Below are 125,000 nucleotides of genomic sequence, written 5' to 3'. Positions count from 1 at the left end.
AGGGTCTCAGCCAGTGTGCCTTACTCATAGCTGGAGGAAAGACAGGCTGACATAGCCTCCCCTAGCCTGCAAGACCCTCTTGCTGGAAGTCCAGCAGGCTGCAGGGCCTCTGCCTCCCCGGTAGCTGTCAGCTAGGGCATACTAGCCACCTTTCCCATGTACCTGCACCTCACCCGTTGGACTCAGACTGCAGGTTCCAGCCCCAACAGCATCTCATGCCTGTCCTGGCAGAGCCCTCTATAGGGAGCTCCTCCCTGTCTCATCCCTGACCACAAAGGAGCTTACCGGGTAGCAGAAAGCCCTCAAAGCCAGCAATGTCCACACCCCAGACATAGCTTAGCACAAACCCGTGTTTGTCTGCGGCCACCACTGTGTCAAGAAATGGACCCATGCTAGCTTAGCCTAAAAAGGTTTTCCCACTTCGTGTAAGAATATGGATGCTGGTTGTTTAGAGACATAACTACAAAAATACTGAAGCCTGGGCAGGGGGAAGGGCTGGAGAGACGGCTTAGCATTTAAGAGTGCAGGCTGCTCTTGCAGAGGACCTGCATTTGGTTCTAGCACACATGCCAGCAGCTCACAACCCACCTGTAACTCCAGTTCCAGGGATCAGATGCTCTTGCCTCTGCAGGCACCTGCACTCACAGGCACCATGCTTCCCCCTACCCACCACCACCACATATACATAAACATAATTAAAAATAATTTTAAAAATTAAATATCAAAAAACACTGAGAACACCCTTAATGTACAGCCACAGGGGTCAGGGGAAGTCATTAAACTCCCTGGTTGAATGCTGCTCTGTCTGAAAACCCTTGGTCTCCAGAGCACAACTCCACAAAGAGCAGGGTCACATATATTTTTCTTTGTCAAAAAAGCGCTGATGGTCTTTCCCCTTCTGTGCTAAAGGCTGAACCCAGAGCCTTGCACACATTAGGCAAGCACTCTGCCACTAAATTACACTCCCAACCTTGATTCTCACTGTTTTGTTTGATATGTGTATATGCTTACACATGTTCACGTGAGGGGAGTTGCACTCGTGCTAGCTGACTTTAAATTAAACTATATTTCATTTAATAAATCTAAATGTTATTTCCTGCACGAACATATGTAGGGAGACACCGTAACCATGCCTCCTAAGGGCTGGGTGTGCCTGACCACGCCTGTCAAGGCATGGTCAAGGTGAGGTCAGAGTGAGCAGCATGGGCTCTTAAGCAACTGCAAACACATGGAACGCTCTCTTCCCCTTCGGCTGTCCCTTCTCTCTGGCCTTCCTGCCTTGCTGGCCCTGGGCACACTCTGGCTTGTATTTATCAGAATAAAGGTATCTTGAATCTACAAGCATTCTCCTTCACACATATGTCCACCCATGTGGGGCTGGAGGTTGGTATTGAGATGTCTTCCACAATCACTTTTCCCACTTTTTTTTTTTTTTTTTTTTTTTTTTTTTTTTTTTTTTTTTTTTTTTTGAGACAGGGTCTCTCACTGAACATGGAGCCTACCAATTTGACTGGAATGGCTGGCCAGCATACTGTGAGATCCTCTTGTCCCAACCATTTCCCAAGCACTGGTAATATAAGTGTGTACCCGTGACCTGGCCTTTGTCACAGCCTCTGGTTAGCACAGCAAGCAGTTTACTGACAACACTTAATCTATAGGCTTGCTTCTGATTTAATTTGAGACAGGGTCTCACTAAGTTACTCAGAATGCCCTGGAAACCACTTGGTAGCCCAGGCTGCCCTGGAACTTGTGGTCCTCCTGCCTCAATCTTCTGAGTAGCCAGGACAGGTAGGTGTGTGTGTGTGTGTGTGTGTGTGTGTGTGTGTGTGTGTGTGTAAAAATACCAAAGTTAAGAAGAAAGGGTCTGTAAGGACATACATACTCCAGGTTCCAACATTATACTTTGAAGAGTAAAGACCCAATCAAGGTGTGGTGGTACTTGGGGAAACTGAGACCAGATGATCAAGGGTTCAAGGCTAAGCTGGGATACAGGTCAAGGCCCTGTCTCAAAAACAAATCACCCCCAAGCCAGGTGGTGGAGGCACAACATGATACAAGCCTTCCAGGCAGCAATGCCCTGTCGTCCACTCACCACACTGTGGCCTGGTTGAAGACCTACCTCTAAGGGGCATATCACCCATGAAACCTTAGTTTCCCTGTCTGTCACATCCTGTCCCACCCTCCAAGTTAAGCCCCTGTGCCATCTCCACAGAACCTGGTCCCTCCTCTATGAGGTAGAAACTGTAAGGCACACCCATAGGGTCACAAACACCATGCCCGTGGTCACTATCCCTCCCATAAGTCAATTTCTTACCTAATGACCCCAATCCCAGACTGTTAGGACCAGCTGTGTCCAGAGTCATTCTGTCTTCATTGGCAGAATGATCCTTGATGGAGGCACCAGATTATGTGCCCCCATTTTACAGAGAATAACCCAGAAACTTGGGGAAAAAATGGCTACATCCTTTGTAAGCAACGGTATGGTGAAAACCACAGCTTGGGCCCTCTTCGATCCCTACCCCGAGACCCTGGAGGCCAGCAACCTCGAATGCTTCCTATGGAGAAGAATAGAGTACAGGGCTGTGGGCAGGGGCAGAAGGATAATTGGGAATACAGTGTGACATAAAGGCAGGAGCCTCTGCCTGCAGTCTCCAGCACCCATCCCACTGGCAGAAGGTGGAGGAAGACAGCCCCTGAACTGACCCCAGGACACAAGCCCAGAGTCCCTAGAGGCCATCAGACACTGATCAGTAAGACAGGTCAGCCAGGAGGGTCTCTGGAAATCTGAAGCCTGGTTTAAAGGACTGCCACAGAGCTCCAGCCAATGACGGCCATGCCCCAACACGACCAGTGACACTGACCTTCTGAGTTGGCAAAAAAAAAAAAAAGCCTAGAAATTAGTGGTTTTGTGTAAAGTTGCGTAGCAGTAATCCAAAGAAAACTCTAAGCATGCCGGTGCTCCTCCTGTGGACGTCCTGTGATCTGCTGTGGGGACCTGAGCTAGCCATGTAACCTCTCTTTAATAGCTGTGATAACAAAACAGCACAAACAGCCAGTGTTTCTTGAGTTCAAATGCAGGTTATTTCATTCAGACCACAGTCTCATAGGAAAGGCCTTACTTTAAAGTTTATACTACAATACTGGTGCATGTCTGTACTCCCAGCCTTCAGCGGATAAAGCAAAAAATAGTGAATTCAGCAACAAACCTTGGTGTTTTAAATTTAAGAGGGGGGAACCTTCAGAAAAGTCTTAAAACAAGAAATTCTATATTCTTTCTCTGGATTTATGTAGTCGCCCTATTTTGCTCTGTTTTCTTTATTGTCTATCTGTATAGATCTCTTTAATAGTTTTGTGGGGGTGGGGTGGGCGTGTGGGCGTGTGGGCGTGCGCGCGTGCGCATGCGCATGTGCAGTACTGGGATAGAATCCAAGGCCTGGCACAGGCACTCCATCACACTGCTCTTATCATAGAACAACCATATCTCACTTCCAGCTTTCTCCACTCTCAGGTCTCCTGTGTATGAGAAACAGGCTCAGAGAAGCTGAAGCAGTTGTCCAGTGTCACCCTACAGGGAAAGGTGAGGGGGTTGCGCTAAGCTCAAGAGGAGTCCCTTCCAGGCTGTACACTGTCTCCAGGCCTTGACTGCCAACAGCAGCCTCGTTGTGAGTAGGTGGGGGCTGCATATAAACACCTCATTCAGCCAGTGACCACTAAGCACCTTTCTGTGCATACTAGCTGGGATCCTGCTCTGCTCCCACATGTGGCTATGGCCCTGGTGGGGTGCCACCCCCTCATTCTGTGGCCCCAGTTAGCCATTGGAAGATAAACAGTGTGCTTGGGTAAAGAATACTCCCCACTTCTATGTAATTGGTGACAAAGGGGACTGGGTAGGGATGGCACCAGAGGCACCTGCCTTTTCTTGTTGCGGGGGGGTTGGGTGTACATAAGTGCGCATGTAAATGCCAGAAATCAGCCTTATGTGTCCATTTCTGATCCACCTTGTTCTTTTAAACAGACATTTCCCCCTGGCCTGGACCTCAGAAGTAAAGCTAGACTGAACGCCAGCAAACTCAGGGACCTGCCTGTCACTAACCCCCTTATGCTGCCACTCAGCCTTTTCGTTTGTTTTGTTTTGTTTTTGAGACAAGGTCTCTCAGCTGGGCAGTGGTGGGGCACACCTGTAATCTCAGCACTCCAGAGGCAGGTGGATCTCTGAGTTCAAGGCCAACCTGGTCTACAGAGCATGTTCCAGAACAGAAACCCTGTCTTGGAAAACCGAGGGGTGGGGGATGGCAGTTTCTGGATGTCCTGGAACTCCTAGACTGGGCTATCTCAGAACACACAGAGATCCACCATCTCTGCCACTCAAGTGTGCCATACGCCTGATGCACCCAACTTTTTTTTGGCTGGGCAGGAGGGGTGGAGTTCGAGACAGGGTTTCTCTGTGGCTTTGGAGGCTGTCCTGGAACTAGCTCTTGTAGACCAGACTGGTCTCGAACTCACACAGATTCACCTACCTCTGCCTCATGAGTGCTGGGACTAAAAGCGTGTGCCATTACCACATGGCCCACCCAACTTTTTTATGTGAGCTCTGTGAATTAAACTCAGGTATGTCAGGTCATCATGCTTAAGCACTGTACTGCCTGGGCCTTTTTTCTTCTTCAAACAGCGGTCTAGGCCACTATGTTCAAAAGGCAAAAGAGACAGAGCCTAAAGCCCCAGGTCATTTCCCTGACCCACAGACTAACCAGGCTGAAGGGAATGCTGAAGCCAGCGCTGTAGCCAGGGCCTGAACCCTTTCCAAAGCGGCCATAGCTGCCCAGTGGGAGAGGAGGAAATATGGGAGCAAAGGCTGGGAGGTGGATGTGGGCACAGAGGATACTGCAGATGGCATCGGAGTTCAGTGTGCAGTATCTGGGATGCACAGAGGGAGTCTTGGGGTTTAGGCCATACACTCAGCTTCCTCAGAGAGGTACTGTGGACCCCTGCTGTCGCAGTGCATAAGAATCATTCCAGAAGCACAGCCAGGCCCCCACTCACCATTTTGTGGCTCAAGAAGCACTGGCTCCCAAATCAAAACTCACCTTGCTACCTCCATCCTTGGCCTACTGTTCCCCATAAGGAAATCTATAACCACTTATCTCCCCATCTGCCCTCTGTCCACCTCCTCCCAGCAGGGAACATAACACGCCTCTCAGATGCAACAGGAGATGCAGGTATGCCTTCTGCCTGTGTTCCAGGCCTTTCTGTTGGGATCAAAACACCTCATGACCTGAGACCTCACCACGGGAGATCTAGCAGATACACTGACTTCATACAAAGTCAATGTCACATCCCAAGGATTGCTGTTGGAAAGTCACCAGAATGAACATAGAAGGGAAAAGATTGGCCTCTCTTCCCTGCTGTGACATTTTGAAAATACCATGTAAACAAATAAATGACATCAGCAAACTTCTCCAATGATTCCTCCACAAAGACCACACTCCACAGATGAGCCACTCTGCAGTATGAGCACAGGAAGACACAGGAAGAAGGGAGGGGTGGGCAGGCATTGGGTAAGCAATGTGGCCTCTCTCCACAGGTGATCTTAGGCCCACTGGAGACTGCCTCTGGGCATAGGAATTTGGTTCACAGGTCTGACACATCAGAACCACGTCAGAACTGAATGAGAAGGCCAGAAGATTGGGCCTTACTCCTAGTTCCTGGCCTAACTTATCTTGAATGACCTCAGTCTTCCCAACTGTCAATGAAGCTGCTGATTCCAACCTTGCCTAAAAAGGCATGTTCAGGACCCTTTAGAATTGCAGAATTGGAACGCACACCCTCACCTCCTTTGTAGATGGTTCCAGAAGAGCATCTACCCCCCACACCCCAAGGACATGGAACACCAAGATGACCTAGTGCCTGGGTGCCTGAATTCAACACCATGGAAAGTGGTCCACACGGATAATGACCTCAACTCATCCAGGGGAGGCTGCTTACCAGTCTGCATAGGCCCAGCAGCCACTCCCAAGTGGGTCTGTCTCCTCACAAATCTGAGGACTGACCTGTCTTGTCAGCCAAGCCTCAAGTCACCAGTGCACAAGCTGCCCTAACCTCTGGGGACCCTTCCACGAAAAGCAGTTCCCTCATTTGAGAGCCTAGAGCTGGCTGCCCAGTCAGCTGGCAACACAGCAGGCCAGGCAGTCCTACTGATTGTACCCTCCGTCCAGCATCAGGGCTCTGCTCCTACTCTCCTCGCCAGCTGTGGCTCTGGGCCGGGCCTCTTTACTCTAGGAGAGCAGCTACCCTGAGAGGAAGGCATCCAGGCAGCTAGCCAGGTCCTCAGCACCCTGCGGCTTCCTTCCTGTGGAAGGCATGTGGGGGGCCTGTGGGGTCCCCGCTGGGCTCATTCCAAACCCCAGTCCCTTAGCAGGGTCCAGCTGGATGGTGGCTCCAGCTGGATAGTGGCTCTCAATGAGCTGTGTTGTGTCCCTTAGTCACTCTAAGCAGACCACCTAGACCCCTGGCTAGCCCCCAGGCACAAAGCAGACCGCCCACAGCTATCCAAGGGAGGGATGTGCGGGAACTGGGGCCCCGGTGGTCCAGAGCCTCGTGCCCCCCACATCTCCCCCAGGCCAGGAAGGAAGCTTCTGAGGGGAAGCGCGGGGCGGAGGCGGCCTACCTGGATCCCGCTCCCCGGACGGAGAAGGGAAGGCCGAGCCGCCCATGGCCACCTTGGGTGTCTGTTCCCGGGAACCGAGGCGAGGGCCCCACAGCCACGCCCGTCGCCTGAGCCCCAGGATGTCCCAGCCCGCGTTCGTTCGCGCTCACCTGCCGTCACCGCCGCCGAGGGCCCCGGCGCACTGGAGTTCCCGCCCGCGGGTGTGAGAGCCCGGGCGCCCCCAGCTGGCCGTCCTGACCATGCGGGGCGCAGGCCGGGCAACTCGGGGCGCAGGCCGGGGCGTCCCCACCCGGTCCCCGCGTAGCCACCTTCGGCTCCGTTACCAGCAGCACTCGGCCATCTCCCGAGTCACTGAGTCTGCAGGAGGGAGCCACGCCCGCAGCCTTAGGTCACCAGACAGACCACATCTCCGGGGTTCCCAAAGTACCTCTCCCACGTGGTCCCCGGCGCCTGGCCCATTCCCACCTCAGAGGAGACCAGACAGTGATGTCTCTGCTGCCTCTCTCCAGATCTTGCTTGCCCTCCGACCACGCCCCTGTTTCTGGAAGGCTTCAGGCTGCAAATAATGCTCTCCTGACATATGTGGATGTCCCAACCTTTTGTCACCCAGACCTTGACCTCTTAGGACCGTCTGAAGTGAGAGCTACCCACTCATCTGCCTTACAGGCACAACCCTATTCACCTGGAGGACAAAGCCAGCCTAAGAAAGTAGGTGCTCAACCTCATGGACACCCTTGTAACCTAGGGTGGGACACCAGAGTTGGGAGGAAAAAAAAAAAAAAAAAAAAAAAAAAAAACCCTAGGGGCCTGTTGGTGACATACTCACCTTTAATCCCAGCACTCGAGAGGCAGAGGCTGGGAGGTCGCTAATCGAGGCCAGCCTGGTCTACAGAGTTCCAGAACAGGTTGGGCTACATAGAGACACCTTGTCTCGAAAAGCCACTCAACCACCCCCACCCCCGCAAAAGAATCTACCCCGTTTTTAAGGCTGGGCCAGCAAGAAGGTACTACTCCAAGTCACCATGAAGCCCACCAAGCAAGGCGTTCAGCTGGGACCTCCCCAGGCCTCTATCCTGGAGTTCTTGTGTCTCTGAGTGGCTTTCCTCACTGCTGGAAGTGTCCAGGGCGTCTGCTGTGCACGTCTTTTCAGGGCCGACTAAAGCCTTTGTGGGATCTGCTCAGGGATGTTCTGAGTCTCTGGTTTCCGGCACACGTTTGATCCTAGAACAAGCAGAGGGGAGGAACCTGTCTGGTCTAGTAGGATCCTGGGACCAGGTACCCTCCTGACACAAGAAAAAGGAGACTCCAATGGGTCGTAATCCTGCTTCCCCTGGAAACCCTGGGTTCCAACCCAGAGATCATCCTGTTGCAATCATCTGGAAGGTAGTAACTGACCCTAGGTGGCCAGTTAGGTCCCAGCCGAGTGGCTTCAGGCATCAGGCACTCACATGGTGAACATACATACATGGAGACAAAACACCCAAACACATAAATAAATCCACAAAAAAATTAAAAGATTTTGTTCACATCTTCCCGGGAAAAGTTAACCCATCAATTCCACAGCTCATGTTTAGGGCATTGTTTTAGGAGTCCATGAATTATTTAGGAGGCAGGCCCTTGATGGTTATAGCCACTTCTGATTCTAGCCTGGCGTGAGTATTTTGCTTCCTGGCCCAGCAGGATCTGGGAGAGCTGCTGCTTTAAGTTTCTGCTCCCCAAGTCCTACCACAGACTGACCCATTGGTTCCCTCGGTCATGCCTTCTTTGCTGTGATGTACTGAAACTATGAGCCAAAATCCTCTCCCATTAAGCAGCATCTGTCAGGTATTTGGTCCTGGCACTGAGAAAGCTGACAAAGCCAGAAAACTGGTACTGAGAGGTGAGGTTGTTGGAGTTGTAAATCTGATTGTGGGTCTCATCAGCCTTCAGGATTGCTTTATGAAGAGCTGGGAGCTAAAGGATAAAGAGGCCCCAGGAAGCTGTAAGTAGAGCTTAATGGGCCATTCTGGTGGGGGCACAAAAGACCAGGATGCCAAGGGAAATGTGGGCATGGGAGAGCATTCCCACACACATGGAAGAATTCAATCCCAAACCCAGTAAGACAGACAGTAAACCCTATAGGCTGTGTGAGCTCCAGCTGCCTTGGGATCCCTGTATCTGCAGGCCTGCCTCCTGCGGCACACATGGGCAGTCTCCAGGGCTGCCCTACTGGCTGCCTACAAGTTTCCTCAGCAGACATCCGACGTTCTGGTATCATTTCCGTAGCAATTTCGGCTTCCCTTCATGGCTACATGCATGCACAGGTGTACATACTTAGACATGGGGGTCAGAAGGCAGCTTTGGGGTCAGTTCTCTCCTGCTGAGTTCTGGAGATCAAGCTCAGGTTGCTAGGTTTGCATGGTAAGTGCTGGTAAGTGCTGTCCCCTGCCAAGTCATCTTACTGGCTCAAGGCCTGGTTTTTTCTTGCTGTCTTCCCATTGCCTTTTGGGATGGGATGTTTACTCTGTGACATTGAACTTTAGAAGTAACTTGCTGGGCATAGTGACATATGCCTTTGATCCCAGCATTCAGGAGGCAGAGGCAGGCAGATCTCTGTGAGTGCGAGGCCAGCCTGGTCTACATAGTGAATTTCAGGATAGTCAGAGCTACAGTGAGACCCTGTCTCCCCCCACACACCCCACCCCAAGAAAAGGAAGTTTTTAACTTTCTGATTACTACAAAGGCTCACACTGAGTTCTCCCTGAATCTAGGAAGATACTTTGTGATGGGGTTGTCCTTCTGTATATTTGTTTCTCTTATTGGTTGATGAATAAAATACTGATTGGCCAATAACCAGGCAGGAAGTATAGGCGGGGCTACCAGACAAGAAGAATGCTGGGGAGAGAGGAGAGAGAGAGAGGCATCGAGAAGATGTCATGTAGAGACTGGAAAGATAGGAGGCACCAGCCTTTCTCTGGTAAGATAAGGGCACATGGAAATAAATAGATTAGTAGTTATGGGTTAATAATTAAGACAGAGGTAGCCAGTAAGAAGCCCTAGTCATTGGTAAACAATTTAATGATTAATATGTTTCTGTGTGCTTATTTGGAGCTGATGGGGGGGGTGGAACCTTCGCGGGACAAACTTTCATATTCAACTTTGGATTTTTGAAGAATGGTGAAATTCAAAACTCAGGGGATGTTTGATATTGTACTGAATTTTATTTACATTCTGAGATGACATGAGCACACGGGGACTCAGGCAGAATGTATAATGTGACATGTCCCCCACAGGCTCATGTTTGGGGGACTTTGTCCCCAGCTGGTGGCACTGTTTTGGAGAGCTGTGAAACACTTACAGAATGGAGGGCTGCAGTGGCAGGAACAGGGAACCAGGGGGCCTTGGAAGGCGACTCCTCTGCTCCCACTGCTGGGCATTCCCCAAGATGGTCTGAAACCAGTAGCAACACAAACCTTCCTTTATTCTGTAAGTGTCTGTCACAGTGATGAGAAAGATGATACACTGTGAAAAAAGGACCGCCCTTTTTGAGACAGGGCATTTCTGTGTAGTCCTGTTTTTCCTGGAATTGGATATGTAGACCAGGCTGGCCTTACTCTCTCTTGCCTCTGCATCCCTATTGGTGAGTATTTTTTTCTTTTTTTAATTTATTTTCCATTACAACTGCTGTTTCCCCTCCTTCTTCTCCTCCCGGTCCTGTGCCACACCCCATCCACTCCTCCTCAGAGGGAAGGCCTCTTGTGGATATCAACCAAATATGGCATAGTAACTTGAAGGCTGGACAAGGCAAGCCAGTATGAAGATAAGATTTTCCAATGAGCCAGAGACAGCCCCTGCTCCCACTGTTAGGAGTCCCACAAGAAGACCAAGCTACACAACTGTAACATATATGCAGAAGGCTTAGGTCAGTCCCATGCAGGCTCCCTGGTTGTCAGTTCAGTCTCTGAGCATCTATGAGCACAGGTTAGTTTATTCTGTGGTTTTCTTTGGTGTCCTTGACCCCTCTGTCTCCCACAATCCTTCCTCCCCCTCTTCTGCAGGATTCCCTGACTTCTGCCTAATGTTTGGCTGTTAGTCTCTGCATCTGTTTTCATCAATTGCTGGATGATGCCATTCTGATGACAGTTGGGCTAGGCACCAATCTATGCATATAGCAGACTATTATTAGGCATCATTTCATTTTTTTTTTTTTTACTTTTTTACCAGTCATGTTGGTTCTACCCTAGGTCTTGGATATGCTTTCTTAACAAGATACATCTGGAGACAAAAAGAAAAGAATTAAGGAGGCAAAACATGAAAGCAGAAAATGAAAACCAAGGAGGGTTAGAGATACATAACAAAAAGCCAGAGATGGAAAGAATGGAAGAAAAAATAGACGACTAGAGGCTGTCTTTCCAGGTCACCCAATATTTAAAGAAACGTGGAGTCCTGGGAGAAGCAGAAGGGATGGGAGTAAATGAGAATTCAGAATTTCCAAGTATCTGAAGGGTGTGTTCCATACACCCATATTGTAAAGTACCCAGCACAATACTCAATTTCCATACAGTAATTTTTTCTTGACACTGGGGGGTAAGGAGGTCCTAAACATTCTGAAAGAGAAAAAGCATTACCAAACCAGCATGGGCTCTTAACACACTGAAAATGATGCTTTCAGGCTCTGAAAGATGTTTCCCAGCCCAGAATTCTGCATCCGACCAAACTGCCAACTGAACAGTGTGTTCCAGGAAGCTAGGTGCTGCTAGGTGCTGGATCCAGCAAGACCTTATGAAGAGGGAAACCCAGGAAACAAGATAAGGTGCGGAGTGGACAGGCCAAGACAATCTCCCAGGTGCAGGGAGATGTGAGACCAAGTGACGCCTGCACGTCACATCAAGCACACCTGGGCCCAAGCCTCTGGCAACTTAGGTGACTGACAAACACCTGGTGCAGCTAAGTGACTTGCAGGAGTTTCACACTCTGATGAGGTTTAGGCTCAATTACTAAAACTCCTGGAAAAATAAAAACACTTGGCTGGGCAGTGGTGGTGAACGCCTTTAATCCCAGCACTCAGGAAGCAGAGGCAGGTGGATCTCTGATTTCGAGGCCAGCCTGGTCTACAGAGGGACTACATAGAGAAACCCTGTCTCTACAACAAAAGAATAAAACTTAAAAACACCCGTTCAGGAAGAAAAAAAAAAAAGCAGTGCTGAGGGTGTAGCTCAGCAGTGTGGTGATAACCATGCACAACATCCTGGTTTTAATCCTCAGCCTCCACGTCCTGTGCCCCAATCACTTTATCACACAGCTCGGTAAAACCAGCATTTATAGTCATGGTATCAGAAACACTGGAAACTGTACTCAACAAAGTACTAGGCGGTGGCATTGGCCAGAGATTTAAGGACATTGGGAAGTCAACAATTTCAAAACCTAAAAATTGAGAAGTGGCAGAAATATGGGATTAAGAGGCAGCACACCCCCCTCACTCCCAGCTGAAGACAACTCGCCTGGCTTTGGAAGTGGCTACCCCAGAGGTTAGGGGAGACATCTGAAAAGTTTCAGTGCTATAACACTGAAGTTCTGCCCCGAGCTATGAGCATTATCCTGGCAAAGCCCAAGATCCTCCACCTCAGCCTTGCCCTCTGCCTCTCACTCCAGAAAGGCCTTTCCGGCCTCTTGAGTCCTAAAGCCTGGTTCTTGGAAGCACTGTTGTGTTGAAGTGGATTTTAAACAGAGAGGCCTGGTGCAATCTTCCTCATGGCATCTTGAAGAGCACTCAAGAAAAGCCACATTCCTGGAGCCCTAAGTGCACAGCTGTTCTGCAACCCAAGTTGAGCGGTCAGTCTTCTGAAAATTGATACACCATTTAGAAAGGCCACTTTATTCTTTTAATAAGCCCCTCCTTTCCTTTTAATGTTAACATTAAACATTAAAACATCTTTCTAGGGACTGAAGAGGTGGCACTCAGGGACCTGGATTCCCAGCACAAGATGGCTCACAACTGATGGGGGACGTCCTTCTGTGTATGTCTATCTTATTGGTTGCTGAATAAAGCACTGCTGGCCAATAGGTGAGCAAGATAGGTGGGACTAGGAGTCAAGGAGAATTCTGGGAAATGTAGTAAAGAGAAGTCTTGTGATCCAGGCAGGAAGTGACATAGCAGGCAGACTCAGAATATAAGCAGGGACAAGCAGAAAATTGCTCTCTTCCTCCTCCTCTCTTCTCTGTGGAGTCGTGATGTGAGCCTGGCAAGAGAGGACGCATGTCGCCGGTGTCCTCGATCAAATAAGTCTTTATAAAATATATAGATTAAGAAATCCTAGGCATTGGCCAGCAGCATTGTACCCAATATTAATCTCTGTGTGTTATTTTGGGTGCCCGCGTGGTGGCAGTGGTTGGGCGACGTAGCAGAAAGGTTTATCATTACAAAATGGGGTCGGGATGTGGTTTTACAAACTTCCACAGAAAAACTTCACAAAAGCTTCAAAGGGGATTTTAGAAGCAAAAGAAGAAAGACAAGCACGACTTCTTGGTAGCAGCATTTTCTTGGGTGGTCTCTGTTTCGCTAGAGACAAGCAGAGACTCAAACAGCTCCCTTTAGGGAGGTTTCCTGACTCATCAGAAGCAGAAAAAACTGCAGGGCTCTTTTTAAGAGGCCCAGCTAATAATTAAATGGTGTGTACGAGCAGCTGGCAGTGGCAGGACCACATCTCCAAGCTGGCAGCCCGCTGCTTGATGGCAGCATAGACCAAGGTGGCAAGCACAGCTCTCAGTACTGGCAGTAAATGTACCTCGCCATTGGAAAGACATCGACTAAAACAGCCACCACTTTAATTTTAGTGATGTTGTTTAGCAGATAAAAGACTGCGTGGCCAGAAAAAGGTAAAGATTTACAGTAAAGACAGATTCAGATGAAAAGAAAATCTCTAAAGAGAGAAAAGAAATAGGATAAAGTAATTGAAAAAGAAAGAAAGAGGGCTGGAGAGATGGCTCAGAGGTTAAGAGCACTGACTGCTCTTCCAAAGGTCCTGAGTTCAATTCCCAGCAACCACATGGGGCTCACAACCATCCGTTATGAGATCTGGTGCCCTCTTCTGGTGTGCAGATATACATGGAAGCAGAATGTTGTATACATAATAAATGAAAGGAAGAAAGGAAGAGATGGGAGGGAAGGAGGAAGGGAGGAAAAAAGAAAAGCCAGTTGTGGTGGCCCACGCCGTAAGATTTACTGAAGGAAGCAGAGGCAGGCAGATTTCCAGAGAAACCCTGTCTCATAAAAGGAAAAAAAATAAAAGAGAAATAGAGTAATAAAAAAGCCACGTAAAGATGGAAAATACACAGAGAGTCTGGATACTATATGCTATTGTGTTATCTTTGAATTAATTGCCAGGGAAGGAGCAACAACTGCTAAAAGACAGTTGATTGCCAATGCTGCTTAATTAATCCAACTTATACATTTTAAAAATGCTTTGACTTCTAAATTTAAATATAAGGACAGGTTACTTGGGAAAGGAGGTTTTGCTTGTGTTTCCACAGAAAATGGAAAGCTATGGATTCCTTCCAGACTAATATGGTTTGATGAAGCAAGACCCCCTGAAACAGTGTCCCAGGTGATTCAACATCTAAAACAGCTGAGACAATACCTACCACCTTACAGACTACAAAAACAAGGACCTGACCAGGTTTCTGTGTTTTATCATGATCCCCATGGTATGGACATGGCCCCCCAACCAGCAGGAAGCAGTTTGGAATGAATGATGTCCAAATTCCCAAATATGGTTTATAAATGTTTTCATTTAAATGGGCTTGGTTATAAATGGTAGTGATCACAGTCAATCTCTTTTTAAAGAGAAAAAAGGGAATTGGATATAGAAATGAATACTTTGAATTGGTATGGATTTTCATTTATTGATACAAATTTAAGATTAATTTTGTGATATGTATATTTCTCCTCTTGTTTAGGTATTGTGTTTATACGGATCTTTTAAAATGTAATGCATAATTAAATACAGATTATATAGTCACCTATAATAGTCAAAACTTATAATTAGGTAAGTTAGGATTTCTAGATATGCAACAATGTATTTGAGATGGATATTCTTCAAACCTTTCAACGACCTACAGAATATATGGCATTTAAATGGTTTAGGGTTTTTCATGACAGTGAGATACAACTGCTCCTGGCACACCAATTACATCAGAAAGGAGGATGGACATTGAAGAAACTCGTTATGGAGTTTGCCTTCAACATGGCAAAATTAGTCATTTGGGCAGGGAACTGTTCTTGCCTGGACTGTTTGATAAACTGGACGACATGCAGGACCCACAGAAAAGTGACTGCTGAACTTGCAAAACACGACAGTCCTGAAGGGTTCCTGCTTCATGGAGAAGTCGGCAGACACACTGTGGAGTATAGGCTGAAGATGAATGCCCCAGTTACAAAGAAACTTCAGGTGACTGTCCAGGCAGCGACATGTCTCTGTCAATTCTAGAGTTTATATGTTATCCTTCTGTGGTCTTTGATGGAGTTGAAGACAGTTATGGTTATAGTTTTCTTTAGTTATTATAAAAGATAAGCTACATATAAGACTTTAGACTCACAGACAGGATTTTCTTTTAAATCTTGCTAAATGTTAATGAACTAAATATTGTAACTATAGCTGTTACTTGATAACTGTTTTGTTATATATTTTTACTATGTTAATGGTAAAACCCTTCTTTTTATTTAGACAGAAAAGAGGAGATAATGGGGGACGTCCTTCTGTGTATGTCTATCTTATTGGTTGCTGAATAAAGCACTGCTGGCCAGTAGGAGAGCAAGATAGGCGGGACTAGGAGTCAAGGAGAATTCTGGGAAATGTAGTAAAGAGAAGTCTTATGATCCAGGCAGGAAGTGACATAGCAGGCTGACTCAGAATATAAGCAGGGACAAGCAGAAAATCACTCTTCCTCCTCCTCTCTTCTCTGTGGAGTCGTGATGTGAGCCCGGCAAGAGTGGACGCATGTCGCTGGTATCCTTGATCAGGTAAGTCTTTATAAAATATATAGATTAAGAAATCCTAGTCATTGGCCAGCAGCATTATACCTAATACTAATCTCTGTGTATTTATTTTGGGTGCCCACATGGTGGCAGAGCTTGTTACACACAACCATCTTTAACTCCAGGTTCAGATCTGATGCCCTCTTCTGGCCTTTTTGAGCATGGCATGCACACGGTGTATAGACAAACATACAGGCAAAACTCATAGACATAAATCTACATTTTTTTTTTTTTAAAAAGGCATAGTTCTATTCATATCCACCCTATGGTCAATTCCTCTTTTGATTCTACAACTTCTCAAATGGGCATTACTGTAGTGATGTTATTTATGATTTATTAATGCTTGACTGAGAATTCAGAAAAGCAAAGTCAGCCTCAAGCTAGAGATGAAGCAGTAGTGAAACACACTTTTAATCCCAGCAACCAGAAGCTAGAAAGTGGTGTTACACACCTTTAATCCTAGGACTCAGGATTAAGAGATAGATGAATCTGTGTGAGTCCAAGGCCACCCAGATCAACACAAGAGAATTATAGCTCACACCTTTAATCCCAGCACTAGAGGGGTATAAAAGACAGGAGCAGGTAGTCAGTATGAGGCATTCATTCTCCAGCCACGCTGAGGAGAGGTTACAGTCTCAGGCTTTGTGAGAGCTCCAGGTAGTGAAGACAGGATCAGCCCATTCAGCCTGGAGTAGAGGTAAGAGCTAGTGGCGAGCTGCTTCACCTCCCTGATCTTCAGCTTGAACCCCAATATGTCTCTGGGTCATATATTAACTCGTGTTACACATTACTTACCAGCTTTAAATACACACACACACACCTACCTTAGAATGAAATTAAGACAGTGGTGGAAATTAAGCCAGGCAGTGGTGGAGTATGCCTTTAATTCCAGCACTAGGGAGGGAGGCAAAGGAAGGTGGAGTTCTGTGAATTCAAAGGCAGCCTAGTCTATAGAGCGAGATCCAGGACAGTCAGGGCTACACACTGAAACCCAGGCTCAAAAAGCAAAGAAAACCCGCTCCACTCTCTCACCCAGGTGGAATATTCCTGAACCCTAGTTCCTTGGGTTTTGAAATTCTTTCTGACAAGCGGGGAATTGAAGACATTTTACTTCAAAGGCAAAATGTTCCCAATTAAATGCCAAAAAGAGTTGCATTCCTTACTTAAGCTGGCCAGCCCAGACTGTCTCACTCACTACTGAATGAGGCATTACAGCAGAAACTCCAGCCACATGACTCAAGAATGTGATCCAAGGAAAACATTGTTTAAAATACCGTGTGCACCTAGAGCCTAGAGATGATGCTCTGGAATTCCCCACAGGTAGGCTGGCTTTTATTCTTTTTCCCAGATTTGTCCCCCAAAAAACTGAGGTCACCTCTGCCCTTCTGTGCTTCAAATAACTGGAATCCAGTTATTCTGTCCTAGGAGTCCTTCCTTCTTATCCTCCAACTCCTTTAGAATTTGAGGCCAATAGGCTTAGTCTACATGATGAGTTCCAGATCAGCCAGGGCTATGTAGAGAGATCCTGCCACAAAAAACCAAAAGATTGAGTTTTAACAGGCAGGTGGTAAAAATGACCAAAGAACTGATCCTTCCCCCTCATCAGTTTGCCTAAAGCAATGATGATTTTCTCAAATGTGGAAAATGACAAAGGGAACAGGGTGCTGTTCAGGATGACTGTGCTACACTGTGACATTTAACTTCTAGGGAAAAAAATCAAAGGATAGTCTGGGGACAGAGTAGAGTGCTTGCCCAGCATGCAGAGCCCTGGGTTTGATCCCCAGCAACCAATAAGCTGGGTGTGGCGGTGCGTGCCTAAATCCCAGCATTTGAATGACAGGCAAGGGAATCAAAGTACAAGGTCATCTTTTGATACACAGCAAGTTTGAAGCTAGCCTGTACTACCTAAAATCCTGGCTTTAAAAAAAAAAAATGAGAAACTTATCAAAGCAACTTACAAACATTCTCTGGAAAGAATGTAACACTGAAGCAGGTGAGGAGGTGCACACCTATAATCCTGGCCCTGAGTTCAAAGTCAGCCTAGCCTACACAGGAAGCTTTTGTGTAGAGCAAACAGGGATTCTTATTTTCTCAGTAAACTTGGTTCAAAAGTGTCATAGCAATTTTCTAAAACTTGTATCTAAATAAGGTAAACTGAAAGCTCTGGGAATTGCACAGAAGCCCACTGCCATCCTAGAGTCAGGGCATTTACCATAGTGATTCACTAAAGCAACTTCCACCAGCCGGTACAATATACTGTAAGGACTAGCTCTGCACATGTGCAGACAGCATGGATGCTGCGGGCACTGTACAACTAACACTAATACAAGAAACCCAACTGACATTGATATGGGTAATTGCACAAAAACTCAGCTTAGGCTGCACCTATTAAAACTTAACTCTGGGATGGCTAAGCAGGACTAGCGAGTCAACAGCAAATCGATACTTTATTTACCTATTTCTTCACAATTTAACTTTCATAGGCACAAATTCACTGTGTCTAGGTAAATGGTAGAGTTGCCCTGTTATTATCTCATCCTGTCATTTATTGTAAGGATCAGCTGGGAAGCTACTGAAAAGGATTCTAGTTTTGCTTTCTCAGGAAGCTCTCAGTTGAGCAGAGGGAATCTGCTAGCACAGTTGCTTCTCCCAGCCAGTGCAAACACTGCTGAGCAACTTGATGCCAATCAGCTTGGTTTTCTCAGTGGGATCTCAGGCAGCCAAAGGACTGCCTTGCACAGTCCTAATACAGTTGGTGACCCTGCCTCTTAGTCTGTTCTTCCCTCCCTTCCTCCAGCTGTACTGAGACTCAAACCCTGGGCCTCCAGCATGCTAGATAAGTGGCTCATCCACCATTGAGCCACAACCACAGCCCCTTTCCTTACTGTTCTGTGCAAATGGACTGTGTGTACCTTAAACCAAATTTACAGCAAAGTATCAAAATTCCTTACAGCAGTAAGTTTACCAAGCAAGGTAAGACTGGGCAAGGTGGGGCCTATCTTTCATCCCAGCACTTGAGAAGTGGGGTCCAGGGCAACTAGGGCTACATAGTGAGATACTACCCCAAACAAAACAAAAACCAAAACTGGGCTACTATTTGCAAATAACCAAAATCTGTTTGCAGCTTTGTACTGGTTGTGTAGGCAGGGTATCAAGCACCCTTCACTGGAAGCACTTTTAAGAACAAAAAGGAGTTTGGTCATCACACTGGATGAGCAAGGAAATGTCCACTCTAAACAAGGCTGTATTTAGAATTTTTCTTAAGCAGCTAATTGAGTTTTACATAAAAGCTCATCCCAGCGGTTCTGAAGATAAATGAAAGCACAAAGCCTTTATTGAACTGCAGATTGTGTATAAGCCCCGTGGGATGGGGTGTTTGCATAGAAGTGCAATTTATAAACTTTCAAGGTAAACAACTGACATCTTTGAAGACACTGTGAGCTTAAAAAAAGAAAGCTTCCAGGTGTGAGATTCGCTCAGTTTTCATCACTGGTGCCCAGACACATGGCCTCAGGAAATGTCGAGATTTCATAAGCCATTTGTATCAAATCTCTTTCTGGTAAATTCCTTAGTGCCTCTGCAGCGTTAACTAGACAAGACTGGAGAGTTGAGGACTCAGACCTCCAGCACCTCATGGGCGTCTGCGTTGCTTAACACTGAAGGCAATGCTATCAGAGAAGAAAATAAACAGAGCAGGTTAGATACAAACCAACTTCACCAGACTGCTAAGCATGTGTCTACAGGATATGCTACCAGAGAAAAATGGTGATCCCAGTGGCTGTTCCCACTCTACGTCCAGAAACAACACTGGCTGCTATGTATCCTTCCCCCTTTAACAAAGCACACAGAAGCAGCTCTTCTCAGCAGTCAGTAAAATGAGGAGAATCACAGAATTGCTGGACTTTGAATGACTTGAAAACTTCAGTATAATGTAACAGGAAATCTTATAAGCCAGAGATGGGCTGAAGAGATGGCTCAGTGGTTAAAGCTGCTCTTCCAGAGGTCCTGAGTTCAATTCCCAGCAACCACATGGTGGCTCACAACCATCTATAGGGGGATCTGACGCCCTCTTTTGGTATAAAATCATACATACAGATAAAGCACTCATATACATAAAGAGGAAAAAAAAAGCCTGAGTTAGAGACCAAGCTTCACAACCAACGGAAGCTGTATGTAAAAGGTTAAACTGATCTAGGCACCCAAGGAAAGAGGAAGGGAGTTTGCACTTCAAGAATGAGGCTGATAACCCAGGTTTGGATACTGAGTTCTAGGAGACAGCACAATACCACCCCAATAATTGGTACTGGCTGTAACATGCTTCTCCAAGCCCCCACCTCCCACCAAGGAGCAACCATTATGAGCCCACCATCTCCATAGCATTTTTAATATCAGGTTCCTCCACATTCCTTAACAGAGACCCTGTCCATCAAGCTGCAGGGACACACGGCCAGGAATTGAATGGAAATGTAAGTCTGGCTCAAACTATAAAACCCATTTCCCCTTTTAAAAAACTGAAATGAAAAAAAAATAAAACTTTAACCTACAATAACATATTCACTGTAATACACAAGCTCAGAGATCATCCCCCTGCTCTATCCCACAAAGTCCAAGACATACTGAAGCCTCAACAGGGCAGCTAGTTGCTCTCTCTCTCTCTTGCCTCTTTTAGAATAGGAATTAGAGCAAACTCAGTAAGACAACACTTAAGTAGATGTTGAGGCCAAATACATACTCAAAAACAACAAACCTCTGATTAGAGTGAAATAAACAAGCAGTTAAATAACAAGGTCTTAAGCAGGCTTCCATGGAAAAATCTGTCAGGTCTGAGCTATGAGAAATCCTGAAGTGCATTCTCAATGTGTCTTCAACATTTACCCCAGCCACAAACACTTTGACAAAAGCGCAGAAACTACTCCTGAGCTCTTGAGGTTCAGAAGAGGTAAGATGATAATACTTTCCAAGGAACTCTGCTCCTAGATTCTTCCAGATTCACACTCCATCTTCTCAATACTCCACTAGATAACTGCTACTTGATGGAAATTACAACAGTGACTGTAACATGGAACATTCCCACTCAAGCTTAAAGCAGGCCCTACAGAAGCCTTGGTTCACAAATTGCTTCCTGTGGATGTTGCTTTCTCATTAAGACTGTTTCAATAGCCAGGCAGTAGTGGCATGCACCTTTAATCCCAGCACCTGAGAAGCAGAGGCAGGAGTATCTCTGAGTTAGAGGTCAGCCTTGTCTACAGAGTTCCATGACAATCAGGGCTACACAGAGAAACCCTGTCTCGAAAAACAAAAACAAACAAAAAGGCTGTTTCAAGCCAGACATGGCGGCACATGCCTTTACCCAGCACTTGAGAAGCAGAGGCAGGCAGATCTTTGTTTGAGGCCTGCCTGACATACCCTGTTTCAAAACACCAACTACAAAAGATTGTCTCATGGGCTTGAAGATCACCAAATTAACATCAGTGAAACTGGGGACATTTAATAGCTTATTCTTAAAGTTAATTGTAGACGAACCAATTCGCTACAAACATTGTTTTTTGGGTAACACACAAAGACCAAGCAAACAGGGGGAAAGAACTGAGCTCAGCAGCCAAACTCTAGGACTACAAAAATAACCCAGGAAAACACCATGGTGGTAACTTCTAGATAGCACTCCTGCAGCTATCCCGGCTCGTCAGGAAGGACACCCAATGAACACATGCTCCAGCATCAGGGTCCTGCGATGCCCTTCTCCACCTTTCTTGCCCCAAGCACTAGACTAAAGGCCATTACACACAACTCACACTCACCATCACACAGGATGGAATGAGAAGAGAACATGGTAGACTGAACACTCTAGAGAAAAGAGTCCATTAAAGATGCCCTTCCCAAACAGCTGTCACACACTCCTTTAGGTTGAGGGAGGAAGAGTGAAGCCAGCTGGGTTACAGCTTGTCTGAACTTCCCAGTTAGAAAATCCTAACTCTGCCATGATCCAGGCATTATTCAGGAATATCTGGGACTAATCAAACAACCTAAATGTGAGAGGGGCTCCCAAAACAGGACAAATATATAATGTGGTCAACTGCTTAAGACAGCAGGAAATGCACATAAAAACCAAAACCCTAGGACTGGAGCAATGACATAGCAGTTAAGAGTGCTTGCTGCTCTGGCAGACATCCATGTTCAGTTCCCAGCATCCACATGGTGGCACACAAACAGCTGTCACACTAGCTCCAGGACATCCAACATGCTCTTCCCGTCTCTGTGGGCTCCTTCATTTACAGGGTGCACATAAATTCATGCAGATACTCACATATACACGTCATCTTCTAAGAATATTTTAAAAGTTAAAGATCCTATAGATGAAAATGAGACTTGAAAACTAAGTGTAGAATCCTCAATCACAAGACGCGGAGCCACCCTGGGCACAGTGTAATGCCAATGAAAAAGAAACTTCCTTTCAATTCACCCGAAGCACACTGGGGTTCCCTGTGGATCACATCCCAGCAGCACATCTAGAGTAGTACTGAAACGTTCCTTAGGTACACAAACACGACCACCAGAGAAATGTCACCACAGGGAGACAGTATTTGTAAAATTCCCCTCTAAGAGCACCAAAGAATGCTACTAACGATTCATGGGTATGGAAGGACCAACCAGAATGATTAAGATACATTTCTGAGACAGCTACAAAAATCTTCATCAAAAGTATTGAAATTCAAAAAAGACAGATGGGAATCAAATACAAAGATAAAACGTACAAACAAATGAGCAGGCAAACTAAAAGTTCTTGAAAGTATTTTACTTCAGATTGAAAAATGAACAGCTTCCATGCTGTTCATTCCAGATACACAGTATTCACGAGTACAATGCTGGTCATCTGAGGAAACGTATACACCTCAATTCTCCTTCATGCTTTTTTCTTTTAGAAAGATACTGTTTACCAAAAAGAAACGTCAGCAGTACAGGAAAAACTATTTTCCCAATAAATTTACGAAAACCTAAGATTCCCAATGGAATCAAGATTATCTTCCCGCTACCACCACCTTAATATAATCACATGCTTATTGGACACTAATATCCCACCCTAAGAGTACATTTACTTTCAACAATGAGGGTGACTCTTTAAAAAAACTTCAGTGTGGTAAATGTAACACAGATCTCTGCAGGTGTTAAGTGTCTGAAATAGGCAGCTAATACTGGATTTAATATTATTTTATAAATAATTGTTCCCTTAGCAGTAAACATAAGTCTACACATTCACAAGCCCTACAAAATAAATACTGTGATTATGCACAATATGTTATGACAAACTAGTTTTAAAACAACAGAACTTCAACATCTTGATAAAAATTCTGATCAGAATAAAATGTGACTCTAAAATTTAAAACAGTCAAAATAATATCACATTTAAAATCTTCCACAGTTTACACAGTACTGTGAGTTTCCAGTTGTGGAACACATTTTTCCATTGTAAATTAAAATATGAACATATTGAAAATTGTTAATTTCAGCAATGACACCAGTTTTGGTCTTACTTTATAGCATTATTCTCATTACAGAAAGTTGCACTAAGTGTCCATTAATGGTCTGATTGGTCTTCAGTATTTCATAAGTATATATAAAAGAAATCCCTAAAAGCCAACAGTACTTCACACACATACATATATAAAGGAATCTCATCTCGGAAATGGCCATACTGAACAGAGCCACACACACTGATGCTAGACATGAGGGCTTTCACCTCCAAAAACCACTTTGATGACAAGCGCATACAATCCATTATGTTAAATATCCCACCTGAGTCTCAGACTCAGCAGGCGATGAATAACAGGGTTACACGTTTGCACTCACAGCTGACCACAGCCAAAAGTTACAGGATGATTAAAACAAGCCAGTGTTTACAAAGTTTAATTAAAGACAGCAATTCCATTAACAGAGAGGATAAAGAATGGGATGACAGAAGTATTTGGTCTTAATAAGGCAATACAAAATCGATCCATTATCAAAGACCATTTAATTTTTAAAGATCGACAATACCAAAAGCATAAAGTGGAGTATAAGAAAATAGGTTTTTTTTTTTATAAGTGTGATTTAATTAAAGCTGTTTACAATTACTCTCTCCCACAGTAGTAAGCATGAACTTAAAAAGAATGAGAGATGACACCACAAGCACATAGCACACGGGGGCAGAGGAGCCAGCATGCGAGGTCTGTGGAGCTAGAGGTCACACTGATAGGAACAGCCCAGGCCCAGGGTGGCCTTTCGTTTCCTAGGAGGCAGAAGAGGGGAGGGAAGAGACTGCGAAGGAATCACACACACAGTCCTGCTACTGCCCAGCACCCAAGAAGACAGCAGCATTGGCGAGCACAGCTGAGTCAATTCTCGGAGATGACCAGAGAATGTTCAGTGTATACACGAAGTACAGAGTACACTTTTTTCTTTTTTACAAAATAAAATAAACATCATTTGCCACCATAAACCTTTTCTTTAGAGAGGAAAGAATTTTGCAGCAGGTCACACGGGTTCAATGAAGTCATCTCAATGCTGAGGAAAACAAACCGAGGAACAGAGCTAATCACTTCCCTGTGAATGAGTGTTAGGATGACAACTCAGATTATTCTTCAAACTAATCCTGAGAAAAAATCTGTTTACAATTCAAACAGTAATGTTATGTAAAAAGTATTAACAAATCCACTATTACAAATATCAATTTCCTATATGGTCTTCTATATATACACACAATAAAATGGCAAATATATGCAAAATTATTTAAAAAAAAAACATGCACAAATCACTTTCCCTCTTGGAATCTGGCTTCCTATGAGATGCTCTTGTTGGCCTTCCCACCCATCTCCTTGAAACTGCTTTTTGTTCCTCTCACCCTCCCCACACTGAGTACTAGTCCCTAGAACTCTGCATAAAGCCAATGAGAAATATATTTATTTTACATTCAAGCTTTAAATCTTAAAATGACCCTGTTGTAGCACATGACTTATCAAATAAGCAGCCTTTTTCCCCCTTTTTTGCTTGCTTTTTGTTTTTGCAGTTGTCAGTCTTCATGATCCATTCCGTGGCGAGCTGGGAAAAAACGCAGTTGCTAAATCAACGTCTGAACAGTGTGAGGCTCCTGCCGTCCCAGGAGTCCCTGTGCAACTGTCCTGAGCACGAGATCATTGCACACAGAAGACAGTCCGTCGCACAGCGCCGACTATCTACAAAGGTCTGAGAGGGGCGCGTCCCTCTTGTGTTTCCTCTTTTTGCCATGGTAATACTGAGTATTGGATTTGCCTTGATGCTGTTTGCTTGTCATCAAGGAACCATGGCTTGTTTGGGCTGTACCTTGGAAGCCTTTGCTGGAAGAACGGAAGAGCCTTGCTGATCCATGCTGCAGAAGAAGAAAGCAGTGAGAAATACAGCAGAGCTGTCCACTGGCAAACCTGAATGCAGGGGCAGCTCTCAAAACTAGAAATGGACATGTACACCACTTGCCAGGAATCCTTCCACCCCCAATCTTGTGTCTGCCAATTTGACACAGTCTCACTATCATATCACCCTGGCTGGCCTGGAGCTTTCTGTGAGTACAGGCTGGCCTCTAACTCTTACAGATCTGCCTGCCTCTACCTCCTAAGTGCTGGGATTAAAGGGGTGAGCCACTGCTCTCAGCTACCATAGACTACTTTAGAGGCTAGAAGGAGGTGAACTCTTTAAAGAACAGACCACTAACATCTCTTACTGACAGCATGTGCACAACATGAACGCTTCCTCAAGAACCCTACCACTCACACCACAGGCTAAGCAGCACTACCAGAAGAGGTTGTCAGACCTATACAGTTTACAGGCAGGTCAGGGGCAGTGGCTGCTCCTCTCCTGTTCCCATGTCAACCCCTGTCTTCATACTGGCACTCTCTTGGTCAGCCCTGTCACTCCTCACTGCATCTGCATTTGGTGCCCATGCTAAGGCTGTGGAGTGGAGGTATAATGGATGGGGCAAGTCCAATCACAATGATGGGAACACTGTGATGCCAACAGGCCTCCCCTGTCAATGAACACTAAGAGGCTTTTTCCCAGGGTCCCTGCTACATCTAAGGATGAAGAGAGAACTTACACAAAAGACCAGTATCAAAAGCTTCTTCCCTTTGCCTGATTCGTTACTTATGATGGCTAATTAGTAATACTATCAGGCAACTAAAAATACTTAAGAGTATCTCTGTGGCCTGTTTAAGTCAAAGCTATTGTTAATCAACTAAACCTGTCTCCCAGTTACCATATAACTGGCATAAGCAACAAGTATCAAATATGAACAAAGGACACACATAATATATGCTAGACATCGTCTAAGTATTCTAAGCATTTTCATAATAATTAACATAATATTCATTAGAAAGTTAAAAGACATACTATTTCTGTCATCATTTTATGGATAAGGCAGGTACAAAACTAAGTCCATCCTGCAGATGAGACAAGTAACACAGAGGGTTACATGGAATGTTCAAAGCCATACTCCCCATAGATGAGGAGCAGAAATTTAAACTTAGGCCATCAAAAAACCTGACACCATGCTATCACACATGAAGTATACTATTCAGCCTTGTTATGATTTCTGCTTTTTCAAGTTGTGTTTCATTATTTACTCTTATTAGGCAAGAATTAAATTTTAATTACTTAGAATAAGTTTATGTGGTTTTAAATCTATATAAACACAACTGTTATCTGATCTGTCCACATCCATCAGGATATGTTAACAAGTGTTGGTAAAATATACTCTGAAATATTAGTGTTTAGTAAAGGCATGAGAATGTATGTGACTGATAGAGCTTATAGACACAGAGAAAAACAATACCCTGGAGAATTTAAGTTTATCAACTGCAGCAAGGATGGATAGAATATTCATCCTTGCTATAAATAATGCTTCAATAAATATTTTAAAATTGAAAAAAAAAAAAGAAATTCTAACTATCTGATACTGAACACTAATAATGACAAACATGAATTCCACTCACCTGTGATTTGTTGGTGCTGTTGGGTGTGTTAGTGGTTTGGGTGCTCTGCACTTTCCCAACCGCCTGTGAGACCTCCAAGGAGACATCCTGTGAGCCTACCCGGTTGCCAGCGGGTGGACGGCAGAGCAGCTGTTTGGGAGTTTTGCAGGGCGTTGCATCAGAATCCTAACACAAGTCACATGGATTATATAAAGCAATATATTATTAATTTTCATATTCAGTACTCAGAAAGGTAATGATTTCAGCTAAGTACTACCCAGTCTAAACAGACACATTTGGGAACTACAGAGGCTTTCCTTCAAATGTTTTGTGTGTCCTCGCGCACTTGAGCACATCCAAGCATGCACAATCAGAGACCAGAGGATGATGACTTTCAGTGTCTTCCTCTATCTCTCTTTCTCCATTGCAATTCTTTTTTTTTTTTGGTTTTTCAAGACAGGGTTTCTCTGTGTAGCTTTGGAGCCTATCCTGGCACTCGCTCTGGAGACCAGGCTGGCCTCGAACTCAGAGACCTGACTCTGCCTCCCGAGTGCTGGGATTAAAGGTGTGCTCCACCAATGCCCAGCCTCCACTGTATTTTTTGAGACAGGGTGTCTCACTACATCAGATGCTCCTGTCTCTGCTTCCAGAGACACACAAAGTCACACATAGTCATGCCTGGTTTTAAGTGGATGCTGGATATTCCAACTCAGATCCTCTTGCTTGTCATTTCTTCAATCCTTTCTCCAAACATATGGTCTATTTTATCATGGGCTTCTATTTATCGCCAAGTCACTGACCACATTTAGTTAATTTGTTAATCAATTGGGAATGGGTCTACTTAAGTACCAGTTGATGTGAACTTTTACTTACAGAAAGTTACAGAACCATGGAAAAACACAATAAAGAGGGAGGACTTAGGACCCAGGCATGTCCCAAAACCTTCAATCAAACACAAGATGACAAGTTTAAAGGGCTCTGAGAGTCTACCATGATGAGCCTTGTCTAAGACCCACCTAGCTTCTTAGCTGCTTTATGCTGGTACCCTCCCTGACACGTCAGTGTCACAGCTCTTCTCAAGGCAGTCTTCTACCTCTGACTTCTGTACCCTAGTGTGGGATATCTAGCTTAACATCCACTCCCTCCCAAAGGACCACTCCAGAACCCATAGACACAAGAAAATCCTGCACATGAATATTCATGACTCCATAATGACATGCCACTATCCCATCAGCCATATGAAACTGTATCTTTCTTTTCTATTTTTTTCTTTGAGGCATGGTCTCATTTAGTCTAGGCTGGTGGCCTCCAACTCACTATGCACGGGAAGACGTCTTTTAACTCCTGCTACTGATTCTTCTGCCTCTACCCTCCCTAGTACTGGGACTATAGGTTTGCACCACCAATACAGTGCTGGGGACTAAACCCAGGGAGCATGAAAGCAAGCACTGTACCTCCAATACCCTAACAGGACTTTTGCAATCACATAATTAAAGTCAAATTTAAAGAAAAGGCAAACCCACTTTAAACTTTAAGTAAACTTAAACTTTTCGTTTTTTCTTGTTTAAGATTTATTTATTTATTATGTATACAGTGTTCTGCCTGCATATATCCATGCAGGCCAGGAGAGGGTATCAGATCTCATTACAGATGGGTGTGAGCCACCATGTGGTTGCTGGGAATTGAACTCAGGACCTCTGGAAGAGCAGACAGTGCTCTTAACCTCTGAGCCATCTCTCTAGCCCTAAATTTTTCTTTGATTAAAAAAAAATTAAAGTAAAATGTAATTCACCACAATGCAGACAGAAAGTGGATTGGAGGTTAGGAGAGAGGCCACTAAGTAACATGGGTATTTGTTTTTGTTTGTTTGTTTGTTTTTTTTTTTGAGATAGTGTCTCTCTACATAGCCCAGGCTGTCCTCAAATTCACAAAAAATCTGCCTGCCTCTTCCTCCCAAGTGCTGGGACTGACAGCATGTGCCTCCATACATGGCTGCAAATATCTGTGAATTAAGAGGGAAAACAGCTGTGTAACACTGAATACATTAAAAACTACTAAACTGTAATTTAAAAAAAATTATTTTATTTATGTGTTATGTGTGTCTTTGTGTGTGTAACCATGTGTATGTCCACAGAGGCCAGAAGAGAACCCTGTCTTCTGGAGCTGGAGCTACAGGCAGCTGTGAGCTGCTTAACATTGTTGCTGGGAACCCTGAGTTGTCCCCTTATTAAATGGTGAGCCTTCTGATATGCAAATCTTATCAATTAAAAATTCAACTAGGTCTCGAACCCCACCCCACCCCCCAACAAACAAACAAAACAAAACAAAATTTAACTAGGAAGCTCAAAAACAAGTGGGGGGAGAAAAAAAAAAAAAGCTTAAGAAAGTGAAATCATGGCAGTGGTGGCCCATATCTTTAATCCCGGCACTTAAGAGGCAGAGGCAGGTACATCTCTGGGTTCGAGGCCACCCTGGTCTATACAGTGAGTTCTAGGGTAGCCAAAGCTACACAGAGTAACACTGTTTCAAGAGAAAAAACAAACACACAAAGAAAGTGAAAGAAAAACAACAAAATAGTAGTGGGAAACCTTGTCTCAAAAGAAATAAAAATGTGAAAGAAGCCTTACAAATATACTATGTGATCACATTTCTATGAACTACTCTTAAAAAGTATGTTGTTAGAAAATCCTTTAAACAAGGCTGCCCTCTGGGGGTGAGACTGGGGACTGTTGGTTATGAGGCATCTCCTGGAGTGATGGGGACACTATCTACCTTACTGTATTTCTGGGTAACATAGGAGTATGGGTGATAAAACTTAGTGAGGCTATGACCAGGGTTTCCTTTTAAACAGACATAAAGAATAACCAATTGATCTAAATCCAGTTAACAATAAGCACTACTGAGGTTCAGGGATGAAGGATGACAACACCTGCAATCTTCTTTGAAATGGATCAAGGAGCAAGATGAGCTAATTAATGAACAGAGGGTTAGGAATATAATAAGCAAGTACATGTTAGCAGAGCTTGTAACAGCTAAAGATGTTACTGAAGCACTTCTACTTTCACTATATTTTGAATTAAAAAAAAATATTGAGAAAAAGTACTGAAATTTCCCGATGAGAAAGGAAGTAGCTAACCCTATACAGAGCAGGCAAAGCATCCAAGTGTGAGGCTGTGTGCATCATACTTACCACGTCACTAGAGCTGGACTGCGTGGCAGAGGAGGAGGACACTGGACCTGATGAAGAGTTTGAAGAGTGTTTACTAAGAGATTCCGAGGCTTTACTTCTACATTTTCCAAGGGCTTCATTTTCTTCAGACAGATTATTATTACATTTATCTAACTGCTGAGTATCTACTATCAAGGGAACACCATTTCCTGAAAAAGTGGCAAAAGATTGGAAAACGTTTCTTCCCATTAAATACACACAACACAGAAAAGCCCTAACACCCAGCCCATCATCAAGGAAAAGGTCTTACTCACCATTGCATGATGGCTCAGACCTATTCTGTAAGCCCCACTGTTTTGATATCCAATCTCTGTATGTGGCGACTTCATCCGTCACTCTAATTATTCTACCTAATATGCTGCATGGGATTAAAAAACAAAAGAGGTGTACATTAATTTGAAGACAAGAACTGCCAACCACTTCTGACACAACGGGCTGATCTGAGCTAGACTTTTACCTCTCTGTTTCGTTGTTGGGATAGTACTTTGCAATCGGTGATACAGCATGACTCAAAACCACATAGGCATAATCAAAGGCCTGTTTCACCTGCATGGCCCCATAAGAACTCCTTCCAACATCATTACCTTTACAAGAAATGGATAGAGAGAGAAGTAAGCCTGACTGGTTAATATGAATAAACGCTGATGAGCCTTCGTCAGAAGAGCAAGGGCAATGGCTGCCTCATACATGTTAGCCCAACAAGGATTCTCCTATCACATATACAAAGAAACAGCTGGCTATTCTCTCCTCAAAATAGAACCAAGTTAAACTGAAAATAATGGGGTAGGGCACGGTGCTGTTTCCTTGTTTTTGTTTGGTTTTTCTTTGTCTACGTTATCTATATACATACTTCCCAAGTCATAAGCAAATACATATAACTCCTTCCAAGCCACCCCAAAGCTAGATAAGTACAGAAGGACTACACAAAATTACAAAGTCAGAATATAAATAAAAAAGCAACCTCCTGGAACTCCTCTGCCCATGCTCTTTGCTGCCTAAGGGCAACTGGCTGGAATAACAGCCCATAGGTGTGAGATGCCTACAATCCACCCCCAAATAATTCCTTTTCTACTTGGTTTTAAAAAAATATTTTGAACAAAAAGATATATTTAGAAACTATCCATTTTTCTTTTTGGTTATTTTGAGACAGGGTTTCTCTGTGTTGCCTTGACTGTCCTGGAATGCACTCTGTAGACAGGCATTCACCTGACTGGCTGGCTATGATGCCCTCCCTCTTTGAAGCCCACACAGTCACCTATTCTCAATACCTGGTTGTAAAGGATCTTCAATATAAAGCATTGATGGCCGGTAGCCATCAAGCATATTTTTCTGTACTTCATCTTTGGCCACATAGGAACCACCATCCTTTATCCGGATGCCAGTCTTTAAATAATTGAAGTGCCGTCCATATAATTCAAAAAACTCTATTAGGAGAACACCATAGTTCGTATTGGGGATGCAGGCATCTTCCCTGGGATGTAACTAAAACAGGGGGAAAAAAAAAAAAAAAAAGAAGAAAGGAAGAAAGAAATTATTTTGAATTTTCTCTGTATTATGAGGAAGGTGATATAAGTGAGATCCTAACTTCTGTGACCGCTACTATTATCGCGACCTTGGTTTACAATCCGAATTGACAGCTATGCTGCTGCTACAGAAACCATACAACACCCAAAGGGTATAGACCTAGCAGGCAAGGTGAACCACATCAGGGAATTCACCTTACTTGGCAGTCTGACTGTTGACAACCATTGCCGAACTGGCAAAACCCAAATAACATGTCTCAATTATAGCTGAAATTACATGGCTAATTGCTTTAAAAATATTATTTTTGGTGTGTGTTGTACACATGCATATCAAGGACAGTAGTTGATGATGAGAGGTGTCCTCCGAAATCCCTTTCCATAATACCTATTTATATACTAGTTTATTCTGGTTGGGGGTGGGGGAGACAAGATCTCACTATGTAGGTCTGGCTGTCCTGGAACTCACTATATAGACCAGGATGGCCCCAAACTCACAGAGATCTGTCTGCCACTACTCCCAGCCACCATACCTATTTTTGAGTGATAGTGCCAGGGAATCAAACCCAGACTTTTATGCACAGTAGGCAAATATATCACCACTGAGTCATATCCCTAACTCTTTCTAGCTCATTTTTTGAAAGAGGGTCTGTCACTGAACCCTATTGGGTCACTTATTGGGCTAGCCAGCAACTCTTGTCTCTGCCTCCCAGTGCTGAGATTATGGGTACCTGCTGCTGCATCTAGCTTTTTATGTGGGCTCTATGGATCCAAACGCAGATCCTCATGTTTGCACAGCAAGGGTGTAACTTACTGAGCCTCTCCCAGGCCGTGTATGCCATTGTGTGCGGGTACTGTAGATGGTATGTATGCATACACATGGTCAGGTGCATGTCTGAGTGGCACCAATGCATGTGGGAGTCAAAGGTCTGATATTGATATCAGCTGTCTTCTGTAATCACCTTCCATCTTATATTTGGAAACAAGGTCTTTCATGCTGCCCAGAGCTTGCTGACTGGCTAGTCTCACTGGCCAGTGAACTCCAGACAGCCCTTTACTTCTGGTTGTTATTGTTATTATATTAGCATTCCCTTACAGAAATCAGGCCAAACTTTGCATGCTAACATACATAGTAGAAAGTTTCATCCTCTCTCCCAGGAACATTTAAATGCCAGCTTGTAAATTATTCAAAGGTATTCAGTTTAAAGAGAAGTATTCTACAGAATATTGATTTAAAATTTTCTTCCCAAATGTCTCTGCAAGTAATCTATCTTTTTCTTCAGTGTACACTAGTTTAGCATACCCACACAACTTACCTGAAGGAAACTGACTGCCATTAAAAAGAGACTATAAGAACCAATTCCACCTGTAAATACTTCATTAAGGTCCCTCTGTAATAAGAATTGTTTCAATACTAAAACCAAGTACGGCAATACAGGGTATTTCTGAAAGAGAAATGAAATTAATTTTCAATGAATTCCTGTATTATAATAGCCCAAAGCATTACCAGGGGCATAAAATGGTTCCCAGATTACAAAATCTAGTATATATACATAATATATTCAATTTTCAAAGTAACCTTTCTAAGTAATGAAAGGCTTTCTCCTCATGGTAACATAAATAATGGCAGCCATGTGCTCTCTGGACAGACACATTAACCATCTAACCATATGACCATGATCACAGGGCAGTCTCTTGTAAACAGACAACAGAAACAGTACATTTAAGGCATTAAACCAGTAGGAAATTAAATTGTTTGTAGGTGGCTCTCCACTGCACAGCAAGGACCTTCAATTCATTGTGCAGCAGCCCAAAGCACAAACAGCCTTGCCAGAGTCATCCACATGAACAGATCACCACCCAGGTCTTTGGTTCCTCTCTCTTTACAGAAGATAGGCTGACAAAATGATAGCTAACACACATCTCCAGAACCCTTAATGCTCCAGGTAGAGAAGAAAATACTTCCCAGAGTTGGTGGCTACAACTTTTCATGTCTACTGTTTGTTACTAAGCAAACAATTTTCAACTTCCAATTTCTTTTCATGAAAAGTTATGCACATATACATAACCTCTCCAAAAGACATAGTGAGACCCTGCCTCAAAATAACAAACAAAATACAAAAAGAAACCACTAGGACTGGAGAACTACTGAAGAGCTATGAGTGCAGAGAACAGATCCCAACACTTTAAACTCTGGGGAAGCAGCAGCCACTGTCTGTGTTTAGTTTTTTTTTTTTTTTTTTTTTTTTTTTTTTTTAAGATTTTATTTACTTATTATGTATACAGTCTTCTGCCTGCATGCCAACAGAGGGCACCAGATCTCATCTAAGGTGGTTGTGAGCCACCATGTGGTTGCCGGGAATTGAACTCAGGACCTCTGGAAGAACAGTCAGTGCTCTTAACCGCTGAGCCATCTCTCCAGCCCCTATAGATAATGTTCTTAAGGTGATGCTGGCAACTTCTTTACTTTGGAACCAATTGAAATGAAACTAGCATTACTTCAAGATAATTCTTGCAAAACAAAACAAAACTTGCAGGCATATCCTGACAGAGAATTTGGGATTAAAATTGAGAAAAGGCTGCCTAGGGTGGGTCTTATTATGAACTTAGAAATTAAAAACTGACAAGAACCACCATGTAGCACCATCTCAGCACCCATGTCACTCAGCCTAAGGATCAAGAGCAGCAGTGGGCTTTATAAAAAAGTAACCCCAACCTTTCATAAGTCCGTAAGAGGAAGCACAAGATTTTTGAAGAGTTATCTGTCGGCAGCATGCACACAAAAAAGCTGGGCAAGAGACAAAGCATAGCACAGCAGACACCCATGATGAACTTAGGTTTCCTAAGAGCCCCAGTACACAGACTCTCAAGGATCTAACCTTAGTAAAATCTTTAATGAGGTCTGCTGCTCTCACGCCATTCTGCACATTAAAGCTGATATCAACTTTCACTTCAGTAAAAGAATCTGTTAATTTAATAATAGGAACCTAGAAAAAGAAGACAGAAAAGTTTAAAATATTCTCCCAAATTAAGTAATAAAATCAGGAGGCAGAAGGTTACTAGGTAGGCCTGTCATCTCTACCCTTCTCATGAGACCATAAAAACATAAAATGTAAGGACCAAGCGCCAAGCACCAACCAACCAAGTAGTGCCTGCCATCAAACTTGATTCCCAGGACACACAAGGTAGGAAGAGAGAACTAATTCCACCAAGTTGTCCTTTGACTCCCCCATACCTACATGGAACATGAATGTGCATGTGTGGGAACATATATACATGTAGATTAAAATGAATAATTAATAAAAAGCAGTAAATACAATAAATTGTGTTTTTAAAATTTATTATTATTATTTTTTTGAGACAGGATCTCTCTAGGCAGTCCCGGCTATCCTGGAACTTGCCATGAAGACCAGGCTGGCCTCATAGTCACAGAGATCCTCCTGCCCCTGCCTTCTAAGTGCTAGGATTAAAGGCATGCACCACTACAATCTCAACAGAAAGTTTTTAAGTAAAAAAACCTGATGACTAATATAGTATTAAGCCCCTCCCCCCCCCTTTCAGAGAGGGTCTCTCTTCCTAACAGCTCTGGCTGTCCTGGAACTCACTTTACAGAGTAGGCTGACCTTGAACTCACAGAAACCCACCTGATTCTGTCTCCCAAGTGCTGGGTTAAAGGTGTGTGACATTACTGTCCATCAGGTATTAAGACTTCTTAAACGAAGCACTGTACTTGCACTATGAACTAAAAACTGGAACTGGGTCTCTAAATAAACAGTTTTTCATCAAGAAAAACTACAAATATTCTGCTCTAAGAAAACCTAATATGCAAAATTCCAGATCTTCCAAATGCATGTATCTGTTTCTAAAGGAGCTTCTGTGAAGTTCTTGAAGCCAGTCTAGCTCTGTTTACAGCATGACTTCAGAGGCTACAGAGATGGCTCAACAGTTAAGAGCAGTTGCTTAGAAAACCTGAGTTTGTTTCCCAGCCCCCCCCCCCCCCCCCGCCACATTGTGGCTTCACTCTGCCTATGCTTCAACTCCAGAGGATCTGAGGCCCTCAGCTGTCCACCACTACCACCACCACCACCACCACCACCACCACCACCACCACCACCACCACCACCACCACCACCACCACCACCACCCACATAAAAATACATCTTTAAAAAACGCCTTGATTAACTGGGCGTTGGTGGCATACACCTTTAATCCAAGCACTCGGGAGGCAGAGGCAGGCAGATCTCTGTGAGTTGGAGGCCAGCCTGGTCTCCAGAGCGAGTGCCAAGATAGGCTCCAAAGCTACACAGAGAAACCCTGTCTCAAAAAACCAAAAACCAAAACAAAACGCCTTGATTTACAAGACCTCAAATACAAAATACAAGAATAATATTTTCTGTGTAACTAGGAGCTACTTAATAGAAACCTGTATTTTTTAATTTTTCGTGCTTTAGTGTTTTCCTGCATGTGTGCCTGTGTGAGGGTGTCGGACCCCTGGAACTATATGGATACTCCAATTGAACCCTGGTCCTCTGGAAGAGCAGTCGGTGCTCTTAATCTCTGAGCCATCTCTCCAGCCCGGCTATTATTTCTTAAAGAAATGTATAGCCAGGGCAGGTTACTTTGATTCACCAATAACAGTCTTTATGCATAGTCACCGAGACAGTCACAAAATGATTCACCAAGTCACATCCCAACTGTACTAAGCAAGACTGGAGTCTAAGTTTCTCATGTAGGTAACAAGACTTACAAAGACACAGTGCTGAGAACTTACCGTAGCTTTGTCTAGAACTTTCACGGAATCCTCGTCAGCGACTTTGTGTTTCCGAAGGGCTTCTTCCAGGGTCCAGAGAGGCAGGTTCTCCCACTTCCCAAAGACCACAAGATCGATGTCACTGCATTGTAGTGACACATGTGAGGAGGTTTAGAAGCATCATCAACCAGTCCCCATTTTAGCTGATAGTCATGCTCACCAACTTCAAGCTGGTGCAATGAGAACCCATTCCCTTTCTGCCTCAGAAGATCAATGTGCTGATGGCAATGGGTTTCAGAAGGAAGCAGAGGGAGACAAATGGAAGCTGTATTTTAGCAACCTCACCCTCTCAGCTATTTCACAGAACTCAGGCTCAGAACATGGATAACGTTGACAGAAACAAAACCTCAAACATATCAGTATCAGTGCATGTTTCTTTTCATAAAGCTTTCTGGTATTAAACTTAAGGTGTGTAGTCTCAATGAGAATGTAACTTAAAAATAAATATGAAGCTATATAAAATCTAAGTACCAAGCTTGTTCCCAATGTGTAAGCATACATATTCACTTCTAATGTCATTACTTTTGTGCCTTTTCCATATCTAAATGATGATAACTATCTAACCATATATATAAATGTATTTTTTATTTATTTAGTTTTTTTGAGACAAGGTCTCACCATGTAACTCTGGCTGGCCTAAGATTTGCTTATATGGACCAGGTTGACCTCAACTCTCAGAAGATCCACCTCTGCCTCCCACTTGATGGGATTAAGGGCACACACCACCATGCTTGGCCATAATTTTTTAAGGAGTAATTTTTTTTAAGCTTTGTTGAAGCTTGGAGCCTAAATAAGGAAAAATATTAATGAACTGTAATGTTTTATGGGTTTTAGAAGCCAAAGATAGCCCTGGAAAGAACAGATATGGCTGGGATCCAACCACTGTAATACAATAACACACTAAGCTGAGGGGCACGGCAGGGAGGTGGCAGTGCTGGTGGTGGTGTTTGTAACCTATGTATTACACATTAGAAGGTTTGAGATGGAACAAGGGCTCTAAGTTAAGTTCTGTGGTGGGATGCTGAGACTAAGTTCTTCACTAACCCCTCTCCAAGTAGCACATTAATAAACAGATGTTCATCATGACAACTAGTGCCCAGCCTAAGTCATGGGTAAGTATTTGTCTGCAGGGCTATCCACATCTTAGTAACTAACTGGTTTCACTGCTACATGCTTTCTGTATATCTCAACCCAGATAGATAACTGGAAGTGATACTCTACTGTAAGTCAATTCAGATCAAATATAAACTGATGAATTTGTTCCCTAAATAGTCCCCATTTTGCCAGGCATGGTAGCATATATTTTAATCTCAGCACTCAGGAGGCCAGCCTGGCCTACATAGCAAGCTCCAGAATATTCAGGACTACAAAAAACAGTAAATAAATTCCCATTTCTACTCTGACACATTCAATGGGCAAAGTGTATAGATCCCTTCAGAGCTTCATAAAAATACTAACCTAGTAGGTAAATACAGGCCAGTCTTAAAACTTCCAAATATCTGGACCTGGAACAGGGAAGAGAAAAAAGGCAAGAAAAATCACATTAAGATGCCTATATTTAGGGGGGAGGGAACTAGGAGAATGAGAGGGGGAGAAGAGGAGAGGTGAGGAAGACATGATGGGACAGGGAGGTTGAGTTGGGGGAAGAACAGAAGAGACCAAGATAAGAGATAATATAATAGAGGGAGACATTATAAGTTTAAAGAGAAATCAGGCACTAGGGTAATGTCTGGAGAGCTACAAAGATGACACCAACTAACAATCTAAGCAACAGAGGAGAGGCTACCTTAAATGCCCTCTCCTGATAATGAGATTGATGACTAATTCATATGCCATCATATAGCCTTCATCCAGCAGCTGGTAGAAGTAGAAACAGACACCCACAGCTAAACCTTGAACTGAAATGAAATCCAGATGCAGAGGAGGACTGATCAGAAAAGGGGTCCATACCAGGCTGGTGAAGCCCACAGAAACAGCTGACCTGAACAAGGGAGAGCTCTTGGTTCCCAGACTGATAGCTGGGAAACCAGCATGGGACTGATCCAGACCCCCTGAATGTGGGTGTCAGTGAGGAGACCTTGGAAATCTATGGGGCCTCTTGTAGTGGATCAGTACTTATCCCTAGCATAGGAATGGACTTTAGAAGCCCATCTCACATGGAGGGATACTCCCTGAGCCTAGACACAAGGAGGTTGGCCTAGGCCCTATCCCAAAGAATATGACAGACTTTGAAGACCCCCCCCCATGGAAGGCCTCACCCTTCCTGGGGAGCAGAAAGGGTATGGGATGGGTAGGCTGTTAGTTGCGGGGGAGGGGCATCCCAGGGAGAGGGCAATCCCAGGGAGAGGGACCTGGGATTGGCATGTAAAATAATTTTCTTTCAAAAAAAAAAAGAAAAGATGCCTATATTATTTTTTAAAAAAGCATGTTCTTTCTGCCCTCTACTGGTATTTTTTAGAACTGCAGGAGCTACCTGCCCCCCTCCCAATCTAGGCTTTCCTAAGGTGGGTACACTGTGATACACAGGCAGTCATTCAGAACATGGCATACAATCTAAAATAGAGACCCCGAGGCCATCAGGATGGTTCAGCAGTTAAGCATGCTCACTATGCAAGCCTGATCCCCAGAACCCATGTAAAGGTAGAAGAAAACCAACTCTACAAATTGCCCTCTGACCTCTACAAACATGCATAAGCGCGCGCGCGCGCGCACTCACTATGCACTTTAATAATAATGAAAATCTTAAAATTTTAAAATAAGTTTCAAAAGTAATGTTCCAGAGGCTAACATTCCCTTTCAAAACAAGGATGGTCACAAATCCTTAATTCTGTTCTCTCTGCGGGAGTCCTCTCATGAATTCAGAATGCCTCAAGTGTTAGCAGTGTGCTGGTGTGCAGGCCAGCGCAACAGAGTACCAGGAGCAGTCTCTGCAAGATCCTGACATACAATCAACTGAGAAAAAACTTCATCTCAGCCCACAGAACACAATGGAACCCAGGCAATCTTATACATATCTGCAAGTCGAGCCAAAGAAAATGTTAAACCATTCTGGTGAAAAAGACCGGGAACCTAACCATATCCTTGCATTCCTAATTGTATGAACACAACTGCCTACCTTAGAATGATGAGGGTTAAAAGATGGAGGCACTGTAAGCTGCTGTGTGGGGACTGTGTTGTTCACTGCACTTTTAGCAGCCTCCCTGTCTACCCACTAGATGTCAGCAGTGCTTACCAAATCATGCCAGCCAGAGCCTTCACATGGCGTGTGCCCCAGGGAACACAACCAGCCCCGGGAGAGAAGTGGTCAGTGCAATCAATGAACAGCAGCTGCTCAGGGAAACACCCACACCCTCGCCTATATTCTTTACCTACAGACTCACATTTGAACCTTGTCTTTTGCCAAATGGAAAACCCTCCCCGGCTTCCCTATGATACCTGAGGAGGTCTAACTAAACTATGCCACACAAAGTAATAGAGTTACTCTTTGAACGGAGTTCTAGAACTGACTGGCAAAGAAACCACAGAAAGTGAAATACTGGTGCCAATAATGGGAGATAAAACAAGTGGAAACCAGGGCAAAAATTCTGTTATCTGGATGGGGAATCCCAAGAAGTTGGCCAGGGGAAGAAAGAGTGGTTTTCAAAGACAGGTGCACACTCGCCTGCATTTGCCTGAGCACAAAAGAAATGCCTTCAGCTCTAAGCAAACTGCAATGTTTATACTGACAGGAGGGAATAAAAACAAAAATGGGGCCTTGATAACACTTATCCAATAACAAACTGCTGTAATGAGATTAAAGATAGTTTTTCCTTACATTAATGATCTAGAGATAGTTTTTCCTTACATTAGTGATCTAAATTGATTCTACTTTTAGAAGGTGCGACTCAGAACTCAGAAGAAAAAAAAAATAAAGAGAAGCATAAGTAAAAGGAAAACAAGCACCAAACCCCAAAGTCTAATGGTTCCCAGAAACTGTTAGCCTTTAAAATGTAGGCATGGCACATGTCTGGGAAGCAGAAGTAGGCTATTGCTGTGAGTTCAAGGCCAATCATGGGTACAACATAGTGAAACCTTGCTGGAAAGTAAACTACAGTAAGGTTGCCTAACCCTACAAAAGCACTTACACTGCAGGTGTGACCTTATGTGAGACTGACTCTGTGTCGGGCTTTGCCTAAAGCCCCAGGTCCCAGGACAAGTACTCACGTCAGCACTGGGCCAAAGCTCCTTAATCACACTCTCGATCCTGCTCACCACCTCCATCCGCATCTTCTCCTCCTCGGGCCTGGGAGACATGTACTCATAAAAATCACTGATTTCTTCATGCAGACTGGAGAAAAAACAGAAAGCAAATAAATGTGAGCAGGCCAATCCAATAGGAAGTCAACTTCCTGAATAATCTTCAGCTGATGGCCTTATATTTGCAGATTTTACCTTCATTTTAATATTATAACTCATACTAAGTTAAAATGGTAATGTACAGAATTTACTTGAAACAAAGTAAGAAATTGCCTGTGCAGTCCGCTACTGTGGGTGATTTCTTGCTTTCCTTTTTCTTTTTAAGTAAAAAATGAAGTCATGCGGCCTGGTCTCAGTCACAACGCAGGAAGGGAGGCCCTGAGCCCAGCAACACAGGATGCTTCCTGACCACCCCAGCTCTCCACAAGGAGAGGAACAGCATGACTTCCATGGCATTTGTTTAACAAATTGAGTGCCAAATGAACAAGCTGGTCAGTGAACACCAGCAGTGTCTTGAGAAGAACAGTTGGCAGAAAAAGGCTTTGAGAAGGAGCTGCAGGCTTCTAGAGACCCAAGTATGCAAAGCATGAAACCAAATGTACAAGCACAGCAAGTAGATGGACACATCTGAAAGGGAATACAGAGGTGTACTTGAAGGGGAAAGCAAGCTCTGGGTAACGACATATTTGAATAGCTAACTAAAAGGTTCCAGCTGGGCTCAGGTACAGCTTGGTGATAGAGCATGTGCCATGCCATGTTCAATGGGCTGGGTTCATCTCCAAGAACCACAAGAAAAAAAAAAGGGGGGGGGGAGAGGAAGAAAGTGGAGATGGAAGGGAAATGAATAGAGAAAGAAAGGGTAAATTAAGTTCAGCTTCCCTTTGCGGCAACAGAGAGGGTTGAGGAGACTCTGACTGCAACATGCAGTATTTAAAAAGATCAAACCAGCAACTGTATCAGAGACAAACAGAAGGACATGGCCTAAAACAGATGCATCACAAGGGAAGACCCAGGGGTGGTGGTAGGACAGGAACTCCAGAAACACTGTACATGCACAGACATCTGACTGGGCTTGTGGGGTAGGCAGGGGTGAGAGTTGAGGGTGAAGCAAGTACTGGACAGGACAAAGGACAAAGTGGGCTGGGCTGGTAGGCAGAACTGAACCCATGCTGTGCAGCAGAAGGCATGAAAGCAACACTCCTTGCTTCTGAGTCCCTGAGGCCCTGGAGCATTACCCTGGAGAAAGGAAGTAGGAAGAGACCCAAGACAAACACCCACTAAGCTTTCTCTGGGATTCAGAGGCTGGAGGTGGCCAAAGGTACCCTCAGAGTGTCTGCAAATAGAAAGCCCATTTGGCACCAGAACAAGAAGACAGAAACTCAAGTAGACAAAAATTGGGTTTGAGGAAGGAAAGAAAAGTCTCAACTTTCACTGGCAGCAACTTTTACCTCATGAATACTTATGACTTTAAAAACATGACCAAATGAGCAATCAACTTATTGTTCTTGCTTCTTTTGATGCCAAAATGAACAAACAAAAACAAACACAACAACAACAACAAGAAAACTAAGTCAAAAATTTTGAGTTCTAGCTAAAGCCCTGCCAAGGACCAGTAGTGTCCCCTGAACATGTGGCTCTGGTGCTTGGTGCTCCCCAGAACAGGTGTTCATATGCAGGACATGCTGCCAAGCAGGAGCCAGAAGGAAATGAAGGAGCCATTTAGGCCAGAAGGAATGATAAACATGATCATATACTAGCCTGTTTGCCATGTAATACTGATTTTAAAACTCCCAAGGCCCCAATAAGGCAGGTGGATCTCTGTAAGTTTGAAACCAGCCAAAACTACATAGTGAAAGTATTTCTCATAAAATAAAACAAAAACTCCCAAGGGAGGGTGAGATGGCTCAGCAGGTAAGGGCATTTGCCACCCAGACAGACAATTTGAGGTCCTGAGCTTGATCCACATGGTAGAAGGAAAGAAGTGACCCCTGCAAGCTGTCTTGACTTACACATGTGTACAATGGCACACACACAACTGTAATAAAACCACAAAACTCCCAGCTCTTCTGAGGGAATCCAGAAAGCTGTCAAAGGGAGCCTGGTGCTCCTTGGTGTCTTTCTGGACGCCTTTGAACCTTCCAGTTCTTTTAGATTTATGGGTTTCTGTAGGTTATCAATGTCAACTACTTACAGACAAAGGCTAGAAGAAAGGACAGCTTGCACTACTTCTCTTCACAGGCCTGCCAGCAAAAATGAAGCCCAAAGATAAACAGCAGAACCTCAGTTCACTTCACAGTCTGCTACAGATTATGAGTTTATCTGTAGCTCTGGGAGTGCTACAGTAGTTCTCTGAAAAATACTAGCATCATAGCCAACATGGAGAAAACCCTGAAAATGAGACTACATCTACCCTATATAAAGGCTCCCTTACACATTCTCTATTCAAATGCAGGCAAAAACATTGAGTCTACCTGCCAGTTCAAGTCTAAGTCAGAAGACACTAGCCAAAAGGGAGTCTGTTCTCTTAACACTTTTGAATGTGTACACCAAGATATAGGATGAACAGGGCTTGTCAAACAGAGCCATACTCTGAGCCATCTCTATCCAAGAACACAGAGAAAAAAACTCATCAAAGCAGGCTTTGTAAAGAGTACTAGTAGTCTGTTCTGCAATGCTGCTCAATAGATGGCTTCCAGAAAGGGACCATGTATACATGAAAATAAACTAGACAATCACGAGGCAAAGGTCCCACAAAAGGGATTTCTGAACACAGTGAAAAGGTAGAGACAATTCTAAAATTTGCTTTCAGTGCTGGGATCCTGGGCTTTCTACCAGCACACTGACTTGAAGGAAAGTTATTCAGGGTACTACAAATTTTAAGACAGGATTTCCCTATGGGTCAGGCTGCAATTTAGCAGCGAACTATTTGCCTAGCGCATGAAGTGCAAGGACTGGATTGGACCCCCAGCAATACCAAGGAAAAGACTTCATGAGTACTTAATATTCCATGAACTATCTTCTCCCTTCTGCTCCTAGTAGTTACTCACTCTTTAAACTACTGAAAGAACCCAGGGCCCTGTGCATGCTTGGCAAGAGTCTACCACTAGGCTACATTCCCTACCATAGCTTTGGTTTTTTTTGTTTTGTTTTGTTTTGTTTTGTTTTTTTAAACAGTCTTGTTATGTAGCTCAGGCAGGTCTCGAACTTGATATCCTGCTGCCTAAGCCTCCCAAAGTGCTGGAATTATAGTCATGTGTTGACACCTACCTGTATTTCTCTTATTGATGTGTTTCTGCCACATCAGAAGGGAGGAGGGATAAGGAAAGGCAAAAGGCCAGACTATTCAAGCAAAATGTCCCTGAACAGTAACAAAAGGAGAGCCATTTCAGGCATGATACCATCCTCTTACTCATGCCAAGCACAAGCTTGACTTTTTCTATGCAACTAGTGGCATGCACAATGAATATAGTACTAAATCTTCATACATTTTTCATGAACTTTCAAGGCAGACTTTTCATTACTTTTGAGAGGCTCCTTGGTCTGCATGATTTAGTTACCACAGAATCACATGTATCTAGGTGCTACTGACTAGGTACTATATGGACTAAATCCCACCTCTGAAGTGCCTATTCTTTCCTGGGTACAAGCTTGGTGCCCTGATGACAGAATAAAGGACAGAGCCAACAAAGTTCTGTAAGCTTTCTTTCACATGTCAATGCAACCGCATGCCTCTGGAGCCATCTAACTATGCAGAGAAAACAATTGCTCCTGGGTTTGGATCATAAGCACTGTGAACACCACACACCCAGTGCTACAGTTCCTCAGATAAAATTATAAACTACAGCTCTTGAAAGCTGAGCTCTGCAACCAAGACTATGCTAAGCAACACTACCCTGACTTTGACAATTACATATTTGGTTTCTGTCCGTTTCCTGAAATATAACCTTACAGTCTTTGGAATCAAAGTATTATGCGCTTTTTTGTACACTGAAACTGGCTGGTGGTGGGCACCTCTTGGGCAGCATTACAGCGTGGACACTCACTGCAAAGTCCAGGGTAACACAGGAGGCTCAGGGCTTCGTGTTCTTCCCTGACACCTGGACTTCAGGGAAAAGAGCAGAGTTGATCATGCCTACAGGTAAAGCTTCCCCATCTTCACCCCCCTACCCTCTACCCCCCACCCCCAAAAGGCCTGGGTCTGGCAGATATAACACATTGGGCCTTCCCAGAAGGTGAGCAATAGCCAGGAGGGTGCACATCTCAACTCCACTGGCTCAGAAGCTGGGAAGCTGGGAGCCTCCAGACCATCCTGTGCATCTCTGCTTCTGGACATTTATCCTTTAAAGCAGCTTTTATTTATAAGATAACTTAGTGTGTTTTTTAGTTCTCAGAGTAGGTCTAACATACAGGATTCTTAGTTTATAGTCAACAACCTGGGGCTTACAAGTGGGCTGGGGCCACTGGTGATAAGAGGTTCTGTTGCTATTCCTGGTAACAGTGTCAGCATGAACTAGAATACAGACACCCAGCTTATGTCTGCTATAGAACTGGTAGCTTGCCTAGTGCAAATAGGAAACCCTACACATTTGGACACAAAGGTGGTCTCACAAAGGCTTTGGGAGGACAGGAGAAATTGGGATTTGATGCCTCTTCCCAAGTGTCTCCATTTGGATAACAGTATTTTCCTTCTAAAAGTTACAGTAGGCAAAGAATCGCACTCTGTAGAGGGGCACAGAATTTGCAAACGCTACAACGAAATAAAGTCTGATGCAAACAACATCCAGGCTTCTCAACAGAAGGACCTTGTGCTACAGGAAAGCACTGACTTTATCTACCCAAGAACTATTTAGTAACTAGGCTGAGGAAGTCTTAGGCTCAGGGCACATACCTTTGAATAGGACACAAGGGAAAAGCATACACACTGCAGGTGGGAGTATGAATTACCACAATCTCTCAGAGGTTCACATCATCTCCAACCTGCCCCCACCCTCCTAGTCTCCAGAAATATTCCACAGGGTTAAGCGTATAGGTACAAGGATGCAGAGCACAGCACTCATGGTCAGAAAATGTTACAAATTTAGAATCCATAATGGAACCCAGAAAGATTTCAATCATCAGCATGCACCTGTCTGTCCATTCTCTGACAAGGATCATGGGCTGCTAAGTGATACAGCAGTCTTCTCTACAATTCCCCACATGATACTTATGTGTGTGTATGTGAATATGCTTCTCTTGAATATATGTGCATTTCCCCGTCCCCACAAGATCTGTAGCCTACTATTAACAGTAGTTAAATTCAGGCAGTGGCTTGGGAGAGAAGGGATTTATTTTTTAATGTATACATTTATATGACTCATTTTTTAAAATGTACATGTTAATGGCATTGTATGTTTTTCATTTATTTATTTATTTATTTATTTATTTATTTATTTATTGGTTTTTCGAGACAGGTTTTCTCTGTGTAGCTTTGGAGCCTATCCTGGCACTCGCTCTGGAGACCAGGCTGGCCTATCCACCTGTCTCTACTTCCCAAGTGCTGGGATTAAAGGCGTGCACCACCAACGCCCAGCCTGGCATTGTATGTTTTTAAAACTAAATCTTTATAACAAGGAAATATATCTATTAGAGAAAATTAACACAGGGAAAAAATCAAATTATTCTAATAATTTTACCCTACAGACCAAAAGGTTATACCGGTATACCTGGGGAGCCCAACCAATTCCAAAAGGGATTCTGTGGTCAGATGGTGGGCAGCATGGCCACTAGGGGGGCACAGATGATCACAATCCCAGGCCTCAGTGTCAGTACATTGGTGCAGACACCAGTGACTAATTAGTTGTGGTCGGCCTCATGCATGTTCAGTGAGCGTGTGCTCGTGTCAGCTGCTGGTGGAACCGACAGCTGAAGTCAGGGACCTACAGCTTTCTATACCATTTAATTTTTCTCAAATATACCAGGAAACCAAGAGAACTGAACTATCAAGCCCTACAGAAATCACAAAGCAATGTGAGTGACTCCAGCAGGCTCGGGAATTCATGGTAGAAAAGGAAACATATTCAACCAGCTCAGGAATTCCAGCTATCAGCTAGACACCTCTGCCAGCCTGTCACCTCAAATGCCACAGGACCAGAACCAAAACTCATCTTACTCCCAATCCCAGATGTTCCAGAACTTCCTTCTCCAGTCTCTGCTTCCCGAGTCCACCTTTCTCCACACACTGATCAAATGGCTCAAAGGCATGTTGGTTGATTTTCAGCAGAGGAATTTGGCCTGAGCATCCTGGGCCGCATATCCTAGGCCCTCTTTCCTCTTGAAAGTAGCAATTTAAAGAACCTGAGCTTTATGCAGCCAGCCTGTGATGGGTCAAGCACTTTACATGGCCAGCCTAGGTCCTACATGTAGAGTGAGCAGAGCGAGAGTGCTTCTGACTCTATCTGTGTCAAATAAGACTTAACCCAAGGTTTACTGTTTACAGAGCACAAAGCAAACCTCGGTAGAAATAAGCTGTCACTGTTAACAGTTTCCAAAGACAATCCGGTGCAGGTATACTTTAATGCATGCACAGGTCTAATCCAGGCACCACAACCTGTGGGTTGTTTTTTGTTTTTTTCATTTTATTATTTATATATGTATGGGTATTTTGCCTGCATGTCTGTGCATCACATGCATACAGTGTACTCAGAGATCAGAAGATGGCACCTATAACTGAAGTTATAGATAGTTGTAAGCCACCATGCAGGCGTTGAAGAACATAGGTCTCCTGGAAGAGCAGCCACTGTTCTTAACCGCTGAGCCATTGTTCTAGCCCCCACAATCTTTGTTTTTAAATTTTTGTTTTTTCAAAGATTTGCGGGGAAGAAAAATAACATGAAACAAGAAAATATTTAAGCGAATGAAAAAAGGAAAAAAATATCAAAAAGAATGAGAAGAAAAGCCACAGGCCAGGAGTAGTACATGCCTTTAATCCCAGCAGAGGCCAGTAGTTCTCTATGAGGTCCAGGTTAGGACTACACTGTGAGAATCTGCCTTTAAATAAGTAGGTAGATAAACAAACAAATAATTAATCAAAAAGCAGACATGCTCAAAGCATATAATCCAGAAATACAGGGTGTTAAAAACATGCTCACCAAAGCCTACACAGGACATACACAGCAGGCTTTTCAAGGAAGCAGCAACATGTCTTTCAGCAGGTGAGCTCTAGAGTCTAGTACATCCATACGAAGAGGCATCACACAGCACTACAAAGAAGCCAAACTGAAAGGCTGTCTACCGTATGATCCCAAGTCTAAACTAAGAATCTTGGGAAAAGTCAAACTAACTGAAGACAGGGAAAGAAGGACCAGTGGCTGCCAAGGGTGGAAAGACAGAGCAAAGAATTTGTGGGCAATGAAAACAACTCTATGTGATACTGAAACAGTAGATTCATCATTCCATAGAATGTGAAAAGTTCCCAGCAAACACTGATACACAGCACAGACCACTTGCTAACATGTCAATGCAGATTCATTGACTGAACCAATGTGCCCTTCTGATGCAGGATGTCATGGTAGGGACTCAGGAGGGGCCAGGCCAGGGTTATATAGGAAATCTCTGTACCTTCCACTCAATTTTTTTTTATGAATTATGCAAAGCTAAATATAAATTTTAAACTATATTTTCTTTAATTATTTTTCTTTCTTCCTTTCAACTGACATTCATTTGGGATATTGTGAAGGACATGTAAATATAACATGTACTCCTCCATCCATGGGTCCATTCCAAGACCCCAGCAGATACCTGAAACCATGGGCAGGTACATATGCCAAATTTTGTCCTAGATACATATACCCATGATAAAGCAATTTACAAATTAGGCATGGTGAAAGAGTAAGGAAGAATAATTATAGTAATTGTTCTACCTCTTTCTCTGGAAATTTCTTCACTTAGCTGGGCATGGTGGTATATACCTACAATCCCAAAATTCAGGAGGCAGAGGCAGAGGAGTCTTGAGTTTAAGGTCAGCCAGGGGACAGTTTTTTTTTTTTTTTTTTTGAGACAGGGTTTTTCTGTTATGTAGTTCTGGCTATCCTTGAGTTCACAAGGTCTGCCTGCCTCTACTTCCCAAGTGCAGACAGCCTTATTTAAGAAAAAAATGTTTTTAGCTGGGCATTGGTGGTGCACATCTTTAATTCCAGCACTCAGGAGGCAGAGGCAGGCAGATCTCTGTGAGTTCAAAGCCAGCCTGGTCTACAGAGTGAGTTCCAGGACAGCCTCCAAAGCAACACAGAAAAACCCTGTCTTGAATAAACCAAAAAACCAAATGAGAGAGAGAGAGAGAGAGAGAGAGAGAGAGAGAGAGAGAGAGAGAAATGTTTTTAATTCCTGTAAAGCTGAAATATAGCTTAGCAGAGGAATGTCTTCATATCACATTTAAACCCCTCAGTTCAATTCCTGAACAAAAAACAAAATTTGTTGCGCTTTTTATCTTTTCATTTTATGGCTTCTCTTCAGCACAAATTGCCAGCATCATTCCTTTATATTCTGTGGCTATTTCTAAGTAAAATAAAGGGTACTTAGGGCTACCCCTAAGAGTCTGTAACCCAGACATTTGAGATGGCAGCTAAGTGATTATCTGAGTAGTAAGCACAGTGTGGACACACTGGACAAAAGCAAGGTCCAAGCACTACCCAGACAGAGAAATTTCGACATGCTATCACAGCAATTAAGACTTAGAAATTATTTTTAACATTTCTCCGGAAATGTTTTCATCTTGGCAAACTATGAAAGATAAAAGCACAGGAGAATGTTATCTTTTTTCCCCAGCTAAGTGTCTAGTACCCCATACAGAATATTCCATCTTTTCCTCAGCTACGGAGCATATATTGTTCCTTCTACAGTACACAATGGCCTGTCCCCTCCTTCCCTGATTCTACCACCAAACTCTTTCCTTAGGGAAACAGTTCTACTTCCAACTGGTCAACATGATGTTAAGAAGACTACAACAAAAGCTGCTGGAGGTTCTAGACAGGAACAGTCATGGATGGTCCATTAGTGAAACATTCCTTTGTGGTGTCACAGAGATAGGTCATAAAAATAGAAACTTAAGAACCAACAACTATCAGCAAAAGAAAGACCAGAAGAAGGAGGGCAATGATGATAGCAGCATCCTTGTCCTTTGTTAACAGTGGTGCTGAAAAGTTAAGGCCTTAAGTGGGTGATTCTTCCAAAAGAAATTTCACAAATAAACCACAAATTTATTAACAAAAATATTTAAACAAAAACAGTAGCCCACTACATTAATGTATCTTTTTTTCATATTCCCAATCAGCAGCCGCCTTTTTTTTTTTTTTTTTAAGTTTTTCGAGGCAGGATTTCTTTGCATAGCTCTGGCTGTCCTAGAACTCACTATATAAACCAGGCTGGCCTCAAACTCAGAGATCTACCTACCTCTGCTTCCTGAGCATGTGCCAACACCCCTGGCTCAGACAGGATTCTTAACACAAAAATGGCAAACAAAATATAAATAAAAACAAGTTATTTGATACTTTAATTGAACAACCAATAGCACACAGGAGACTTCTTTATATAAATATATTCAATAAAGATTTTCCACAATTCTATGATTATCTTGGATCAAATTTATCCTAAATATGTATGTATCATTTACCATCTAGCTTGTCTTAAAATCTGCTGTCCAAACAAGAATTTTTATCTATCTACAATAACTTGTGAAGCCCTCCCTTCAACATTCCAAAGGCCGTCTACTGTGCCTATATTCTATATACACTATATGAAATGACACTTCCTCAGCAACCTCACAAAAACAGCCATCAGAGTCATTCTATCCTGAAAATAGGCTTAGACTTTTAAGACCCATCCATGGGCAAAGGAAGAGATTCCCACAGATCCACAGATGCTGTCACAGCTTGCTTCAGAATATCCCCCAGAGGCTCAAGTTTTAAATGCTTATTCCCTAGATGATGGCACTACTTGGAGTGGGCCTACCTAACAGAAATGGGCATTAGGGCAGGCTTTTGTAGGCCCTGGTCCCCACTCTGTCTCTGCTTCCTGTTCCTCCGTAATATAAGGAAACCCCCCCCCCCCCCGTCATGTACCCCCATTGACAAACTCTGCCATGCCTTTTCTCCTGTGGACTATGAGCCCAAACAAACTTTTCCTCTTTAGTTGTTCCAGTTAGGTTCTGTGGTCTCACAATGAAAAGATAACCCAGTGTGCTAAATGGGGGAAGGAGGGCATACTTTATTTTATTGTAGTTTTTATTTTTTGGAGATAGGGTCTGAGATAGACTAGTGTCTTAATTATTCTTCTGTTGCTAAGAGACACCATGACCAAGGCAACATATAGAAGAAAGAATTTATTAGGAGCTTTTGCTTTCAGTTTCAAAGAATGAGTCCATGATCATTATGGTGGGAAGCAAGCAGGCATGGCATGGCACTGGAGCAGTAATTAAGAGCTTACATCTTGTTTGCAAGATGGAAAGAAAGAGCAACTGGGCCTGGTGTGGGCTTTTGAAACTTCAAAGCCCACCCCCAGTGACATACCTCCTACACCAGAGCCACATCTCCTAACCTTCTAACCTCTGAGCCTACAGAGGCCTTTCTCATGCGAACTACCAGACCTAGCTTCCAAGTATTGAGCATACAAGCATGTGTCACCACACGGCTATATTTTTTACTTTATATTTTAATACATACATACATATTCATATATTATAAAAATTCTGCAAAACTTAATAACTGAAAAGACCCCATAGTAATTGCCTCATTAAATCTTACTAGTAAAAAAATAAAAAAAAAATGTAAGTATTGTAGAATGTTCTTCATAGGCTAAAATTTTACTAATGATTAGAATATGCTAAATAGCTAGGTATGAGTATACACCTAGAAGTAGAGGTGGTAGTATCAGGAGTTCAAGGTCACCCGCAGCTACATAGTGAGTTCAAAGTCAGCTTAACTACAAGAGACCCTATCATAAAACAAAACAAAACAAAAAAACCTCTGTGACTATCATAGACCTAACTTAAAGCCAACCACTATCATCCAGAGCAGCTTGGGGATCTAAATTTGGGCTCTGCTATTGGTTCATTTTTATTACATCATTCTGACTTCTTGCCCTCCATCTTTCAGTTTCTGTTCTTCTCAATACAGTCACTCAAGAAATAACAAACTCACAGAGTATCTGAAGTTTTCCTAGAAGAATCAAACCATAATTCTGATGCTGCCTCTGAGAGTTACATGAAGAATGAGAATGCCTTCCACACTCCTGCCTGTGCTGTGTAGAGGCTGTGCCTGGACAAAGACTCTAGCTATGGAGATGACTTTATATTGTCCAAGGGCTCTTACCTATTCTCTGGTTCAAATATCCACAATGCTATTAATATTAGGCAGACTCTGCAAAAGTTATTTTCTTTTTTAAAAAAAACATTTGTTTATTACAGTGTTCTGTCTGTATGTATGCATGCAGGCCAGAAGAGGGTGCCAGATCTCAATACAGATGGCTGTGTGTCACCATGTGGTTGCTGGTAATTGAACTCAGGACCTCTGGAAGAAAAGCCAGAATTCTCAACCACTTGAGCAATTTCTCCAGCCCTGGCAAAAGTTAGTTTCTAATAAAAGAACTTTTATAGAGACCAGTCCATTTCCTTAACACAGAATAAAAGAGAAACAAATCTTTAGAGGTTTCCTCATAGCAATACAACTATTAGACCTTTCTAGACATCAGAGCCCAGGTTCTCTGACCTTTGAACGCCAAGATTTATAGTAGCAAACTCCTGAGCCTGCAAGGCCTCTGGTCTGAAGAGGACAGCTACATCATTGGTCCTCAACTCTGAGACCTCTGCACAAAGACTAAAGAGTCACAAGAGTATTAGCAGCCCGGCACCTCCAGCTTCTAGGCAGCCTGCTATGGGCTTTCTCAGCCTCCATAATCATATAAGCTACACTTCCTAACAAATCACTCATCATGTCTGTATCCTATTGGTTCTGCCTCTGTGGAAACCCTACTACAGATTTGGTACTGAGAGTGGGGTTGCTGCTCTAAATATGCTTAAGTGCTGAAACACTTCTGGAAGTGGGTAATGGGCAGGGGCTGGCAGAGGCTGGAGACACTGATTAGAAAATGCTTCAGCTGCTGTGAACTGAACACCAAGAACAATTCTAGTGGGAGCTTAGAAGACAAGAGCAACAAACAGTTCCACATCTGACACAGGCCCTTTGACTCTGGACATCTCAGCTCTAGAGTTAAATGAAAGAAACCTCTGTTCTCCGGAAATAACCCTGTCTCTAGTGTTCTGTTACAGCATAAACCAACAAGACACCACCTCCCTTCATTTTCAGTCCCTGTGTGTGGAACAAAGCCAGAAGGCTATGCCTACTGACTGTCACTCATACTTTCAAGCCCTGATGTGACTCCCAGACCTCAGCTCTGAAAGATCTTCCTGGGTACATTCAGGCACAGGGCAATGATGGTGTGTCTCCAAGACAGGTCCACCAAAACAGCCATCATTCAGTACGGTAGCCACCAACCATCCCCTCTGTCCTTACAGACAGCCTTCCTCCTCCCCATCTACGTCCCACAAGGCCCATAACGTGCTGAGCACACGGTACCAGGTCTTGGTCCAATCACTCAAGCTTTGTTACATGAGATATACATGGCACCTGAAATTCCAGGCTCCTCTACTCTGAACTCAGCACTTTTTGCCATCAGCTTGATTACTTAAGTACTGGGCCCTTTGCCTTAACCAGAAAATTTCCAAAAGTTTTAACAAACCATATTCCTCACCACCTCCAACATCCACTAATCCCAGCAGAAAAGATGTCCTACAGCCGACAAGTTAAAAGTGCTTTTACATTTTTAAATGGTTGAAAAGAAGTTTAAGAATTACACTGGGGCACATGAGATGTATATTTAATTTGGGCTGGAGAGTTGGTTCAGTCATTAACAGCACTGTTGTTGCAAAGGACCCAAGTTTGATTCCCAGCACCCACACAGAGGCTCACCACCTCCTCCAGCACCAAACATGAATGTGGTGCACAGACATACAGGCAGGCAAACAAAACTACACACAAAATAGTAAAAATAAACTTTAAAAAGATTTCTGAAAGGCAAAGCATAGATAATTCAAATTAAAGCATACATAATTTTCCCAGAATACAATACCCCCCCCCTTCCATGTTGTCTGTAACTGCTTGTCCCCAGCACACTAGAGTGGAGCAGCCGGCACAGAGACCACAGACCCAACAGAGAGTGACTGCTGTCTCTGCAGGTTCATCTACTGACCCCGCCACTGGAGGCTCTATAGTGTCTGCAAAAGTAATGTGGCAGACCATGTTACACTGTGGACTTCCCTGTGTTGCCTTGATATCTGGGAGTAAAGAAAGCTGAAGAAGAGATTGACAATTGACAACATCCTCCACACTCCCAGGTTTAATGGTACTGCTATTCAGTTATACATTAAGATTTACTTTACACATTAAAACTTAAGATGTGCCAAGTGGTTGTGGCACACACCCTTTAATCCCAGCACTAGGGAGGTAGACACAGACAGGTATCTGTGAGTTTGAGGCCAGCCTGGTCAACATCCAGGACAGCCAGGGCTACACAGAGAAACCCTGTCTTGAAAAAGAAAAACAAACAAAAACCCTTAAGATGCATTTAAATGTTATTAGTAGCTCTTAGGATGATTTTTATGAAAAAAAAAAAAACAGGAAAGAGTATTGAAACGATGTGACAAAACTGGACTGCAGGGAATGTAAGATGGAACAGCAGCTGAAGAAAATCATGGCAATTTCTTGAAGAAAAACTAACATAGAATTACCACATGGGTACATACGCCCAAAGAACTGAAAGCAGGGCTCCAAAAGATATTGGTTCACAGCAGCATTATTCATGATAGCCATAGGCAGAGCAACATTAAGTCAGACTATGGATGAATGGATGGACGGATGAAAAGATGAATGAACCTTGAGGACATTGCTATGCAAAGTGAAACAAACTGTACTCCAAAATAAATACCACTTGATCCCATTTATATGAGGTCCCCAGAGTAGTCAAATCTCAGTAACAGAGATAATAGACAATCTGGCTACTGGGGCAAGTTTGGAGGAGAAAATACAGCTGTGTTTAACTGATACAGAGTTTCAGTTGGGGAAGATAATGTCTGGAGATAGTCAATGGTTATAATATAAACTGTATGCTTTCAAATAGTTAAGATTATTAGATTTTGTACAGAAAATATGTGGTTCTTTGAATAGTCATGGAACACATAGACACATATTTCAATGTTTGATCATTAGGGATTGGAACTACTTGATAGGAATTAGGAGGTGTGACCTTATTGGAGGAATTGTATCAGTGAGATAGGCTCTGGGGTTTCAAATGCTCAAGCCAAGCTCAGTCTCTTCTCTATTTTTTTCGCCTGGGAATCCAGATGTAGAACTCTTAGCTCCTCTCTAGCACCATGTCTGTGTGCATGCCACCATACAGCTCATGGACTAAGACTCTGAAACTGTAAGCCAGCCCCAATTAAATGTTTGTCGTCATCATCTTCTTCCTTTCTTCTTTCCTCCTCCTCCTCCTCCTCCTCCTCCTCCTCCTCCTCCTCTTCCTCCTCCTCCCTCCCTCTCTCTCCCTCCCCCTCTCTTTCTGTTTTTTTGAGGCTGGGGTTCTGGAGCCTATCCTGGCACTTGCTCTGTAGACCAGGCTGGCCTCAAACTCACAGAGATACACCTGCCTCTGCCTGCCAAGTAAAGGCCCGGCTAAATGTTTTATAAGAGTTCCTGTGGGAGGGGCTAGAGAGATGGCTTATCGGTTAAGAGCACTGACTGTTCTAGAGGACCCAGGTTCAATTCCCTATACCCACATGGCAGCTCACAACCATCTGTAACTCCAGTCCCTCTGCAGAAACTACACATATGTGGTGAACAACATTCATGCAGAGAGAAAGAACATCCATACACATAAAATAAAAGTAAAGGTTAAAAAAACAAAAGAACATAAAGTACATAATGACTAAAGTGTGCTGAATGCCCCCGGATGGTATATTAACAAGTTAAAATCAGGCTGTGGAGATGGCTCAGTAGGTAAAGTAAAGGTCACACAAGCATGAGAATCAGAGTCCAGACTCCCCAGCACCCACACAAATGATCACTGAGACTTACATAATCCTACTCTGCCTTCCTGAAGAACCAAGACCACTAACTGCAGCCCAGGATCACTGCAGGAGGACTCTTGGCCTTAGATTCTAAACCTGCTTCTGACACCCATCTGTGTAGAAGGATCCCTATACCTCCTTTACTCTCATTTTCTTCATCTATCACATGGACATGTGACACCTGTCTGCTAGGGACAGATATGTGACTTGAAGGCAAATGTTAGTATTCTGACCCAACCTGCAAAAAGACTCTTGTAAAATGCATGAATTTTAAATTTCTATTCTGTAGCTCTACTTCTCAATTTAAGTTCTCATAAAACACAAAAATATCTAAGTGTTGAATTCCCTCAAGTTGTCCTCTGAACCATATATCTGTGGCACATGTAGATGAGCGCACGCGCGTGCACACGGTAAAATAATAAAGTGTAGCTGGGAAGTTGTGGCACACACCTTTAATCCCAGCACTCGGGAGGCAGAGGCAGAGGCAGGCAGATCTCAGCGAGTTCCTAGATAGCCAGGGCTGCTACTCAGAGAAACCCTGTCTTTGGGGGTGGGAGTGGGGGTAATTTAAAAAAATGACTAGGGACTGATGAGATGGTTCAGTTAAGAGCACTGGTTGTTCTTGCAGAGACTGGGTTTCAAATGACACTTTCACAGGGTCACCTAAGACCCATCGGAAAACACCGATATTTACATTACAATTCAGTCTTTCTTTCATTCTTCCCCTTCTATCTTTCTCTTTCATGTTTTTAAAGATTTATTATGTATACAGTGTTCTGCTTGCATATATACTTGCAGGCCAGCAAAGGGCACAAGATCTCATTACAGATAGTTGTGAGCCTCGGTGTGGTTACTGAAAATTGAACTTGGGACATCTGAAAGAGCATCCAGTGCTCTTAACCTCTGAGCCACCTCTCTGGTCCTACAATGATTAATTACAGTAGCAAAATTAGTTATGAAGTAGCAACAAAATACTTTTATGGCTAGGGGTCACAACATGAGGAGCTGTATTAAAGGGTCACAGTGTCAAAAAGGTAGAGAACCAATGCTCTAGACAATGAATGAAAAGACAGCTCACGGAAGAGCAATGTTCCAGAAGTTACCATCAAGAGCTCCTAGGACTTACCTTCCCTCCACCAACAGGAACCAGAGCTAGCAGCCTACCCCCCCATAACTAACTTGTCAACTTATTTGAGGACCATATCTGGCATGAGGATCTATTCTTGCCTCCAAATTTACAAGTAAAATGAAAGTATTCCCCATTACAAGTAATGTGTAAGAGTGACCACATTCCTACCACTAGAAATATAAACTAACAAGCTAGTAGTAGAGATAGGCATGGTTCACAGTAACAGTCTGTACATAGCTGGAAACTCATTAACAAAATCCCCAATTCCTATAGAATCCAAGGCCTTGGAAGGAACTGAAACCTAGAGCTTTGCCAGTTACACCAAGACCTAACAGACATTATCAAGGCAGAATAGATCTAGAATGTCTCTCCCAACCCCACCCCACCCCCAACATACACACTGCATACCACCAGCCTAGGTCCTTTTGCTTATAATATTTACCATAGGATAGTGTTCATGTGCCAAGATAGTAACCTGCAGGGAGTCAGTTTCTTTTCATCATAGCAGGTGCCCTTAATAGCCTAAGCCATCTAGCTGTGCCTGGCCTTTTCTTTTCTTAATACATAATTTATTATTTTATATTCATTAGTGTTTTTCCTACATGTATGTCTGTGTGCAGGTGTCAGAAGCCCTGGAACTGGAGTTACAGACAGGTGTGAGGTGTCATATGGGTGCTGGGAAATGAACTCAGATCCTCTGAAGAGTAGCCAGTGCTCTTAACCACCGAGCCATCTCTCCAGCCCCACCCACACAACCCTTTTTTAAAAAGCAGATGTGAGCACAAGGTATGTTAATATAAGGAATTCAAAAGAGTACCAAGAGCCAAAGCAGGAATATCAATACCCTAAGACACCAGCCCAAAATAACTGAAAACATATACCAGAATGAAACCCTGAATGAGAATGCTCACAGCACTGTTATTCCTAACAGTCAAGAGCTGCAGACCTAAATATTGATCAATCAGTGAGTGGATAAGCAAATGTAACATATCCAAATGACAGACTGTTACTCAGTCACATAAACCATGTGTGATACAACCTGAGTGAACTTTGAAAACATTCTAAATAAAAGAAACTAGACACAGAAGCAAATGTTAAGTACAACTCCATTAATATGAAATATAAAGAACAGTCAAATCCATAGAGAAAGAACACAGATTGGTGATTTGTTGCCTAGGACTGGTGCTTTGGTGAGAAACAGAGAAGAAATAATTTTTTAAAAGAGATTCAATTTGTAGGTGAGGGAAGTATTTCAAAAATTTCAGTGATGGCCAATAACTTATGAATATATTTAAAACCATGGGAACTACCAGGTGGTGGTGAACACCTTTAATCCCAGCAACTGGGAGGCAGGAAGACCTCTAAGTTTGAGGCCAGCCTGGTCTACAGAGCGAGTTCCAGAACAGCCAGAGCTAAACAGTGAAACCCTGCCTTAAAAAACAAAACAAAACAACAACAACAAAGAAATAAAAGTAAATAAATAAAACCACTGAACAGGAATAAATAAGTCTCAGTGCTATCATTTAAGGTTAGTGAGCAGAATAAGCTAGTGGTCTAGCCACTACATAGACTATGTCCAGACGACACCTTAACCTGCCACTTGTGTGCCTAAGAAATCAGTAAGATCATATATACTGGCTAGTTTTATGTCAACTTCACACAAAGCTAGAGTCCTTTTAGAACAGGAAACCTTAATTAAGAAAATGCACCCCCTCCCCATGGACTGGAGAAGTGGCTCAGAGGTTGAGAGCACTGGCTGCTCTTCCAGAGGTCCTCAGTTCAATTCACAGCAACCCCATGGTGTTTCACAATCATCTATAATGAGATCTGGTACCCTCTTCTGGCATGTAGGCATACATACAGGCAGAACCCTGTATTCGTAATAAATAAATCGGGAGAGAGGGAGGGAGGGAGGGAGGAGGGAGGGAGGGAGGGAGGGAGGGAGGGAGGAAGGGAGGCACCAACAAACCAACCAACCAACCAACCAACCAACCAACCAACCACACTGGCCTCCAAGCAAGCCTATTGAGCACTTTCTTAAGCTCACGGTGGATGGTGCCACCCCTAGGTGCTATATAAAAGTACTCCTCCATGGCCTCTACATCAGCTTCTGCATTAGCTGGAATAAACCTATTCCTGCCCACATTGTTTTTGGTCATGATGTTTTATCACAGCAACAGAAACCCAAACCAAGACACCAGGAGACTGCCACTTTATTCAAAGACTTGTGTGTCAAGGGAATGATGCACTTACACAAAGACAAATTAATTGGTATTGTATTTAACAGGCAAGTTGTTACCATTTCTGAAACTTAAAACTTCTGCAAACAACTTTATGCTGAAGCCCATGAGGTACTTAGATATTCCAGGATCACCACTAACTGAGGGTGTTAAGAGCTTTAAGGTGAGAACAACCTCATCAGAGTCCAGCAGTTTCTCTACAAGTCACTTTGGAGGCTACCCAGCTAAGTTCTCTCCTGGGCACTGCTGCGTTCACAGAATAAAATTAAAAAATCCTCACAAGCTCAAAGCCCCTCTCACCAAGAAGCACGTATCACATGTCCTTAACGTTTACCCTACCCCCAAGCAAGAGCTCTGCTTCATTTTATAAGAGATTATTCACTGAAAGACAGACCTTATGTTTTTAGAATTAACAAGTCCTCCCTTCCTTCATCCTTCATCCTTCATGTTACCAAGGACAGAACTGATAATACAGTGAACAAGCCTTCTACCAATGACTGGTACCCACCACCTCTTATCTAATCCCTATACATGGGATCTTCTTGCCAAGGACAGACATTTTTCTAATTTGGTAGTACCAAGTACCCTATACTAACATACTAACATGGCAGTCAAACTTCAAAGTAACTCATTCACACAGAAAAATACATACACATCAACAGCTCATAAGGTACAATCTGACAAGCTCTACCCCAGAAACAGAAAAGTGAAATTCTACAATTCTACTCTTCATGGATAGACAAGAGGCTCAGCTGGAGCACTGAGTGTCAGCTCCACTCCCTCACTGCTGGACAACATTCAAAAAGAAACCAACCAGCTTATTCTAAGCAATACAAAACCAACAGTTGAAAAGCAAATGCTCTACATGTCTCTAGAGTTTCATTTACAACAGACAAAAAGAAAGCAACTTAGATGTCCAACTGTAGGGGATGCTTAAAGAATTGCATACTCATGTAGAGAAAGACACACGAAACACTAAAATTTTTCAAGTTTTTGCTTGATATTTGCTGATGTCTTGACACAATCAGTCCAACTACCATCATCTGCCACCCATCTTCATACACTACACTAACCTAGAATTTTAATAAATATTTCTAAACTGGTACCCAACAAACCTGTGCTGTACCTGCAGGCAAAATTAGGATGTGCATGACCCGCCCTCCCCCACCCTGGAAAAAAAAAACAACAGTGAGATCTAGCAATTCCTCCTGAGTGTCCCCTTACCTTCATCACCTCTGCAGCACAGGCCAGCTACAAGGCACTTAACATTTAAATGTTTAGCCCTGTTCTAGAAGCACAGAGTAACAAAAGGAGGCACACAGAATGGCCTCCGCAGCAGCAGCAGCAGCAGCAGCAGCAGCAGCAGCAGCAGGAGGTTAGGAACACAGAAAAGCACTTTAGCATGCATCCATGGGAAAGTGGCTAAACAAAGTATAGTACTGCACCCCTGCAGGCTTCCTTTTAGTGGTTTCAGTTGTTCATGGTCAACTACAGTTTCAAAACTAAACAGGAAATTCCAGAAATTTGAAATTCCTAATTTTTAAATTACCTGGCATTCTAAGTAACCAGTGTCATTCTCTATAGTGGAGCTAGGGACAAGCAGACACACTCCAGGGCTTGCATTCCAGCAGCTCTCATCTTACTTAATATTGGTCAGGAAGTAATGAAAAGGTAAAAAGTCTGGTTTGAGGGTAAAAGAGCACCACTTGTTTAAGCTGCTAAGGGTTCGTGTCAAAAGGAAATTTACTAGGTAAGTGCTTAAGTCAGAAAGGGCATTAGATTTGTGGACAAAAGGCATGAATAAACATGTTCCAAGAGGATGGAGATGTAGCCCAACTGGCAGAATGACTGCCCAGCATGCAGGAAGCCCTGGGTTCAATCCCTGCACCAGATCCCAGGGATGGCAGCAACACTTATCTAGTATTGCAGAGGCAGAAGCAGCAGGATCAGAAGTACTTAGTCATTTTCGGCTACACAGCAAGTTTGAGGCTAGCCTAAAAACATGAGCTCCTATCTCAAAGGAGAGAGAGATCGAGAAAGGAAGAACAGGAAAAGACATGTGGGAATTGAAATGAGGAGGAGAGAGGTGAGGAAAAAGAAGTTCCAAATGATGGTAACATATTCCACCAGAAAATCTGAGACAAGTCACTTACTTCAAGTAGGATATAGAGATTCAGGAATAGGCGTGGACTAACACTGGCTTGTTTTACTTTTTATACTGTGTACATGAAGAGTATATACACAGGGGCCTGCTGAGGTCAGAGGTGTGGGATCCCTCTGGAGCAGGAGTTACAGGTGGTTGTAAGTGATGCTACATGGGTGCTAGGAACCAAACTCAGACCTTCTCCAAGAACAGCAAAAGCACTCTTAATCTCTGAGCTTTTTCTTTATCCCACTGTGCTATTCTGAAAAGCATCATAGCATGAGTCCCCATGTACAGAAGAAAGCATGGGATATGGGATAGAGTCCAGACATCAACTGGGGGTCTTGAAACAAGTCCCTAAGTGGGGGACTACTGCACAGCCCTACCAATGAAGTCACAAAGCATTTATACAACTTCCACACAGAAAGAAAAAAAAAGAAATCTTTTAAGACAGGCACATGTAAAGAAGCTTTAAAAAAATCACATATACAAATTACAAAACAATGCCATTTCTTTGGTTTCTGTTCAGTTTACTGGAAGGAAAAGGCCTTGCAAGACTCCTCAGAACACTGGAAACAATTACTACCTCCCACAAACAGGCCAGAAATCAGAACTCAGGTGATATAAGACTCCAGCCTTTCCTTTTTCTGTTTTAAGTTTTTACAAAGACAATAAATTATAAAATTTATACATTCAATAAACTTTAATTACAAAAGAAATCTCCAGATCATAAACTACAGGTAACTTACCTAATAGTCTATTAAGGAAACTCAAACCCTGAATCTGATGGTTTGTAGTGCTTAGTAAAGAGAGATTCAAGGCACACATTGGGTCAAGTATGGACACCCAGGCACAGTCTCCTCCTCTAACCGTTTTACCAAACCCAGTTTTACCAAAGCAAACCCAGTGTGACTTACTGAAGCAAAATCACTTAACATCTCTGAAGCTCGTCACCTATTTTGATATTCTGTTTATTTGAAGAGCTGGGGATCAAACACAGGGCCCCTTGAATGGTGAACAGGTACTCTAACACAGCTATGCTCCACTCACCCGTAAAGATCATTCAATCTCAAAATCTATAGAGATTCTACCATATGGCTATAAATAAGCAGAAAGTATGCATGTATTCTGCAGTATCAGACTCAACCCAAATATACAATTTTGAACTGATTTATATAAAAATCCTACTCACCACACCACAAAATGCCCTGATTATAATGATGTCTATCAAAACAATGACAAATGAAAATTAAATAAGGCAGGCTGGAGAGATGGCTCAGAGGTTAACAGCACTGACTGCTCTTCCAGAGGTCCTGAGTTCAATCCCCAGCAACCACATGGTGGCTCACAACCATCCGTTATGAGATCTGGTGCCCTCTTCTGGAGTGCAGATATACATGGAAGCAGAATGTTGTATACAATAAATAAAATATTTATTAAAAAAACCAGAAAATTAAATAAGGCAAAATTTTGAGAGCTGGATTGCTCAGTAGCAGAATGCTAGAGAATACCATTCCCAGTTACCCCCATTCAGAAAATTATTTATGCCAGGTGGTAGTGGCACACACCCTTGATCCCAGCACTCAGGAGACAGAGGCGGATCTTTGTGAGTTAGAGGCCAGCCTGGCTACAGAGCAAGTTCTAAGACAGCTAGGATTACACAAAGAAACCCTGTATTAGAAAATCTTAACAATGCCGGGCAGTGGCACTCAGGAGGCAGAGGTAGGCAGATCTCTGTGAGTTCGAGACCAGCCTGGTCTACAAGAGCTAGTTCCAGGACAGCCTCCAAAGCCACAGGGAAACCCTGTCTCGAAAAACAAAAAACAAAACAAAACAAAAAAGTATAAAAACAGTAAAAATATCTGCTCATGAGCCATGGGATTAAACTAGAAATCAGTAACATAAACAGCCAGAAAAAATCCAAAACACATACCTGAAGATTAAACACACCTCTAAACAGATAGGTCACAGAAATCCTAAAAGATGCTTCTACCTAAAAGTATTTAATTAGAAGTTTGCTTCTTCTAACTAACAGCAAATATAACATCAAAAGTTGTGAGGTCCTGAGAAAATAAAGAAAAATTTTACCATATTAAAGTATTAGAAGAGAAAACCTAGTAAACATCATTAATTTTATGTTTCCACCTTAGGAAATAGAAAATAATGGAGAAAATCAATCCAAAGTAAGCAGCAGAAAATAAACTTAAAGTAGAAATCACTGTCACTTCAGTACATAAGATTTAGAATGGTTAAGGAAGAGTTAATAAAATACAATCAATGAAAATGAAAATAAATATAACTCATACAAGAAGAAAACCCTTAAAAATATAAATAAAAATCCATAAATTGGACCAACAAGATAGCTCAGTGGGGCTTGCTGCACAAGCCTGATGTCCTAAGTTCAAAGCCCAGACTCCATGGTTAAAGGAGAAAACCAAGTCCCATAAGTTGGTTCTATGATCTTCACATACATGGTACAGCATGCATGCTTGCACACACACACACACACATGGTGTGTGTGTGTGTGCGTTTGTGTGTTTGTGTATGTATATATGTAAGTATGTATGTATGTATGTATGTATGATGCTCTTTAAAAAAAAAAACAAACAGGTAAACATTTAGCCAGATTAGTGGAGAAAGGATATAAAACTTACTAATATCAGGGGCTGGAGAGATGGATCTGTGGCTAAGAGCACGAGTTGCTTTTGCAGAAGACCCTGATTCCATTCCTAATACCTACATGGTTGCTTACAACCACCTCTAACTCCAATTCCAGGAGGCCCGACACCTTCTTCTATCCTCACACACCAGGCACCCATCTAGTACACAGACATACATGAAGGCAAAACATTCATACACATAAAAATATTAAGTCACTAACATTAGCAATGGAAAGAAGCTGGATACAGCTCAGGGGTTAAGAGCACATGGTGCTGCCGGGTGGTGGTGGTGCATGCTTTTAATCCCAGAACATGGGAGACAGGGGCAGGTGGATCTCATTGAGCTTGAGACCAGCCTGGTCTATAAAGAGTTCCAGGACAGCCAGGGCTACACAGAGAAATCCTGTCTCAAAAAAAAAAAAAAAAAAAAAACGAGGGGGGGAAGGGAGAGGCGAGAGACAGAGACAGAGAGGAGAGAAGGAAACAAAGGAAGGAAGGAAGGAAGGAAGGAAGGAAGGAAGGAAGGAAGGCAGGCAGGCAGGCAGGCAGGCAGGCAGGCAGGCAGGCAGGCAGGCAGATAATCACCAGTTGTCCTACAGCCATTAGTAAGAGTGTCATGAAGAACACTATCCCACAGATCCATTAGCCTAAATGAAACATGCCAATGCTATGAAAACATAACTACGAAGTTTAAGTAGAATGCCGGGTATGGTGCTGCACACCTGCAATTATCAGCACTTAAGAGGCTGAGGTAGAATAATTTATAATAAACATAACCAAATGAAGTTACTCCAAATATGAAAGGTTAGTTCAAAATTCAAAAATAATATCCATTACAGCAACTAAGCAAGAAAATGCCTATAATCATATTAATGTGCAAAAAGGGTTAAATTCTAAAATTCTAAATTCACAAACACACACACACACACACAGAGAGAGAGAGAGAGAGAGAGAGAGAGAGAGAGAGAGAGAGCGCAAACTAGAAAAAGGAAGTTCAACTTGATTTTTAAAACAATCTACACAAAAACCAAATTAACGGTGAGAATCAGATACTTTCCCACCATTAAAATTAAGAACAAGAAGCTGGGCGTTGATGATACACGCCTTTAATCCCAGCACTCAGGAGGCAGAGGCAGAGGCAGGCGGATCTCTGTGAGTTCGAGGCCAGCCTGGTCTACAAGAGCTAGTTCCAGAAGAGCCTACAAAGCCACAGAGAAACCCTGTCTCAAAAAACCAAAAAAAAAAAAAAAAGAACAAGATGCCAGGGAGTGGTGGTGGTACACACCTTTTAATCCCTGCACTCAGGAGGCAGAGGCAAGAGGATCTCTGTGACTTTAAGGCTAGCCTGGTCTACAGACCAAGTTCTAGGACAGCCAGGACTATACAGAGAAACCCTGTCTCAAAATAAATGAATAAATAAATGAGAACAAGGTAAGATATCAATTTCTACTGTCTAATTCAATGTCATACTAGAAGTCCATATTTTTCAATAAGAAAAATAATGGAAAGGAAGAAATAAAACTATTGACTTTATGTCAGAAATAAGTAAGTGACTACAATAGGGTTGTAAGATACAAAGTATTATTAAATAAGTCTAGTATTAATTTATTCTAGCACCCTGACAGACAGAAAATCTAACTCTGAAACCTAACAAAATCAGTAGAGGGTCTGTATGAAACAAAGATTTAGGGGCTAGAGAACACTCATCAATTAAGAGCACTTTATTGCACAGTGGTCCACACTATGGATCCCAGGCTGGTTCCCAGCACTCACCCTGCATGATTCTCAACCTCTTGTGGCTCTAGCTCTAGGGAACCCAATACTCTCTTCTGGCCTCCTTGGGCACCTACACACATACACACCCCACAAAAAATTAAATAAAGCTGATTTTCCTTTTAATTTTTTTTAAAGTGAAAAGAAAAGTTACATCTAAATAAATAAAGAAAATCCATGTTCCTGAACAAGAAAATTCAATGTGGCCATAAAGTCATTTTTTTCAACTTCATCTATAAAGTCAATGAAATAGAAAAACTTGGAATATCAGAAACTGATTCTAAAATTAATATTAAAAGACAAAAGATGCCAGGTGTTGGTGGCGCACACCTTTAGTCCCAGCACTCGGGAGGCAGAGGCAGCCGGATCTCTGTGAGTTCGAGACCAGCCTGGTCTAAGAGTTAGTTCCAAGGCAGGCTCCAAAGCCACAGAGAAACTCTGTCTCAAAAAAAAAAAAAGGACAAAAGACTCAGGCTGTGGTGGTGTCTGCCTTTTAATCCCAGCACTTGGGAGGCAGATCTCAGTGAGTTCAAGGCCAGCCTGGTCTACAAAGTGAGTTCCAAGACAGCCAGGGCTACACAGAGAAACCCTGTCTTCAAAAACAATGGAGAGATGGCTCAGCAGTTAAAACCCCCTGACTGCTGCTCTTCCAGAGGACCCAGGTTCAATTCCCAGCACCCACATGGCAGCTCTCAACTGTCTGTAACTCCAGTCCCAGGGGTCCTGACACCCTCACAAAGATATACATACAGGCAAAAAAAAAAAAAAACAATGCACATTAAAAAAAAAAAAAGACAAAAGATTCAAAAGTCAACACAATACTAAATAAAGCAGAACAAAATCAAAGCACTACTCCTACTTGACCTCAACCTTTAATGATATTTGGTGAGCTGGGGATTGTGACAGTGCTGAGCATTCAATCCCTAGCACCACAGAGCCCTGTTATCCCAGCACCTGGGAAGCTGGAGCATGAGGAGTAGAGTTTAAGGCCAGCCTGGTGTACAGTGAGAATTCCAGGACAGCCAGAGATATACAAGGAAAAAAAAAAGATTCTAGGGGCTGGAGAGATGGCTCAGCAGTTTACAGCACTAATCAATCTTAGAGGAGCCTGGGTTCAATTCCCAGTACCTGCACTGGCCGTGTTAAGTCACAAACATCCACAACTCCAGTTCCCAGGGATGTTCATCCTCTTCTCACTTTTGCCAGGCACCAAGCATGCACATGATGGGCATTCATAATGCAGGCAAAACACTCGCACACATAAAACTAAATAAATAAACCTTAACAAATGTGAATGCCTTTAATCCCAGCGCTCAGGAGGCAGAGGCAGGTGGATCTCTGAGAGTTCGAGGCTAGCCTGGTCTACAGAGCAAATACCAGGAATGGCTCCAAAGCTACACAGAGAAACCCTGTCTCGAAAAACAAAAAACCTTAACAAACAAGGTTCCAATTCTAAACACATCTTATACACACACACACACACACACACACACACACACACACACACACACCCTTACCCTTAAAATGGGCCATAGACCAAACTGAAAAACAAAAATTATAAAATTCAAAAAAGCATGAGTATGGTGGCTCACACCAGTGGTCCTAACCAGAAGGCGATCAAGCCATGCAAAGACACTTCCTGCTAAGTGAAGGAAGCCAATCTGAAAGCTCTATATCCTATATGAGTTTACCTATGACATTTTGGAAAAGGCAAAACTGTGGAGATGGTGAGGTGTTGCTAGGGCTCAGAAAGAGAAGGGAGGTCACTTGAGGATTCATAAAACTGCCTGGACAACACAGTAAGATTCCACCTAAAAACAATCAGTGTCTCATACCTGTAATCTGGCACTTGGATTGAGGTAGCTTCAAGGTCAACCTGGACTAGCCTGGGCTAAATAGCATGACCTATCTCTAAACAAACTAGTGAATCAATAAATAGAGCAATTCCTAAATAATAATAAAAAAAAAAAAACTAAGTGTTCTTAGGTTTAGAGATGACCTTCTAGACATAATACAAAAAAAAAAAAAAAAGCACAAACCCTGAAAGAAATTATTTGACTATACTGAAATTAAAAACTTTTTCTTCGGAGAGAGGGTAATGTAAGCCATAGACTGCAAGAAAATATCTGCAAAACCCTTATCTGATAAAGGGCTGATATCCAAAATATACAAAGAATTCTTAAATCCAATAATAAGAAAACAACCCAAATTATGGGCAAAATACCAGAACATATATTTTTGAAAAAGTGTGTGTCTGTGTGTACTTGCACACATGGCTGAGAATGGAGGGGATGGGTCTTAATCTATGTTTTATACAACTACAACCGAGAATATCAGACCAGGTTAACTTATATACAGTAAAAATGTATTTGGCTCATAATTCTAGAAGCTGAAAAATGAACATTTAGTAGGAGCACATTCCTGTAATCCCAGCACTGAGGCAGAACTGAAGTACACAGCCAGCCTGGGCCAGCAAAAACGATGCTTCACAAAAAAAAGAAAGAAAACAAACAACTATGCCTCATCTGGTTAGTCCTCTGCTCCCAAGACAGAGGCACCACATGGCTAAGAACAGTGTATGAGTTCAACCACTTAAAGACAGCTATGTGAGAAAGCTAAAGAGATGCCTCAGTGGTTAAATGCTTGCCCTGCAAGTGTGAGTTCAGATCCTCAGAACCCATGTAAATGCCACGTGGGCCTGGTAGAAGCCAGAGGCCAGGGATCCCCAGAGCAAGCCTGATGAGACTAGCCACAATAGTAAGCTAAGGGTTTGACTGGAAGAGTGATTGAGGATTCTCAGCAACAACCTCAGGCCTCCACATGTATGTACACACATATGCACACACAACACACACATGCATACTATACACATATGAAAATGGAAAAAGAAAAAAGAACAATAACATCCATCCAGTCAGAGGGCAGAGCTCTCATAACATATTTATTATTAATTTGCTTCATCTTGAGACAGAGCCTTGGGTTGGGATGTATGTCAATGAAGAGTGCTTACCTAGCATGCATAAGGTCTTTAAAAGGCAGGGGCTTGCTATGAAGCCCAGAATGGCCTTGAACTCACCACCTTCCTGTCTCAGCCTCCCTACACCTGGCTGCCTAACCATCTCTTACAGACCCCACTTATCATTGATGCATTCAGATTATACTTCCAACACATGGACAAGTAAAGGAAATCAGAGGGGAAGATGTGAAATAATAAGAAACCCCATGAATACAAAATGACACGGCCACTTTGGAAGACCTCTCAGCAGTATTTTTACAAACTGAACATATTCTTACCATACAATCCAGCAATCACGTTCCCTGGTATTTACTCAAAGGTGCTAAAAGTATGGCCATACAAAAACTTGCACATGAATGTTACAGCAGCTTTGTGCACAAATGCCAAACTTGGAAGCAACAAGATGAGTGGATAAACAGACTGGTCCGTCTGTACCATGGAGTGTTACTCAGCATTACAGAGAAATCAGCTACACCAAGCCAGGAAAGCACATGAAGGGCTCTAAAAAGCAGGCTGCCAAGTGTAAGGTAATAGGAAAGACTTAATGATGGCAACTTAGAATACAGCAAACTGTGCGGCAAAGATAGTGTTTCCCAGGTGTTTTGGAAGAGAAAGGGGGGAATGAGGAGATGGAGAAAAAAAAGGACTGGGAGATGGGCATTAGAACCATCTTGTCACACATTTGCCCAAGCGCTAGATCTGTAACACCAAGAGTGAATCCTACATGACTGTACATAACCGAAGCATCTGGGTCATCAAGTTCATCCCTCTACTCCAGACATTAGTAATGGGGGAAACCAGGAGCAGGAGGCATATGGAAACTGAACTTTCTACTCACTTTTTCCATAAACCTAAAACTGCTTCCTAAAATCTACTCAAACACATATGCCTAGGGGAGGAGACAAAAAAGAAGACATCTTCTTCAGACTGTAAGAGCGTGTGGCTGCCATCTTGCCCATGACTTAACTGCTGCCTCCTCAAAGGAACTCCTTCTGCATGTTTCTGAGAAAATACGAACTGACTTAGGGCTGGGGGCCAGAGTGTCCGGAGAGTCTTGCTCCCCAAAGGCCATCCTATCACCATAGACCTTGCTCTACTGTTATAAGTCGTAGCCTTTAAAGTGTCTGAAGGGGAAGAGGTCATCTGATAACTTTACTTCCTAATTCTTTCTAAGTGGACTATAGATTTTTATCAGCCTGAAAAGAATGATTTCTTCCAAGGTAAAAAAAACATTAGCACAGCCAGGTGGTGGTGGCGCACACCTTTAGTCCCAGCACTCGGGAGGCAGAGGCAGCCAGATCTCTGTGAGTTTGAGACTAGCTGGTCTACAAGAGCTAGTTCCATGACAGCCTCCAAAGCCACAGAAAAACCCTGTCTCGAAAAACAAACAAACAAACAAAAACCATTAGCACAGACAAGGAAATATAATCTAAGGCTAATCTGAAGGAAAAACAAACAAACAAACAAACAAACAAACAGTTTTTAAAGCTGTGTGAACTTTGTCTCCTGGCACAGGCTCACAGGCCATATGGCTTCCCTTGGCTGCCACAGATCAAAAGCCAAAGCAGAGTAGCAATGGGCAAAGGGCTCTCATGCCATTTCCAACCACAGACCAAAAGCCTAGTACAGTTCACTGTGGAGACAACTTCCTTCTCTCTTCTCTTTTCACACAGACACACAGACACAGACACACACAGACACACACACACATACCAGTGTACCTTACTTCTCCCTAGGACAGAAGTCCTCCCTCATGCAAGCTGTACTCCAACAGAGAACTGTGCCCTCATGATGATCAGAGTGAGCCAGGGAAGGCAATCTCCTCTTAGAAGTACAGGCTAACAAGTAAAAAGGATCTAAATAGAATATGGGCTTACAATCCTAGTGCATTAACACCACCAGCCAACCATCATTAGTGGCTACTCACATCACAAAAAATAAAAAAATAAATAAAAAAAAAAAGCTATTCAGATTATCTTTTTGTTGCTTATTAAGACAGGGTCTCTCAACTTAACCCAAGCTGTCCGGAAACTGGCCTTGAATTCAGAGAGATCTACCTGCCTCTGCCTCTCCAGTGCTACCAAACTCAGCTGGGTGGCAGATTCTCCAACAGGTCTGGAATTACAGCCAGTTGTGAGCCACCATATGGGAATTAAACCTGGGTCTTCTAGAAGAGTAACCAATGATCTTAGCCACTGCGCCATCTCTCCAGCTCCTATCTACCTTTTAAAAACATGTATCATTCACCTATAAAGCACTCATGAAAAAAATCAAAACAAGTCCCTAGTTCCAATTATGAATTTTAAAAAACTATAAGGACAAACAAGCAAACTAAAATGACATAATGGAAATGCAATCAGAAAAAGACAGACAGCAGGAAGTTTACAGAAAACCATCACCTAGAGCTGAGGAGATGACTCAGTGCATAAGAGTCCTTGCTGCCTAAGCATGAGAATCTGAGTTCAGACCCTACATGTGATCCTGCATGCATGCCTGCAACCCCAGTGCTGACAGGGGAGAAGATAGATCCCCAGAGCTAGTTGGCCAGCCTGCTTAAGAAAAAAAAAAAAAAAAAAAAAAAAAAAAACTAATGACACTATCTCAAAGGGATAAAATGGAAAGCAATGAAGCAGGGCACCGCATGTTCTCTCTGGCTTCCCCATTTGCACACATAGGCACACATGTCCAAATACATAAATGCACACACACAATGCAGCCAAAAATCTTAACTGAAAGAAAAAAAATAACCTAATTTCTTCAACAAACTTAATAGAGAGGGAAACAGATGGTAGAGAAACCTATAGATTAAAAGATTTAAATAGCAGGGAAAGAACCATATTTGGATACTGCTTTGAACAAGCTGTTTTTAAGAGGTTATTATAGGACAATTGGGGAGACAAACAGTGGCTGTTTCATTCTACTCAATGACTATAGGCAAGCACAGTGGCCAACACTGTCAATTCCAACATTCGGGATGGGATGCTGAGGCAGGAGAATTGCCAGGCGTTCAAGGCCAGCGAACTACATAATTACATGGTGAGTTTCTCTCTTTCTCCCCCCTCCCCATCTCATTATTAATTTATTACAAAAACAAAACAAAACCAACCATTATGGGTAGTGTGTAACATATAACTGGAGTTCTGGCTAGTCAAGTGGAGAGACCCCATTCAAGACCAATCTGGTAGACAAACATAGTAAGACCCCACTAAGAAGACATCCCCTACAAACAAATGTGGTGATATCTTTCTTGCACAAATAAAGCCTGTCTGGGGGTCAGAGAATGGACCTTGCCACTAGCTAACCATAGAGATCTAGAGTGCTGGACAGACAGACAGACAGGAAGTTACGTAGCTGGGCAGAAACTTGCCACTAGCTAACCATAGGGGTTCTGGAGGTCTATACAGACAGGTAGGAAGTGACGTAGCTGGGAAAAAACAGGATATATGCAGGGACAAACAGGAAATCACTCTCTTCTCTGCTGAGTGGCTTAAGAGGTAAGGTGTGCTGGGGCTTGCTCCTTCTCTCTGTCCCTCAGACAGGCTTTATTTGTGCAAGAAAGATATCACCACACATGAAAATAAAAAAAAAAAACTTTAAATGATACAACTAAGAATAAAATCTAAGCAAGTCTTAGGAATTGAGGCTTTTTTTCAATGCCAGGAGGGAACACAGGGCTTTGTGCGTATAAGGCAAAGGTTCTACCATCAAGCTGCAATCCCAGATAAATAAAACTGAGATGGAAGGTGGAGAAATGGCTCACTAGGCAGAGTTATTCCTACAAGTCTAATATGACCACAGCACAAGAGTCTGTGGTCTGGTATTGCCTATTAGAAGAGCCGTACTATGTATGGTGGCCACAGCAAGTGCTGAAGAGATGCAGAATCCGGAAGTCTCATACAGGAACTCCAGATGATGCCGCCACTCTAGAAAATGGCTTAGAATCATTTCTCAACCTCTTGACTAAATAAACTCCAGTGTAAAAGTAGAGAGAATCTAGGGAGGTGTCTTAGCGGGTAAAGTGACTGCTTTAAGTATGAGAACCTGAGTTTAGCCCTAAAAGAAAGGTGGATGGCAGTGCCTGCCTGTAACACCAATGCCAGGCAATGAGGACGGGTGGATCCAGGGGTCAAATGGCCAATCAGTCTAACCAAAAAAGTAAATTGCAGGTTCACAGAGAGATCCTGTCCCAAAAATAAGGTGGACAACAAAATGAACACATATGGTGTTGACCTCTGACCTACAAATGCACATGCACACACACATGTACACACACAAAATAAAGTATAAAAAATGGTTAGGAGCTCCTTTAAACTAAACATGTACTTACCATATGGCACTTTTGGGCATTTATTCCCCTAAAATGAAGCCTTATAAAAAATATGTACATAAATGTTTATAGCAGCTTTATTTGTAACAGTCAAAAACTGGAAACCACTTTTCTGGAATATCCTTCAACTAGTGCCTCCATACAATGGAGTAACAGAGGAACTACTGGCACATACAGCAAGCTGAGTGGCTCGAAAAGACATTTCAATGAGCAGAAAACAGCCAAAGTTACAGACTACAGGATTCCATTTACATCACATTCTCAAAAGGGCATATTTGCAGAAATGGCAAACAGACTAGTTCTTGTCAAGGGTTAGGGACAAGAAGGATGTGTGTGACTATGGAGACCAGCAATCTCTAGGTTGACAGAATAGTTACATCTTTGTTGTTTTTCATGAAGGAAACATGATGAACATCCAAAATGAACCTAACCTAGATCTGTATCTTGATTGTGGCGGTGGCTGTATGAATCTACAAATGTGGTAAAGTTGTCCACAACACACACATCTTGTGAAACTGGCAAAATATGAAATGTTACAGATTATGAAAATGCTAGTTCCTTGCTTCTGAATTAAACTAGTTATTGGACTGTTACTACAATGAAACTGAGCAAATAGACTATGATGAACACTCTACTAACTTCTATAACTTCCTATTAATCTATCAATTATCTCATAAGAAAAAATTAATGCAGATATATAGATATATATGAAGAGGTTAATTATGGTAACAAGTAGAAAAGTTTCATAAAGTTTTTGAAACATGGTATTAATGGTCTCTATTTTCTTGAGCACTTCTACTTAATAAACTAATTACAAACCACTATTTTAAGAGGGACTCAAACTAGAATTCCTACATTTTGTTATTAAATACTAATGTAATCTCTGGACAATAAACACTATGTGGCTCCATGTTCAACTTTTTCCTAAAATCTTCAACTCAAATCCCTATATGGCCTGAAGTTCTAGAATATATGTCTTTTATAATATCAAGCAATTTATCAGAATTTAAAGGTGATTGCAAATTAATGAAAAGCCTAGCTCAAATCCATCTTCAACTTCAATGCATAATCACTTCTAAGAAAATCTTTACGTATAATCTTATAGTGTAACAGACATAAAGCATTTTTGGTGTTCCACAGCAGCTGAGTAAATACTCTCAGGTTGAAAGAACATTCTACTGTCCTCTCAACTCCTCAGGAGGCTCTGAGCTATCCAGTCAGCTCTGTAGAAAAAAAAAGAGCACAACCAGATGCTAATAAGTGGACCAACATCCTTCAAAAACAGTGTCTTCCATGGCCCATCATCCTATCAAGAACACGCCACACCTATGTGTATGTGATTAGTAGTCTATAGTATTGTGGGTGTGATCCTGAAATAGTTTCCACCACTAAATGCTGCTCTACCAGTCAAGAGAACAGAAAAAAAAGCTGTGTGAAATCATACAACAGCCAGCTTTTCTAGTTCCCACAGAGGAAGGGCTTGTGATTTTTCTCAGCTTCAGCAGGTATAATACGTACCTAGTCATTGCTCTCATGTCTACCCCATTTTTACAATTCTCAGGTTGTCTGAGAAAGAACTCACCAAGGAAGATGGCCACTTGACAGTCCAGTGTTACCAAAGGAACCCATAACATTGCTTCCCAGAGCCTCCTGAGCTCCTAATACTAGAACAAGTAGCTGTTTCATGAAAGAAACTGAGACAGGGCCACCCAGCATACTAGGATCCAGACTCCTCCCTCACACTGGTCTACCACCCTTTTCTTTCCCCTCTTTCCTCTAATGTCCTAAACTGCCTGTGTGTAAGCACAGGGTAGACTCTAAAAGGCTCTAGCTGATGATTCCCTTTGCTTCTCAACAGCTAAAGATGTAACAGGAGTTTTAAAAGACTACCTGTGCCAATGACCCCAAAAGAAAAAGCACTCACCAGTCAGACACTTTCTCAGAAGATGAAGTCATGCCACGAATGTAACTTAGTCGGGATTAGTAGAACCAAACTCTGAGCAATTCTCAACTATGAATTACAGGTAGCACAGAATCCACAATATAATGTCTCTCCCCACCCCCACTGGTTTTTCAAAACAGGGTTTCTCTGTGTAACAGTTCTAGCTGTCCTGGAACTCACTTTGTAAACCAGGCTGGCCTCAAACTCACAGAGATCCAACTGCCATGTGCCACAACCACCACCACCCAGCAAGACTTTCCTACTTAACCTGTGTTCATCATCCTGATAGATCAGAAGCCCAGCAGGAACACCAATCCCATAATAACACTGAAGAAATAAGCCATGACACCAGCACTAAAGAAAGCCATCAGCACTATTACACAGTGAACAACAAGCACTAGAGGATGGTGCTGCGTGAAGGATGGTGTGGCCCACTGCAGTAAGGAACACAGCCACTTAGCTGTAACATTCGAAGCTGTGTAGTTATCAAGCCCAGCACTGAGCCAGGCTCCTTTCTTAATCGGTTCTTCCTCCCACTCACATTCTTACCTCCTTAGCCCAAACACTGATTCCTTAAACTTGCATTTTTTACAGTGCTGGAATGCATCTTGGTGACAGAGTGAGGACTCCCTAGCTCACCATAAGAGCCCAGGTCAAACTCCCAGAACCACCCAAACATACAAAAGTGAGGCCTTTTCCCCTGAGGTCTCCTTGATATTTCAATGCATCGTCCCAAAATATGACTGAGAAAATCACTTCAGTCTTGACAAACCACACAGAACTTCCCAGGACAGCCACACAACCTCATCCTCATGAGGCTGAAAGGTATCAGGAACCTTCCACAGAAGTTTCGGAACACCAGGTCAGGATCAAGGGCTCTGGCTCTTTACCATCCTTCCTTCTCTACAGCAAGCATTAAATCTCTAAGAAAAGAGCTTCTGGCTAGGCATGATGGCATATGCCTTGGGAGGCAGAAGCAGGATGATTTCTGTGAATTTGAGGTCAGTCTGGTCTACAGAGCAAGTTCCAGGACAGCCAGGACTGTTACACAGAGAAACCCTATCTCAGAAAAACAAACAAAAATGAAAGAAAAGGGCTTCTGGCTCATTTCCATGGGCATGAAAGTGCTGATGGACAGCATCCTACAACACAGTCCACCCTAGAGAAAGGGTACTCTAGAGAGAGGATGTGTGGAAACAATTGGAAAAACAAAAAATAAAAAAGAAGGAAGCTAGGCCTAGTGGCTCAGGTATTATCCCCACTACTCAGGACACTGAGGCAGGAAAATCATAGAATTAAAACCTGCCTGGGCTACAGAGTTAGTTCAAGGCCAGCCTAGGTAACTTAGTGAAACCCTGTCTCAAACAGTAAATGAGAAAGGAAAAGACTCTAGGGATATAGTTCATTGATAAGAGGTCTTTGTATAACTCACAAAAGGTACTGGGGTGAAATCTCCAGCACCTCCAAAGTAAATAACAGAGAATGCAAATACCCTCTGGCTTCAGAGAACAAAGGCTGAGAAAGTACATCCAGAATAGTTTCATTTTGAAAAGAAGACTTTAGGATGAGACCCAAGTACTTTTTTTTTTTCTTTTTCTCTTTTTTCTTTATGGCATTACTAAGGATTGAACCTAAGTACCATACAAGTGTTCTATCACCGGGCTACACCCCCAGCCCTAGTATAGTATTCTACATGAAGAGTGTTTCTATCTAGTGAATAGAAGGGAATTCGTTCATAAAAGAAGGGTTAAACATAAGCTTGCACTTGCAAGAACATGAAGCAAGTTAAAGGAAGAACCAAGACTCAAGAACTCAGTCAATGTGAGGAGTCGGGGTTTAAACTCTTAAAAGTCTTAGGGATATTCAGGGAGTTTAGTCAACCACTGGCACAAGAGATACAAGACATAAAGGATAGCAGTCTCAGAGTTCTAATATCCTGTCCACATGCTATGTGTCCCAAGTCTCTATCTGGAGAGTCAACTCAGAGTCCAGGACCCATAAGTTCCTCATCTACCAGTACAGTACCAGTTAAATCCCAAGAACAGAGAAAAAAAAAAAATGTTAAGAGTCAAACTAAATTTAATGTCAGAATAGTGTTGTGTTGACTTTGCTGAGATTGAAATATTCCATCCTACAGGGAAGCTCCTTAAACAGGAAAGTAAACAACTCAAACAGCTTCAAGAAGTACCTGAAACTGACCAGATTCACTAGGCCCCTCCCTACCAGAGTAAGCAATAAAAGTTTGTATAATATCACACAAGTCCCTCTCAGAGGAGCAAAGCACAGTTGCAAGGAAGACACTTAGAGGAACAGAGCTGCAAAGATGACTTTAAGACCAGACCAGCTTTTAGAAAAGGTTTAAACAAACTAAGGCACCTAAGAACACTGCCCAACCTGTTAAGCTGCCTGCAGGCTGTGCAATGTGCTCCAGGCTCCCAGCTTTGTGAGCTGTCTGTCACCCATGCTGGAGTGGGCTTTGGTGATGCAGCTGTCTTTGAGTCATTTCTACTACTATAAGCAACCTTTCACCCACATTCCTTTAAGTAACCCTAATAATGTATCCATACTTTGATCAGTTGTGAGTATCTGAGGTGAGTAGACAAGTATGTTGTGCCTCCCCAGGGAAAGTTCTGTCACATATCGAATAGCACAACACTGAGAAGTACACTCAGAAGTCAAACATCTAAATACCTGTACTTAAAAGCAAAACTGGGCAGGCAAGATGGTTAAGGAGGTAAAGTTGCTTGCCATCAGCCATGATGGGCTGAGTTCGATCCCCAAGACCCAGAAGAACACCAACTCCCACTATGTTGTCCTGTGACTTCCACTCCCTTCCTTACCTTGGCATGTATGTGCACACATGTACATGCATACATGCAGGCATGCACATACAAAATAAATGTAATTTTTAAGTAATAAAAATGGCAAAACTCCCTTAAAAACTAAGAAATAAAGCCAGACAAATCAAAACAAAAATCATTCAGAACCCAGAGTCTCTTAGCAGACCTTCTTAGAACTGTTTGATGTACCTCTCAACACTATGAAGTCTCAGAAATGAAAAATTAAATCCTAACTGTTGGTGTCTTCTTCTGGAAGCAGGAAGAATAGAAAGTCTGATGTCATGATAAGCCACTTAACAAGTTTACAATCACTTTTTATGCAGTAATCCCTTAGGGAAATGTACATTCCTCCGTGATCCTTCCGAGGACAATACAATATCCAAAGCTTCTGTGAATGAACTTTTCAGGATTTATGTTAAACAGTAAGGAGAAAGGACAACAACTTTTCATCCATCAGAGGCAGCCAGCACTTTGGATTTATAATGTTTCTTTTCTAGAAATAGACAAGAGGCTTCAGGAAAATGCAATTAGGGACCTTCCAGGTATTAGTTGACAGTGATTACCTAACCAGAGCTCATTCCTGTAAGAGAAAACTACCAGAGCCCCTCAGCATCAATTTGTTGTTACTAAACCACAGGTTTATGCTTCGCCTTGGAAAAGCTAACAGAATGGAACCACAAGTCTTTAATAAAAGGTGATGACCATGGAGAGCGCCCTTGAAACTGGGCAAAAATGACTGAGGAAAATGAGGGCAGCTATGAGGCGTTCCCCAGCCCCAGCCCTGAACCACATGACTGCACTTTTCCATAAAAGGTGGGAGTTGTAATAGTAGCGTACAGAACAGATACCAGCCCACTACAGCAGATGGAACCCACCAACTCATTTTACCAGATCTTCAAAAAGGAACACACAACCAGGGCAGACCTGAATGGGGAAAGCTAAGAAAGGTTCACACTAGATTACTAATTGATTTCCTGAGAGGCCTCACTACAGATCAGTACCTGAAGATGAGAAGCAATTTCCAAACTGATTTTCCACACTGGAGCTACACAAACCACACACCATACTTCTCACACATACCACACCACAGCCCAAAAGCTTCATTTTATCAGAAGAAAAAAGAAAGGAAGAGAGAGACTCAGTAACCTAATCCAGCCAACACAGGGGCTCTTCCCAGAGGGAAACCAGGCTGGAAACATTCCCAGCTTATGTACATAATTCACTAGGGCTCAGGTAAGATTCCATTTTGTAAGAGCTGAACTTTAAACACAAAGTCAGTAATGGTGCAACATTCACACACTTAGCACCACGGTCACCCTTAGATGAGAACCACTGCTGCCTGTGCCACAGTGAAAACTTCACAGTGAGAAGCTGCCAGCCATGCACTCCTGGAAAGTTATATCAGGGTTCAGAAGAGCCCACCATCTCTGCCACCCTAAATGCAACTGTCACTCAGTGGTTTCCTCCACAACAGTCCAGGCACAGCAAACGCAAGATTTTTTTTTCTTTTTAAATAAACATAAAGGATAGGCCAAAGGGTCAAGAGCAGGCAGTCAGTGTCTTTCAAGGCTGACAAGATTCTTGTCTGGGATTGGGGGAGGGGAAGGAGCATTCTGGATGTTTCTATTCTTGGCAAGAAGAGGACCTCCTGATCCTAACCATCTAAAGACGCTAAGGCAAGAACGTTCGCAGGAAGTTAATACTATTCCAGCGCTAAGGGACTTCATCTTGGGGTGTGGTGATGGGGACCAAGGTGTGGAGGACAGGAAGGGGATCAGCGGCAGGCTGAACTCCAGGGCATGGGAGGAGGCAGAAGAGCAATGCGAATGCATTGGGAAGGTAATGGACAGTTAGAAGGAGAGAAGGAAGGTGGGAATGACTACATGAGGGAAGTGGATAGCTGAAGGAAATTTCAAAGAAAGCTCGGCTGAGACTGGCCAAGCGATTAAGAAATGAATAGCCACCGATGCTCTGGAGAAGGCCCCGCCGGGGCTCCCCACCCCCAGCCCCCTGTGGGTGTGTGCCCCGCTGTGCGTGTGTGCCGGGCGAAGGCCGCAGCGCCAGCACTTACCCCACGACTCCCTGGTTGTAGTTCCTCCGCTTCCACGGGGTCCCGCTGTACACGCCCCCGCCACCGTCCGCCCGGCCGCCCCCGGCCGCGTGGCCTCCGCTGGGCTGCAGCAGGCTGTAGTTGAGTCCGTAGGTGCTGGCCTTGTTATCGCGCTTCCTCTTGTTGCTGCTGCCCGAGGCCGGGTCGCCTGTCTCGGAGGTGGGGAGCGCAGCCGCGGGACGCGGGGACGAGGGCGCCGACGGGACCGGCGACGCCGAGGGGCCCGCCGCTGCCCGCCGTGCCCAGGCCGCCGGCTGGTGGTGGTTGTTGTTGTTGTTGGTCGTCTCCAGGGGCAGGAAGTCCCGCTGCTCCGCGGGCACGGCGAGGCCGCCCAGCGGGCGCTCACCGGAGCGGAACATGCCGACCGGAGCCGGGCCGTGCCGCCGGGGCTGCCGGGGCCGCTGCCGCTCCCGCCGCTGGCCGTGCCGCCGCTCGCGCTGCTCGCGCCGCTGCTGTGACAGTGGTGGTTGAAGTAGAGGTTCCTCAGCCCTTGGGTCGTCTCCCAGATCTGCATCCACAGACTGTTGGACGGTCCGAGCTGCTCTGGCTGGAACCAGGCGATCCTCGGATCCATCAAACGGCGGCGGCCGCTGCCCCCGCCCCTCCCGGCCGCCCGCAGGGCCGCCGCCGCGCCCGCCGCCTCAGGCGCACGCCCGGCCTCGGGCGCCGCCGGCCGCCGCCACCCGGTTTCCGCGCGGGCGGCGCGGTTCGCGGCAGGGAGCCTGGCCGGCGCCGGCGGCGTCGCTCCCGCCCGGGGCTCGCAAGCCCTCCCCCCTCCCTCCCGCCCCTCCGCCGAGCCCCTGTCACCGGGGTTCCGTGCAAATGGCGGCGGCGGAGGGCGGGCTCCCGAGAAGGGCGAGCGCGGCGGCGGCGGCGGCGCAGCGGCGGCGGCGGCGGCGGCAGCGGGACGCGTCCTGCCTCCGTAGCGTCCGCGCTGCTCGGCCCCGGGCGGGGCCTCCCCCGGCTCCGCCCCTCGCTCCGCTCCGCCCCGCCCCGCCGCCGCGCTCGCCCCGCCCCGCCCCGTCCCGCTGCCTGCCGTCCGCGGGCGTCCCCGAGGCCGCACCGCGCGTCACAGAGGCCGCGGCAGGCTACGGGCAGCGGAGCCGCAACCGCCCGGCCAAACGTCCCGCGCTGGCCTAGTCGGGGTCGCACGTACCTGGGCCTCCGGGCACCTCGGACGCGCGCGCCGCCGCCCGGCTCCCTTCCCTCTGCGGCACCACCGGGGCACACGAGGCGGCTGCCGACTCCGCGGAAAGTGACTGGTTTGCGCCGCCCCACCTCCCTCCGGACGGCCCGCTCCGCCCCTTGGTCCGGGCGCGGCCCCGGGGTTCCCGGACGCGCGCTGCGCGCGCACTGAAACAGCGGGCTTCCGCTCAGGGGCCGGGCATGCACGCGACTGCACGCGCACCTCGGTTCCGGAGCGGTCTCAGAAGCACCCTGTATCGCGTGTCCTAGCACCCGTACCCGGCTCGATGGCTACGCAGCACGGTTGCTCCAAGATGCACTTACAGGCTCTAAACTCCTTAACTTTCCAAACTCGAAAACTCGAAGCCTTTTAAACTTAAAATGACTATCGTTGCAGTTAAGTGGATGTTTTCCATTGAATGGTCATTTGTGTAGCTTTCTTGGAACACGAAAAATTAACCCCTAAAAGGGGGAATTTTCAGTATAGATCATCAAGAGAAAAGTGGAATACTTGAAGCGCGAGCATGCTTCAAACTTAATGCAAATTCCAGAACAAGTCCCTGACACGGGTTTTGACTCTGCCCAACTCAGTATCCTGGAAAGTTTGGGTTGTTGTTGTTGCTTTTATTTATTTACTTATTTTGCAAAGGATAAAAACTTGTCGCCTGGCGGTAGTGGTGCACCCTGCCTCGAAAAACAAAACAAAACAACAAACTAACTTGTTTGTCACAGAATGAAGCATTAATCTACGGTTTTTTTGTTTGTTTGTTTTTCTTGCTAAAAAAGAATACAATGTCCACTAATTGGGCTAATTGTAACTCAGCTGGTAGAGTGCTTGCCTATCACACTAGAAGAAGCCCTGAGGTTGATTTCAGATCCCCAGCACTGTATAGACCAAGCAGGAGATTCATGTTCATCCCCAGCTACATAGCAACTTGAAATATGTTAAGACCCTAGTCTCTCTCTCTCTCTCTCTCTCCTCTCTCTCTCTCTCTCTCTCTCTCTCTCTCTCTCTCACACACACACACACAGAGCCTACTATGAATACCCACTATGAAGACATTGTTAAACATGCTTCCATTCTCCCCCAAATCTCTGTGTACAATATGTGTCAATACTCAGTAATTCAGCACTTTTCCCCGGATGTCTGATAACACATTAAATACTACCACCACTAGTATCTTAAATTTTTGTGTATTTTAAAATATTTTAGTTACAATAGAAATTCATTCAATTAATTCAACAAATATATCTCAGGCAATTATATGCCAGGTTAAGAGGATATAGCAAAGAACAATGCTGATTAAGTCCTTGCTTTCATGGACTTTGTATTCCAGTGTGTGAAGCATACAAAGTCAGACACTGGTCAATGCTATGGGGGCAAGAAGGCTAACGGGACAGTGAGAGCATGCTAATTTTAGATGAGCTAATCAGGGAAGGCTGCTCTGAGGTAGTGATATTTGAGAAGGGACTTAAGTAAGAGACTAGGCCATGACCATCTTGATCTATTAGATGGAGTAGCAAGTCCAAAGGCCCTGAGGCAGAAATCTGCTTTGTGTATAACATAATAAAGCAATATAATGAAATATTGAATGTGTGGCATAGAGCCATATAGTATATATTCTGGAAGGTTCCTTAAAAATTGTCCAACCCAGAGATGGCTTGTTTGGTTAAGTGTTTCCCATGTAAGTATGAAGACTTAAATTTGATCCCCAACACCCACATTAAAAACTGGGCATAGTGTTTTGTGCTGGTAATTCCAGGGCAGTTCAACAGACCTAGCCTACTTAGCAAGTTCCAGGTCCTGGTCAGAGAGACTGTCTCAAACAAGGCTGAGCTTGCAAGATGGTTCAGTGAAGTGGCTTGGATTCACATGGTAGAAGAGAAACCACCTCCCTGAGTTGATCTCTGACCTCAACATGTGTGCAGTAACACACACACACACACACACACACACACACACAGAGAGAGAGAGAGAGAGAGAGAGAGAGAGAGAGAGAGAGAGAGAGAGAGTAAAAGTTGTTGCAAACAGAATCATCCAGCCTATACCAGCTATAGTGGCACAAGACTGATTCCAGTTACTTGGGAGACTGTATTACTCAAAACAATCTACATTATAATGACAAGGGAAGAAAAAAAAAAGCTATTACAAACCTAGGCATTTTTCTCCATGCTCCAGTATCCTGTGTGTTTTCAGTGTGCTTTTTCCTGTAGGAGAAAATGTTGAGCCGATTGTCTTAACTTGGATGATTTCTGAAGCACTAAAGTTCCACACAGTCCAAATTGAGTGGAGCAATGAAACTTAGCTGAGAATCACACAAATTTAAATGTTTTTACTATTATTGAATAAAATGGGAAGTTACACATACAAACTGCCACATGATAATTTTATCATTAATAATCATCATTATAACTAATTCTATGACAGTATGTGATTCAATTACTCATCTCTGGTTAATAAGAACTGTGAGTGATACCTATATACTAATTAGTATCTTCTGTGTTTAGGTTGTGAAGCATTTGTTTCAGGCATTAATAACCCGAGACTTAGTCCCCATTTATGTACTTGCCCCTTTAGTACAAAATATACACCATCACTACATGTGTAGTAGCATCTTGCCTTGCCAGTGAACTTGTAGTGGTGACCACACCCTTTGGGCATGGTTCCAGGTGCAGACATGATGAATTATAAGGTATTGGTGGCGGGGGGCACAGCCAGCTAAAGCTCTCTTGGGTTGCAGAGAGAATCAGAAAAGCAGAGACTACATCTTCTGAAGCAGGAAGACCAGGGTGGTTATTACTATGATCTGTGTAAGTGCTGCCCTAATAAATACCTATTTCATCATTTATCTTGAGTCTGGTAGACTCATTTAAAGCCTGCCTTCACACATGTTATTTTTCTCTTCCATAAATAAAGAGGATTCTGCCAGGCAGTAGTGGTGCACTCCTTTAATCCCAGCACTTGGGAGGCAGAAGCAGATGGATCTCTGTGAGTATAAGGCCAGCCTGGTCCAGGACAGCCAGAGCTACACTGAGAAGCCTTGCCTTGAAAGACCAAATGATGATGATGATGATGATGAAGATGATGATGATGATGATGAAGAATAGGATTCCAAGCACATAAATATTTTCTAATAACTCTTCAAAATAAGCAGTGTGAAAGCCTGTATCTTATTGAAGATAGTCAAAATGTCCTCTACTATTTATTCAAGAAACAAAACTCAAGTTGCTGCAGCTCAGGGATCCTTGGTGTGTAGTGGTTAATTTTACATGTCAAATATTGTTTCAGTAAGTGTGACAGGGTGTTTCCCTCAATGGGATAAACATGAGAATCACTGACTGAGTAAAGCAGATGGCCCTCCCAATGTGGGTAGGCCTCCCTCACCAGTCTCATCATCCAGTCATTGAGACCTGAATAGAAAAGATTAAAAAAAAAAAACCTGAGGAAAAGGAAATTTGCTTTCTATGCCTGACTGCTCCTGCTAGAACACCAGACTTCTGCTCTCAGCTGGGACCGAGGTCATCAGCCCTCCAGGTCACCAAGATGTACTACTAGTTTGCCTGGGCCACAGGGTGGAGATGGCAGACCATAGGATTTTTCAACCTTTCTATGCATATAAATCATTTCCTTATAATGCATTAAAAATATATGTGTATGTATATCCTATTCTGTTCTTCTGGAGAATGACAATGCAGACTTTGTTCCTAAAAATGGTCCCAGAGGAACAGAATATGCACAGTGATCTCTGATATTAGCAGTGGAACCCTTAAAAGGTAGAAACTTCTTAGGGAAAGTTGGATTACTGGAGACATGCCCTCAGAGGGGATACTGGGAATATATACATTTTGACTAAACATCTGACAGAAGCAAATTGGGAGCTGGAGGACTTTATTTAGGTTCCTCGTTTCAGAAGATTCAGCACATCATGTCAAGAAAAACACGGTGGCAGGATCAGCTCAGTCTTGGTCAGTGGGAACTTGAGGCAGGTGGTCACAACACAGCTGGGCCAGGAAGCAGAGAACTAGTAGGCCAGAACCAGAGGACCTAAACCTCAAGGTTCCATGATCTGCCACAACAGTATTACCAGCTGGAGACCAAGTAAATGTTTAAGCCTGTAATAGGCCTGTGAGGGATATTCCACATTAAAACCATAATGGGCTCTGGCCCTTTTATCTCTGTCTTCTGTTTCCTGGTCACCAGTGAGTCAAGCCATTTTGTTCAGCTATATGTCCCCAGCATGATGTACTGCCTCATGACAGGCTCACAAGCATTTGGCCAGCTAGCAAGGAACTGACCCCTATGAAACTATGGGCCAAAGCAAAACTTTCCTCCTCGAAAGTTGATTATCTCAACTAATTTGTAACACTCATGCAACATTACAGATGAGTTCTAAATTGGTTCCAGAATTTTTAGAATTAGTGTTGTGATCTGATAGGATATAAACTACTCCCTGTCAAGTGTAGTGGTTCTCAACCTTCCTAATGCTGCAATCCTTTATACAGCTCCTCATGTTGTGGTGACCCCAAACATAAAATTAATTTTGTTGCTATTTCATGGCTACAATTTTGCTAATTTGGTTTTTTGTTTGGTTGGCTGGTTTTGGTTTTTCCAGACAGGTTTCTTTGTATAGTCCTGGATGTTCTGGAACTAGCTCTATAGACCAGGTTGGCCTCAAACGCATAGAGCTCTGCCTGCCCCTGCCTCCTGAGTGCTGGGATTAAAGGCACCACCACCTGTCTAAACTGTCAAATGTGGGGCTTAAACCCATGATCCTGGGATTAATAGTCCCATACTCTACCAACTGAGCTATCAGCAACTTTTCCTACTGCTACTAATTGGAATGTAAATATCTTTCTTAGACGACCCCTGTGAAAGGGACATTTGACAACCCCCCCCCCAAAGGGATCAGATCCTGCAGGTTGAAAACCACTGGTCTAGTAGTAAGGACAGTCCTTAGGTCCTATAAAGTGATACAGCTGTAAAGGTGTGGTGTGTGTGTGTGTGTGTGTGTGTGTGTGTGTGTGTGTGTGTGTGTGTGTACTTAAAAAATGTATATGCATTTGACACTGGTAATCAACTATTTTTAAAAACAACAACATGAAGAGCTGGAGCAAAAGCTTAGTGATAGAGTGCTTGGAGCATGCAATGAGGCCCTGGGTCATTGCACAGCATCACATAAAGCAACCATATGGCACATGCTTATTATAATCCTAGCACACAGGAGAACCAGATGTTCAAGACCATTCTTAGCTGTACAGTAAATTCAAAAGCAGCCTGGGCAATAAGAGACCCTCTCAAAGAGATGTGGGGAGGAAAAGAAAGAAAAGGAAATATGAAGCTGGATGTATATGGCACTTCCAAAAGTTCAGAATGGATCTGGGGAGATGGCTCAGTGGATAGGAGTACTTGCAATTCAGGCATGAAGACTGGAGTTCAAATGCCCAGAACCCATCTTAAAAAGCTGGAGGCCACTACACACACCTGTAACCCCTGACCTGGAAGGGTAAAGGGCAGAATCCCTGAGGCTTACTGTCCAGTATAGTTTCAGGTTCAATGAAAGCCCGTTTCAAGAAATAAGACAAATGATAATAGAATGGGAAACCTCACATCATCCTCTAGCCTCTCTTCTCACGCATACGCATGTATGCATATGCCACATACACATACACAAGAAAAAATTCTGAAACCCAATTAATGTAATTAACTAAGCTGGTTACTGCTAATGTAATTGGACAACACAGTAAAAGAAAAAGATGCTGTAGTATAACAAAACTTTCTAGGGAGATGTAACACAACACACATATTTACTGACCACAGATAGGGATCGCATAACAGACCAGAGTACAGACACCATCGAAGTTCAACTTGGTGAACCAATGAGTTTATTGGGGTTACTCACAGGAACAGAAATTACTCAAAGACAGCTGCATCACCAAGGCCCACCCCAGCATGGGTGACAGCTCAAAAAATCTGGGAAACCTGAAGCACACTGCACAGCCTGCAGGCTGCAAATAGATTGGACAGTGTCCTTTCTAAGTTGTCTAAACTTCCAGGCAGCTCAGCTAATTTCTACTTCTTCCAAGCAGCTGGTTGGTCTCAGTTGGTTGGTTTGCAGCTTGGCTTGTCTGAATCTTTTTCGCAGCTTGACTTGGGTCCATCTGAGAGGAACTCTCAGTTTTTATTGCTTACTTTGGCGGGGAGGGGCCGAGAGAATCTGATCAGTTTCAGGGACTTCTTGAAGCTGTTTTGAGTTGTTCACCTTCCTGTTTGAAGAACTTTCCTGAAGGATGGAATGTTTCAATCTCGGAGAAAACTGTTACATGGCACTCCATGCCTTTCTCTGACTCTTACATTCTTTCTGCCCCCTCTTCCACAATGATCCCTGAGCCTTGTAGGCAGTGACTATAGATGCCCACATATGGCTAAGAGGTAGACCATCATGCCACAATATTAGTCACTTGTACTCAGGAGCTCCACCAGTGGTTATGAAGTGAGGCTGACAACAGTGATCTATGGGCATAAATACATATTTAGAAGGCAATTTGACAGGAACATCATATTTATCTATTTTAAATAAACTTTTATTTAAATTAAAAACAATCTTTTATTTTACATACCAATCCCTGTTTCCTTTCCTTCCTGTTCTCCCATGCCCCCCACCAACCCCCCATTTCACTCCCATCCACTTCCCAGGAAGGGTGAAGCCTCCCAATGGGGATCATCAAAGTCTGTCACATCATTTGGGGCAGGGCCGAGGCCCTTCCCCCCTGTATCTAGGCTAAGAAAGTATCCCTCCATAGGGAATGGGCTCCCAAAGTCCATTTGTGCACTAGGGATAAATACCTGTTCCACTGCCAGAGGCCCCATAGACTGCCCAGGCCTCCCAGCTAACACCCATGTTCAGGGAGCCTGGTTCAATCCTATGCTGGTTCCTCAACTGTCAGACTGGGGTCTGTAAGCTCCTCCTTGCTCAGGTCAGTTGTTTCTGCGGGTTTCCCCAGCATGGTCTTGACCCCTTTGCTCATCATTCCTGCCTTTCTACAACTAGATTCCAGAAGTTCAGCTCCGTGCTTAGCTGTGGATCTGTTTCGGCTTCCATCAGCTACTGAGTGAAGGCTCATGTTTGTCTTTCGGTGTCTGTTACCACACGCAGGCTGATTTCTTCTAGTTCCATCCATTTGCCTGCAAATTTCAAGATTCCATTGTTTTTCCCCCCCACTGAGTAGTACTCCATTGTGCAAATGTACCACATTTTCTTTATCCATTCTTTGGTTGAGGGGCATCTAGGTTGCTTCCAGGTTCTGGCTATTACAAATAATGCTGCTATGAACATAGTTGAACAGATGTCCTTGTGGTATGAATGTGCATCCTTTGGGCATATGCCTAAGAGTGGAATTGTTGGATCTTGAGGTAGACTGATTCCCATTTTCCTGAAAAACCACCAAAGTGGTTGTACAAGTTTGCACTCCCACCAGCAATGGAGGAGTGTTCTCCTTTCTCCACATCCTCTCCAGCAAAAACTGTCTTTGGTGTTTTTGATTTTAGCCATTCTGACAGGTGTAAGATGGTTATCTCAGAGTTGTTTTATTTGCATTTCCCTGAAAGAAATTAAAGAAGATACCAGAAAATGGAAAGATCTCCCATGCTCTTGGATAGGCAGGAGCAACATAATAAAAATGGCATTCTTACCAAAAGCAATCTACAGATTCAGTGTAATACCCATCAAAATCCCAGCACAATTCTTCACAAACCTTGAAAGAACAATACTTAACTTTAGATGGAAAAACAAAAGACCTAGGATAGTCAAAACAACCCTGTACAACAAAGGAACTTCTGGGGGCATCACCATCCCTGACTTTTTTTTTTTTTTTTTTTTTTTTTCAAGACAGGGTTTCTCTGTGGCTTTGGAGGCTGTCCTGGAACTAGCTCTTGTAGACCAGGCTGGTCTCAACTCACAGAGATCCACTGCCTCAGCCTCCTGAGTGCTGGGATTAAAGGCGTGCACCACCACCGCCCCGCACCACCATCCCTGACTTTAAACTCTATTATAGAGCTATAGTAATGAAAACAGCTTGGTATTGTCACAAAAACAGACAGGCAGACAAATGGAATCTAATTGAAGACCCTGATATTAACCCATATACTTATAAACACCTGATCTTATACAATGGAAAAAAGAAAGCATCTTCAACAAATGGTGCTGGCAAAACTGGATGCTGGCTTGTAGAAGACTGCAGATAGATCCATATCTATCGCCATGCACAAAACTTAAGTTCAAATGGATCAAAGACCTCAACATAAATTCAGCCACACTGAACCTCTTAGAAGAGAAAGTGGGAAGTACCCTTGAATGAATTGGTACAGGAGACTTCTTCCTGAACATAACACCAATAGCATAGACACTGATATTGACAATAAATGGGACCTCCTGAAACTGAGAAGCTTCTGTAAGGCAAAGGACACAGTCAACAAGACAAAATAGCAGCCCACAGAATGGGAAAAGATCTTCACCAACCCTATATCTGACAGAGAGCTGATTTCCAAAATATACAAAGAATTCAAGAAGCCAGTCACCAAAACACCAAATAAACCAATTAAAAAGGGGGGTACTGTACTAAATAGATAATTCTCAATAGAGTAATCTAAAATGGCTGAAAGGCACTTAAAAATTTGTTCAACATCTTTAGCCATCAGGGAAATACAAATCAAAACACATTTATCTAAAAAAAAAAAAATGCAAGTTGCTTTCTCATTGGGACCTATGACCTTCCTCTCTAGCCACAGATTTTTGTCCTGACTTATAGTAGCAGAGGTAGATTCTTTTATATAGTGGGCTTTAAATCAAATTAGATGGCTGTTAGTCTTACACACAATGAACAAGCCACTATTGCACAAATAGGCATATCCTGCCTAGCATGTTGGTATTTCAGCATTCGGGGTCCATAGAAAGTTGCTGGCATGGCCCCTTCTGGCACTATGAAAGCCAGTCAGTAGGGTAAGAGTTTCTAGTTCAGTTCCAAAATAATTTCTTCATGTCCTATAGTCAAAACATGCACATGTGGTATCTTGAGCAACAGGATCTTATAGTCCAGCTTTGGCATACAATAAAAACAGCAGTAATGATTTGTGGGCCCTCAGGGGCTTCCCTAACCCTCACAGGGAAGTAGCCTACCCCTGGCACTGGGGTTTTCATTCAATAAGCTGATGGCCTCTGGAGATGTCCTTTTTCATATATTTTGGGTTTTGTTTGTTTGTTTTAGTTAACTCAGCTCCAGTAGGGTTATAAAGTAAGCAGAAGTAATATTGCACCTGTTTGTCTCTCCAGTGGTTTTCCAAATCTGCAAAACTCGTAGAGGTTCATTTATATAACCAAACCTTTCCCAGAGGATGAGAAGCAGGCCAGGCAACATCTAGAACCATCATCTGTAACAGACAGTGAGTTTGCACAGATAACCTTGGTGCAGCACTGTCAAAGTCTGTTGTCACCTGTTCTCGGGAAGTGTCAGATGACCCCAGAAGTTCACAATAAAAAGATATTAAAGTCAAACATAAGCAATGTCTAATACAGCAGAGAACGGTTCCATCCATTTGTATCCCTTGCTTCCTCCACAGATCAAGATTGTTGCAAAGCATGGACAGGAGGCTCTAACCTAAGCAGCTCCCTGTAATTTTTGGTCACTCTTTCTGAGCCATCATGTTCCCATATGGCAGAGCTCTTTCACAGGGTCTCCCTGTGTTTCTCCACACCTGATAAACTCAGTGGGCCTCACTTAGTCTGCTCAGATCTACTCAGGGACATCAACGATGAATGTGGCCGTACTTTCTCCTGCCACAGTTGCTGGTCAGAGTGGCGCTGAGTTAGCATAGTGGCTGTAGCCTCTTAACTCACTATACCTGGCTGTTACAACTGTTCCTGAGTGAACAAACAATCTCCATCCCTACTGTAACCTTCTTCTGGAAGGAAATGTTCCCCATCTGTATGTTGTATTCTCCTCTTCCTACTACAGCTCTGTCTTGAAGGCTATCTTCTGCTTTTGACACCTTTCTCACCCTCTCATTTATCTAAGGTACTTGACAAGTCACAGACTAACTGAGAGGATGCAATTCTTGTTGAAATTGTTCCTTTACATTAACAAGGCCACCATCTGCTAGGCCACCATCTTGTCCTTAGATGCATTTCTAACCATACACAATGGAGGCCAGGCAACCTCTGCCGTTGCTTACTAACAATCTTGACCCTTATGTGTGCTACTCTCAAAGATTGCAAAATTCCCTCTAAACCTTCAACTGTTTTCAGGGCCTCTCCATATTCACATTGTAGACCCCACCCATCAAGCAGGCATGCCACCCCCTACCACATAGACGAAGACTGCCATCCTGGGATTCCTCTCACAGACACTCCTAATCCTGATGGCTCAACCTTAGTTGCATGTATCGTGAGGACAAAGACACACTAACATACACTGAACAGGAAAGGACAAACTCATCTTCAGTTCTGTCAAATCCCTGATCAGGGGCCAATTATGCTGTGTGACAAAACTTTTCCTGGGGAGATGCAACACACATGTCTGCTCATCCCAGATAGGGAATCCATGACAGACTGAAATATGGATGCTGCCAAAGTTCACCTTGGTGAACCAATGAGTTTTATTGGAGTTACTTACAGGAATATGGGTGAGGGGTCACTTACAGGAGAACAGTGACTCAAAAACAGCTGCATCAACAAAGCCCACCCCAGAATGAGTGACAGCTCACAAAATCTGGAAACCTGGAGCACACTGCACAGACTGCAAACAGCTTAACAGGTTGGACAGTGTTCTTTCCAGGTGCCTAAGTTGGTCTAAACCTCTTCCAGGAAGCTCATCTGGTTTCTGCTTCTTCTAGGCAGCTGGTCCAGTCTCAAAGTTGTCTTTGCAGCTTGGCTTCCTCGTGTCTGAGAGGAACTCTCAGCTTTAATTGCTTACTCTGGCAGGGAGGGGCCTAGTGAACCTGGTCAGTTTCAGGGACTTCCGGAAGTTTCCAGTTTAAAGAGTTTCCCTGCAGGATAGAATGTTTCAATCTCAGAGGAAACTGTTACACAACAGATACCCTCAAGAACTCAAATTAACAATTCCCAGGATAAATGACCTAACACTGGTCCTCAACCTTCCTAATGCTGCAATCCTTTAACACAGTTAGTTCTTCAAGTCATGGTGACCACACACCCCACCAGCATAAAATTATTTTTGATGCAACTTCATAAATGTAATTTTGCTACTGTTACAAATCATAATGTAAATATCTATATGCAACCCTTGTGAAAGGGTCGTTCAACCCTCACAAACGGGGTCGTGACCCACGTGTTGAGAACTACAGACCTATCCTGGAGACTAACCTCTTTTTGGTGTAGGCCTGAGACTACTGCAAATCAAATGCTGGACCTTGTCCTGTGACTGACTGGATTCTGAGGCAAACTGAATTCCCAGCCTCCCAGCATGTCTACTGTTAAAGTGAGGTGACTGGTTGGGAAAAGAACAGGATGCTGTAATTTGGAGTGTGTTTGTGTGGGAGGACCCGGAGCAGGAGCACTGAGCATGAAACACTGATGAGTCTTCATCACTAGAGGCCTTTCCACCCAAAGTAGAAACAGTCCACCCGCCCTAGGGGCCTCTCTACCAACCTCCTCATTCTCAGTTCAGGTAACAGAGAATTGCTTGAGAGAAACTGGAATGGCCTCTCTTGAGGCAGATCTTGTACAGAACCCTGCTCACTCTCCTCAGGAACAACTCCCACCTCCCTCTTTGCTTCTAGGCCTACAACTAGACTGAAGTCACAGCAGACCACTAAATGTGAAGTACGACATACAAACCATGAAGAGGTGGGCCAAATTTCAAACAAAACAAAATGCTTGAGCCTACTAACAAGCTGTACATAAATGGAAACAGAGGAGTGAATGACAATGGACACTGAGAGTGTAAGACAAGGCCAGAGGGGACACCAAGTTGAATTTGTTGATATGGGCTCACTACATAGAGACTCTGTTGCCTTTCTCTTCCCCCATGTCTTAGTTGGGATTTCTATTACTGTGGAGAGACACCTGACCACGGCAACTCTTATAAAGGAAAACATTTAATTGAGGAGGCTTACTTACAGTTCAGAGGTTCACTCCATTATCATGGTGGGACATGGAAGTTTGCAGGCAGACATGGTGCTGAAGAAGTAGCTGAGTGTCCTACATCTTGACTTGCATGCAACAGGAAGTAGTCTGAGATACTGGGCGTGGCTTGAGCATATATGAGAGCTCAAAGTCTGACTTCATAATGACAGACTTCCTCCAACAATACCACACCTACTCCAACAAGGCCACACCTCCTAAAAGTACAACTCCCTTTGGGGGCCATTTTCTTTCAAACCAACACCATCCCTTCTTCCTCTTTCTCTTTCTTTATACATATGCATGAGTGTACACATGAATGTATTAAGGATTGGATACAGAACTTTACACATGCTAGAAAAAGCTCTGCCATCAACATATACCCTCCAAACCCATTCTGCCTTCAGTGCTACAGTTCAAAGAGTTATAAAATGTTGTTTGCTTGGGTGGCTCAAACATGGACCAAACCCAGATGGAGCAAGCTAAAAAAAAATTCCCTGCCTCAGCTTACCATAAAGGAAAACACTGAAAAGCCTAGAGAGATTGGAATGTTTGGCATAGGCATGTTTCAAGGTTTCAGATGAAACCCATATTGTAACAGCACAAAAGAGAAAGCCAATACTGGAAGAAATAAAGTTGTGGAGACAGCCCAGCATCCTTGAAGGACTCTGTATTTGCTCTTCTCCATTATCCAGATCTTCTAAATGGGGTTGTCTTCACAGAATTGGGAATCTGACATGCAGCGAGCACAACTCAATTCCTCCTTCCTACTTAGGTGGCAGTTTGGACACTTGACCACCAAAGGTGACATGGATATGGCTTCCATAGTAGAAACAGTCAAGACATTTATCAGAATATTGAGACTCACCCAGACCTTTATTGTTAGCTGGTAGATCATGGTGTTTTCCTAGAAGTAAAATGGGTGGGACTGCCATATCCTGCCCAGCTTTCGAGATTGACCTGACTGGGACTGCAAGGGAATAAAGAAAAGATAGAATAAAAGCTGGGGGAAAAAGATAGCATAGAATGGACTGTGCTATTCGATGAAGAAGTTGCAGCACTCCAGACATTCAGCAGGCTTATTACATACAGAGAGGAACAAGCAGGTAGGTTTAGCTCATCTTAGCAGGAGTAGTCTCTGTAGGGAGCAGTCTTCAAGCTCTGAACAACCTGGGGAGAAAGCTACAGTGGACATTTTCTACACTCACTACCAACATTCGTACTCCAACCAGAGGAAGACCTCACCTGAGGAAAGCTGTGACACTCCCTTGGGACTGAGGCATGGGGGCTTGATATGGCCTTGCCTATGTTAACAGTGCATGCTCACTCTGGACTTCACATCTCCATACATGGATGACTACTAGCGTTCCTCTTGATCTGTACAAGCAGAAAGTTCACAGAGAAATAACCACAAGTCTAACTTGAATCATAAGAACATGAAGTCTAGCCCTTCAATGAATCCTGGACTGAAGCCAGTTTATAGACCCAGAGCCTCCCTTGAGCAAAAGGGAGAGCTTGTCCCCTTAAGGAAGGTCCTATTTCAACTGAAAAATTGGGGTCTGGGGAGATAGTTCAGAAGTTAAGAACACATGTTGCTTTTGCAGATGACCTTGGTTAAACCCTGACACCCCATGGAATCTCACAAAGAACTATAACTCAAGTTCCAAGACATCTGACACCTTCAGACCTCCAAAGGCACTAACCACACGGGTGGTATACAAATATACATGCAGACAAAACACTCATACACATAGAATAAAATAAATAAATAAACTGAAATTGTATATTGTAACTTTTTCTCCAGTCTTCCTAAAAAAGACCCATGGTCTTCTGCCAGGGAAAAATAAGGAAGATGATGGACTGGAAAGATGGCTCAGAGGTTAAGAGCACTGGCTGCTCTTCCAGAGAACCTGGGTTCAATTCCCAACACCCACATGGCAGCTCACAACTGCCTGTGGAGTCTATAACTCCACTTCCAGGGGATCTGGCACCCCCACATAGACATGCATTCAAGCAAAACACCAATGCACATAAAAAATCTTAAAAACTTAAGAAGATATTGAGCAATTTCTTAAGTGACTTTCAGCCATTTTAGATTTCTCTATTGAGAATTCTCTATTTAGTTCTGTACCCCACTTTTTAATTGGATTATTGGGTGTTTTGGTGACTAGCTTCTTGAGCTCTTTGTATATTTTGGAAATGCAAATTAAAACAACTCTGAGATACCATCTCACATCTGTCAGAATGGCTAAAATCAAAAACACCAAAGACAGTTTTTGCTGGAGAGGATGTGGAGAAAGGAGAACACTCCTCCATTGCTGGTGGGAGTGCAAACTTGTACAACCACTTTGGAAATCAGTATGGTGGTTTCTCAGGAAAATGGGAATCAGTCTACCTCAAGATCCAGCAATTCCACTCTTAGGCATATGCCCAAAGGATGCACATTCATACCACAAGGACATCTGTTCAACTATGTTCATAGCAGCATTATTTGTAATAGCCAGAACCTGGAAGCAACCTAGATAACCCTCAGCTGAAGAATGGATAGAAAAAATGTGGTACATTTACACAATGGAGTACTACTCAGCGGAAAAAACAATGGAATCTTGAAATTTGCAGGCAAATGGATGGAACTAGAAGAAACCATCCTGAGTGAGGTAATCCAGTCACAGAAAAACACACATGGTATGTACTCACTCATATATGGATGTTAGGCATAGAGCAAAGGATTACCACACCTCCAGGGAAGCTAGGAAACAAGGAGGACCCTAAGAGAGACATACATGGTCCCCTGGAGAAGGGGAAAGGGACAAGATCTCCTGAGAAAATTGGGAGCATGGGGGGAGGGGAGGGAAGTAGGAGAATAAGGAGGGGAAAAGACGAGTGGAGAGGAATACATGAGGGATCAGGAAGATTGAGTTCGGGATGGGGATGGGGAAAAGAATAGAGGAGAGCAAGAAAAGAGATAAGTTAATAGAGGGAGCCAGGGCTGGAGAGATGGCTCAGAGGTTAAGAGCACTGGCTGCTCTTCCAGAGGTCAATTCCCAGCTACCACATGGTGGTTTACAACCATCTATAATGCGATCTGGTGCCCTATTCTGGTGTGCAGGAATACATGCAGGCAAAAGGCTACATACACAATAAACAAATAAATCTAAAAAAAAATAGAAGGAGGAGCCATTATAGGTTTAAAGAGAAATCTGGCGCCAGGGAAATTTCCAGAGATCCACAAGGATGACCCCAACTAAGAATCTAAGCAATAGTGGAGAGACTACCTTAAATGCCCTTCCCTATAATGAGATTGATGACTACCTTAAATGCCACCATAGAGCCTTCACCCAGTAGCTGATGGAAGCAGAAGCAGACACCCACAGCTAAACACTGAGCTGAACTACTGGAATCCAGTTGTAGAGAGGGAGGAGTGATGAGCAAAGGGGTCAAGACCATGCTGGGAAATCCCACAGAAACAGCTGACATAAGCAAGTGGGAGCTCAGGGACCCCAATCTGACAGCTGAGGAATCAGCATAGGACTGAACCAGGCCCCCTGAACATGGGTGACAGTTAGGAGGCCTGGGCAATCTATAGGGCCTCTGGCAGTGGAACCAGTATTTATTCCCAGTGCATGAATGGACTTTGGGAGCCCATTCCCCCATGGAGAGATACTCTCTCAGCCTAAATACACAGGTGGGTGGGGGCCTAGGCCCTGCTCCAAATGATGTGACAGACTTTGATGATCCCTCATGGAAGGCCTCCCCTCCCCACCCCCCACCCCCCACCCCACCCCCACCCCCCACCCCGGGAGCAGAAAGGGGATGGGATGGGGTTTGGTGTAGGGTAAGGGAGGATGGGAGGGAGAGGGAACTGGGATTGATATGTAAAATAAGATTATTTCTAATTTAAATTTTAAAAATCTAGGGAAAATATTTTGTAATTTCTTTAAGGAAATGTATACTATTCTGAAGTCAAGGTAGTAAGTGAAACTAGTGTGATATAGATTATACATCTTTACCAGCTTTGGTTATTTATAGTTTGTTAAATTATAAATGTACAAACTTTAATGAAAATAATTGCATGGGCTGGGTGGTGATGGCTTACACCTTTAATCCCAGCACTCAGAAGACAGAGGCAGGCAGATCTCTGTGAGTTCAAAGCCAGCCTGGTCTACAGAGTGAGTTCCAGGGCAGGTTCCAAAGCTACAGAGAAAAAAACCTGTCTCGAAAAACAAAAACCAACAACAACAACAAAAATTGCATAGTATGTCAATATCCTGCTCTTCCTTTTTTGTTTGGTGGGACAAGATTTCACATATCTAGACTGGCCTTGATCTTACTAAGTAGCTGAGGATGACTTTGAGCTCCTAATCTTCCTGCCTCTGCCATTTGCTGATTATAATTTACTTTGTTGTGCTAGGGACTGAAGCACAGCCTTATGCTTGCTAGGCAAGACACTATACCACTGAGACAAATCCCCAAATCCCAGCCCCAGTGTTAGGATTACAAGTGTGCACCACCATGCCCAGCTTGCAGTCTGTTTCAGTGAACAATGTAATATTTTGAAAGTCTGCCATAACTTTAAACTTAATATCCATTTTTGTACATTATTGAGAAAAAAAAGGGAAAAGTGAAGATGATGCTCTGAGACAGCCGTGTGAAACTCATTTCTGTTGCATGTCTAAAGCTGTTCTGGGAATCTCAAAAATGAATTAGTTATTTCTTTATTTTAACAACATTCATTCAAAACAACAACTGGATTCTTCCTATTTCATGTAAATAACTTTAAATGTGTTTGTGTTAAACAAACTTAAGAAATTGCTTCCTACAAATTAGAGAAGGGACTGTTTTCTGCTTTCATTCCTAGTAAAGGGAAGTAATTGAAGTCAGTGGCACTTTAATTCAAAAAGAATTTGTTAATTTCATGAATATATTGCAGAAAACTTTAAAATTTTGGGTTACTGTGTTCTTGTAATTAAGGTTCCTATGTAAGATTAGAGAGGATAAAAATATACTTAAGCAAATACTGGAAACTACTTGCTTGTAACTTTTTGACTCTGCCTTGAAAGAGGGGAGGGGCTCAATTAAGTGGACCAAACAATTTCCATTAAAGAAATTATCTCTCTCTTATTGGACAAAATTTGAGGACATGTCCCTCTGTGAAGACATGACTTAAGTTGGGTGTGGTGGTGCATGCCTGTAATGCTGTCACTCAGAAGGGAAGGCAGGAGGATCAGGAGTTTAAGGCCAGCCTTGGTTACTTAGCAAATTCAAAGTCAGCATGGGCTATGGGAGTCTGTCTCAAACAAACATACAGTAAAACAAATAAAAACGAATGGCTTTTTGTCAGGTAATTAAAATAGTATATGCTTTTAACTCAAGGCGGTAGTAAGTGAAAACAGCATTAATGCCCAATGTAGTGACACAGGCCTTCAATCCCAGCATCCAGGAGTCAGAAGCAGGTGGATATCTATGAGCTCCAGGCCAGGCTAGTCTATACAGAGAGTTCCTGGACAGCCAGGGCTACACAGTGAAACCTTGTCTTGAAAAACAAAAACAAAACAAATAAGCCGGGCATTGGTGGCGCACGCCTTTAATCCCAGCACTCGGGAGGCAGAAGAAGGTGGATCCTGTGAGGCCAGCCTGGTCTACAGAGTGAGTTCCAGGACAACCTCCAAAGCAATACAGAAAAACCCTGTCTCGAAAAACAAAATGAACAAATAAATAAAACAGACAGCAGCCGGAGAGATGGCTCAGCAGTTGAGCAGTTGGTGCCCTTTAAAGGACCCAGGTTCAGTTTCCAGCACCCACGTGGTGTGGCTCACAGTCCTCTGTAACTCTAATTGTAGGGGACCTGACACTTTCTGACACATGCAGTGTATTTACATACAAGCAGTCAAAACACTTATATACATAAAAGTTTAAGGAAAATAGGATTTTGTATACAGGGGCTGGAGAGTTGATCAGCAGTTTCAGAACACTTACTGCTCTTGCAGAGGACCTAAGCTGAATTTTCAGCAACTATGTCTGAGAGCTCAGAACTCTAGTTCTAGGGGATCCAATCAATGTCTTCCTCTGGCCTCCAAGGGCACATGTACATTCCCACTCCTGCCTCCACATATACATAATTAAAAATATGTAAACCGCTGGGCGTTGGTGGCACATGCCTTTAATCCCAGCACTCGGGAGGCAGAGGCAGAAGGTCTCTGTGAGTTTGAGGACAGCCTGGTCTACAGAGTAAGTTCGGGGACAGCCAGAGCTATATAGAAGGACCTTCTCACAAAAAAATAAAATTAAGATAATCTTTAAAAAATGATTTTGTATGTGATTCTTCTTTATGTGAACTACAGGTTAGCTCTAACTTTAGCCTGTTTCTCATCTTAGAGAATAGATAGATCACTGTTCAACTAGTGTCACACACTGGAAACCCAGGAGCCATCTAGAGATCTTTCTATCTCTCCTCCATAACTGGTGACTTCGTAAGAGGGGATGAATAGTGCCATTCCTTCATGCATCCACCACCTCGACTCTCTTCTCCATAACTTTTCTCTGAAGACTGATCTGTCCGCCTGTTCTGTCTCCTCACCTCTCATACACCAATTTCCCTCAACCTGATTTCCCATCTGGTGACTCTCGGAAACAGCTCTTGCTAAATTAGCAGTGATATCCCTGTCACTCAACCAATAGAGACTCCCCATCTCTCCTCCTGATTTTAGCCTACACTTCACACTGTGTTAGTTTTAGGCCATTGTGACAAAATACCTAAGCCAATAAGCTGAAAAAGAGAAAGGGTTTATTGGGGTACATGGCCTTAGACATTTAGCCAAGGCTGGGGTGGCTCCATTGCTCGTCTGTAAAGTAGAATATCACCAGGAAAAGCATGTTGGAGCAGGGCCACACACATCATGGGAACCAAGAAAGACAAGAGGAGGCCAGCACCCCTCAAAGATCACTCTCCCAATAACTGCCCTTACTCCCACTAGGTCCCACCCCAGGGCGTCTGCCTCTTCCCACAGTGCTGAGATCATGTCGTCAGCCCGTCAGCCCAAGGATTTGGGAGGACATTCTCACAAGATTGGTCCCTTCCACATCTGAGAATAATCCCCTGCTGGCCCTGCTGCAGGAGTGCTTCCTCTCACAGGAGTGCTTCCTCTCACAGGAGTGCTTCCTCTCACAGGAGTGCTTCCTCTCACAGGAGTGCTTCCTCTCACGTTGCCATTGTGTTTTCTTTTCTTTTCTTTTCTTTTCTTTTCTTTTCTTTTCTTTTCTTTTCTTTTGGTTTTTCGAGACAGGGTTTCTTTGTGTAGCTTTGGAGCTATCCTGGCACTCGTTCTGGAGACCAGGCTGGCCTCGAACTCACAGAGATCCACCTGCCTCTGCCTCCCGAGTGCTGGGATTAAAGGCGTGTGCCACCAACGCTCGGCACCATTGTGTTCCTAATTCACAATCAAAATATTTTGTGTGATACTTTGGAAGCCAATTAAGTGCTTTGCAAGTTTAACCATACCCACATTTATCATGACTCCATTTCCTTTGCCCTCAACCTTGGCAATCAGACGGGGCATCTCATATTGATAGAACTGGGTTTTTCCAACCAGCTGATAACATCATTAGAAACATCCACATCGGGCTGGAGGGATAGTTCAGCTGTTAAAGGATAGGCTCACAACCAGAAACAAACAAACAAACACAAAAACCATCCACACCATATATCAAGATGATGTGTGTAGTGGTTTGAATGAGGTGCTATCCCATAAGTCCCCCTTGGTGGCCCATTGTGGAAGGATCAGGAGGTGTGACCTTGCTAGAGGAGGTGTGTGTCTAAGGACAGCCTTTGAGGTTTCAAATGACTCATGCCATTCTGAGTTAGCTCTCTCTGCCTCCTGCTTGTGGTTCGAGATATGAACTCTGAGCTCCTGTAGCGCCACCTACTACCTCCACTCTAACCCTCTAGAACTATAAACCCAAATAATCCCTTCTTCTGTAAATTGCCTCAGTCATGACATTTTATCACAGCAATAAAAAAGTAACTGTTACAATGTAGGATGTTGAAGATTAGATGAACTTGCTACCAATACCATAAATGATGATGATTTGAATACACTGTGACTGATGCTCATGGTGATTTTTCTCAATGAAATGAAGAGCGCTTTGATTGCAACTTTTTGATGTCTTCTGTCTAGGGAAACGATAACACCGCTGCAAGAGCTCTGTCTCTGATGTGGAAAGATTTTCTCCTGAGCATGAGCTTCTTGCATGTATTTCTCTAATACAGTTGTTAATGGCCCACAATAGATCATTTTTGTAAAATAAAATCATAAATTTGGGCCTGCAAGAGGGCTCAGTATGTAAAAAGAACTTGATATATTAATTATTTTTCCTATTGCTGTGATAAAATACCTAGACCATGGCAACTTAAGAACACATTGTTTCTTTTGAGCTTATAGTTTCAGAGGGTTAGGAACAGCAGATGTGGCATTTAGGAGCTGGAAGCTGAGAGTCACATGTGAAATGCAAGCAGGAAACAGAGAGAGATAACTGGGAATGGTTGTGTGGTTTTTGAAAATGTGAAGCTTGCCCAGTGACACACTTCCTTTAACAAGGCCACTGTGGTAGTTTGAATGTAATGGAACCCCGTAAGTTCACATGGAGTGGCACTGCTAGGAGGTGTGGCTTTGTTGGAGGAAATCTGTCACTGTGGGGGTAGGCTTTGGGGTCTCATATATGCTCAAGCCATGCACAGTATTTCAGACCACTTCCTGCTACCTTCAGGATCAAGATGTAGCTTCTCCACCCTCAGCTCCTTCTCCAGCACCAAGTCTGCCTACACACTACCATGTTTCACCATGATGATAATGGACTAAACCTCTGAAAATGTTAGCCACCCCAATTGAATGTTTTTCCTTTATAAGAGTTGCCATGGTCATGGTGTCTCTTCACAGCAACTGAACCCTAATTAAGACAGTCATACCTCCTAAGCTTCCCCTCAAAGCACCACCAACTAGGACTAAATATTCAAATGCCTGAGACTTATGGGGGCATCTCATTCAAAACAACATTGTGCACATCTGAATACCTGAGTTCAAATCTCCTAATCCCATGGTCAAAATAAAGAACCAGACTCTTTTGACTTCCATGTATGCACCTATCCACATCATCATCACCATCACCATCATCATCATCATCATCATAATGAAGAAGGAGGAGGAGGAGGAGGAGGAGGAAGAGAAGAAGGAGAAGAAGAAGAAGAAGAAGAAGAAGAAGAAGAAGAAGAAGAAGAAGAAGAAGAAGAAGAAGAAGAAGAAGCAGAAGCAGCAGCAGCAGCAGCAGCAGCAGCAGCAGCAGCTGCTGCTGCTGCCAGGCATGGTGGCACATGCTATTAGTCCCAGCACTAGGGAGGCAGAGGCAGGTGGATCTATCTGAGTTTCAGGACAGCAGCCAGGGCTACACAGAGAAACCTTGTCTCAAAAAACATATATTGAAACCTCATAAGCCCAATTCTGGCCTGGCGTTGGTGGCACACGCCTTTAATCCCAGCACTCAGGAGGCAGAGGCAGGTGGATCTCTTTGAGTTTGAGGCCAGCCTGGTCTACAGAGTGAGTTCCAGGACAACCTCCAAAGCAATACAGAGAAACCCTGTCTTGAAAAACAAAAACAAAAAACCAATTCTGTTTGCAGGGAACAAGAGCCAGAGTTGCTGGAACCATTCTGGAGGAGCTGGGCTGGTGTGGTGGGAAGCTTGTTAATGGCTGTCCAGTGCTGAGCCTGGTCATCTAGAATGAGGTTCAAATGTACAGACATTGCATATCTCATATGATTTTACTCCTACATACACTTTTAGATGTGATTGAAGCACAATTATTATAGTAATTTCCTTTTTGGATTGTTCATTGCTGTCTTAGACACTATTCTATTGTTGTGAAGATACACGATGACCAAGGCAACTACTATGAGAATGAATCTAACTGGGTTCTTGATGGGGGATGCCCTGTTTATATGTTTCTCTTATTGGTTGATGAATAAAGCAGAAAGCATAGGCAGGGCAAGCAGATTAGGAGAAGGCTGGGGAGAGGAAGGCAGAGAGGAGACGCCATGTAGCTGAGGAAGTAGTAACAGGTCTGGACCCTTCTCTGGTAAGATAATTAGATTAATAGAAATGGGTTAATAATTAAGAGAGCTAGCCAGTAAGAAGCCCCAGCCATCGCCCAACAATTTTATAATTAATATAGCATCTGTATGTTTATTTGGGGCAAAGTGGCAATGGGACCAGGCCGGAAAGAAACTCCAGCAACAGGTTCTTGCTTACAGTTTTAGAGTTTAGTCCATTATCATCATGGCAGGTCCTGGAGCAGTAACTGAGAACTACATTCTGATCTGTAGGTAAAGACTCTAGGCTTGGCATAGGAGTTTTAAACCTCAAAATCCAGCCCTACTGACACTTCCTCCAACAAGGTCATGCCTCTTAATCCTTTCAAACAATGCTACTTCCTGGTGACTAGGCATCCAATATATGAGCCTATGGGGGCCATTCTTATTCAGGCCACACTTGCTAATTTATTAAATAAAACTAATTTTCTGGTAGTGCAATTAGGTTTCCTGTGGTCCCACTAGATACACTTACTGGTTCTGGTGGCTTTCTTTGGTGTTCCCCTGGACTTTCTGCATCCATAGCAACATCAACTGAGGGCATTCTTTTCCAATAGCTCTCTCTTTCTCCAAATCATTTGTGTTGAGACAAGGTCTTGCTATGTAGTTTTGGCTGGCCTCAAACTCTTGGCAATCCTTCTGCCTCAGCATTGAAAGTTCTAGGATCATAGGTATGTAACCACCATCATATCCAGCTGGATGTGTTTTTTCTTTTCTTTTTTTTTTTTTTGAAATGGGGTCTCAGTATGTTGACCCGGCTGGCCTGGGTCATTAGCCTTATTGGTTTCTTTTTTTTTTTTTAATTCTTTTTTTTTTATTTTTGGTTTTTTGAGACAGGGTTTCTCTGTGTAGCTTTGGAGCCTATCCTTGCAGTCACTCTGGAAACCAGGCTGGCCTCGAACTCACAGAGATCTGCCTGCCTCTGCCTCCTGAGTGCTGGGTTTGAAGGTGCACGTGACCACTGCCCAGCCAGCCTTATTTTGTAATGAGCAGGATTTCTATGATATTGACTGAATGTGGTGAGAATGATATTTTTTTTTCTGCCAGTGCTGAGAAAGCCTGGTTTTAAGACATGCAAGGCAAGTGCTCCAATATTGAGCTATATCCCCAGCTCAGAAATCCTTTTCTTGATCATCTTAAGCATAAATAATTCAATGTTTGACCACATGTGGTAGCACATACCTGTAATCCAATCAGCTGGATGTGGAGGCAGGAAGATCAGGAATTTGTGGACATCGTCAGCTATACAGTAAGCCTAAGACTAGCCTAAGCTATAAGACCCTTTTCCTTTTCTTTTTTGTTTGGGAGGGGGGTTTCTCTGTATAACCCTGGCTGTCCTGGAAATTCGCTCTGTAGACCAAGGTTGGGCTCACACTCAGAGATCTGCCTGTTTCTGCCTCCAGAGTGCTGGGTTTAAAGGCGTGTGCAGCCACTGCCTGGCTTAAGACCCTTTTTCAACACCCACCAAAAAACAACCGAGAAAGTGATCAGTCTTTCATATTAGCCTTTTTTGGAGACTATCTTTGAGAGGTTAAGAAGGTGGGTGACACAGCACAAGTGCTCGCTACTCAAGCCAGAGGGCCTGAGCTCTAGCCTCAGAATGCAGACGTATTGTTTTCTGACCTCCATACGAGTGCCATGCCTTGCTGTGACAAGAAAACACAGACAAACACATGCACATACACACATGCTAATAAATAAAAAGGCTGGGCTCTCGAGATTGCTCAGCAGGTATAGTGCTGGCAACACAAAACTAGTGATGAAAGTTTAATCTCTGGAACCTATGTAAATGTGAAAAGAAAGTCAACTTCACAAGGCTGTCCTCTGAACTCCACATGTGCACAAATACAAACACACTATACATATATGTACAATTATAATACACTTTTTAAACTTAATTTGTGGTGGCACACTCTTTTAATCCCAGTACTTGGGAGGTAGAAACAGGAAGATTTCTGTGAGTTTGAGGCCAGTCTGATCTACAGAGTGAGTTCCAGGACAGCCAGGACTGTTACACAGAGACACCCTGTCTCAAAAAACCCAAAAAAAAAAAAGAAAAGAAAAAGAAAAGTCATGATACTTTATACACATGCATTAAAATACTAACGTGCTTGAAATTCTCAATGAATGAATTTAATTAATAAAAATAAATCTCTGGCTAAGTGCAGAGGTAAGTACCTAGTGTTAGCCACGTTTTTTTCCTAAATGTGCACACATGGGGAAGGCAGAGGTTCCTGTTAATTGAACATCTTCAATCAGTCTCTGGTTTTTGTTTTGTTTTAAACAACACAGAGTGAGTCTTTCTGGAGCTCACTGGGACATCTAGTCTCACTAGCCAGCTTGCCTCAAGGATCTGCTCTCTCTTTGCCTCCTGAGAACTGAGATTACAAGACTGCCTTGCTTGCCAAGCCTTTTATGTGGGCCCTGAGGACCCAAACTCCGGTGCTCAAGTGTGCGTAGAAAATGCTTTATCCCAGCCCTGGTGCAAGCTACAGGAGAGGTTAAGGCAGGATTATCTAAGCCCAGGTATCAAGGAAAAGTAGGAAGACTTTTTAAAGTCCTAAAACCAGGACTGGAGAGATGCCTCAGCAGAGGACCTGAATTCAAATCACAATACACAATACATTTGAGGATAGACTGAACTAAATGAGATACTATCTCAAAAAAAAAACAAAAGTATCTTCTAAAATGAAGAATCTTGTATGGCTTTATACTCCAACACTTAAAAGTTTGTAGTTCTAGTGTGCAATGTTAGATTTCATCTTTTTTTTTTTTTTAAATAAGGAATTGTATTTACTTTGAAGCATTCAGAATGTCAACAAAACAGCTGCAATTTTTTTTGCAATTACAGAGTGGTATTCAGTTAATAGAAAAATTATCTTTGTATAAGCTGCATGAGAGACAACTGAAGATGAAAAAAAAATAAAAAAACAAAAAACTACCATCCCCATATATAATTTGTGCTGTGAACCAACAAGAACCTGCTTTAAATTTCCATGCCCATTTGTAACCTCCAGACTCTACTAGGCAAGGTTAGTGGCTATTGAAAATACCACCAGGACAGGGCTATCTAAAGATACATTCGGTAGTGTATTAACTATACAAAAAACAAAACAAAACAAAAAAAACAAAACAAAAACAAAGACACTCTATGGTTTAAAAACAAATCTAAACAGCCTTACATTTCAATTTTTTTTTCTTTAAAGGGAGTGAGTTGTATACAGGGGGTTTAAATGCTTTATAGACCAAAAAGAAAAAGAAATGCTCTAGAACCAACTTATTCATTATCATCTTCCTCCTCATCTTCCTCTTCCTTCTTTTTCTTGCTTTTTTCTGCCTTGACCACCCCCTTTTTAGCTGCCTCCTGTTTTCCTTTAGCTCTGTAAGCAGCAATATCCTTTCCGTGCCTCTCCTTCAGCTCGGCAGCCCTTTTTTGCAGGGCTGCCTGTCCTCTGCAGCAGGGCTGCCTGTCCTCTGCAGCAGGGCTGCCTGTCCTCTGCAGCAGGGCTGCCTGTCCTCTGCAGCAGGGCTGCCTGTCCTCTGCAGCAGGGCTGCCTGTCCTCTGCAGCAGGGCTGTTACACAGCTCTCCAGTTGCTTTGCAGCATCACCAATGGACAAGCCTGGGTGTTCTCCTTTGATTTTTGGGCGATACTCAGAACAAGAAGGCCAAAGGAGGTCTTGTGGGTTCACTGGGGTCCTTGAACTTTTTGGTCTCCTCTTTTGAGGGGATGTAGGTTTTCACTTCTCTTTGATAACAAGCCTGTCAGCCTTTGCTGTGTCTTCAAATTTCCCCTTTTCTTTAGTAGACATGGGCTTCCACCTTTCTGGGCACTTCGAGAACTCTGAGAAGTTGACAGAAGCATCTGGGTGCTGCTTCTTGTGTTCCTCCTGGCAAGTTTGCAAAGAATGCATATGAGAACATTTTGCCTTTCGGCTTCTTATGATCTGCTTTGCCCATGTTTAGTTGATTTTCATCCGTGAGGCAGAGTCGTCCAGTGCCCGTCCAGCTTGCACTTGCCCGGGCGCTGTCTCTATGGAGCTCAATGTACTGCAATGACTGTGAGAGTCAGACACCTCCTCCCCCCCTTTTTCCTTTCCTTTTCCTTTCTTTCTTTCTTTCTTTCTTTCTTTCTTTCTTTCTTTCTTTGTTTCTTTCTTTGTTTCTTTCTTTCTTTCTCTTTCTTTCTTTAAGACAGAGTTTCTCTGTTTTGCCCGAGCTATCTCTGGAACTTCCTCTGTAGACCAGGTTAACCTTGAACTTAGAAATCTGCCTGTCCCTGCCTCCTGAGTGCTGGGATCAAAAGTATGTGCCATTATACCTGGTTTTCAGAAGATTTTCAAATAAATTATTTATGGATTTTCTTTTTCTTTTGATAGGGGTCTTGCTATGTGGCCTAGACAGGCCTTCAACTCACAATCCTCCAGCATTACCCTCCTGAGTGCTAGCTAGGATCACAGGTGTGTGCCATCACCCTTGCTAAGCATTTCTCTATTATACTGTCCCATGAACACTTGCACAAACTACTTAGCTACAACTGGGGAGTAAATTCAGGGCTTTTCCATTGCTACAGTGGCGAAGGTGAATGGCAGCAACTCAGGCTGGCCCAGCCTGCCTTAGAGCCTAGGTTTTAGCATACACCAACTACCTCATGCTGTGCCGCGCTGTGCTGCCTCAAGGCTGAGAAAGACAAACTCCCAACACTCACTCCCTCCAATGCCTCTGCGTAGCCCGTGCTTGACTGTCTACTCTGCTCCAAGTGTGGGAGGCATGGGAAAGATCAGAATCAGAAATGATACTCTTTGAAATGGGTATGATCTCTGAAACTAATCTTGAACTTACTCATTAGCCTTGAACTCACTGGAGACAAACACGCTAAAAAAAAAAATCTGGGCCAAAGACTTGGCTGCAGTGATCATGAAACACACAGCCATACACTTACTCCTTCAGGAGAATAAAGTAAGAATATTGTATATGGCAGGCCACTTCCACTTCCCATCCCACCAGAAAACCCAGTCTTCTCTACTTGCAGAGTCTCTTGAACTTAGTGACTCCTCAGAGCTGATATAGTCCTGGATTTCCAACTGTCCTGGACAGGAAACATTGTTTATCAGGCCACAGTGCACATGAAATGTAATACTAGGGGAAATTGCAGCCTACACTGTTTTGAGCGTTTTATCATGGCAACTGAGATCTGCTGCTGAACATTCTGATCAGGCAAATGGATGGAGGGATGAGGGATAAGCCTAGGGATAAGTCCCAGCTTGAGCACTATCTTCACTGATAACAAGAGGTGGCTCCAGAAAGTCATGCTGTTATTCTTTTGTAAGCTCTGATATGAAGCAAACTACCCAAGAATGTGTATACTTAGCGTTATAAAAAATAACTGTAGAACACAATACATCCAGTTAAAAGTTATTTATTCAAAAATATTTTCTACCAATTCTTTTTCGTTTTGGGGGTGTTTTTTTAACATGGTTTCTCCATGTAGCCCTGGCTGTCTTGGAACTCGCTCTGTAGATTAGGCTGCTCTATCTAGTGCTTGAATTAAAGGCATGTACCACCAGGCCCAGCTATTTCTACTAATTCTGATTCTAAAACACATAAGACAGGGAGTGAGGTTACATGGAATAATAGCTCAGACCCCTGTACAGAATGCAATCCCCTCAGCTCATTATCTACTGAGAGTAACAAATTCAAGTCATTTACTTCACAAAAGAGTAATAATAGGTATACAGTACTCCATACCAAAATATTTTATAAAGCTTATATTTATATTTCAGTTAAAAGTTAGCTAATATAAAATGATACTGGCTTTAAAGAGCATCCAAGCAATGACTTAATTTCTTTACTGCCCACAAAGTAGTTAAGAACCACTTGAGGGCTAGGGTGTAGTTAGTGGTAGAGTGCTTGCCTAGCAGGAGCAAGGTCCTGAATTCTGCTCCTAGCACTGAGAAGGGAAAAACAGGACCACCTGAGATTGTGGTGCATTTCCACTCTTCATTCCCAGTGGCTAAATATACTGGAGATGTAACAGAAAGCCAGAGATTTTTGGCTGTAACACACATCTCCTACAGGTTCTCAATGCCAAACTATCTTCCTGGCTTTTGGAGGCTGGGTGTGGTACTGAATACTTTAAATCCCAGAAATTGGGAAACTAAGGCAGGTAGACCTCTGAGTTCTTGGCCAGGCAGGGCTACCTAAGGAAGAACATGTCTCAAAAAAGAAACAAAAGGTATTGGGAAGCATGTAGACCCAAAGGAAACCCTTTAGTATTCTTAGAGCTAAACCCACCAGGAGAAGCAGTCTCTTTCTCATTCTACTTTCTCAAGAGCTTTGGGCTTTGAGAAAATCGTGCATGCCACCATGTCAGCCAGGCATGCAGCCACTGAGCTGGTTCCAGCTCTGGTCCTATTGATGGGTTAAGAAGTCAGTCTTTTCTCAACAGCTTCCTGGTAAGCAACAAACCGTCTTAAATTCATCTTCACGTTGTCAAGAACACACAGCTGATCTGGACTGTATTTGCCCCTCCCCTCTTTCCGTATCTGATAAGAGACAGAATGAGATTATGTCATCTGATTTGTTATCATTTAAATAAAGTAACTATTTTATTAACAAATACAGTTTTACTTCTAGATTAAATAGAATATGGATTGTAAAGAAGAGAAAAATAAGAATATGCCCATTTTTTTTATTTATCCATTTTCACTGAGGCAGGATCCCTCAATCAAACCCAGAGCTTGCTGATTTTGCTAGTCTTACTAGCCAGCTTGTTCTTGGGATCATCTATCTCTATCTTCTTAGGCTGGAATTCCACCCAGCATTTTGGTGAGTAAATGCTGACCTAGTTTTCACAGTTGCATGGTGAATACTCTAACCACTAAACCATCTCCCCAACCTGAATACACACATTAAATAGCTACAAGCCAACTGCATGCAGAGATCCTAATACTCTGGAGGCAGAGGCTGAGGCAGAGGGATCTTTGTAAGTTTGAGGCCAGCCTGGTCTACACAGTGAGTTCCAGGACAGACAAAGTTACAGAGAGAGAGAGATCATGTCTCAACAAAACAAAACACCAAAAAGGTAAAAAAGTTACTGAATGCCTGCTGCCCATGGAGATCAGAATAGGACAATAGATCCCCCAGAACTGGCGTTAAGATGGTTGTGAGCCATCATGTTGATACTGGGAGTCAAAGCTGGGTCTCCACAAAAGCAAAAAGTGCTCTAAATCACTGAGCCACCTCTAGCCCCTTTATTTTACGTGTATGGAGGTTTTGTGTGCATGCATGTCTATGCATCATATGCTTGCAGTGCCTACAGAGGCCAGAAGAGGGTGTCAGATCCCTTGGAACTGGAATTACAGTTAAGTAGCCATGTGGGTGCTAAGTCTTGAACCCAAGTCTTCTGAAAGTGCAGCCAGTGAATGCTCTTAACAGTGGCCATCCCTCCAGCCCTCATCTCTACTCTTAAGCACTAGTTCTCAAGTTTGATTTCCTACAGAATGGACTGGTGGGGCCTCTACTGCTACCCTTATTAACTTTCTGTTTCAGAGGCCAGGAGCTGGGCACTAAGAATTCACACTTAGAACAAGACAGCAGGTGATGCTGTAGGTTCTGGGAGGGGAGGACACCTTTGAGAAGAATGGCTTTATACAAATTCTCTAGTCCCCACATGGAGTTGTATTCAAATGCAACCTGAGGCCTCTAATGCCTCCATTTTACACAAATGTATCTCCATTTTTACACAAATGGACTTCACTTTAAAACTGTAGGTTAAGTATCTACCATCTACAGTAATACAAACCAAAGCCAAAATAAAAAAGAAGCCTCAAACACCAAGATAAAGAAATTTCACTGGGGCTTACTCTAAAGAAAAACAAAAATCCAGCAGTGAGACATTATTACGACAGTAACGCATACTAAACAGGAAAATCAACTCCATCAACGGCTTCCAACATACAGGGCCTTTTCCCAGTTCAGAGTTTACCTAGAGCTTTAAAGCACTGCTGCTTCAGAATTTTATTCTTGTTCTATTTTGGTTCTTGGGACTAAACCCAGGGTCTCACAAATGCTAAAACATAGGCTACCATGAGCAACATTTCCAGCTCTCATTCATCTTTTGAGGTAGGATCTTATTGTGCAGTCCAGGCTGGCCTACGACTCAGATTCACCTCCAAGTTCTGGGATTAGAGGCTGGCACCGTCACATCCGTCTGGAGGGTTTGATGACTTTGCCTAATCTGCTTTGCTGGCAGCAGAAATGGGGTAAACTTTGTTCTCCTTACCTCCAAAGGTTCCTTCTGCAGAAAGCTAAAGGGCTCTTATGAACAACGTAGACACAGTGTACTGGCATGAAAACAGGTCTTAGAATTAAGCAAGCACACAAGCACGCACATGCACACACCAGAAATGTGGTTATGATTTGTTTTGTTTTTGGATAGAAAAGGAAGAAATCCTAGGTACATTTTTCTCTGCTTAAAGAACACTACTCAGTGGAGCCAGAGAGATGACTCAAGAGATTAAAAGGCACTGGCTGCAATTCATAGCATCTACCTGGTGGCTTAGAGCCATCTGTAACTACCAGTTCTAGGGGATCTGACACCATCCTCTGGCTTTCATGAGCATTGTACATACACGGTGAACAGACATATGCAGGCAAAAACATCCATATAAAAATAAAATGTATCTCAAAAGAAAAAAAAATCATTTTGGGCTGGGTAGTGGTGGCACAGGCCTTTAATCCCAGCACTCACTTGTGAGGCAGAGGCAGGCAAATGGATCTCTGTGAGTTCAAGGCCAGTCTGGTCTACAGCGAAAGTTCCAGACAGGCTCCAAAGCTACACAGAGAAACCCTGTCTTGAAAAACCAAAAAGAAGGAACACACAAAAAAATCAAAGATCCAGAGACTGATATTTGGGTTCAAGCTGAAGAACAAACAGGGAAACAAAGCACCCAGTCACTAGCTCTCACCTCTACCTCAGACTGAAAGGGCTGATCCATGCACGAGCTCTTCACCAAGTCTCAAACTGCTGCCTCTCCTCAGTGTGGCTGGAGAACAAATACTTCCTACTCCTTGCTCCTGTCTTTTATACCCCTCTAGTGCTGGGATTAAAGGTGTGAGTCTCTTTTAGACTGATTCATTCTTGTGTAGATCTGGATGGCCTTGGACTTACAGAGATCCATATACCTCTTAATCCTGAGTCCTAGGATTAAAGGTGAACACCACCACCTCCTAGTTTCTGGCTGCTGGGGTTAAAGGTGTTTGCCTGGCTTCTATGGCTTGTGGCTGACTTTGCTTTCTGAATCCTCAGGCAAGCTTTAATAAATCATAAATAACATATCACCACAAAAACTTATTTTGGGGTGATGGGGCTGTAGCTCAGTGGTAGAGTACTTACCTAGCATGTGATTCCTAGAAAGAAGAATGAACAGAAAGAAGGAAAAGAAAACCACTAAAAAGCCCACTAAAATGGAAAGATTCAAGTTTGTTCCTATTTCCTAGATGCTGGATATAACTCGGTAAAGTACATATATAGCACAGTAAGGCCCTGGGTTCAATCCCACAGCACTAAAATCAATCAATCAATCAAAACACAGCTCTCAACTGCTTTCTATTTCAGCTGATACAGTGGCAGTTCTATGTTTCCCAGGACAGAACACCTTGCAGATGCCTTCTTTCCCAGGGAAATATCCGCAACAATGAAGCCAACATATAGTATACATTATACCACCTAAAAAATCTTAAAAGTATACAAAAGTGCTTCCTAAGCTACAGACAATATTTCTGTACAACAAAGCTGTTAACATCATGAAGAACTTGTAAAGATGCCACCCTGGCTCCAATTACCACAATCCAGCACCACTCTGTAGAACCACGACTCAGCCAACAAGCATTTCACTGAGTGCTATGGATGGAAGTGCTAGGTTAATCACCAAGATTTAACACGACCTCTTTACACTCTCTAAGTGGCATGGCCCTTCTCCCCAGAGATGCTGAGACCTGGGCATTTATACAGAAAGCAACTACAAACCTTCATCTTGAAGACTGGCTGGAATTCTTTCAAAGTTGATAACAATTTAATTTGAACTGAGGCCTTTTCAGCTTCTTCACCATCTGCAAAAACATCAAAGAGGGCATCCAAAGCCTCTCCTGTTACCACGAGGGAAGGGTCTTTGGTGGCAACTTCCAGCAGAAAGCACCCAATGGTCTACAAAACCAAACACAGGATAATGAAGATGAGCACTGACAAATGTGCCAACAGTTCCTGCATTTTACTTTATCCAAAAATACCAGGAAAGAATGAAAACCTTTAAAGATTTGAAGATGTCACACATGGCTATGAATACACCAGGTAAAATAGATCAAAACAAGCTAAATATGCTACAGTTTATATTACCAAATAAGGTGAGCTGAGGTCCAAAAATGACATGAAAAACTTATTTTGGAAATTACTAAATTTTTCCTTCTGCTTTCCTCAGAAGGCTTCTCATTTGTAACCAAAATCACTACCACTCTTGATCCCAGCAATCAGGAGGCAGAGTTCCAGGTCAAGTGAGTTCCAAGACAGCCAGAGCTACATAGTGAGACCCTGTCTTAAAAAAACAAAAGGAAACAAAACAAATCACAAAATTACAATAAGTGACAGTATTACTTTCTTTAGTTTTTGTTTTGTTTTGTTTTTGACATACGGATGTGATTTAGGCTAGCCTCAAATTCATCATTACAGTGGGGGATGACCTTGAACTGATCCTCCTGCTTCTACCTCCCATATGTTGGGAATACAGACATGTGCGACCAAGCCTGAGTACTGTTTGTCATTTCTTTTCCCTCCACAATTAGCTTATGATGGGATTCACAATCTGCAAAGGTCTCTTCCAGAATAGTCTGATTATAGTCTAGCTGTGGTGTGGGGGATGATACATAACCTGTTATGGGGAAAGGGGATAGAGATTGTCAGAATATGGAGTCCAAAGTCCAGCTGTACCACACTACTCAGTTAACCACTCCCTCTCAAATTTTTTCCTTTTAATGTCAACAGTACAGACAACCTCTAAAATAGTATTAGGCTTAATATCCTAGAACGTACTATGAACCATACACTACCAAATAAGAAGTCTTATTAAAAAATGATGGACCATGGGGAAGGGGAGGGACAGTTGGAAGAATTATGATCAAGAATCATTGTACTCATGGACAAAATTCCCAAAAAATTAAAAGAAAAGGAAAAAAGAAATCAAAGCTGGGCTTGGGAGCAAACTTCTAGTTTGTAGGAAATACAGTGGATGGGGAAGAGGACTAGCAAGACAAGGAAGCAAAAGGCACAGAATATGCAACTGTTCCAGGGGGTGCAGGAGCTGGTGCTAAGGTAACTGTTCCAGATCAAGAGAGATGAAGAACCCAATGAAAGATAACTTAGGGATTTACTTGCAAAAACAAACTATAAGGATTATCTTTCAGACAACTGGAAAATGATAAATACAGAACAGGTATTAAACTGTTAGTTGTAGAATGCACAACAATGGTAGTTATATAAAGAACTGTCCCTATTTGTAACAGATACATATTGAACCAACAGGGGCAAATACCATGAAGCCTTTCATTTATTTTAACATACTCAGCAAAGAAACTATATGACACACTATGATAGAACAATAATTTAAATCTGCTTATAACAAAATCCATTATACTTTTTATTTAGTCTAAATAAAAAATACTTTCAGCCAGGCAATGGTGGTGCACCCCTTTAATCCCAAATCCAGAAGGCTGAGGCAGGAGGATCTCTAGAGGCCAGCCTGATTTACAAAGCAAGTTCTAAGACATCCAAGGCTACACAGAAACACTGTCTTGAAAAACCAAAAACCAAAAAAACCCCAAAAACCAACAACAAAAAAACAAGCTTTCAAACTTGAGTTTCATTAAAATAGTCCTTGGCACCTGGTGGTGGTGGCTTACACCTTTAACCCCAGCACTTGGGAGGCAGAGGCAGGTGGATCTCTGTGAGTTCGAGACCAACCTAGTCTACAAGAGCTAGTTCCAGGATAGCCTCCAAAGCCATGTCTCAAAAAACCAAAAAAAAAAAAAAAAAAAAAAAAGTCCTTGGCAATTTGAACTATGAAGGAGAGGAACTAATTACGCATACAAATGCTTATCTGCACACATAGCCAAATGCAATCATTTATGACTGTCTTTATTAAAACACCCAGAACAAACCAGTACAGATAACAGTAAAGCAGAACACAAAGATATACAACACCTGTACTGACTGAACCTGAGTTCAATCCCTGAAACCCATGGAGAAAGGTCAGAACCAATTCCCAAAAGAGATCTCCTGACCTGCATACACACACACACACACCACCCATATACATACATCCCATAGTATGTGTGCACCTGCCCTAATAATAACAGTAAATAAAATAGTACATAATAATAGTAAATAAAATAAAAAATGTAAAAGTTCCTGAAGCAGTGCAGAATGAACCAGTAAATGGTGTCTACACCTCAGAGACAAAGGAATAGCTTAGGATGGAGGCAAAGTGTCATTTATATGTCATTGTTCTAATTTTCTACATGTTTTTGCTAAGTGTACATACTATTTTTCAACCTTTTTTTAATTTTAACTTTTACTATGTTTTTTAAATTATGTATATGTCTGCATGTGGGTTTGTGTTGTAAGTACCACTGTCTGTTGAGGCCAGAGATACCTGATCCACTGGAACTAGAATCACACAGCTGTGATCTGTCTGATATGGGTGGGTCCATTGGTGGCCCACACCTTTACTACCAGCACATGGGAGGCAGAGGCAGGCAAATCTCTATGAGTTTGAGGCCAGCCTGATCTATAAAGCAAGTTCCAGGACAACGCAAGCTACATAGTGATACGCTGTTTCGAAAAAAAACAAAAAAAAAACAAAAAAACAAGAGTGGGCAATCCTCCTAACTGCTGAGCCATCCCCTAGCCCTCCAACATTGTTTTTAAAGACATTATAAATAACTATAGGGTTTTAGCAGGTTAAGAAGCACTTTAGAGCAGGACGTGGTGGCTCAAGCTTTTAATCCCAGCACTAGGGAGGCAGAGACAGGCGGATCTCTGTGAGTTCGAGGCCAGCCTGGTCTCCAGAGCGAGTGCCAGGATAGGCTCCAAAGCTACACAGAGAAACCCTGTCTCGAAAAAACAAAACAAAAACAAAAACAAAAACCAGCCTGGTCTACAAAGTACTAGTTTAGCCAGGACTATGTAGATATGCCCTGCCCTCCCCCACACCCTCCCCCAAAAAGAGAGAACAAGTACTTTATAATTTTACAATAACTAGTTATCCCTTTAGCTAGTAATCACTATTTCAGTAGTTAGCCTAGCAAAGGATAATTCACTACTGTCTGGAAAAAAAACCAACAACAACAACAAAAAAGAAATTCTAGCATTTGTAGCAACGCAACAGGATCAGAAGATAAATTAACTGCACAGTAGCAGGAACGTGAGGCAGCTGGTTACACTGTGCCTGCAGTAAGGAAGCAGAGAGAACACTAGAACTCAGCTCCTTCCCCCTTTCCTTTTGTCTAGGACCACAGCACACAGGATGGAGCTGTCCACATTCAGTTAAAACCCTCTGGAAAAGCCCTCAGACATGCCCAGCGACACGTTTCCTAGGTGATTTTCAATCCCATAAAGCTGACAATGAAGTTAAGCCATCACAAAGAGCATCACAGTAAATGAAATAAAGCAAGGACAGAACAACAATGTTGTACATTGTCACTCATGGCTCTAGAATAATGGTATGGGAAGGCACAAAGCAAAGGAATAAAAATAGGATAAGTAACACATATCAAAATAAAATTTCAGAAGGAATAATTCTAGTGTTCTATAGCATAGATTGGTAACTACAGTCTGTAATAACTGACAATGTATTTCTAGTAACTAGAAGACTCTGAAGCTCCAACAACAGATAAAATAAGTGTTGGAGGAGATGCAAACACTAATAACCCTGGCCATGTACATTACATATGACTCAAATGCTTGTTATACCCCATAAATATTTACAAGAATTATGCATCAATTACATTTTTCAAATATAGCTAGTTGGTAGTGGCATATGCCTTCAATCCCGGCACTCAGAATCTCTGTGAGTTCAAAGCCAGCCTGGTCTATAGAACGAATTCTAGGACAGCCAAGGCTACACACAGAATCCCTATCTCGAAAAACAAAAACAAACAAAAATTCCACATTTGGCCTAATGCTGAAAACAAATTTATTTTTAAGAAAGCACATCGGAGAAAAGTTAAATGAAAACAAGGCTCACCTTTTCAAATACTTATTTAAATACATAGTTTCATTAAAGACATAGGGCACACTTTATTCACAACTTCATTAACAATTACTTTATAAAATATTTTACCATGAATTCCTCCCCATTTCTACTTACTGAACATTTTAGGTTAGAAATAACTGTTTACCTTAAGAGTTTCAAGTGTGCCATCTTCTTTGGCTAGGACACTGCCAGTGATCCCCAAAATACTGACCACATTCACTCGAACCCCGATGCTGCTACTATGAATGCCTGCTTTGCATAGTGTCATCAGCTGCTCAGGTGTCATACACTGTTGAAGAGAAAAGAAATGAGTGTTCATATGTGTGTGGGTGTTGTGTAACAGTTTCCTGAGACTGCAACATCCCATCCTGCTGGGAAGCTCTTTAAACTGGAAGGCAAACTCTCAAAACAGCTTCAAAATACAAGTACCTGAAACTGATCAAATTCACTAGGCCCTTCCCTGCCCAGGTTCTCATATGGAAAGGAGCCATGCTGCAGAGAAGACACTCAGGCAAGCTGAACTGCAAAGACCCTCAGAAGAGAAAAGCTGCAAAGATGACTCTGAGACTGTACCAGCTGCCCAAAAGGAACAGAAACTGCCTAGTTGCCTGGAAGATGTTTAGACCAACAGAATCACTTTGAAAGGACATTCCCCAACCTGTTGAGCTGCAGGCTGTGCACCTTGCTCCAGGTGCTAGGGTGGGCTTTGGTGTTACAGCTGTCTTCCACTCCTTTAAGTAATCCCTCTCCCATACTCCAGAAAGTATCACCAATAAAACTCATTGGTTCACCAAGTTGGACTCTGAAGGTAACCTTATTTTGGTCTGTGGTAAGATACCTATTTGGGTTGAGTAGAAATGTGTGTTACATCTCCCCAGGAAAAGTTCTGTCACATAACAGCAGGCACACATGTGCAGGAGTTTGTGCACCTATGTGCAATTTGTGGAGGCCCAAGGTTGATGTTGGGAAACTTCCTTGATTACACTCTACCTTATTCATTGAAGCCAGATCTCTCAATTGAACCAGAGCTTGCCAATACTCGTTAGTCTGAAGAGATTGCTCTATGGATTCCATTTCCACCCTCAGAGCTCTAGAATTACAGGCAGACCACCCACCCGCACATTTATATGGATTCTAAAGATCTTGTATGGCAAGCACTTTAGTCACTAAGCTATCAATCTAGTTCTTTTGGGCTTAAGGAAGAAAATTAAAACTTGAGCATGGGATACTTTCTTTAGCAAAAGCAATCAGAAACCTAAGAGTTTGGGGGTAGAGGTATAGGTCACTGGTAGAGCACAAGTACAGGGGTGGGGGAAACTGAGGGCTCAAACATAGGGTTAGAGGATAGGAACCAACTTGAAGAAATACCTATTAATATGTATCAATTTTTGCATCAAAAAGAATAGCCAGGCTGGGTGTTGATGGCGCATGCCTTTAATACCAGCACAGAGGCAGAGGCAGAGGCAGGTGGATCTCTGTGAGTTTGAGACCAACCTGGTCTACAACCTCCAAAGCCACAGAGAAACCCTGTCTCGAAAAAAAACAAAAAAAGAAAAAAAAGAATAACCATCCCCGGGTGGTGATGGTGTACACCTTTAGTCCCAGCACTTGAGAGGCAGGCCCATCTCTGTGAGTTTGAGGCCAGCCTTGTTTACAGAGTGAGTTCCAAGGCTGGGGCAGCAGGATCAGTAGTTTAAAGCCAGTCTGGGCTACATAATGAAACCCTATCTCAAATAAATCCAAAACTCTGAGCATACAATGATATTAAAAAGAATGTATGGGTGAAGCCCTGGGTTCAGTCTCAGGAACAAACAAAACAAGAATCAGGAAGGGGGGCTGGAGAGATGGCTCAGAGGTTAAGAGCACTGGCTGCTCTTCCAGAGGTCATGAGTTCAATTCCCAGCCAACATGTGAGCCACATGTTGGCTCACAACCATCTATAATGAAATCTGGTGCCCTCTTTCCTCTTCTGACATGCAGGCATATGTGCAAGTAGAACAATGTATACATAATAAATAATAAAATATTTAAAAAAACAAAAAAGAAAAAATCTAACATGAGGTGAGATAATCTCTTCCCACTTTAAGAAAAAAAAAAGAATCAGGAAGGAAAAAAGGAAGAAAGGAAGAGAGAAACAGTATAGGTTTAATTTAGAGATTACCAGAGTATATATTCATTATGTGAGATAAAGGATCAGAGATACAATGTCTTACTGCAGAAGAATACTAGATAACAATACTGCACAAAGATAAAGCTGGGTGTCTCCAGTGTGCAGCCTCAAAAGGATGAAGGCAGCTATGACCACCACTGGCTAAAACCTTTGAGTGAACATACTAAGACATTATCTGTGATTTAAAATATAAAATACATACAGCAATACAAATTTTTCTTGCCAAAACAATTCTGAACATGAATCTAATTAGATGTAGGCCTTAATATAGGAAATGGAGAGTATTAAAAAATACTATCAAATATATCATCCAATCAGATCACTTAAGAACAAAGTAACAGATTCTTCAATGAATAAATGGTACAAGGAAGGGAAAGTCGGGCAGTGGTAGCGCACACCTTTAATCGCAGCACTTGGGAGGCAGAGGCAGACGAGTTTGAGGCCAGCCTGGTCTACAAAGCTACACAGAGAAACCATGTCTCAAAATGTCAAACAAACAAACAAAATGAAATATCAAAAAAAATACAAGAAAGTGAAAAAGAAGTAAGGAAAATATTACCGATTAAGAGCCATTGACATATAAATATACAAAAACTACTGTACAGTAGATCAAATCACATCTCCATAAAGCTGTTTTTAAAAAAGAAACAAAAGAAAAAAATTATCAATCTTGTTTAAATACTTTTTAAAATCAAATTATTATTGTGTATGCACATGGAAATATGGCATGTCACATGTGTGGAGTCCGTTTTCTCCTTCCACCTTTACGTGGGTGCTCAGGTCATCAGGCTTGACAGAGGTACTTTTACTCTGCTGAGCGATCTTGTAAGCCTCTTCTTTTGGTTTCTTTAAAGCTACTATCGGAAAAAAAAAGAGCTGGATATGGTGATGCATGCCAGAAATGATCTTTTGAGGTCAGGCTGGTCTACCTACCAAGTTCCAGGACAGCCAGGGTTACATAAGGAGACCCTGTCTCAAAAAGAAAAGAAAAAAGATAATATCTTATAGCACAAGCTGACCTTGGACTCATGGTAATCCTCCTGCTTCTTCATCCCCCAGCACTGAGATTACAAGGTATGAACCATCACACCCAATTTAAAAACAGATTTTAAACAAACCAATTATTAAAAGATTATTGCTGCTGGGTGGGGATGGCATAGGGCAGAGGCAGGCAAACTCGGGAGTTTTTAGCCAGCCTGGTCTACAGAGCTAGTTTCAGACCATGAAAAACCAAAAGAGACATTGCTAAGGTAATCTGGAGAAAATGAACTATACATGAAATAAGAATTATCTCCTATATTTTAGTTCTAGAGTGGTATTTGGGATTTCAGCTTTTAAAAACACAGCTTACTGATAAACATAATCAGATTATTTATTGGTGAAATAGTATGATTTCCCTAAAAATACTCCAAAATTTAAAATGAAACAAGGAGACAGGATGCTGTACTGGTGGAAGCTTAATGTAGGTATACAAGGGTTTTCAGGAACATCTGGAATCCCCTTGATAAAAAGTAGCAAATATAAACATAAGACACCTGCCATGACAGGACTCAGAAAGACATAGATAAGAGTTTTTAGAAATACATGAAGACCAACAACATCTTGAGAAAATATTTATGGTCCAAACCTCAACTAAGAAGCATCATATGAAGGCAACTGTGTGGTGCTGCAGGCTGGAGTAAGGTGGGAACACTTTTCTTTGTTTTTTGAGACAGGGTTTCTCTGTGTAGCCCTGGCTGTCCTGAACTCAACCTGCAGATCAGGCTGGCCTCGAACTAATATAGATTCTACTGCCTCTGCTTCCTGTGTGCTGGGACTAGAGATATACACCACTGTATCAGGTTTTTCTTGTTTTTAAAGCACTTTTCTATTTCAAGCACTTCCCTTGCCTTTTCACAAAGTTCACCTATAACTCAGTTTTTTTTTTCTTTTTTTTCTTTTTGTGATAAAAAAAAGCACAGAATCTTTGCAAGTTTCGTAGAAGTTTATTATCTTACCTGTGGAATGTTCTTGGCAGCCATTGCTTGCAAAAGGGCCCTCAAAGCACTACTTATGGCTTCTAGAAAATCAGCATGCTTAGCAAAATCTAAAATACATAAAAAAAAAAAAAATTCCACAAGACACAAAGATGAAGTGCAAGTTTTCTCTTTTCCAAGACAAGATATTTTTTAGGAAAAGAAACAGAATTAAAACAAAGCATACAAGTGTTAGCTTACACTCTTACTAACAACTTTTTTCAGATTTATTTTATTTTAGATGGATGTATGCACCATAAGTGCAATGCCCAGGGAAGCCAGAAGAGGGCATCAAATATACTAGAACTGGAATTTATGGTTATGTGCCTCCATGTAGGTTCTGGGAACTGAACTGGGATTTTCCAGTAACTGAGCCATCTCTACAGGCCCCAACAAAAGCATTCTTGGTATTTAAGCCAAATGTTTACCTTACAGTCTGTACATTATACTGTTGAGTCAGAAAGATGACTGCAGTAGGGACACGCAATGACCTGCGGAAGTCCTGACTTAAGATGTAGGGTTTTACTAGGAAAAAAAAAAAAAAAAAAAAAAAGGAAAGAAAGAAAGATGCCGGGGGGCGTTGGTGGCACACACCTTTAATCCCAGCACTTGGGAGGCAGAGGCAGGCCAATCTCTGTGAGTTTGAGGCCAGCCTGATCTACAGAGCGACAACCTCCAAAGCAATACAGAGAAACCCTGTCCCGAAAAAAAAAACAGAAAAAAAAAGAAAAAAAAATGTAGGGTTTTCCTTAGACTAACACTAGGCATAGAATAAACCTGAACCAGTGGTTGCGGTCGATTCTCATCTCAGAGGTCTCCATTGTAATGCTGGCAGACCTGTATTGGAGTCTTCTACACTCTTGACAATACAAGCTCATGGCTCAAAGCCTCCCTGTGTCTGTTCCATGACTCAGCCTTGCTCTTTTCCAACTGTACTTTCCTATTCATAACAAATACAACAGCAGCAATAAACAACTGAGTTAACAGCCACAGGCAAGAACAAATGAGGACCACCCAGGTGAGTGATCTATTTGGTACACTTGAATCATGATTTCTAAAAATGCACAGCCAAGTATGTCCAGTCCTATATGATCCTCTGACACCTCTCCATTTATGTGCCACAAGCAGAGTCTGATTTCTTCTTCTTAAACATGGGTATGACTTTTATCTTCTTCAACCACATCCATGACCAGCTAGGTCAAAACAAGCAACGTGACTCATAGCTGACTCACAGGTGTGTGCTTTTCCCTGAACTCCAACCTAGGAACACAGTCATTGTTGTGAAGAGGCTCAGGTCATGTATGAGGGCTCTACTGGATGATTCTAGCTATCATGTTTAATGTAAGTGAACAAACTCTCAAATGATCCTGGCTCACAGCCTTTAAGTTCTTCAGAAGAGACCCTATTCTAGTCAAGAGTTCACCTCAGCAATAGTGACACTGCCCAGATAATTCTGTTATGTATGTGTGTATACAGGGAGCTCCTGCTGCATACCAGGAGTAACCATCAAGACAGTAACCAATGAAAATATCTTCAGACTTCGGGCATTGGTGGCGCACGCCTTTAATCCCAGCACTCGGGAGGCAGAGGCAGGTGGATCTCTGTGAGCTCGAGACCAGCCTGGTCTACAAGAGCTAGTTCCAGGACAGCCTCCAAAGCCACAGAGAAAGCCTGTCTCGAAAAACCAAAAAAAAAAAAAAAAAAAAAAAAAAAAAAGATCTTCAGACATTGCCAAATGTCCCCTGGGAGAGGAGCAATTGCCCCTAGTGAAGTATTACTACCTACAGACATTGTGGAATGGAGAAAAATCACCTTCCCCATTCTGCCTGTGTTTCAGGCACAGAGAGACTCAGAATAAGCATGAGACAGGGTAGTATGTGGTACACAGGCTGCTTTAGAACTCAGGACTCAGGCACCTCTTGCCTCAGGCTCCTGAGAGGCAGAGACCGAAGCTATACCCAATTACATGCAGCTCACTGCTTCAGCCATAAGATTGGGGCAGACTTGTTAAATAGCAGCAGATGCCATGGTTTATTGCTGTGTGCTCAGGACATTGTCCCATTTCTGAAACCACCTCTTATGTTGCCTAAGGAAGACAGGTAGCTTCCCACAATTTTCTTAAGACAGGGTCTCCCTGTCTTAAGAGGTCCAGGATGACCTCAAACTCTAAATTCTCCTGCCTCAGCCTTACAAGCACTGAGATAACAAAAGATGCAATCCATACCAGGTTCATAATTTTTAAATTTTTATTTATCATTATCACGTGTAAGTGCAGGTGTATATGTGCTAAAACACATCCATGGAGGTCAAAGGACAACACTCAGAAATCATTCCACACTGGGATCCAGGAATCTAACTCAGGCTCTCAGGCTTGTTTATGAAATGCTTTTTTTTTTTTTTTACACGTGGAGTCATCTTACCAGCTCCCCACAAATTATAACCAAGGCTTATATCATTTGGCTTTTCATTTTCAGATATTGTAGGTACCAAAGAAGGGAATTCCTGTAATTATCACAGGATGACAAGACAATAGATCAACCTTAGGGGTCAGATACACCTTGAACAAAATCCTACATGACATGTCATCCCAGTTCAAATGCTCTCTCTCCAGAGAGCCACTTTACATTTAACACAGCCCCTTACACCATTCTGTCATTACTATTCCTACGTCCTAAGTGATATGTGACATAGTCAGAGGTCAAGAAGCATGTGCTGAACAATGGCCTTATTAGAGCTTCCCCCCATTTCCTAAAGCCTGGTAGCCAACAGACACTCAAAAACTAATGCAAAGGTGTTCTCTAAAAGGTCTTTAAAAGTTTCCACATTGTATAATTCACATTTTATCTTGATTAAATAAAATATTTGAGCTGGTGCAATGGCACACGCCTTTAATCCCAGCACTCGGGAGGCAGAGGCAGGCGGATCTCTGTGAGTTCCAGGCCAGCCTGGTCTCCAGAGCGAGTGCCAGGATAGGCTCCAAAGCTACACAGAGAAACCCTGTCTTGAAAAACCAAAAAAAAAAAAAAAAAAAAAAAAAAATTAAATTACATACACACAAACCTACTGGCACCCCTTGAACTGTCATTGACAATGATAACACATGGCTGATTGTGTCTGGGAAAGGTTTCTGCAGGTTAAATATTGTAACAAATAAAACAGCAGCAATAAAACACTCCATCTATAGAGTTCATGTCACTATCCTTCAAAGTACTGCTATATCTAAGTAGTAATGTCTCTCATTATTATTACTAATATATTTCGTTACTATGTTTTTCACA

The 125,000-nt window shown here is 43.0% G+C and overlaps 2 protein-coding genes across 2 annotated transcripts in view; both read right to left on the bottom strand.

Annotated features, from left to right (window-relative positions):
- Positions 1 to 22,449: 22,449 nt before the first annotated feature.
- Positions 22,450 to 80,403, bottom strand: Tent4b (terminal nucleotidyltransferase 4B). The gene is given in 13 exon segments (XM_027405524.2): positions 22,450 to 25,056; positions 26,672 to 26,836; positions 29,841 to 29,887; positions 30,134 to 30,237; positions 30,337 to 30,463; positions 31,148 to 31,361; positions 32,716 to 32,844; positions 34,279 to 34,386; positions 36,171 to 36,291; positions 37,668 to 37,714; positions 40,413 to 40,536; positions 79,738 to 80,155; positions 80,158 to 80,403. Coding segments are annotated over 13 exon segments (1,974 nt in total). The 5' UTR covers positions 80,351 to 80,403; the 3' UTR covers positions 22,450 to 24,879.
- Positions 80,404 to 108,634: 28,231 nt separating this feature from the next.
- The window catches only part of Heatr3 (HEAT repeat containing 3), a 34,810-nt gene continuing 18,444 nt past the window's right edge, over positions 108,635 to 125,000 (bottom strand). Inside the window, exons 12-15 of the mRNA XM_027405523.2 lie at positions 121,705 to 121,793; positions 117,683 to 117,826; positions 113,262 to 113,438; positions 108,635 to 109,776 (exon numbers count right to left, since the gene is read on the bottom strand). Coding sequence (XP_027261324.1) covers positions 109,654 to 109,776; positions 113,262 to 113,438; positions 117,683 to 117,826; positions 121,705 to 121,793 — 533 coding nt within the window. The 3' untranslated portion in view covers positions 108,635 to 109,653. The remainder of the gene's footprint in view (positions 109,777 to 113,261; positions 113,439 to 117,682; positions 117,827 to 121,704; positions 121,794 to 125,000) is intronic.

This window comes from Cricetulus griseus, chromosome 3 (assembly GCF_003668045.3).
Source record: "Cricetulus griseus strain 17A/GY chromosome 3, alternate assembly CriGri-PICRH-1.0, whole genome shotgun sequence".
Taxonomy (NCBI): Eukaryota; Metazoa; Chordata; class Mammalia; order Rodentia; family Cricetidae; genus Cricetulus; species Cricetulus griseus.
The sequence above is the reverse complement of the archived record's forward strand: the minus strand, read 5'-3'. Positions and strand labels throughout refer to the sequence as shown.